The 144,179-nt window shown below is 44.8% G+C and overlaps 1 protein-coding gene and 1 long non-coding RNA gene across 3 annotated transcripts; both read right to left on the reverse strand.

Annotated features, from left to right (window-relative positions):
- Positions 1-56,070: 56,070 nt before the first annotated feature.
- On the reverse strand, positions 56,071-82,403 carry ALOX5AP (arachidonate 5-lipoxygenase activating protein). The gene is made up of 5 exons (XM_079138590.1): positions 82,206-82,403; positions 75,977-76,076; positions 68,102-68,172; positions 64,512-64,593; positions 56,071-56,530 (listed from the first exon to the last, which is right to left on the reverse strand). Exons 1-5 carry the CDS (start codon positions 82,273-82,275, stop codon positions 56,368-56,370), a joined length of 486 nt encoding a protein of 161 aa, XP_078994716.1. The 5' UTR covers positions 82,276-82,403; the 3' UTR covers positions 56,071-56,367.
- Positions 82,404-84,074: 1,671 nt separating this feature from the next.
- On the reverse strand, positions 84,075-110,329 carry LOC306660406. 2 transcript variants are annotated; one of them, XR_013763618.1, is made up of 4 exons: positions 109,277-110,329; positions 86,712-86,799; positions 86,103-86,168; positions 84,075-85,705 (listed from the first exon to the last, which is right to left on the reverse strand). It is a non-coding gene; the product is annotated as an uncharacterized lncRNA (long non-coding RNA). The 2 variants fall into 2 exon arrangements; XR_013763619.1 differs by lacking the exons at positions 84,075-85,705; positions 86,103-86,168; positions 86,712-86,799 and adding exons at positions 101,156-104,372; positions 105,878-105,970.
- Positions 110,330-144,179: the final 33,850 nt, after the last annotated feature.

Consider the following 144,179-nt stretch of genomic DNA (forward strand, 5'->3'; position numbering starts at 1 on the left):
GACTGAGTCACCAAGTGTTAGATGATTTCAGTTCAGGTGGCTAAAGGAGGGATCTTGGTCATGAAGGGAGAAGACATCAAAGGAGATCAAGTGCCAACAGGCAAGATGTGACCCCATCTGGTTCACCCTGCCGAAGAGCTAAGCTTTTTACATAAAACAAACCCAAAATTGGAATAAGCAATAACACCCAGTACGTAAGGCCTCCAAATGTCGGTGAGGAAGGAAGCCAGTCCTTGTTGTGTCTCTGTCTCACACATTGGGCTGTTTTGCCTGGCATATTGCAAAACCCAGTCACAGACACTGGACTGTCATCCTGTGTTTCTCTAAGGTATGATTATTATCAGAATGACCTCAGTCCTATCTTAACATCATCAACAAGAACTGAAGAGCAGCTCCGGTCTCAAAAGCATTTGAAGTACTCTCCTCTGGAAGTTCATACTTAGTGCATCAATAAAGGACATTCAGTGCTGTGTCACTAGCACCAGGGACAGTGCCCAGCACAGAGGAAGCTCTTGGTACATATTTATTAAATGTTGATGGAATAGAATGGAGCATGCTAAAGGGTCAGTTGTTTCCCAGTCATGGTTTTCTGACTAAATGTTCCAATGATCATTCTGTCAACGAATTCATTAATTCAATGAATCTTCATGGAGAGCTGATTTCATGCTAGTTTGGGCCTCTGGGGCCACATTGGTGAACCAGGCAAACAACCAGCCTTATGAAAAACACCGGGAGAGAGCCAGGGTCTCCACCCTTGAGTGCTTGTAATAGGGTGAGAGAACAGAACAGATGAGAAGCAATTAGAAAACAATTAAGTGTTAAATTATACTCCTCTGCCTAGCCCAGGGGATTCTCAAAGGGAGAAGCAGCTAATGTAGTCATTGGCATGTTCATGGTAGAGGTGATGGTTGGCTGGAGGGATGCTCTGGATCTGGGAAAGCAGAGCAGAGTGGTCAGAGTGGAACGGTCCTAGAGGGAGGTAGCTACCCACAGCCACTCAAGGCAAACCGAAGGCTTACGTGGCCAGTTATACACTGGCCAGAATTGCTCCCCAGTGAAGAAGCAGAAATACTCTAATGACTTAGAAGAGTTTGAACTGGACTTGGAGATGATATGTAATTGCTGCCACGTTGCCCCCTCTAACATGCTAAAATGTGAACATGCCACTACTTCCTTTAGGTCACTGTCTTAGGAGAGAAGCTGGAGGCTTCTTCTGATGGCTGGTCCAGGGGGAAGATATCAGAAACTGGGGACCTTTTCTTCTGGCACCAGAGTCGCTGATTCAGTAGGTATGGGAGAGGATCTGGGAATTTACATATTTGAAAAGCTCCCCGAGTGATCCTGCTTATTGACTTGATTTAGCAGCTATTCTCTTAGATTTATTTCAGAGACATCTCCTTTCTGAGATTAGAATAAAAGAAGTAGGCATGTAAGAAACCAGGAAATAAGCATGACATTTTATCTATAAACCCCCCTAACAGACAACCTGGAGAACTTGTAGGAGTAAGAAATCAATCTAACACACTCTGCTTCCTTGACCTCCTAAATGAGTCAAAATAGTTAAGATTTGGCCAAATTAATTAGAATTTGCTTTTATGGCATCAGCACAGCCAGATAAATGAAAATGATAGGAGAGGTTTTCTTCTTATTTAAAATATTAGAAATATGGAGATGGTAATGAATTGGAGCTCGACTAGATGAATGTACTTGGAGATAATAAATAATTGCTGCCACGAAGGCTAATTTTCCTTCCCTTATTTAGCTGGGTCACTTTGTGTCCCCAATTCCAGGAAAAAAGGTCCATTTGGATGTAAGATGTTCTATGCATAAAAATGAGGAGAAGCAGATTTCTTTGGTCACACGCACTGCTTGGAGAGCAACACTACATCCGTCAGCATGGAGAGCGTTGTGCAGGGTCCATTCCTCAGTTCCCTCCCCTTTTTAATAGGCGAGGTTTATTAATGTTTCAAGATGTTTTCCTCCTCTTAAACTCGCCTAGTGAATGCTTGGTTCCATTTTCTCTCACATAGCTGATCTGTCCTCTGAGCTGGGAATGGGTTTGCATTCTCTCTTCACCTGGGTGTTCCATTCCTATTATTGTCAGTGGAAGACATGTGCTCAGATTGAAGGCTTAAACCACACATGCAAATTTTCCCTTGGCTAACACACAAGTATTCACACATACATACACATACATGCACACTGCATACAAATACATATAATGCATACAAGAACACATACACTTACACACATGCACAAATATAAAATGCAATCACACATACATATATACACATGTATGCATGCAGAGTGTGCACTTGCCTATTAACCTGCATGCACAAATACATATCACCTGTGTGTACACATAAGGCTGCACATGTGCATTTCTGTGTATACATGCATACACACATACATATGCATGCACATTACATATCCATGCATGCATATACACACATGCATGTCCATGTACACACATTCCTCCTCTTCTCACAGTGACATTGACTCTTATTTAACCTAAGATGCCAGGATTCAATTTATTTGTGACATATCTAAAATCTGACTGAGGTTCCCCTGAGATAATCACAGTATGTGGAAATTAACAGTTTCTTCCCTTCTGAAGTAGTACCGGCTTCAGAGTTTGTAGTAGCTCAGAGTATGTTCTTATTCTCTGTAGGCTGAACTAATGACCTAGTTTATTATTTGTTCAGGATTAGTTCTGAATTGCTGGGAGCAAATCTCAATGTATTCATTGTTCTCTGCTTAGAGCAGGTTATCATTCAATGGCACCTAATTCTCTTGTAAAATTTGTGTCTAAATTGTTTTAACAAATAACCATTCCAATGATTATCATGGAGTTCAGTTAACACTGAACAGAGGAGGCATTACTAGCGTGCACACCAGAAAGCTCAGTCGTAAATATTCCACATCATTATCGCCATGATGTCATTGCCAATTTCAGCAAGCATTTCAACGACGGCTTTAGGATTCAAGATTTGCTTCCATGAAAACTGATCAGTGTTAAAGGTAAGGCATGAACACTGGGCTAATTATATCTACAGTCATGTCACATTAGTCAGAATCCTACAGGAAAAGAAACACCGAACTAATCATTAAACTGACGAGCTATTCATTCCAGACCCTGTCTCCCTATTATGTGAGCCTTAGAAGATCAGGACATTCTTTTCTGTTAGAGTGCTTTGTGGCGTCAAAAACTCTTTTCCCCCAGAGCTGCCTATTTTAGATGATTCTGATGAGCTGGCGGAGACATCAAAGGTCCTTTCTGTAGGCGAGTCAGTTGATTCACGGGCTCACCAAGTATACATTGTACATGCACGTCGTGCCAGGCACCAGGCATGAGGCTGAGGGCTCCCTGCTAGCAAAAGCAGACACAGTCCCGGCCACATGAAGGCCTGGACTGTTGGGAGGGACACAAGGGGATCAAGTAATGACACCAATGAATGTTTAATCACAAACTGTAGCTGAATATTAGCACAGAAGGAGCCCTCCCTAAGAGCAGATGACCAGACCCAGACACCTGGCCTCTGCTGAGGGCAGGGAAGAAATGACTGAGGTAGAGATGTGCCTGAGCTGAGCTGGGAGGGCATGGAAGTCACAGGGAGTGGCAGACACCAAGAACCAGTAAGCAGGGACCCAGAGCTGTAACACTTTTGTGCAGAAAAGACAGGTGGCCAGAGCATAAAGAGCCAGGAGAAGTGCAGACGGCAGAATCTTGAGAGCCCCCTTTAAGACCCCAGTATGTGCCAGGCCTGGTGGTGCATGTCTGTCATCCCAGGAGGCTGAGGCAGGAAGACAGAAAGCTCAAGACCAGCCTCAGCAATTTAGCAAAACCCTACCTCAAATTTAAATTTTTTTAAAAGGGCTGGGGATGTGGCTCAGTGGTTAAGCACCCCTGGATTCAATCCCTGGTACAAAAAAAAAAAAAAAAAAAAAAAAAAAAATCAGTCTGCATCCAAAAAGTGGCAGGACCCTTTCAAAATTTTAAAGGTGGGGTAACATGATGAGATTTACACATAGAAAAAAATGTTTTGGTGAATAACAGATTGTTGAGGTACAAATGCAGAGAAAGACTTATTAGAAAGTGAGCTGAGGCCGGAGGGGTGATGTCTGAGACCAGGAGAAAGGGCAGAGGGGCAACTGGGAAGGAGGGGATGGAAACTGGAATGATACAGGAAGCAAAAGAAATAGAAACTGGGAGTAGGGTCTTCCAGGAATGAGGAGAGGGTGTGACAATAAAGCAGCTGCATTTCTGACTTGCATGGGTCGGGAAGGTGGAGTACTGAGCCAGGTTTCAGGGGTGGATGTGGTGAGGCACCCAGCGGGGATGTTGAGCCCCTATAGGGATGTTCATGGGAGACCCTGACTGGAGAAACAGACTTGACAGTCTGTAGCTTCTCTTGTGCTGAGCTAGCTCCTAAGTGGGGTAAGCAGCGTGAAGACCCAGACTCCAGGAGTTGGGTGGAAGGAAACTTGTGGCGAGCAGCTTGCAAACTCATTTATTGCAGGGGCAGCTATACATTTTATAGGCTTCTTGCCCAATCACAATGTGCCATGGGGATCAGACCACCAGGTTCCTATATGGGTTCCCTTGGTAACACTGAGTCAACTTGGGGCAGTCATGTACTTTCCTAGGTGGCCGAAGCGGAACGCTCCTCCCCGCAGGTTTACACACTTGAGACGTTCGCTGCTGCCAGCCAAAAACTAGGATTTCCCCCAACAACAGTCCTTGATGTCAAGAGCCTAGGTGAGGGGATGGAAATCGGAATGAGAGAACAGAATGATCCTTGAGTTTCTGGAAAATGATTCTGGAATGTGGAGTTGATATGAGTCATGGAGTTTCAAATCAAGCTCCAAAATTTCATATCCAACCCAGTCGTGCTACGCAACCTGTCTATGATGGTGAGAGTTGAGTTAAAGGGTCGTGGGGCTCCAGATGGCAAATCTTAGGTGTGAAAGGCTTAATGAGGGCTTGCTACCAATAATAACACTGAATTCGTCTTTTATCACAAAGTCATTTATCACAAAGTTTCAGTTAAATATGCTTCCGTGTACCCAACTATGCACACTGATTTTTGAATCATTTAGAGGACCAGGTGGACGCTGGGAAGTGGCAGACTTGGCTACTGATGTGATAAAGATGGAATGAACTCCAGAGGTTTTATTTTCATGGATCTCCTATACAGAACCAAAGTCGTTTGCTCCAGTCTCTACTCATTTATCCTAATCACCAATGTTCTTGGCCCCTATCAGGCAGCTCCAGGACACATTTGATCTTGGGACAAAGATCTGTATTTTTATTTCTCCTTCCCCTGAGAAGGTATTGATGGAGGTACTGTGCACTTATCCGTCCATTCATGTGTCTGTCCATTTTTTGCTCAGGTTCTAAAAATGCAAATTTCAGATTCTTAAACACTCTTAAGGAACATTTCTTCCTCTCTCTTCCCAGAGACAGGTCCAAAGTTTAGTTTCTACTCATCGAATCATTGTTTCAATGTCTTAATATTCTGCATTTGTTTAGGTTGCCTTTAACGCATGGGTTTATCATACAGAGTACTTGTCCTTAGCAGCTAACGCCAGACTGGGAGAAGAAAAGATGTATAAAGAAGACCACTGAGAGACAGGCATGTCTGCCTAATGTCAGAAGTATTCGGGAGTGTTACTCCATGCCCAAAGCAGCCAGACCAAGATATTTGTCATCACATTACAGGTTTGAAGTTCTAGAAGTTGTTACCCCGGAGACTGAACCTCTGAAGAACACAGCTGTAATTCAGTTCACTGCCACGGACACACTACCATCTACCGTCTCAGAAGCTGTGTCAGTTTCCTCAGTGCCCCACGCTCTCTCTTTTGCCTCTGATCGTTGAACCTGTCTCTGTCCGGGATCCTCTTTTCCCCTGGGCTTGCACTTGATGCCTCTCAACCTCACTCTTCAGGTCTTAGCTTAGCAGTCACTTCTTCCTGGTAGCCCCTCACCACCTCTCTTCCTCTTCGAAGCCTGCCCCCGCCTGGTGTTTCCCAGCACCCTCCCCTCTCCTACCCTGGCACTTAGACTCCCCAGTAACTGTCTACTCACTGAACTGTCTTTCCCCGCCCCGTGCCGAAGCTCTGGATTGGCTTGCACAGGGCTGAGCCAAGATCCTCTTCACTGTCATATGCCTCTGGCCTAGCGCCATTTATTCAATAAAGGAATGAAGGAATCAAATAGCCAAGAGACTCTGCCAGGTCTATGCCCTCACTCTCTGACTGTGTGTGGGAGGGGAAATCCAGCAGGAAAAATAAAACACACACACACACCCAGAAAGCAGACATCCATGAAAACCCAAGGCCGGAAAGGAGACATCATGCTAGAGGCACCAGAGGCAGGAAGCAAAAGAAATAGGAACCAATTCAATAGTTTTGAAAAAATGTTACACTGTGTCTACCGCAAGGGCCCTTAATGGCTAAGCTCCCAGCCAGGCTAGAGCCAGATTGTTTCCTATTGTGTGCCGGATGCGGCCACTCTTCTGGGCCTCAGTCTCCCTCTCTTAGCTTGCTTAGTGTTGCTATGACAACTCCTGAGGCCAAGTGTTTTATAAGAGTTTATTGGGGTTTGTGGTTTTGGAGGTGGGGAAATTCAAGAGCTTGGTGCCAGCACCTGCTCAGCTTCTGGTGAGGGCCTGGCGCTGCCTCGCCTCGGGGTGCAGGGGAGGAAGGGGAAGCGGTGCAGAGGTGGAGCAAGCACGAGAGAGGAAGCAAGGAAGAGCCATCGAAGCAGAACTGACTTTTACAGCAACTCAGCCCGGGCGAGCTCATCCGAGAGAGAGCAAAAACTTACTACCCCAAGCAAAGCATAGGTCCACTCACGTGGCCGATCCCTCATGACCCAATGCCTCTTCAGGAACCCCTACCTCTCTGGAGGCCAACATGAGTTTTGGCGTGGACGAACCGTATTCAAACACAGAACTATCTATAAAGCCAAGGTAAGAATATTACCTAAGTATTAGGGTTGTTGCCAGGATAAAATGAGACACATTTTCAGAAAAAGTTAATGGGTCTTCAAATGTAAAGGGTAACCCTTCAAAGGGGGGCATCAGATACTGTTTGCAAATGCAAAGTGGTGTAACCCCTGCGGAGGGGATTTTGACAGCATCTAGCTAAATCATACAAATTTGCCCTTTGGAGAAGGGATTCCACTTTTTAGAAATTCATTTCAAAAACAAATTGCCAAAAAACAAGAAGATACATGAAAAGACAAATGCGTTACTATTTTTAAAAGCCTAAATTTTAGAAAAGCAATCTCTAAAATCAAAACCAAATAGAAACAAATAAATTTAGCTCCATATCTTCTAGGTGGTATAACCAAGCAGATAGAACCATACCAGGCAATTTTAAGTCACAATTACTTGATTGCTTATCTCTTAGGGATACACCCTAAGGACAAGGATGGGGAGAGGGACAGTAAACTTTTCAGGGAAGGCATTATTTTTTTGGTAATCCTGGTTTGCCTGCGTTTTGTTGGATAAAGCAATTTCAGCATGGAAGAATGGAAAAACTGTAACAAAGCCAGTACAGTTAAATAAAAATCCCATAGTTATAAATTGAAAGTATGAATGAGTAGAAACTCATCATATGTTTTATCCTAAATAAATAAAATGGATTTTACTTCCTACCTCTGACCATGGAAAACACAGAAATGTATACTTTGGTGGCTTCTAAATGCTTTTTGTACTAAAGGGGACTGAACTCCTGGCTAGTACCAAGTCTGGGGAAAGAATCTCTGTGACTAGCTGGGACTAGTTTGTCACATTAGGAAACAAAGAAACCAGAATATCAATTGAAAAGGCCTCCACTACCAAAGGGACAGTTTGTGCACCAAAAGGATACTAAATTTAGTCGACTTTGGAGGTGTTAAGGAACCAATTCAATAGTTTTGAAAAAATGGTGAATCAAGAGGAAGAATCAAACTTTTTTCATTTCTTCCCTACGTGATACATATCATGTAATGAGTTAATGGGAAGAATTTTTATAGATATGTATCAGTTAATACATGGAGAAGGAATGACAGAATATCTCTGTTCTGCAAGTCCTAAAAAATTAATAGATGTATACTAGCAATGAACAATTGAATTTTGAAATCAGAAATAAAATGCCACTTACAATACCATCAAAAAATGAAATATTTATATATAAATCTAATAAAAGGTATATGGAATCTATTTGAGGAAAACTATGAAACTAATGAAAGAATTCAGATATCAAAATAAATGGAGAGATAGATATTCCATGTTCATGGATAAGATGACTCAATATTATTAAAATTTCAATTCTTCCTAACTTCATCTACGGATTCAATTCAATACCAATTAAAACTCCAGCAAGTTATTTTGTGGATATAAGAAACACATTCTAATTTTTTTATGGAAAGGCAAAACCCAGAGTAGCCAACAAAGTACTGAGAAAGATCATAGACAGAAGACAGACACTACCCAAATTTAATACTCACTATAAAGCCACAGCAAAAACCACTGTGGAAATCACAGACAGGGTGGTATTAATGAAAGAACAGACAAACAGATCAGCTGCACAAAGAGCCCAGAAACAAAGCCACACAAATACAGTTGATTGATCTTTGATAACGGATCGAAGGAGAAAGGACAGTCCTTTCAACAAAAGACGCTAGAACAACTGGCCTTCCACTTGTGAAAGAATGAACCTAGATATAGGCTTTATATATGTCACATGAACTCAACATGGCTCGTAGAGCTAAATGCAAGACTATAAAACTCCTAGAAGATGGCATAGGGAAAATACAGGCAGCACTGCACGGGGGGTGACTTTTTAGATACAACACCAAGTGAACTAAATATGAAAGATTCATGAAAAAAAATGGATACATTTGACTTCATTAAAATAAAAAAAAAAACTTCTCTGTGAAAGACACCATCAAGAGAACCAAAAGACAAACCACAGACTAAGAGAAAATGTTTGCAGAACATATATCCCATAAAGGACTTACACTGAAAATACACCAAGAACTCTTGCAATTTAATTTAAAAAATTCAAAATGGGGGGAACGATCAAAACAGACATCTCACTGAAGACAGAGGACAGAGAAATCCATGAAAAGATGTTCCCACACTGTGTCATTAGGGAAATGTAAACTGAAACAACAGTGAGATACCACAACACACCATACATCTATCAGAATGACCAGAATCCAAAAATACCAGCAATAGCAAATGCCAGCCAGGATGTAGGCAGCAGGGATGCTTATTCACAGCTGGTGGGAATGTACACTGGCACAGCCACTTAGTAAGATAGTTTGGTATTTCCTAAAAAGCTAAACACATTCTTACCATACAGTCTAACAATTGAGCTTTTTCATGTTTACCCAACTGAGCTGAAAACATGCCCCCACGAAAGCATGTATATGAATATGTATAGTAGTTCTAGTCTTGGTTCCCCAAAACTGGAACTAAGATATTATTCATGAGGTGACTGGATAAACTCTGGTACATCCATACAACAGAAAGGAACAGGACTCTCAAACCCCAAAAGGACATGGAAGAACCTCAAATGCATGCGGCTAAGGGAAAGAAGTCGATCGCGAAGCTGCCCCTCCTTGATTCCTGCCATATGACATTCTGGAAAAGGAGAAGCTACAGAGAACGTCAAAAGTCCAGTGGTCTCCAGGGGTTTGGGGATTCAAGAATGGAAGAATGGGTGCAGCACAGGGGATTCTGAGGTCAGTGAAACTACTCCATGTGATACTGTAGGGGGGTGCCTGGCACCATGCACATGTCAAAACATGTGTGATCCCAGCAGTTTGGAGACTGAGGCAGGAGGATCGTGAGTTCAAAACCAGCCTCAGTAACTTAGTGAAGCCCACCCTGTCTCCAAAAAAAATCAGGGATGGGATGGGGGAGGCGGGTAATGTGAATCAGTGGTTAAATGCCATGGGTTCAATCCCCGGTACAAAAAACAAACAAACAAAAAGCCCACAAACCTGTTCAAAACAGAGACAATCCTAATGTAAACTATGGACTTCAGTTAAAAGAATATGTCAATATTGGTACCCATTAGTAACAACTCTACCATACCAATGTTCTGTTCTATGTTCATTATACAGGGATCCCTGTAGAGAGGGACTAAATACTATTTGTTTAACTTTTTGTAAATCTGAAACTGCTATAAAAAATTAAGTCTATTAATTTTATCAAAGCCAATGACTCTAGGCAATAATTTTCCATAGCTGCTAGCCTCAGAAAAGAGAAGCAGTCACCCACCATGTGCCTCCTGATGGAAGAACACAGGACCCAAGAGAAGCAATCTTCCCATAAAAGCAAAGCAAGAACCAAAACCCGAATCTCATCGAGCATTTAATTCTAACTTCCAATTAGCTGAAAACATTATTGTATTGTAGAAAACACAGAGCACAAAGCAACAAGTCCAACGAGAGTGCAGGATACAATCAGCCAAACACAGGTCCCAGCAAACCCTCAGGACAAGCCACAAGACTTCTTCAACAAATAAGGTGCACAAAAAAGAGAGATAGAAAGGGAACCTGTCAACTAAAGAAGAATTAAGAAACCTACTAAGCAATTGCAGTGTATGGACCTTATTTAGTTTCTGATTCAAACAAACTAAAGGTAAACATATATGTATATGTCTATATGTCTGTATATATATGCTATATATATAATAATAAACATTAATGAAACAGTTGGAAAAAGTGACTACTAAGTGGATGTTTGATGTTATTAAAGAATTACTGCCACATTTTTAGATGTGATAATGATATTGCAGTTTATATTTAACATCAGAGTTCTTTTTTTAGAGATAAATACTAAATACGAATATGGATAAAATAATTTGTTCATTAGGGTTTGCTTCAAAGAATCCAGGGAGAGGGGGAAAGGATAGAGGGATAGATGAAACAAGATTAGCCATGAGTCGATACTTTTGTTGAAACTCAGTGGCAGGGATATGGTTCCCTTATACCATTTCAGAAGGGGCAAACCATGGACCATCTACTTTTTGCATGTCTTGGCAACTGAACATTTTAAAAAAATTTTTAAATGGTAGAAAACTCAAAAGGAGCAATATTGCACACCATGTAAAAATTATATGGAACTCAAATTTCAGTGTTCACAAATAAAATGTTACTGTTCATTCATTAAATGCTATCAGTAAATGATTTTGTGCCACAACAGCAAAGTTGAACAGCTGAAGCCGAGACCGTCTGGCCTGAGAAACCTAAAACATTTACTAACTGGCTCTCCACAGATGAAGGGTTCCAAACGCTATCCTTGTCTCTCTAATTTAATGCGATGGCTCCTTGACTTGCAATGGGACCCAGCAAACCCACCAAAATTGAAACAATGGTGGAGTCAAAAATTCATTTAAAGGGCTGGGGTGGTGGCTCTGTAGTAGAGCACTTGCCTGGCATGTGTGAGGGCCTGGCTTTGATTCTCAGCGCCAGTTATAAATCAATTAATTAAATAAAGGTCCATTGACAAGTAAAAAAAATATTTTTTTAAGAAATTTTTCATTTAATCCCTCTAACCCACCCAACGTCCCAGCTGAACGAGACAGCATACTGTAGAGGCAGTTGTTACCCTCATGACCTGGGGCTGAGGAGGCGCTGCCATCCCTGCCACTGCCCAGGGAAGATCCAAAGTCAAATCTCCACTGACTGCGTATCAGTTTCGCAACATTGGAAAGCAAAAAAATCAGAGGTTGAACCATTGTCCGTATGCATCTGACATTTCCATGACAAAAAGGTGTGCTTTTTAAAGTCTCATGTGGCTAGTTCTCAAAAGTGCCCAAATATGTACTGGCATTGGAGGGGGACACACCGGCCACCAACAACAAAGGTATTTCTTCTGACTGCTTGCCATTGCACCCCACCTTACGACAACTGCCCTCTCCTCATGCCTCACCATCCTCCTGAATTTTCCCTGATCTCCAACTCAGAAGGTGTCTATTACCTTGCAAAATAATATTTCTCACTGAATTAATCTTGACCTTAAGTCCAAGGTTGAAATTGCAACATTAGCACATATATGGCTCGGCAGCCCTGGCTGGATTCTCATATTAAATTCTCCACCTCCAGCCATTCTTTGATTGTCTGCACCCAAGCTCATATTCAAGCAAATGAAGCTGTATATTAAAGCTGCGAACATGATACGTGACCCACGGCGGCTGCGCGCTGAAGATCGGCCGGACCTTGGTGCAAGCCTGCCAGTTCCGACCCGCGACTTGTGATTCCTCTGCTGCAGGTGCTCCGGCGGCTCTGGGTCACCCACTGCGGATTTCTGCTGAAGTCAGGCCGACTACGCAAATGATCCGCGCGCCCAGAAACGGTGACTTGGAGTACCCAGTGGTTGGCTGGCTGCAGCAGCAGCCCGCAAATCCTCATCTTGTCTGTTCTCCTGACAAATTCCGTCCCTGTCCCTCGGGATGGGTCTCTGGGAAGTTAATTGGGTAGGGAAGAAAAACCCTATGCCTTCAGAAAAAAGCCAGGATGGTGTCCTCTGCACCTGCCCAAAGACAAGGCTTGCCCAGCTGTGGTGACCTGTTGAAAGCAATGTGGCTTATGTGACAACCAAAGCTTGGGCTTCTGTGAGGCCGGGGTGTGGCTGCTGCCTGCTGTGTCTCAAGGCAGGCTCCGGTCATGCGGTGGTGTGCACTGTCACGGCCCCCACTCCGCAGGGCCTATTACCGGACCACACTGGATGCCGTTTTTATACCCACCAGCCCCCGTGTCCCTGGGAATTTTCAATTGTTCTCCTGGAGAAGTGCCTCTCCAGAGATGCTGCCTTCGTTCCGAGGGATTGGGAGGTTGCTGGTGCTGTGTGTGCTACTGTCCCTTTGGTTCCCAAAAGCACAGGGTGTGAACGTTCCTGGCAGCAACTTGCTGGCTTGGCTCCTCGGGCAAAGAGGGTGGAAAACCCCAGCAATCCCAGCAAGGTCCAGTCACATCTGCCTCCTGTCTCCAGTGTCCGGCAGCTGCGTTTGGGGCCAGCCTGCCTCCAGTGGGTGTCAGAGAAGTTGGAGAAAAACCTCCCCCTGGGCTTCTATCCACTCGGAAAAGGCTGGAAAGAGGATGTCTAAAGACTTCTAGAGGGGTTGGCGAAGGTGGAGATGGGTCCTTTGAACTGGAAAGTCCAGGAAGCAGTAAGAGACTGAAATCAGAACAAAGCTAAAATTCTTACTGTGCCCCTGCCCTGTGCCTGGACTGCCTTCCTTTGTGCCTCCCCTCGGGGCACTTTTCCTCTCTTCAGCTACTCAAACACCCACAGCCCTCCAGCCTCAGGACCTTTACACATGCTTTCCCACCTTCCACTCACTCTCCCAGGCCTGACTGCCATCTTGCCCCTGCTTCTGCTCTCCGCTTCTCTTCTCTGGGGCCCTGGGAAAACGCTTCCTACCTTTGCTCCCCATTAAAGCCAGAATCCCTCAGCAGTAGGGATAGCCCCTATTAAAAGCCCATATGCTAAAGATTTGGTTGCTACCCTGTGGAACTATTGGGAAGTGGTGGAACCTTTAAGAGGTGGAGCCTAGTGGGAGGAAGTTAGATCATTGGGGTTTTCCCTTGAGGGAGATATCTGCACCTCAGCCCCTTCCTCTTGCTCTCTTTACTTCTTGACTGCCATGAGGTTACAGCTTTGCTCACCCTGTGCTACCTCGCATGACGCTCTGCCTTGACACAGGCTCAAAGGAACAGGACCAAGCAACCAAGGACTGAAACCATGAGCAAAAATAAACTTTTCCCCCTTATAAGTTATTTATCTCAGGTATTTTGTCACAGTGATGGAAAGTTGATTAACCTATAAAAGCTGATCCAACCTATAGTTTTTTTCACTTACTGCTTTATTCATTTGTGTGTGTGTGTATGTGGGTGGGTGTGGGTGCGCGCGCGCGCGCACATGCGCATGCATGTGTTTGGTACTGGGGATTGAGCTCAGAGGTCCTCTACCACTAAACTACATCCCCAGGCCTTTTCATTTTATTTTGATACAGCTACTGAGGCTGGCCTCAAACTTGCAATTCTTTTGCCTCAGCCTCCTAAGTTGCTGGCATCATGGGTGGGTGCCATTGCACACAGTTTATTCATTCATTTTCATCTTCATCTCCCACAACTAAATTATAATGTCCTTCAACACAGACACTTTGTATAATTTATTTTCCATACTATCCCCAACATCGACTGAATTATCTAGCACATAGTAAGTGCTCACTAAATGTTTATTCAATTAATGTATACTTGATTTGGGGGTTACCACATTAAATTTTACTTCTTGTGTGAAATGTTACTTCTTATCCTCAGTTTCCTCTATATATTAGGTAAGTGATGTGCTCAGGGTTGGTTGTGGAATATACTCATCTTTCAACACCCTTCATTTCTTCCTCTTTCCTTCAGTTCTCAGTCTTTGGTCATTTTGATGCTTGTTAACCACTCTTTCCACAGAGTGGGCAGAAGGAGTCATTTGCTTCTCATTAGCTGATCCCACACAGGACTTGATCTGGCCAGGGTTCTAATCATTGGCTAAACTGTCGTTTCGAGGTCATTCATGATGTCAATTATCCATGAGGCTTCTGTCTGCGCAGAGCAGGCAGTTGTCACAGTCAGAACAGGCTGGCTGCTGGAACGGATAACCCCCAGGGCTCAGAGGCTTACACTGACTCCGTAAAAGTGTCTTTCTCTCTCACACCAGGATGAATATTCTGGGCCACACAGTTTCTTCCCAGGGTGACCCAAGGGTCCTCCCTTCATGTGACACTTCCATTTTCAGCATCTCTGATGACAAAACATCAGAAAATTAAAAACACGATTAATACATTCTCTCCAAGTGATCAAACCAGCAGCTGCCGTTCAATAGATGACAGTCCCATCTAGTGGCAAAAGGCGCGTTTCGGGACGGCGACTCTCCTCAGTCCTTTGCACAGGACCCTCCTCTCCGTCACCCCCACATCCCGGTCATCAGTTGGCTTCACCTCCCAATGTTCCCCGACCTGCTTCTTGACCTCTGCTATGCCAGCCCACGCCCCTGCCTGAACTACCGGGAAGCCCCTCTCACCATGTCCTGCTCCCATCTGTCCTTCTGTAAGCTGTTCTCCACAGAGAACCAGAGAAGGTATCTGCTACTATTTTGTTTACCGTGCATAGGGTTCTTTGTCCATTTTGTCTCTTTTGCTGTTTAAAGAATTCTTTCCTAAACTTTTTTTTTTTTTCTTCTGACACCAGGGATTAAACCCAGGGGCACTTAACCACTGAGCCACATGCCCAGCCTTTTTAATTTTTTATTTAGAGACAGATCCTGCTAGGTTGCTTACGACCTGGCTAAGTTGCTGAGGCTGGCTTTGAACTCGTGATCCTCCGGCCTCAGCCTCCCAAGCCACTGGGATTACAGGCCTGCGACACCACCCCAACTCTAAACTTCTATTATGGACATTTTCAAGTGCACACCGAACCAAAGAGAATGCCCAACTCCATTGTTTATTGACTCAAGACCAGGCTAGTTTGGACTAAACCCCTACCCACGTCTCCCCTCTCTCCACGTTACTCTGCAGCAAATCCTTGACAGATGTCGTCACTTCTGGCCTCACAAACTTCCAACAGCTCCAGGAGGCATCTACAATGAAAACCAAGCCCTCGCCCTGACATGCACAGCCCTGCCTGACTAGCCCCTGCCACCCTCTCTGGAGCATTCCTGAGCTCTGCTCCTGACCCGGCTGCCCTTCTGCTCCTTGGACTGAGCACATCCTCTCCACAGGGCCTTCGCCTGCTGCTGAGGCCACTTACAGCCCTTTGTTTATGTGACTGGATCTGCCTTGGTAGTCACGGCTTAACTCTGATGTCCTCCCGAAAGGCCTCCACAGCAAGTCTGTCTCTGGTTGTCACCCTGACCTCAGCCAGCCACTTTCCACCTTCACACTACAAAATTAGTTGGCTCCTTTTAAAAATATGCTCGACTGGCTAGGGATAGAGCTCCCTGGTCGAGTGCTTGTCCAGCACATGCGAGGCCCTGGGTTCCATCCCCAGCACCAAGAAGGGGGAGAAGGGGGGGGGGGAGGAGGGGGAGGAGGAGGGGGAGGAGGAGGAAGAGAACAAGAAGAAGAAGAAGCGCTTGATCCAAAATCAAAAGCAGAAAACTTGCTGATTTCATTTGACATTCTAAGCCTGTGGCTTGACAAGTGCCTGACGTATAAAAAACAATGTATATTGAGTAAAACAAGAATAAAATTTAGAATATTAGCTTGAGGAAGGATTTACAAAACAAACTTCTCTAGTGCATTCATAATAGCATTTAAGAAAAATTATGCAAATTCATTTTTGAGAAAAAGAAACTTGTACAGTAAGGCATGTGTTTCTGGGAAAGAACGTAAGTGATCTGAGTTCTGATTCTGCAAATAGAAAGAAAGTCAGGGCTATTTTTAGTCTTCAGACGTGGCTCATGCCTCCAGCTCAGGCATGAATGGAGGAAATCATGGCTTATAAAGTGCATTAAGATGAAGAGACCAGGACTGGGGGTGTGATTCAGCAGCAAAGTCTTGCCTAGCATGTACATGACCCTGGGCTCAATGTCCAGCATTGTATAATAATATGTATATAATATTAATAAATCTATACACATATACATATATACATATATATGCTTATGCATACATGTGCACATATGGATACTATATACTTATCCATATACACATGTGTGTGCTTGTGTGTATGTATGCATGCACACACACACATACACACATATATATATATATACACATGTAAATACACATACACAAACACACACACATACACACATGTGTATGTATATTCTACCCTGGTTTATTAAAGAAGAGCCTCCATCCAAGGCCATTTCATCTCGTCCCATGAGATGAAACGTGTCAGTTAGGTTTACACCACTGTGCGCTATCACCAAAACACCTGACGAGAGCACCTTAGAGGAGGAAAGGTTTATTTTGGCTCGGTTTCAGTAACTCCGTTCTTGATCTGCCGACTGCATTGCTCTGGCCCAAGGCGAGGCAGAACATCATGGCAGAAAAGCCCGGTGTAGGAGTGCTACTCCAGTCCTAACGGCCAGGAAGGAAGCAGAGAGAGAGAGGGGATGGGGCCTCAGGGAAGATGCGCCCTTCCAGGGCACAACGCCAGTGACCCACCTCCTCCAGCCACGGCCCACCATTCAAACTGGGGTGGACCGATTAGGTTATAGCTGGCATTATCCAATCACAGGATCTTTGGGGGGACCCTCAAACCTGAACCATCACAGAACTCAAAGTATAAGTGAAATTACATGGTGCTTCTAATCATCCCGTGTCGTGTCTTTAAGACGGGTCCACCTGTTTTCTGCCACCTCCACGGGCCCTGCCCTCACTCACTAGCCTTCTTCCCCTCTCTGCCTTGAGAACCGAGATTCTTCTTTCTGCCTGGAAGAATGTCTTTCTATAACTGATGTTCCGTAATCATGAATGCGAGTGCCGATTGCTTTACACCAAGAACGTGGGGCAGAGAAGTTTCCTGTTGGTTAACTCCGTATTATGAGACGCTCTAACCCCGGCAGGGATCCTTCTACCGGGTGAGCACAGCTCCTCGTCAGTCCACGGGGAGTGCCAGGGTGCAGCTGATGTCAAGCTGGCGACCCTACACCGAGCGTGTCCTCCCGGGCAGACCTGGCCTGCTGGTGCTCCCTCTGGCTTTCCAGACTGCTTGGCAGGGTGACAGCGGCCCTCAACCTTCTCCCACACAGCCCGCCTGCTGCCTCTGAGGAAAACAAGGGCATTATTGATTGGAGCGCTGGTAGGAATGTGCAAGGGTGCGGGCAGGCTGCCAGCATGTAAACCCCTTGAAAAGGGAACACGGGGCAACCAGGAGCGCTGGAAAGCCTTGGGCCCAGGTCCAGCAAGAACCCACAAGAAAATAGCTCCTGACAGGCTTCCCCAGGGCCCCAGGCTGGACACAGGTCTGCCTCAGGGCCTGGCGCGGTTGGGCTGGTGTGGACTGACCTGGGGAGTTGGATGCAGAGAGTTCTATAAAGAAGCCACTTGGAGCTGTAGGTGGCACACATCCAGAGATTTCACATAGCGTTCAATGTCGTAGTGAGCATTTTGTCGTATGCCAGGAAACTCTTGACATCATCAAAGCCCAGTACACCCCATAGCACAGGCTTATGAGCATTTTACACTCAGCATAGGAAACTGAGTCAGACAGAGGCGTGAAACCTACCTGCAATCATACAGCTAGTAAAAAGGAGGTCTAGCAATAAACCCAGAGCTCTCAGAACCCAGTGTCTGAGTTCCTGAGCACTAACAAGCACAGTCAGCCGTGTGGAAATGGAGACCACAGTCCTGTATGCCTCCTTAGCTGGACTCCAAGACCAGCTCTTCTCCTTTTTAACTGTGTGTCTTCAACAGTTTACTAAACCTCTCTGTGCATCACTTTCTTTGAATATAAAGTGAGAATAATAATGAGACCTTGAGGAGGGGTTGGATATAGATGAAATAAGTTAGTAAAACAGCACCTGGTATATAAGAAGTGCTCTGTGTCTACTTCTCATTCCTGCATAATCTTGTTTTGCTGGCTCCCGTCTCCACCTTCTAATAGAAAACATCAACTCCCTGGAAACCTGTGCCAATTATTTTGGGAAGCGGGGGAGGGTTTCACTGGAGAGAGGGCCGCTTTTTATTTCCTGTACTGGAAATGAAATCAGAGCCTGGTGTATGCTAGGCCAGTGCTCTACCACGGAGCCAACCCTGGCCCAAGAGGAGGCCACCTCCTGGCTGCTGTCTCTTTTCTCTCCAGCTGGACAGTGTTAGGCGGTGTCCACAGCCTGCAAAGATGCAGGAAGGCCTTGCTTCCAGTACCTGAAGGGTGCTATGACCGTGACTGGATGGACTGGTGCTCACCCAGCCTCTGCCATGTGCAACCGGGCACCACCCTGGGGCCGAGCCCACCAGCATTACCAAGGCACAGTGGCCGTGTCTTCTGAAGGACTCGGATGTGGAACACACGGGGCCAGAGCCTGCTCATCGGGCACTTCCAGGTTTTTTTTCACTGATTCCACGAGCTGGTGGTCAGACGGAAGTAGAAATTAGAATGACCCCTTCCCTCTAGATGCCTGAAGCTCTGCTACTGTCCCCTCTCCCCAGCTCCCCTACGCCTCACCCTGCCCCAACCTCTTCACCTGGTTCCACTCAGAGGCTCTAAACCTGGCGCAAATGCTCCTGGGACGGCCAGGAGGCCTGCAGCCCATGGGAGTGTGTGTGAAAATCCTGAAAGAACCTCTAGTTCCCGGCTTACTCCCCAACAAGGTTCACGACCCTGACTTCCAGAGGTTGAGTCAGCCTGTTGGGTGGGGCCCTCGAGGAAAAGCCCGGAGATGGAGTTAGGGGTGCAGAGGGTACAAAACTGAGTAACTCTATGGAAGGGACTGGAAAAAAGCCAGCAGCCCAGCAGGGAACTTAGGAGCACAGAGCAACAGTTGAGAAGGTCTGTGTTGGGCATTTATGGCAGGCCGGTGGCGCCTACCCTGCTCTGTGGCGGGCCTGGGCCATCTAAGCAGACAGCCCTGTTTGGAAGCTGAAGCTTAGTCTGAGGAGCCTACAGCAGAAGGCTGTTAGCTGGCCCAGCTCCTTATAGCTGGGCCTCAAGTCCTTTCTAGAAGAGGGTCTCTGGGCCTGCAACACGGCCTGGGCAGCTGCCACACACGTTTGCTGGGGCCTCCCCACCTATCACCCCTGCCCAGGCAGATATGAATACTACTAGTGGCCCAGGCTAAGTCAAGCCAGGAGTCTCCTATCGCCAACTTGGAAAATGTGCCCCTTTTCCCAGCTGCCAGGTTCTGAACTTGGCCCAGGGAAGAAGACTACAGGGTCACGCTGGACAGAGAAGTTGCAGGCAAGGGAAACCTTTACCTTAGGAACAGATTATATATACATTGATCATTGTTGAGAAAGTGGGATTTGCTTGATCATGAAAACCCTATTACAAACAGGAGTGTAAGTTGCCAACTTTCTTACAAAAACCTACTAAATTCAGAGTGACTTTAAAGTAATGGGGCAGATCATCCTGAGGTCTGGGGGAGGGGCACCCCCAGGGCTCCTCTAACTTGCCCAGGGCTTCTGTGCTTAGGAGCCGAGACTCATCTCACTGGCAGATTTCAGGGACAAGAGGTCTGCAGCAGAGAGCCCGCTGCAGCAAAGGGGCTCTGCCCAGAAGGCTATGTCACCTCCTAACTAGAAGGGTTTTCTGCCTACGCTCGAGGCTCCCATCAGCCCAGGTACTTTTGCAGCCACCCTCAAGGAAAGATTGACCCAGGGTGGAAGGAAGGATCGCAGAGGCTTGGTTAAGCTCTAGCGTGCCTGTGCTCGCCACCCCCAGGCCACGGAGTCCGCAGGAGCGACGCATGTGGACGTTCCGGGAGCAGCCACTAGATGGCGCGTCCGCCCTGCCTACTCAGGAGCACCGTGCGGGAGCACCACGTGAGGGGACCAGGTTCTTAATTGCCCTTGAATGAGAAGGCTGCTGCCAATATGCCCTCATGGCAGGGGAAACGCCAGGCTTCTATCAAAGGGAATGGCCTGCTTATTCTTTAACCTGAAGAAGCTTCCACATAGCATCAAACATCGAGCGTGTCCAGAATGAGAAAACATCAAGGGTAGAATACAGAGACACACACTGCCCTGGATAGACCTGGGATAGGTCTGAAGTTTGCAAAGATCCAGCAGCGGCGACTCTTGCCCAGGACAGGCTGAGGGTGGCAGACTTCCAAAGGCTGGTGTCCCAGGCTGGGGTGTAGCTCAGTGGTAGTACTCTTGCCTGGCATGCAGGAGGTCCTGGGCTCTATGCCCAGCACAGGAAGAGGGTGCAGTCCCCAGATACTGACTCATACTAATTAGTCTTACTGATCTAAGGTGAGTACTTACACTTACCAGGGTGCAAGTTACAATGTGCCGATTGAAACATCTGGTCCCTGGTGATGTTTTCTCTACAGTCTACTTGCGGTCTGCAGCAAAGGGGCTCTGTCCTAAAAGACCCGGACCAAAGCAGATCAGAAGTGAATAAGAATTGCACAGGAATTGGGGTGTTCGAGAACAGACTATGCACCAAGAAAAGAAAATTAAAGTCCTAAGTAGGACCCACAGTTCTAAACTCCGAACTGCTGGAGGCCACATCAGATACAGGATGCTATTAGGGCTGTGGCTTAGTACATTACGCAGATGGTGGGGAGAGGCCCACAGGAGAAATGCCTCTCTTTCCTGGGTTCCAAAAATAGTGGTCTCCGGAGCAATTGATCTGCTTTTATGCTAAACACGCATCCGTTTCCCTCACTCTGTTAACTAGCAGAGTCAAACTCTGACCCCATTGGAAGGAAGCACGGAAAGCTGCACGATGTAGCTTTCATTTTTCCTCGCCTCCCCTGGTCCCATGTTACTACGTGACCATGCTTTCCTTTCCATTTTCTCTTGCTGATTTTAGTATATATTTAACTTCTATTTTGCATTTCCTCCTTTGGAAACTACCTTCAGTCCTTTGTGGAATAGAGTGGAACACAAATTTTAAAAAAACAGACATTGGAGACATTCTGTGACCTTGCATCAGGTCAAAGTGCTTGTGAATATTTGTTACCTGCCGTCTTTGGCAGAAGGGACTTTTCAAATTCTCTGCCAGGCTTCCCAAGTGGTGACATTTTCTAGTCTGTCTCTTAATTTTGGTTTACCTTTGACTTAGACACCCCAACTAGTGTCTTCTAGACTTTTCACTGCTTCATGTTGTACACAAAGCCTTATTTTCCTGATTTTCTAATTTCAGGAAATACATCCTAATTTCTCAGAGGACTTAAGTGGATTTGGGGGGTGGGGAGGTTTACAAAGTTGAACTTTTTTGGTCTGGGGGCCTGAGGAGCACTGTTGTGGTCTGGATCTTTAATATCTCCCAAAGCCCTACGTGTGAGACTCAGTATCCAGCCTGTGGCACTATTGGGAGATGGTAGGACCTTTAGGAGGTAGGGCTTGTTCCTCCAGAGCAACAGAACCAACAGGAAGGATGATCATAAAAAGGGGATTTATTAGATTGGCTTACACGACCAGAAGTTGGATAGTCCACAATGGCCGTCTACAGATGGAGAACTGGAAGAACCAGCAGCTGCTCAGTCCAAGAGGCGGAAGCCCCAGAACAAGAAGGATCAACAGTGCTACCCTAGTCCAAGACCAAGGCTTCTGGAAACTCCCTGAAGAATCACTGGCAGAGTCTGCTTTGGAAGAGTGAAGAAGCGAGAGTCCGATATCCTCAGACGATCAAAGCAGTTGACAGGTTCAAGAAGAGCTGAGCTTGCATCTGCATCTGCTTCCTTGTTCTTCCAGCTTTTATTCCATCCTATTGGACAGTGCTGCCCACATTTAGGGAGGGTGCCCACTTCAATTCACCATCCCACATGCCAATCATTCCTAGACACGCCCTCATTGACACATTCAGAAGCCTCTTAATCATCGGCATCTCATAATCCAATCAAGTTGACAATTCAAATTAATCATTATAGGCCTAGTGAAAGGAAGCTGGGCTCTTGGAATCATGTCCTTGAATACTGGGACTCCAGCCCTTCCCCCTTCCTTTGCTCTGCTTCCTGGCTGCCATGAGGTGAAGCCTCTCTCACCATAGGCCCAAAAGTAACCAGGGCCACCATGGACTGAAACTTTGGAAACCATGAGTTAAAATAAACCTTTCCTCTTTTAAATTGATTTTATCAGGTGTTTTGTCACAGTAACAGAAATTTGACAATCACAAGACAGCAATACCATTTCACTAATCTGGCAAATGCTTTCAAACATATACCAATAAACAGTGAGAGAGTCATGGCATGATTATTCAAAAATTCATTTCTTCCCCCAACACAACATACTTGGGCTGCTGTTATTACTAGCATTGAGAAACTTTTCAAAGTCCTCAATTTCTGACTCTCAAAGACTTGCCCCAAAGCTTAGTAAGGTCTTGATACTATTTGTTGAACACGTACATGAGTTAAAGTGGCCAAACCAAGATGCTGGGGAGAGATTAATGGGTTCACTGGATCAATCAGTCCATGACAATTGCATAGCCCAAGTCCCCAGATGGGGCTGATCAACTTTCAAAGATGTGAGGATTCACTAAATTGATGTGGTTTTCTCAAGAAGAAAAGAACTGAGAAGAGATCAGCTGGTCTCCAAAGCCTCTGGAAATGCTATGATTTTATTAAAGAGCCCTCTCCAGCAGCCTCACTTCCCTATGCAGGAGTAACTTTCCTTATTCACACCGACACATCACCCAAGATCCTGACTCTGTGGTCCCCTTCCCAGGCCTCCTCCTGAATGCCTCTCCTTTTAGTTATTTATTTTCTTACTTGCAAGCATTTTATATCATTGGCCAGGCCTAAAAATCTTTAAAGAACATAGAAAATAATTAGTCTGGGAACTCAAGCTGTATAAACAACCCATTTCTCTAACTCAGGACCAAAGCTGGACTCACCAATAATATATACCTTTTTAATTTAAATACACCTTTATAACTGAAATTTTTACCAGGTGGTATTTTGTTTTAATTTTTATGTTTTTGTGGTGCTGGGGATTGAACCCAGGGCCTTGTACTTGTGAGGCAAGCACTCTACCAACTGAGCTACATCCCCAGTCCAAGGTAGCATATTTTCAACTCAGCAGATGCATCTCATCCTCCCTGGCTCTTATCTCTCTCCTGCCTTCTCTTTGACTTCTTTGGGACTTTTGGACACTGAGGGACCTGGCTTTACAAAAGGCAGCCACCAGCTATGGGGAAGTGAGGGGCATCTCCCACAGCCCAGGCAGAAACCCTGCCTTCCCCACCCAGCCTCCCGCTCTGCCAAGGAATCACCAAGCCTGGGCAAATGCTTTCCCTATGTTTACAAAGCTCTAAATTCATGAAGTCATTAATTCCCTTCATAAAGAAAGAGCCTAATGGGGTTTTCTATTAGTCAGTGAGATCACAGTTATGACCCTGAAAGACCAAGAAAGAAACAAGGAATCTAAATGGAAATGGGAGTGGGGAGGGGGACAGCAAAGTCATTGCTCCTTTTCAGCATCAGGTTTCTCCTGTTTAAGGGGAAATACTTTGTATCACTCCCTCATGCATTTGCATATTACTATTATTTTTTTCCTTTTTAGAACATTCGGAAATGTATAGACTCACTAAGGCTTCCCTCCCCCTCCCCCGTTCCCTCCCCCTCCCCTCCTCCTCTCCCTCTCCTTTTCCCTCCCTTGCCCTTCCCCCTCCTCCTGGGTATTTCTCAGGGGACTAGTGTTCTTTGTCCTAGCAATTGAGACTGCTCACTCCCAGGGCAGGTGTCACTGTAGGGAGAGACTGCGCCAGGGTTGCAGCCCCAGGGCCAGACACACAGTCCTGGGGTGCTCAGGAGATGCAGTCCTGACTGAAGAGACCCTGTTTCACAAGGACTCATATTACTCCTTGGATTCCACGTTTCCAGGGAGACTCTTAACCCTTTGGAGCTGCATCCTGTTCTGAGCACTTGGCCACCCATCTCTTTATGAGCCTGGCTCTGGGAGCAGGAGACAGGTCGAGGCCTGTTTTCTGGGCACTGTCCAGGAAGCCCCCTTCCCTGAGGCCTTAGCGCCCTCCTTGAAGTGGGCCCAGACCAGAGGCTTATTGATTTGGACAAACGGCTCTAAGATGTGCAGCTGTGGACAGAGGGAGATGCCAGGGAAGCCGTGTCGTCAGGGAAAGCAGCTTTCAAAATGCAGCGCTATACCTCCTGCTCCAAAATCCTCAGGCAGAGAAACCCTGTTAAAATGCTGCCTCTCTCCACACCACAAGCACCAGCACCACAAAATCAGAATTTTCAACTGTAGCGGGGTAGCTGGGTCTTCATGCCTGGAAAGACACCTAAAAGGGCTCCTTCGCCTGTCACTGCCCCCCTGAGATGAAGAGGTGGCTGCAGGTGTGAAGACCCTGGACTCCACAGAAGGGAGCACTAATCTGAGACCCCAGGGGAACTTCAGGTCCCCCTCCCCACGAAGCAGGCTGTTCCCATCAGCTTCGGTCCTGGTAATCTTGTGTGAGTGGCCACTCTTCTTACTTGCTCTTGGGAAGGAGCCAAGCAAGAGAGTAGGATCCCTCCCTGAGGGCCTCAGCCGTGCAGATTTCAGTCACCCTGTGAGGGCTTCCGTCTCCCCTGGCTGCCTGGTTGGTTTTGGTTTTTGTTTTACTGATCTGTCCTTTTTATATCCTTAGCCAGGCAACACCCTGAACCATCTTCAGTGGAAGAAACCATCTTCTAGGGAAGCACAGGAATTGGGGCTTCCTTTATTGGAAGGAATGCCCAACCTTTGACAATCAAATGAAGCCAGGGAGTCTTGGCCACTGTTTGGGGCCTATCTCCTTGGAAAGACTTTTGAAAGGATGCTGAAACATTTTTAAGTTAGTTTTCCCACTATGCCATCTGTTAGATGTAAGGAGACAAGAGTCAAATCTTGGCCCTGCTTCTTGTAGCTGTGTGGCCTTGGGCATGTTGCTTACCTTCTCTGAGCCAGTTTTCCTTATCTGTAAAATAATAAGAAGCAGCCGAGCGTGGTGGCACACACAGAGCAAGAGGATCGTGAGTTCAAAGCAGACTCAGCAGCTTAGTGAGGCCCTAAGCAACTCACTGAGACGCTGTCGCTAATAAAATATTTTTTAAAGGCGGGGGTTGGGCGGGGACTGGGGATGTAGCTCAGTGGTTAAGCACCCCGAGGTTCAATCCCCAGTACCAACAAAATAAATAAATAAGAAGAAGAACGATGGGGTGATGTTCCTGCAGCATTTGTTAGATTAAAGAAAGCTTGTGCAGATGCTTAACTAGGCCTAAAACATGTCTGCTCCCTCCCCTCCCTTCTTCTAGCATTTCACAGGTGTATCCAGCTGGAAACGTAGGTATATTCTTGAACAACTGGGGGAAATGGTACCAGAGAGTCATTCTCAAGGTCTGAGTTTGAGAAGGAATCTGACTTGCCTAATATTCATTCCTGAGTCGAGTGAAAACCATTATTGTTAATTTTTTAAAGCAACAGGTTGCCCAGTCTGCCGAGGATACCTCCCACCGAGGCATATGCTCCACCAAGCTAGGAGTGGCTGATGCCAAAACCATCTTGCTTCTCAGATTTTCTTCTGGGCCCTGCCGTGCTGAGGTGGCTCTGAGCATGGTAAATATTTAAGCACACGTCTTGTGTCACTGTCACGGATCTGGATGCACCAGGAGCCACAGAGCAACAAGCTGGCACCTGCCTAAGTGTCCCAGCTCCGAGAGACGGCGTCCGTGCCAACGGCGGGAGTCTGTTGGCTACCAGGGGCTGATAGGTAGCAGAATTCTCTGGTCTGTTAATTGTCTTGGAAGCAAATCCTTGAGTTGAGAGAAAGGAAGCAACTGTAATTAAAGCTTCCCTTGGGCAGAATTTCCAGTGAAGGCAGTTGGCACCGTTGCTTGTGTGCCCGTTAAGCTCCAGGAGCTGGGCTGAGAACTTTACATACATTGAGTCTTTTAATCCTTACAACAGCCAGAGAAGGGACTATTATTGTCACCAAGAAAGGGAGGCTCAGAGAGGTTAAATGATCCGCTCTGAATGCTATAGCTACTCAGTGTCAGAACTAGGGATGAAGCCAGGATTGGGGAGTGTATCTATGGAAAAGGGACTCCATGCCCAGAGCCCTGTCGGCAGCGTCACTCAGAGACGGGTGCCCACAGGACTGAGGAGAGGACGGACGTTCACAGGGAATGCCTCCAGGTTCCAGTACCAGGGCAGACGTGAAGCCGTGTCCTGGTGCCTCACGATGCCTGCTGGTTAAAGACATGCTGTCTTGTTTCACAGTCTATATCCATTAAGGCCCTAGGGAAGGGAAAGACTTGAGAGGGAGAAGAACACAGCGGTGCAGGAAGAAGCAATGCTGCCCAGTGAGTAGGGCCCAGGAAGCCATTTACAGCAGAGACGAGGCCACTTCGCCTTCATCTCCTGGCCCATCCTTCCTGCACTCTCCTCTGCTCCCTGCAAGCCTCGGGGCTGACAGGGCAGCACGCTGCTCCCTGGGCCACTCCTCAGCCATGTCACTGTCCATCAGTCTCCGGAGGTTTTCAGGACACCTCTCCTCCCTGCACACTGCCAGACAATCTGTACTGTTACGGGAGGAGCCCCCAAAGGCCCTGTGCTGACGGGGATACACAGAGCTACAGTTCTTGGGTCGTGGGAGCCGTAACCTAGTCCCTCCATCCTAGTTTGCATGGACTGACTGGTGGACTCTCTAGTTAGGTGGGGTGAAGCTGGAGGAGGTGGGTCACTGGGGGCCGACCCTAGAAGGGGTCATCTTCCCTGTGACCCTTCCCCAACTCCTCTCCTTCCTAACACCACCATGAACTGAGCAGCTATCTTCTGTTGGGTCCTTCTGCCATGATGTGCCATCTGACCTTGGGCCCAGAGCAAGGGAGTCAGTGAGCCATCTATACACTGAGACCTCTGAAACCATGAGCCCCAGATAAACTTTCCCTCATCCAGGTTGTTCTTGTCAGTTATTTTGGTCATGGGGACACAAACGCTCACTGAAACAAGAATGACCTGCTTGTTTCCACTGTGTTCATACTCTTTGTGTGTGTATCAATTGTCAGCTTATTTGTCTGTCCCCCTCTGTGAACTACCGGCCCATCAAAAGATGATTCACCTATGCTCCTCCAGGACACAGTCCATGGAAGACCCTCTATACATGCCATCTGGGTGATCAAATGGACGGAGACTGGCCAGGGAGTAGAAACTTCAAATTCCAATTCATGTTTTATGACAGGAAGCATCTGATCGTTGTTTTTATTGCAGACTTATGCAATACTTTTTCAGTCAAAGATAGTCAATATGACTGTGTTTCCTCAGATGCGAATATGGTTACACTGACTCATAGAGATCAACTGAGGAATAACTAATGACTCAGTAATAACCCAATATTCACAAGATCATAAACAAACTAGAATAAGGGGACTCCTAGAATTCACAGATAATAAACAACTGCATATTTAAATCTCCAAGCTGGTTATTTTAACTGGTAGCTGGGACAATTCGTCTTACTTTTCATAACTCTTCAATAACTCAAAAGTATTTATTGAGCAGCAACCAAGGGCTAGATACCGTGGGGAAAATTATTAGCATCTTCTACCTATAAAGTGATCTGCACTTCTCAGCATATTTTCACATGAACTGCTTCTCTATTTCTTGTTTTCTTTATTATAATACAAAAATGGCTCCCAAAGACGTTCATGTCCTAATCCCAGGAGCCAGGGAGTATGTCACCTTACATGGTAAAAGGGACTTTGTGGAAGTGATTAAGTCAGAGACCTGGAGATGGGATGGTATCATCCTGGATTATCTGGGTAGACCCAGTGTAAACACAAAGGGCCTAACAGAGGAAGGCTGGAGGGTCACATCTGGCCATAAAGGACACGATGAGGGAAGCCACAGTCTTAAGTCAAGGAGAGCAGGGGGCTTCTAAAGACTGTAAAAGGCCACAGAGAGGATTCTCCCTGATCCACCATGAACTTGCAGTTCCCAGAAAGAATGCAGTCCAGCTAACAGCCAGATTTGAGGCTTTTCAGAACTGTAAGATATTGTTTCCAGCCACTGATTTGCCCTAATTTATCACAGCCACAAATGTAAGCTAATTCATCTTGAAATGGAGATGACAGCAAGAGGTTGCAGAGTGGCATGGTTAGCACACTGGACTCTGAAGATGGAGATGATAAATGACCTTACCTCATGTGTTGTGCTGTTGATGTGTGAATTCACGAAGAGCTCAGAACAGGGCTGGGCCCCTGGTCAGGCTGTCCATCAATCCTATTATCACTGCAGAATTCTATTTCTACTGGACTTGCTGTGGAGGTCCTGTCCTGGGGTTTAGGCATGTCCACTTCATCTCTGTATTCATACGTGAAGGTATGTTAAGTCCTCACTATTTACCAGGATCGTGGGGGCCCAAGAGGAATTGAATGGCCTACCTGACCTTAGGAGGCCCTGGCAGGTGGGGGAGCAGACATCTCAGCAAGGACAGATGACAGCCCAGGTGACAAGAGCATGCCCAGAATTGGAGGGGAGTTCATAGGAAGACTGGTGGGGAAGTAGAGGTGAGCAGAGGTCCCTCTAGTGAGGCCAGCTTTGAGCTGAGAAATGCAGACAGCAGAGGCCACCACGCAGACAAGAGGAGACGGGAGCAGTGCCCAAAAGTGGCCTCCACAGCAGGGGGTAGAGCAGCTTTCTGAGAGCTCACAGCCAAGACACACACCTCGCCCTTTCTGCTGCTCTGGGGACTCTCCACACTTGACATGGTTGCCGGCAGACTCAAGAAGTATACAGTCTTCGTAGGGACAACCAGATATACAATGGGGCTACAGTTTAAAACAACCATGGAAGTTTCTATTCCAGAGAGTTTAAAAACAGATTCTATGAAAAGATGCATTGGAGCTGGACGTGGAGAAGATTTTTAAGGAGGAGGGACCTGAGCGGGGATTTAATAGGTGAGTTGGATATAGTTGGGCTGCAACCTACCGTAGGACAGTCTCAATGTAGAGGCTCAGTGGGCAGAGCACAGAGCTCCCTTTGGGGGCCAGAGAAAGTGAGGGTGAACGGGCTAGGTGCCAAAGGTCACAAAGGGCTTTGAAAGCTACTTCAGGTTAAGACTTTATTCTGAAAATGCTGTGATCTATGTGTGTCCTCCAAAGTTCATGTGTTGAAAACTTAATCCTCAATGTAACACTGTTGGGAGGTGGGATAAATGAAGGTGATTAGATCATGAGGGTTCTGCCCTCGTGAAGGATTAATGTCCCAAGAGCGGGCTCATTATACCAGCAGGTTCAGCCCTCTCTTGCTCTTCCGCCTTCCATCATGAGATGATGCAGCAGGAAGTCCCTCACCAAATGCTAGTCCTCCACCTTTTACTTCCCAGCCTCCGGGGTCATGAGAAATCAATGTCTTCTCTTTATAAATCACCCGGTCTCTGGTTTTCTGTTAAAGCAACACAAAAATGGACTAAGTCAGAGGACCTTGGTGGGAGTGGGCATCTGCTGAAGGGTTTTTGTAAACTAGAATGCAGTCCAGTTGTTAGGAATACTAACGTGTCTGAAGATTGGGACTCACCTTCAGATGGCCAACATGCTCAATTGTTGTCCTTGAACGGAATTGAGACTGGTGAGATGGATGGGAAAGAACAGGGAAATCTGATCCGTCTGAACCCCCATGATCACTTCTCACTGGAGATGGGGTTATTGGTGGCCAACCCCCATCAAGACAACAATCCCTAGCCATCCCAAAGGTGATAAAGTCATCTCAAGTTGATCTTTCTTCGATGCCTTTAGCCTTTCCTGGTAAATGTTTCCATAAGTGCAAACAGAACTAACACTTCTTTGCTCCTGTTTTCTAAAGGGGTCCACGCCCGGCAATGGTGTGAAGCGAAGGCTTGTCTGAGCCTCAGCATAGTCTCAGACGCTTGCTAAGTCTGTGACTCTTCATTGAGTCTTCGAAGTTTTCTTTCCAAGTCCACCCCGCGTGCTCAGAACCGCTAAACTGAACAAGTGCCAAAAGTTGTGCCCCAGAAATAACAGTAATGATATTCTAAGGTAGAATGCTAAGAAACTGTTAGTGTAATCTCAAGAACATGCTGTAAAAAGAGGACACATCAGTCCGTAATGACGGCAGGGGTGGCCGGGCCCCAGGAACTGTGGAGCGAGAGTTCAGAGTCCTACAGAACCTTCCAGCTGCTCTTACCATATGTTTTCCTCTGCATTTTGGCTTTATTTTCACCAAGGGTGATGGACCCTTTTCCCCAAGACACAAGGAGCATGACAATTGCTATGGTTGGATCTTAAATATCCCCCAAAGGCCCACGTGTAAGGGGCGGGCACTATTGGCAGGTGGTAGAAACCTTAAGAGGCAGGGCCTAATGTAAAGTCTTCAAGTCATTAAGGGGGTGTCCCTCTTTTTCTCCTGGCCATGAGGTGAGCAGTTTCACTCCTCTGCTTTGTCCCCACCGTGGTACGCCATTACAGGCCAAAAGCAACAGGGTCAAAAGATCGTGGACCGAAACCCCCAAGACGGTGAGCCAAAACAAACCCTCTCTCTTTATGAATGATCATCTTGGGCATTTGTTATAGTAACAGAAAACTGACTAACACAACCATCAACAGCTTCTGGGTTCCTCTCCTTCCCTGGGAAAAACACCCTGTTCCCGTCAGCTACAGTTCAGATAAATCTCAGGAAAGGACCCTGATCAGCATAGCTGGATCAGGTTTCCTCCATTAACTGGACTTTGGCCAGGGAAGTGGAGACTGGGAAAGGGATGACAGTCCCCATTTGAACCATATGACGAGTTGGGGGACCAAAGACAGTTCCACCCAAGAAGAGGGTCAGATAGAAGAACACTGAGGACTCGTTCTGAGCTAGGAAGCCAACGGAAGGGCATGCGTGCCAGCTTGTGGTGGAGCGAGTCCTTCCAGGGCTCTGTCACTCTCATGGTGCCCCTGCCTGGGTTTCCTGGTCCCTGCCCCCAGCAGCCTCTGATTCCTGATGCCTAAGAGACCCCTCTTATCCCTTCCACTTCCTTGAGTCGACTTCCACCCTCTCCTCTCCTCCTCTCCCTGCTGGGTTCTCTGACGTCACTGATGCCTGCAGTTCACAATTCAGCTTTTCCATCAAGTGAACATTGTGTCGGGCAGACACAACAATGAAAAATGATGAGAGAATATCTACAGACCTACCTCTCTTGTCAGTCAAAGAATTAAGAAAAACTGCAGCTTGAAAACGTGAGGTGTGGGTGAAATCAGATTAGATTAGATTCAATTGTTCGTCAGAAGTTCGAACATCCATCCCCAAAGACTATGGTTTTGATGCCGAAAGCCAAGGTCATTGGTCATTGCCATCTCAAGTGGTTAAGCCTTGGCTATGGGAAATCCTGCTGGTTGAGAAGAAGGCCAGGGGTGGAACACTGATTTAATTTAGGGACATTACAGTTGAATCTGTGCACCCTGCAACCAGATCTCATCCTGCTGCTTAGGATTGTTTTAAGTCCTCTGGCACCACTGATCCCTAATTGACCTCAGATTCCTGAATGCTGGGAGCCAGGCTTGTTTGTCACTGGTCCCCACAGCCAGTGCTGGTTCTCTGTGCATCTGTCCACGGAGTTCTGCGTTCCGCTGAGCTCAGCCACAAAGGCACCCTCTGACTGTGAGCCTCCCTGTAGCTAAAATGCATATTTTCTCTTATAAAGCTGTTCAACGAGGCCTTAATTTTCTGGTTATCTAGCCAATAGAAATCCTGCCACTTCGTGATTATCAGATAGCTAGTTGTTCCTGCGTAGGCTGGTCGCAACCTGGAGAAATGTGGAAGACTTTCACTTCACTCAGAGACAAGCTGCCCTTTCTCTTTGGGTATCCCTTGAGCCTTAGCCAGCCGGCTCTGAAGGTTTCACATGGGTGATTGGGGGCCGGGCTGGGCACAGCTGATCCCCCATCCCTCATGACAGTATCCTCCTTGTGGACAGAGGACAGTGGGTTAGTACCCTGAGAAATCACCCCTGTATACAAAGAGCACACCAGCCTTCTCTGACCCCAGCGGACTCTTTGGGCACAGGCTGGGGGTTGGAAGCCACATTTGGTGTGGGATTGCAAGCAGCAGAGTAGTTGAAGGAACAGTGACAGCCCGAAGGAGGCCGCCTTGAAAGCCCCGCACTAAAACAACGGGGAGCCTTCAGGCCAGCAGTTTATTGGGTGTTTCCAATAAAGATGCAGAGCCCACGGACTCCCTGGGGATCTCCATCGCGAATAACACAGCGCACATTCATCTGGCCACGGTTTGCACTTTTTAGCTCTTAGGTGGATCCAGATTGGGGGGCCACGTGCCCTCCAGGAATCCTGCCCGCCTGCCTCTGAAACGAACGCTACGTGCACAGTCAAATGCTGACAGAAGGAGGGGCGCTGCGGAGCCTCAGTGAATCGTTAAACGCTCAAAGCAAACGCCTCCTCCATTGCAGGCTCAAAAGTGCTTTTCTCTTAAACCACGAACCTGGAATGTGCCCTCTGATGATGATTACAGGCCAAATCAACAGTCAAGCGATGGAAACCAGGCGCACGCTCTGGGGTCCAGGCTGCAGAGCAGCTGTGGCCTAATGAGATCCAGAAGCCCCCCGCAAGCCCTGGGAGAGCAGAGGCAAGCACTGTTCTGAGGGGCTCCCTACCCAGCACCCCACTGCCTGACCCTAGGGCTCTGCAGGTGTGCACCAGGGTCGGTCTGATCCTGTCCATGAGGACTTGCTTGGAAAGGGAGGGCAGTGCATGGGTCAGAGCATCTAAACATCTAAGCTTGTCCCAGGACCGCTTTCCCAGCTCAAACCATGACCTACCTATGTCCAAATCTCCTTTTCTCATTGCCACACTAGCCACATTTGTAAACTGCACATAAAGTTTGCTTTACATTTAATGGAAGTAATCTTTTTTTCTGTCCATAATGAAGCTCTGTGATCATGAACAGCTGGAGATAAAGGGAGGGGTATTGATTCCTGCCCTCTATAGCAGACTTACTTGATCATTTTATCTACCCCCTTGAAATAAAAGCCCATTTTGAGGGGAGGAAGGGGGGACTGAAATTTTTTGGTTCCTATTTATGAATTTACCATATTTATTTAAGCACTTAAAAGTGTACTTTAAAATATACTAAGTATATAGAACCACGGTCCACATGGCCACATTTGGTGAAATGAAACCTGGTGAGATGCAGCTGCTAGGGAAGTTTCTGTCTTCAGGAACGCAGATAAATGCCACTGGGTCATCAGCACTTACCAGTGTCCCCAAAGTGGAGGGAACAATTAAAGAGGATACATAGAACCCAAGTGACAACATTCAGTCCCCCAGCTTGGTGAGCAGTAGAAAAATGATTCAATGGAGAAGTAGAGGCAGAACATCTGTTCTGGTCCCCACGGGAACAGTAGACCCAGAACTGCCCTTGTTAACAAGTCAACTCCTCAGGTGGTTCTAGAAAGTGGCTGGTATTTAATTCTCCACCATTTTAAACAGTAGGTGAGGCAGTGGCAGCAGACCCGGCTTTCCCCTGAAAGCACAAGTGTATTTTGCATTCTTCTCTTCCCAGGCACCTTCATGAGAGCCACTGGTCCTGATGGAGCATCCTGAGTGATTGGCACCTGCTCATCGCTACTCTAGCTCGGTATTATTGCCAGCGATGTGAATGCTCTCGGCACAGGGCTTGCTTCTTGGAGGCCTTGACACAACTCAGAAGTCAAGGATTGTGATTCATGAATAAGAAAAGAAAAGCCATCCCACAGCCTCAGCACAAAAGATGACCTTCAGGAGGATACATCCATGTGGAGGGGGAAGGAAGGAAAGTTCTGATTTTCCACATTTCACATTCTTCAAACTATTCAGGGAAGAAATCACAGTAGAGAGTAGGCCTGGCTCCTCCCTGGGAGAAGCTTGCTTCTGCTTAGAGTCCTGGCCTCTCTGGAGGTGTCAATCTGTCCAGACACAGTTACGAGATGACCATGGCCTCCTCCAAGGGACACCTAACAGGCAGATGCATCAACAGCCCCAATTTTCCTCAGCAGCAGAGTCCTGTGCACTTCTCCTTGCCCTCTGGTTTTACTCACAGGAAATGCACTCCAAAATAGACTAGAATATTCCAGAAGTTTCTATACCTTTCTATCGGGCAGCCCAGTTCTCTGCTTCAGTGTACTCACAGGCTTCAGAACCTCCCGTCTCCAAGTTCTTCCCACATGAACTAGACTGGAGTTCAGAGGTAGGGCGCGTGCACTGTCTCTGTGACAGTCACTGCTCAAATTCTCTTGCTCCTCAGTACAGTCTCACTCTACTGCCCCTTCACTTCCTCACACCCCCAGGGGATGTGAGAGGCAGGAGAGGCCCACCTGGGAGTCCTACAGCAACTGGGAGCGATTGTAAGACTTCCCTGGCCACCCTAGGTGATCGCGTGCTCCTCCTCTGGGCCCTCAGCATTTCATATAGAAGTGCAGCACAGCTTTTACCAATTACATCCCTCACTGTTGAAATGCCTGCCCCAGAAAGTAACTGTCATTGATTGAGCACTTTCCTTGTCAAAGTGCATAACTCGCATTCTTTCCAATCCCATAAGATAGGTATTCCTTTCTCCCTGCAACAGATGAGGGAAAGAAGTCTCCAGAGATGTTAACTTCAACATCCTGCAGCCGAGTGCAGAGACATCAAGGTTTGGTTGGCCAGGCCCGGCTCCAGAGCCAGCTCCTGCCTGTCAATCTGGCCAAGACTCTCCTCTCTGCCCTTGGGTGGGTGGTTTTCCTGGAATCTTCAGTGCTAAAATGGTCACCTCTCAAGGGAGCACGGACAGGTGAGTATTATGGTGGGCAGAGGCTTAGAGAGTGGATGTAGGCCGTGTGGAGCAAGGGAGAGATCACCCTGTGCATAGAGCGACGGGCCATAGCACAGGCCTCCTCCTCCAGTACAGTGGGTCAAAATTTCCTTTGTCAACATGTCGAGAGTAAATGTAAAGTCTTCTCTTCTCAGAGCATCCCCACTTTAGCCTCCAGGCCAGAACACAACCTGGACCACCTCTGGCAGGTGGGCAAGACTGGTCAAACATTAGAGAAACATCCTTGGGCTTTTCATCTCTTTGTACAAATCCAAGAAATCTAAACCTAGTTACATGTTTGAAAATATTCCCAGGCGGACTCATCTTTCACAGACGCTCCTGCCTGAGAAGACTTCAGGGACCAGGATATAATCTGGGGTCTTTATGGTGATCACCCTGCCAACCACCCACTATGCTGGTGATGGAATCAAAGCATTTGACCAGACCACCCCAAGAAACACTCCGAGGCCGGAGGAGAATGGCTCCTCTTTCGCTTTCCCATTCTGCCTGCTTTCTGGGTTCTCAATATTCTCAGCCTAGCTGGGTTGTGCTCTGGTAGTACATTTCCAGTCTGGCCATTTTGGAACTGGATTGCATTTCTCCACAGAAGCAGCTGTGAGTAAGGTGGCTCAGATGCCCCCCCAGCCCAGCCCTTTCCTTGTGGCCCCAGGCATTCACTAGGCCGGTTGGGCTGGAGGGAGGTGCTGGCACCTGGGCAGTTCCCATGGCAGCACTGAGAAGGCACTGGCAGCAAGGAGGAGGGGCGGAGTTCAGGGGCCCCAGAAAAGGGCGCTTTGTGAGTGGCCAGTTCCCATGGCAACCACGGGGCACCTCCACAGCAGCCAGGAACCCAGTAACCAAGGCTAAAAGCTGTCAGGAAGCTCAGTGTTTGGAAGCCTGGAACTGTCTGTGTCTGCAGCCTGGAGCAGAACATCTTTCACGATGGGATATTTCCAGCACTGACATGCCCTAAATTGTTCTGTTTCCATTTCCTGGAAACTAACAGTCCTTGAGCATTTGCAAGCCAAACTCAGTGGTGGATACTGGGACCCTGGGAAAAAGATACAGCCCCTTTCCTTTGCCTGGCAGGGCTCTCAGCCTAGAGAGTGAGCTGAACATTCAGCTAGATACAGGGGGATCCATCCCACCCTACCAGGAGGACATGAGCAGGAAGGAGGATGAGGAGGACTCAGGAGTTTCCCAATTGGCTTTGAGCGGCAATCAATAGAATGTTTCACAAGTGAGGAAACCGAGACCCAGAAAGCCACTCAAATCCACATTCTTATCTTCTTCCTGGGAATGCAAAGCCAGGTCTCCTTGGCAACTAGGCGTTGCACTGTGGCTAGCCCCATTGTTATGGTTTAGATATGAAGCACACCCCAAAAACACACATGTGAGACAATGCGAGAAAGTTCAGAGGTGAAGTGATGAGTTATGAGAGCCTTAACCTAATCAGTGCATTAATTGCCGATAGGGATTAACTGAGGGGTAACTGTAGGAAGGAAGGATGTGGCTGAAAGAGGTGTGTCATTGGGGGTGTGCCTTTGGGGTATATATTTCGTCCGTGGTGAGGGGGGCTGTCCGTCTCCCTCAGCTTCCCAGTGCCATGTCCTGAGCTGCTTTCTTCTGCCATGATGTGCTGCTTCCCCTCAGGCCCAGAGAGAGCGACAGGACTGACCATCGATGAACTGAGACCCCGGAAACCATGAGCCCCAAATAAGCTTTACCTCCTCTAAATTGTTCTTGTCACGTCTTTCGGTCACTGCCGTGAAAAAAGTGACGAAAACACCCATGGATGTTATCCTTTTTCTCAAGTAGAGAGAAAGCTATCCTTGAGCTTTAAAGTGAGAGGAAACAATTTGGGCCGCTTCCAGACTGTCTTAATCACCCACTCATTCCACCGTGCTCTCATGCTCTTCTGGCAGGCTGAGATGGCAATGATCCTGGGGACTTCGGAATGACCTTGTGAAATGGTAGTCTTTGCCAGTCTGAATTCCTGGGTGACCGTGCTGAAGGCTGCTCTGCCTACCTCTTCCCCAATTCAGAACTACAACCTAAACAGGAAGCAAACTTCTACTGGGACTGTCCATATTACTGAGGTCCATTTGTTACCATAACTAACCTTCCCTAACTGGTACCTGAGGACAGTCCTATCCAGCTTCTGATTTCCATCCGCCACATCACAGAGATTGACATTAGTTCCAAGGCAACTGTGACATGTGAGTTAGGTAAGGTAGAGGTGGACACGTCCAGCAGTGCTGTGAAGCTATGCTGCTCCCTGGGATCTGGAGATACTCCCAAAAAGTTGGCCCCAAGACAGGACATGAATCATGCACATAAAGTGTTTGTATTTGCTGCATGCTGCCTGAAACTTAAAGGTGTTCTATAAATACTGATTGGAACAGATGGGTGGGGAGTAGGTGGGTGGATAGAGGGATGGATGGATGGATGGATAGATGGATGGATGGATGGATGGATGCATAGGTTGGTCAGTGGGTGGACAGATGGATGAGTGGATAGATGAATAATTGCTCCTACTATAGGGTTAGAAAAGGACAAAATGTCCTAAATAGAGCCACAGGAGTATAATAGAGACACTTGTGAAATAGGTGAGTGCCGGGGACCAGCCCAAGCAGCAGAGTCCAGGGGTCCTTGATGGCCTGAAATACAAAAGCCCCGAGTGATTAGACGGCGCAGCGTCGGCGATGGACAGCAACCACAAAGACTCCGGTCAATGTTAGGATGCTGACAAGTTTATTGAATTCTTCTTACAGTTTATATACTTTTACACTTTTTACTAAAAATATTTATGATTTCATATGAAGAAGGAAGTTCTTAGAAGTTTATTAATAGATAACAGAAGTTAGGTTTGCACAGTTAGTCAATTAGTGCCGTCTGGCACATCTTACTCAACATTTCCCTACAATGAACTTTTTTTGACCTAAAGCTTACAAAAGCAAGTTGATGTACACTACTTGTTTTCTTTCTTTAAAGTTTAACTTCTATTTGATCTCTTACTGCTAAGATTAATTATAACTTCTAGTAATTTGTTATTAATTTTTTGTGACTATAATTACATGTCTATGCTATGTTAAATCATATTATATTATTGAGAACCAAGTTATTATCTTTAAAGTAAAAAATCTTCATCTAAAAGAACTAAAACTTCTCTTTTGAACTAAATATAATGTATTTCTGTGGGAGGCTCATTACTTTGCAGAAGAAATCAGATGTAATAAATATGTTGATCACTGAAGCTAAGGGAATCACTTATATGTAACTAGATGTCTGGGAATCTTGTAAAAGTTAACAAAAACATCACAAGACATATTGCTTCAGAATGTCCACCATTCCCTATAGGAATATTAGTGCTTTGTGTAAACAAATGAACTTTATTTTACTGGAATTGGGTTGACTCATATGAACTGTTTGTGTTCCCACCATCCTTCAACCGAAGAACTTTATTAAACATGATTAATCAGCGTAATATTGTGAGTTCTGGTGAAAAACAAAAAAGGAAGAGAGATTAACACTCTGAAGAAGGGGCTCCAGCTTTACTCAACTTACAACGAGTCCTTGCTATCGTCTTCCAGGGAAGGCCTTGGCAGCACCCAACTTATGACGAGTCCTTGCTATCATCCTCCAGAGGAAGATTACCAACCTCTGGCATGGGTCTTTATGCGCCAGGCACACTTCCCTGGCATGAGTTTTATGTGCTAGACGCCCCCGCAGGTGAGGACAAAAGGTAAGTGACAATACCCTCTTGCTCTATGTTCAGTTTTGTAGAAAAGAGTAGGAGATGACCAGAAATGGGCAGTCCCAGGAGACAGCAGATGTGTGACCTGAGTGGCCTTTGCTTCTGGGAGAGTCTCCCCTCCTCCCCACCCAGAGCTAGGAAATAAAAATAAAGAGCAAATAAATAAAGAGACCCAGTTAAATTTGAATTTTAGGTGTGCAATGAATACCTACCCATGTGATATTTGGGACCTTGTTATACTAAGAAATTATTCATCTTGCACCTATAATTTAAGTTCACTGAGCACACTGTGCTTAATCTGACAACTCTAACCAGGCTACCCAGGAATGACATAGTATAGACAAATGGGGGGAATCTCTTGGCACACAAAAGGCCAGTGTTTCGAGGAGTTGTGACCTATTGTCCTAAGGACCCGGAAGAAAGAAACCTCTAGCAACTGCTTTCACCTCTTTCCTGCATTATAGAAAGGATTCTGGGTGCCAAATGTGCCAGGTCTATAAATAGTGGTGTAAATTAAATGGCAAAAACACACATGAACAGCCTTTGGCCTTCAGTCCAGCGAATTCAAAAAGGAAACCATCCAACCCAGTGACTCTTTAGTAAATGTGAAACATAAAGTTTCATTTATAATTTACAGAATAGGATTATTATTTACAGAATAGGAGCACAGAGGGCCTTTCTACTTTGAACCTTTGGAGAAAATCTCCATGTGTTTTATCCAGGATTCCTAAACAAACACGGTCCACATGCAGTTCCTGTTGTCAATACAGGGGTCCTGGTCAGGCTTTGCACAGGTACCACTGCTCTCTCCCTTTAATACCACTTTAGCTTATTTTCTTCATATTTCCAGGAGCCATGGGAGAAAATTCTAGAAGTGAAGGAAATCTTACCTCCCTCTTTCCTCCTACACTAATCAAAAGTTGACATGAAAACCTCCACAGAGATAAGTTTTAAAAAGGACGAGAGGGCTGAAGGGATAAGCCACCCAGCTGCCCAGGGCAGGGGAAGGACAGACCTGCTACCTGCCACCATCCTGGCAGATGTGTGATACCCAGTCTCAGTAACAGAACCGAGAACTGCTTCCCACCATTACAGCAGCACCTGCCTGCCCGTCACCGCCACTTCTCCCACGTGTCACTAGTCAGCACCCCCTGCCACTGTCCTCATTTGTACGTTTGTGTCTCTGTAGGCCGCGCTCCACCAACAGCCAGAGAGGTCTTTGTGAGACGTCCCCGTTGACCTGCTCCAACCTTCTGGTGATTCCCCAGCGCCTGAAACAATGCCCAGCCCTTCCTGCAGCCTCCAGGGTCCCGTCCAGTCTTCTGCCTGCACCTTCCCTCACGTACCCACAATGCTCAGCCCACACACGGCCTTCTTCTGCTCCTCTGTGGGCACTTAGGGCTCTGCATCAGCTGGTTACTGGGCCTGGAAAATCCAGGCTCCGGAGTTTGCTGGGCTGCTGCCTTCTGTCACTCAGGAAACAGCCTCAAAGCTACTTTTTAGAACAACGTCTTCCGTTACTGTTGTTGTTGTTGTTGTTGTACATGACAGTAGAATGTCTTTCGACATCTCATACATACATGGAGTACGCTCCATTCTTGTGGTTGTACGTGATGTGGAGCTACACTGGACGTGTAGCCATACACGAACACAGGAAAGTCACGTCCCATTCACTCTGCCGTCTTTCCCATTCCCATCCTCCCTCCCTTCAGAACCACATTTGACCACGAAACCCAAAGTGACTCCCCTCCTTCACCCTCCCCAATTTATCACCCATTTATCAGGGTACCTACAACTACTTGATCATTTTTTCTTTCTTTGGATACTATCTTTATTCTCAAAAATACATATACAAAAATCCATTGATCAGATTCAACATATATCCTCAATCTCTAGAACAGCACGAAATAGGTTGGCAATAAATGAAGAATGGATTAATGAATCCAATGCAGAAATGTTCAAAGCTTCAGCATCTCACCAGGCATCAAATCCTCAGGAGAGCTGTGTCCACCTGGCTGCTGATAATAATAGCAAACACTGACCCAGGGCTCACTGCATGTCTGAGCACTTTACATGATGATTCACACATAATTAGCCCTGCAAATTGTGTCTTCGTGTTGTTCCATTTTACAGATAAGGGAATGAACCCGCATGAGAAACCCTTAATCACACAGGATAAGCAAAGAAGTCAGGGCTTGCGCCCAGGCAATCCAACTCGAAACTGTTCACTACTCTGGGCTGCTAACCCCAACCAAAGCCCAAATTCTGGCCTTCAAAGGGGCCTAGGTCCAAACTGGTTTCTGGAAGATGTTCCCCATGAGGGTTTTGGTTGTTTATGTTGCTTTGTTTTATACCACTTTTTGATTTCTGTTCGAATGTTTGGTGTTAGGATAGGGCCACCTGTGATTTGACCAGGATCAAGAGAAAACCAAGAACAGAGGATGCTGGAGGTGAGTGAAGGCATCTGCAGACCCACTGTCCTCCGTGGACACCCGCCATCCATCTCTCGGTCACTCCACAGACCTTTGTAAGCCAAGGCCCTGCTGGTCACTCATGCCTAGAGGTGGTGAGTACTGTGGAGAGAGAAGGGAGGTGGGGGACAGGGCAGGGGGGAGTGCTCTACAGGAGTAGAGACGTGAAGATTGGCTGGACGTTCCCGGTGGTGCAGGAGCAGCGTCTCCAGGCAGAAGGGAACACGTACAGGAGACCAAGGCAGGCAGTGAGGGGCGTTCCAAGGATGAGCAAGGAGTGGGCCTGTGACCGCAGGGTGTAGAGGGCTAAGGTCGGGGGAGGAGGGAGAAGGTCCGACAGGTACTGTTAGGTGCTTAGATTTTATTCTAGGTTGATGGGAAACCACAGCTTGTTTTATATGTGCAGAGTGTCACTCTGGTCCCTCAGAGACTATGGGGACACAAACATGAACAGTAAACTAGCTATGACGGGTTCTGCCATTTAGTGGACATTGGAAATTATTCTAGAGAAGATTTGGGCTGTTGCAAATGGGGGAAGTGATGGGTGCTTTTGGCATCTAGCGGGTTGAAGCAGGTGTCTTAGTTCATTTTCATTGCTGTAACTGAAAGCCCGATACTGTGTAATTCATGAAGAAAAGAAGTTAGTTTTGGCTCAAGGTTCTGGAAGCTGTGAAGTCCAAGATCAGGCAGCTGCATCTAGTGGTGGCCTCATGCTGCTGAGCTTCATAACGGAAAGGAAATAGTGTGCATGAAGGCAGAACACGGAGGTAGACTCCCTTGATAACAACCTCATTGCTGAGTAACAAACCCAGTTCTACAATAGCACGAGGTTACTAATCTGAGAAAGGCATTCACGAAGGCTCCACCCCACAATCGGAACATTGCCACCAGGTCCACCTCCTGATACTGCCCTACTGAGGAGTTAAGGTTCCAGCACACGAACTTTTGGGGGACACACTCAAACCATGGCTCCAGGGACGCTGCTAGCCATTCCACAGTGCAGAGAATTAGGGATCACTGCAGTCTTCTAGGCAAAAGGGTCACGTGTTATACAGCTTCTGGGCACTTCCTCAGAGCCAGGCGAGGTTCCCAGAACTGAAGACACAGCAACAAGTGAAACAGGGAAAGGTCTCTGCCCTCACGCTCTGCGTGGCAGTGATGGTGAGGATGCAGGGGTGGTGAGAACGATCAGATTTTTATAACATCTGTTGAAGCTCAGCCGCCAGGATTTGCTGCCAACAGTACCATAGCAGGAGCAGAGCTATTCAACCCCAGGGCTTCGCTTCAAGCCATTAGAACAGGGTTATCATATACTGAGATGGGACCTTCAGGAGAGAAAGTGATGGTGGGGATGGAGGATTGGGGGTTTTGTTTTGGATGGAATAAGTGGTAATGAGGGCAACTGGATATTTTAGTCTGGAGGTCAAGAAAAAGGTCTCTTTTGTAGAAGACAACATTTTAGAAATTGTCAAGGGTGAAGATCACTCAGGGGCTCTGCAGAGGTACAAGACATGCTTGCAGCAAGTCTGAGCTCACGTGGAGGCTGGAGACCAACTAGCAAGAGAGGACAACACAGGAAGAAAACAGGAGACCAAATGAAGGAAGTGTCTGCAGGAAAAGAGTGATCACACCATGCCAGGTAAACTCCCCCACACCAGGCAGAAAATCCAGATACCACCCCGTCCCTGTCTGCTCACATTACAAGTTACTCCAGGGTGGCATTGGCACAACCTGATCCACTCATCACTGTCTCTCCAGGGGTTGTCAGCCTCTCTTAAGGGTGTGCTATGGTTTGGATGTGAGGTGTCCTCCAAAAGCTCACATGTGAGACAATGCAAGAAAGTTCAGAGGAGAAACGATTAGGTTATGAGAGGCTTAACCCAATCAATGAATTAATCCCCGGGTGGGAACTGAGTGGGACCTGAAGCCAGTGAGGGAGGAGTGGGTCACTGGGGGGCGAGCCTTGGGGGTACATATTTTGCATCTGGTGAGTCTTTCTCTGCTTCCTGATCATCAACATGAACTGCTTCCCTCCACCACACTCTTCTGCATGATGTTCTGCCTCACCTAGAGCCCCAAGGAACGGAGTTGTCCTCCTGTGGACTGAGACCTCTGAAACCCTGAGCCCCCGAGCAAACTTTCCTTCTCTAATTGTTCTTGTCAGGTCTTTTAGTCACAGCACAGAAAAAGCTGACTAAAACAGGGTGATTCAGTCAGGGGTAATTATTGGGCATTTCTAAGCAATAAATTGAATCAGATGTTGTGCAAGATGCAAAAGTGATTAATACACAGCTCCTGTCCTCATGAAGTTTCCCCTCGACCAGAGAAAACCACCCCATCCACAGAAGCTTCCACAACCTCGGAAGAAGACATGAGTCCATCAAGACTCATTGTCTACTATATTCATAGCACTCTGCTTGTGGCTGAAAATATAAAAGAGAAATGTGACACAAGCTGTTTCCTCTCACGGATTCTCAATCTAGCTGGAGAGACGGGAGTCAACTCCAAAGAAATATGTAGAGTAAAAATAAAGGCATAGTTACTGTGCAGAGTGTAAATGCATCAGGCATTTGCAGAAAAAGGGAATCATTCATGTTGAAAGTTCCTCTTACTGATCTCTAGCCTGAAATGCTACCTTTTGCTGTGGTTCACACATTCACAGGAAAACAGAACTCCCAAGGAGGTTGGGGATCCGGCAAGAGGATGTGAATATATTAACATAAGATCCAGACAAACTCCAAGAAAGGGACCTCAGAGGATCCCAGCAACCTGCTGACAGTAAGAGAACGCTCTTCCTAGATGCTCAGCTCCAAGATTAAGGTTCCACCAGGACCAGGAAGTGGAAGTGGAATTAAGCCAACCTGGAGCTAATACATCTCGGGATCCCTTCCCATTCATTAGCTCCCAACAGTGACTTCCCCAGAAGTAACCAGATAAAAAGGGTTTTGCGTTTGAAATGTTGAGGCTTTGGAAAAATCAATTTCCACACCAATTTCCCCCTCAGTTCGCATACAGTAACCTGAAATACTTCTCAATTCTGCATACGCGAGCATTCTAGTGGCCAGTTCATGAATTTCTGCATAATGTAAGCAAATCCTCACATTACACTCAAAGCCTCGGTACTCAGAGGAAAAGCCAAAGGACCCTCAAAGGGTAATCAAGCATTTGTTCATTTTAGCCTCGTTTCTGAAGTATGGGCTGGATGGTACTTAGAGTATATGCACACCTTTTTCTCTAGAAATTTCTAGCAGCTTCTAAGGTAAATGCCAATGAGTAGGAAAAGGAAAAGAGAAGCCATACGTTTTCTTTTTCTAGTAATTCTTAAAATATTATTCTCTTAAAACACAAGATACCTCAGAAGGAAGATAGAGGGAAAAGTGTTTTAAGAAAATGTCCCCCTCCTCTATGTCACCTCTCCTCCCTATTCAAGTCAGTTTGCTTTAGCACCAATAAGATATTTTAATTCTCCTTTCTGTCAACAGGAGGCCAAAGTCAAGGGAAACACGATCATTTTGCTTTGGTGCAAAACATATGGGAGTAAGTTATTTGTTCAAAAAGCAAAGGACTCCAGAGTTAGAAATTACATACAAGTCCTAACGGCTTTAAGGAAAATTCCTTAAAGTGTTCTTGTTGTTGCTTAACAAATGAGCTGAAAGACCTGTTTTTATTTTTCACAGTGTGAAACCATCCTGCTTTCTTTGGGTCCATTTCCAAATTGGAAAATTCGGAAAAATAAATGACAAATGCACAGGATCAATTGATTTCTCACGGGTGTGATTTTTCTTACCTGACACATTCTCCATAAACTAGAGCAATGCTGCTTGTTTTTAAATGAATAGACCAGCTCAATATCTCTGTCTGCAGAAGAGGAAATGAAGCATCCTCCTTGGGGCCCTATTTGGAGGATAACTAAGGACAGGCAGCTGTCAGACAAGGTTCTGGATCCCAAGCTTGCTGGTTTAGACAGTGGTGCCAAAAGCCTTTGGAACCTGATAAAGCCACCAACCCTCCCCATCCCCTGACTGAAGCAACACGAACAACACAGATGCCCCCACACACAATTCTGAGGGTAATTTCAAGGTCTTCACATCTCCCTGTCACTGAGGTCCAGACCCTGAGGCCCTATCTATCAGGCCCTAGCTGTGTGATCTGGAACAAATGATTTGCTCTCTCTCTACAGCTCAACTTCCTCCTCTGTAAAGTGGGTGTGTGGTAATGGCACCGGCTGCACCCGTTTGAATGTGGTTTTCCCTTGAAAGTTTGATGTGCTGGAAGCTTGGTCTCTAAGGTAACAGTGTTGAGAGGTGGGGCAACCTTTAAGAGTTGGGGCCTAGGAAGAGGGTACTAAGTCATAAGCACCACTTTCATAAGGGACTAATGCCTGTCTCTGGAATCTTGTGGGACTGGATTAGTTAATGTGGCAGGAGGTTGTTATAAAGCAAAGCCACTCCATATCTTTGGTCTCTTCACATGTTTGTTTGCTGTTCTTGTCCAATATGCTCCTTTTATGTGATGCCATTCACCATTAGCATGATTCCGCATGAGACTCTTACCAGAAGTGATCAGCTGATCTCACCTCCAGATCTGTCAACCAAAAACCCCTCTTGTCTTTATAAAGTATCCAGCCTCAGATATTTTGCTATAGTAACACAAAAGAACTAAAACACTGGCTCATAAATTTGTTTTAAAGATTAAAGAAACAGATGTTTCTAAGTACTTGGTACAATTTCTTGCCCAGCATAAAAGCTGGTCATTCTTAGGGCATTAGTGATTTTCCCACTTAGATTATGAGTTTAAGATTCCCTGGTCAAAAAGAATAATTGGGTGTGTTATCGTTTATTGTATCAATTCAAAGGAACAATGTCTTATGGATTTCATGGAATAGCAATTAAGAATATACACCTATAATTTACTTTAGAATTATTGGACATTGAGAATGGAATCATGAGTTTGTCTTTGTTGAAGTCTCAACTCTATGAACATTTAGTTTCTCTAATAAAACTGCACTATCCAGAGCAGTCATCTGGTATTATATCAGAAAGGCATCAGCTCTTCAGAGCTCAATTATCCTCTAAGGCTTTGAAAGTCAGCATCATGGTACCAGAAATAGACTCTCAATGGTGAAATTCAAGGTACACGCCTTAAATCTTGTCAAGGTGTTCCTCAAAGATCCAAGATGGCGGACTAGAGGGAGGTTGCATTTCTTGTCCCTCCATAACTCGGGATTCAAGTAGAGGAAATACTGTTTCTCTGTGAGGCACTCTTTGCTGCCCACCGATCCCCTGCTGCTTACCCCATTCATCCACCGCAATCACCTGAGTGCAGATCACTCACTGACCACTGCCTATCATATGCTGCTTGGCCATTTGGCCTCTTGCCTGCCCATCGGCCCACCTTTCACCTACCCATAGCCCACTGCCAATGTCCATCTGCCAATTATTCACCGTTAGCCTGCAGATAGCCCACAGACCGCCCACAGACTGCCAGTAAATTGCCTCTTGCCCACTGTTGCCTGAAGTCCATTGTAACAGTACCCACAGGTTTGGTTACACGTGGTTGCTGCCATCTTGGGACAACAGCCAGGACCTGCAGGTTTGCCACTGAGGTTGCTACCATCTCGGGGCATGGCCCCCTCCATCTGGGGACTCAGACCAGGGCCTGTAGATATATTGGGGTACCTGCAGGTCTGGTTGCACCTGAGGTCTTTCTGCTCAGTGTGCTAGTGGCTGCCATCTGGCTGCCTTTTTGCAGGTGGCTCATTTGTGTGAGTGCATCCCTGGTGGTTTCTCTGCAAGTTGAAAGGGCATTGAGATCTTGGGACTGCGGCAAGACAGGGCCTGGGGAAGCTGAAGCCCAGGTCCATCCGATTGCAGCTGGGTTTGCATGGGCCAGTCTAGGTCTGGCAAGCCTGTGGAAAGTGGAAAATTAGGAGCAGTTCCCTGTGGAGAGCACAGGCTGGAGAAACTGGAGAAAACTGGGCTCTCTCCAGCTCAGTGAGTCCTGAAGTGCACAGGGATGGAAGGAGCCGGCTACAACGGGGGGGAAGACTGGAAGAGGGTGTGAGGGCATCTTGCTATGGCTCACCCACCCAACCAGCCCAACCACCCACTGGACTAGAGCTAACATCAAACTTCCCACAACCCTGCCTATCAATGGAGAAGGGAAGCTGAGAAAGTTTTCGAAAGCCAATGAAGACAACCATTCGCTTTTTCCATTGAGACTTTCCTCCTCTTTTTCTTTTTCCTTCTCTCTCACATCTCTACCATCTTTGAATCCAAATATTTTTCATGCATCAACATTTATTGAGGAATGGGATGTCTGAATGTCTGAATAGTATATGACAGTTTTGTTGTATATTCTTATATTTTACTTTTTTTTAAAAAATCTACATATTTTTTCTCTCACCTACCTGTCTCCCTGGATTCTCCTTCTCACTTCTCTCGTACTAACAGCCAACCTCTACTGATTCCTCCCTTACTCTTACTATAAATTTTTACCTCTATCTTCTCTCCCTCTCCCTCATAAACATCACATCTTACACTACTTCTGTTCTCTCATTCATCATTTGAAACAGTAAACCCTTTTAGCAAACTTACTGTTTATATTGTAGACAATAATTGAACACTTCATTTCTGTCTACTGTGACAAAACTGTAAATACTTTAGCAGGAGCCATTTGGTTTAAGGTGGTATATTGTTTGCATTGGGTGCTGTTAACATTGGTCTCCCCCTAAAAGGTGTTCCTCACCTGTGCACAGACTAAAGAAATTTCATGAGGCCTGTGACCATGCTCATGGAGATGGCACTATGGTTCTATGCATAAACAAGTCCATGACCAACCACTAGTTCAGAAGATCTCTGGTTGTCCCAGCCCTAGGGTATCAGAGTCCTGTCTCTGGAATACTGTTACATCTGCCTACAGTGGACTCTTTTCAAGGGGTGAAATTCATCAAGCTTACAGTTGTATGAACTGACCTCCGTTGCTTTCTGAAAGAAAGTTTGTATTAAAAAATAAAAATCTGTGTTTGGAGCAGAATTTGTTCTGAGAATTGTTTTCTTAATATTATGACAATGAGGTTTGAGGACACAGCTGACCCTTACCCACTTTAAACATCTCAGTGTTGTCACAGACTCCCCCAAAATGCAGGAGTTGTGCGTGGATTTATCTTCTAAAGTCAATTCACAATAGCCTTGAGATAAGACAGACTTTGGATTCCAGATGTGCTACTCCCTAGCTCTTTGACCTTAGACAAATCTCCTTACCCATAAAATGAGGAAATTAATATTATCCACTTCATTGGGTTATTAAAGAATTAAATGAGATAATGCATATGTGATAGTTAATTTATGTATTGATCTGACTGGGCTAAGGGATGCCCAGATAGCTAGGAAAACACTATTTCTGGGTATTTGTGAGTACATTTCCAGAAGAGATTAACATAAGAATTACTAGACTGAATAAAAAAGATCTGCCCTCACCAGGGTGAGCGGGCATCATCCAGTCCACTGAGCCAAAGAGAACAAGAAGGAGAAAGACAAATTCTTTCCTCTCCTCGAGCTGTGACATGCATCTTCCCCTGTCCTCAGACATCAGTGGTCTTGGTTCTGGGGCCATCAGACTCCATCTGGCATGAGCACCTTGCCATCATCCTCTCCTACCCTGACTTCTCAGGCCTTCAGACTCAGACTGAATTACACCACCAGCTTGCAGACAGATGATCTCGGGATTTCTTGACCTCCATAATTGTGTGAGCCAATTCTCATCATCCATCAATCAGTCAGCCAATCTTATTGGTTCTGTTTCCCCAGAGAACCCTGGAAAAGCACATCATACCGTACATAGCAATAATAAAAGAGTAAAAGAGTACAACCATGGTGAATATCGGGTGCTTAGGAATTCTTACTTCTTCTCATTACAATTGGCTTTCCAGGGTTCTTTGACTTATTTTCCATGTTCTGGAACTATAAATTGAAAGTGTACACTCCTGCACTTCTGTGACCTACCTTATCTTCTCCTCTCCTTAGTGTCCTCCACTGCAGTGAAAGTTCTGTGAGATCAAAGACCTTGTCTCTTTAGTCATGTTGAGGCCCAGTATCCAGCCCTATGCCTGGTAAATGGTATGAGCACAACCAGGTTTTATTTGTTCTGTGATTCTCCTCATCGCCCAGGATGAAAACTGGGCATTCTGCTTTATGCTCCCTCTCTTTTCTTTGTTCCCCTCCAACAAATTATGCTTCCTGTTTGTTGTTCCCTCCTAATGTTACATCTTCCATCCTAATTCTACCCTCAGTCACCACCTTAGTTTGGGTGCCATCTTGTATTTCTGCTATTGAAATTGTCACTTATCAACTATCTCCAGCTGGTTCCCTGTCTCTGGTCTAGCTGGTTTCTATCTTCAAAGTATCCTTTACAAAGCTGCCAAATTACTTCTATTAAACTCCTGTTTTGCACATGCACCCACACACACACACCGCAACACATTTTTAACAACTGTCCATTGAGAGCATCCAAATCCCATAGACCGGCAACTCAAGTCTCCACAACCTCGCTCAGGGGCCTTATTTTCAGGAAATCCTTCCCTCCAGTCAGAATGGTTTCCTCATGATTTCCAACCGTTCCTGCATTCCCAACCTAAGTCCACAGTCTGGCATCTCTCAAAGCTTTCCACCAAATTCTCCCTAAATGACAGAGAAGGATTGACGGTAGTACCTAGCAGGAGATGCTGCTTTAAAGCTTTCAAGTCTCCTGTTTCATATTAAGAACCCATAGGAATTTTGCAGTTCTATCTCATCATCTAGCCATATGTGTCTTAATATAGAAAACTTTTAAATTATAGCCACCCTGCAACATTGGATGGGTCCAATCTCCAGCATCAGGAAGATGCCTGCGGCTTTATGTATCCTCTATGATTCCCTCACCTGAGCTCTGCCCTTCCTGCATCACCCCTGCCAGACCTACCTGTGGTCTTTCCTCCTGGGTCTCAGTGAAGCTCCTCCTCCTAGCCCTGGCTGTTTTGGGCAGCAGACATGGCTTCTCTAGGTCCACGCTGCTCGTCCCACCCGCTGCAGCCTGAACTGCTGATCATATTTTCATACACAGTGCTGTTCCCCCAAATAGAAAGTAGCCTCCTTGAGACAAGGACCCTCTGTCACTCCTGCATTTATTCCCTCTGGTGTAGTACAGAGCTTTGGACACAAGCAACTCTCAACAAAGCATCCTCTATTCCTCATATGCTTTAAAGTGTCTCTTTAACATTTTCATTTTATATTGATTTTTTTCTTTTCTCCTCTTTATTTCCTACCCCTCTTTAAAAGCCCTCCCTTCTCCCTTCTCAAGTCTGAGTAAACCAAACACCGAGTTATCTCTCCATGATAGGAGCTTTGCTGATGTTATGCTTTAAAAGGCTTCAAATAGAACAGTAAAGCGAGTAATAAGAGTCATAAATAATGCTACTTTTTTGTAGCATTTCATCAAGGTCAGGACTTGTGCTCAGTGCTTTATTTGCCTTGTTTCATAACACACCAGCTGGGAATCCCTCACGGAGGTAAAGTGGAACATTCTAGAAAAGTACATAAGCAATTCTCAACTTCCCGATGACCTACTTCCTTTCTCTGCCTGGCCTCTCCCAGTTAATGTCTCCGTGTAGCCCTACCACACAGGAAGAGTGAAGGCAGGAAACTCATGAAAGGAGGGGCTTGAGACTAAGGGTTAAAATGAGGTGAGGGTCAGGCATTAGCTGTACTTTCCATGGTCCCCATTAACCCAGGTGATTGAAAGGGGAGATGGAAAGGATGTGTCAGCCAAAGCCAAAGTATTATTGTGGCTCTTTTTCTCTCAATAGACACCTACAGCACACACACACACCACACACACACACACCACACACACACACACTTTCCTCTGGACCCTCCCCCCAACCTTTCTCTGAGGCTGAAAATTGTAAGAAACATCCACTCTTACAGTGTCAATCACAGCAGCCAGCACCATTTTAATTTGTCACTGGCCAATACTCTAAGTTTAAATATTTGGGACTATTTGAGTCCATTTAGGCTGCTAGAATGAAATATCATAGACTGGGTGGCTTATAAACAACAGAAATTTAGGTTTCACAGCTCTGGAGGCTGGAAATCTAAAATCAAGGTACTGACAGATTTGGTGTGTGGTGAGATCCTGTGGATTGGTAGATAGATGAAGCCCTCTTATAGTGTACTCACAAGGTAGAAGGAGCAAAGGGGCCCCCTTAGGCCTATTTGAGGCGTCTGTCCCGTACATGAGGACCCCACTCCCATGACCTAATTATTCCTCAGGGGCTCCAACTCCTAATGCTATCACCTTGGGGTTGGGATTTCAACATAAGAATTTTGGAAGGATGCAAACATTCAGATCATAATAAAGGCAGAAGGAAATCATGGGAGTGGCACATGGTCCCATCTCCAGGTAAGAATAGGTATTTCCAGACAGTCACTGTGGCCACATTCTGGCTACCACAGCACTGTCACTAAGTACCCAGTGTATTTGCACCAAAGAAAATAATCATGCATCGAAGTTTCTTTCTTTTGCCCTCTGGCTGATTGACTGAGCAGCTATTTAGTAGTTTGGATTCTAAGAAGGCTTATATTTAATTGTGTGTATCAGTAGGTTCCAGTCTTCGAATAGCAAATCCATTTTTGCAGTCACTTCTCAACTATTTAAGCCAATTTTTATTAATCTTTGTTTCCAAAAATTATCAGAAGGAGTTATTTTCATTTAGGTAGTCCACCTGATTCTAGGAAACCTGTTCAGATTTCTTTTAGGCCAAGTAAGAATGTACATTTTCAGGACTGTAGTCAATTTTAATATGTAGGCTCCATGAAGACAATATGTGCTACATATCAGCACCACATCCAAGGGCTTCACAAGGCTAACAAGAAAAAAAGGAAGCTACATGTCTCCCGGGACTCTGGTCTATTGGCGTGCCAAGCCAAATTTTTAATTTGGAGAACAATTCTGCAGAAATGAACAGAAACTCCTCTCTAAACATTTTAATAAGAATAACCCCCCAAGCCAATATGCAATTGAATGCATTGCTTTCTAGTAATTTCATTTATACAACCGCTCCACAAGCTGTTTCTCTCTCCATATTCAGATAACCCTAGCCTCTAGGGTGACTGTAAAAATGATATTTTAATAATGTGCCACATCTGTGATCAGAAATACTTAATGAAACACTCTCATGATCATATGGTAACAAGCTTCAAAGAACTATTTTCCAGATTTAGGTAGGACCCGTATGTTGCTTGTGGTAACTTTCATAGACCAATTTTTCCATTTGTCTGCAAGAAATCATGCCTAAAAATGAGTGTTCAGAACAAGGCCCAGCCTTTGTTGCAGCCACGAGGCCTTGCCAGCTCCGGGGAACTTATAGATCAGCACCTCCAAGAGGACTATAAAGTGAGCCGTTTGTATTGTTTTAAGATTTTCTAATAACCACATTAAGAAAAATACAAAGAAACCCATGCAATTAATAATGAGATTATATTGTGTTTAACAGTGTAGCTCTAAAAGAATACCATTTCAATGTGTAATCAATACAAAAACATTCTAATGCAATATTTTGCATTCATTTTTTTTTTCCATACTGTCTTCAAAATCCAGAGTGCATTTTATGTCTCTGCTTAGAGGAACCAGATTTCAAGGACTAAGGAGCCAAGTGGACCAGTAGCTAAAGCAAACACAGGCAGAACTGTGGTGTGAGGAGAAGTCACAGAAGTGAGAAGGGATTCCACCCCACACCTGGCACTCTGGACAAGGTTCTGACCACCATGTGGTGCTGCCTCTGCTTAGAGAAGGGGTCTCCAATTTAGGAGCTCTGTGCCTGAGACCCTCCTCTTTCCTAATTATGAAGCAACTCTACCTCCATCTTAACCCCCTAGTGCCCTCAGCCACTACCTTGTCCCCAGCTACACCAAGTACAGCTTCTAATGGGCCATCCACCATTTCTTCTCCTGTCATGGTCAGTTTGAACAGCCTAGCATTTAAGAGCTAAGCTGTTACCAGGTTTCATTAGGCATATTCTGGTCTAGCCCACTTTTAGGAAAACTGATTTGTCTTGGTTTTTTCAGGACCATCCCAGTTTTAAAATTGAAACCCCCAAATCATGTCTGTAATCCCAGCGACTCAGAAGGCTGAGGCAGGAGAATCCCAACTTCAAAGCCAGCCTCAGCAACTTTGTGAGACCCCCTCTCAAAACAAAAACCAAAAAGGACTGGGGATGTGGCTCAGTGGTTAAGCATTCTGGGTTCAATCCATGGTGAAGAAGAAAGAGAAGGAGAGGAGGAGGAGGAGGAGGAGGAGGGGAAGGAAGGGGGAAGGAGAAAGGAGGAAAGGGGAAAGGGAAGGGGGGAAGGGAAAGGAGGAGAAGACCCCACACAGGAAATCCCTCAGTCCAGGGTGAATTGGGGTGAGTGATCACCTTGTCATCCTCCAAACCAAGTCCAGGCAGGCAAAGGCCTAGTGTCCACCCTGCCCTACAACCTGCCTTGCCTTCTTGCCAAGAAGAAGATGAAAGCCTGGCTTGGATATTAGGGTGTGACTCCTGGAGATCTAAGAGCAGAAGCTGCTGTCCTAAAGCAGCCAGTGCTAACACTCCTGCTGGATGGAGTCGGACAGTGCAGGCCCAGTGCCTAGACCATCAGACTGACTGACCTGGGAAGCCAGCTCCATTGGGGCCTGCTATGACTTGAATGTGTCCACCAGAGTTGGTGTGTTAAAAACTTAATCCTTAATGTAAGAGTTTTGAGAGGTGGGACTTTTAAGAGGTGATTAATGTTATCACAGGAGTGAGTTCATTGTCAAGGGAGTGGGTTTCTTGTAAATTCATCCCTCTCTTGTTCCCACTGGCATGTGCTCTCTTGGGGTGATGCAGCAAGAAGACCCTCACCAAATACCAGCCCCTCAACCTCAGACATCTCAGCCTTCAGAACTGTAAAAAATCTGTTCTTTATAAATTACCCAGTCTCTGGTATTCTGTTATAGTAACACAAAACAGACTAAGACAAAGCCTCTCCCTTGAAATGGGAGAGCTTGCTGCCCTCAGGGTCACACAGGAAGCCCAGTGATCCCGACCTCAGACTGCACCCATTTCCATGTTCGGTCAGCTCCACTCCCCTTGTGGGCAACTAGGGAGAGCTGAGGAAGGTTCAGGGCCTTCCTAAGATTGTGATCATCATGATACTCAGCTGGGACACAGAGGGGACCCATTCTATTGTTGATCACCTCAACTAAAGCTCAATCTTAATGAGTTTAACTCCCCTACAAGAGCCAACTTGTCTCTGTTGAGTGTCCTGGATGTTTGCACCCCATGTGTTTGTCAGCTTTTTGTTGCTGTGACCAAAATACCTGACAAGAATAACTTAGAGGAGGAAAAGTTTATTTTGGCTCACAGTTTCAGAGGTTTAGTCCATAGTGGAACAACTCCTGTGGTCTGGGCCCAAGGCGAGGCAGAAAATTATGGGAGAAGGGGGTGGCTTCTCCTTTCAAGGCAGCCAGGAAGCAGAGAGACGGGGGGAAGGGACTGCAGGGAAGAAGAACTGATCCAGAGCATGTCCCCAGTGACCACCTCCCCCAGCCACACCCCACCTGCATACAGTTACCTCCCAGTCAGTCATTTCAAGCTGGGTGGACCAATGAGGTTATAACTCTCATAATCAAATCATTTCACATTTGAACATTCTTGCATTAACACGGGAACTTTTGGGGACACCCCATTTCCAAACCATAACATCCCCCCATCTTCTAGCTGTGCTCATGATGTCAAGAGGCACCAAGTGTGACAGTGGTTGGATCACAGGCCAGGCATGGTGGCACATGCCTGTAATCATAGCAGCTTAGGGGCTGAGGAAGGAAGATGGCAAGTTCAAGGCTAACCTCAACCATTTAGTGAGACCCTAAGCAACATAGTGAGATCTATCTCTAATAAATATGAACAGGGCTGGGGATATGCTGGTTAAGCACCCCTGGGTTCAATCCCCAGTACCAAATATATATATATATATATATATATATATATATATATATATATATATATGTTCAATACACATCTTTTATTAAATACAACCAGTAATTCATGGGCTTACCCACCCATTATTTTGTCCAGCCACTATTTGGTGGCACCTGGCATTATCTTAGGCTCTCACAAGGAATCATAACACATTTTAAACTGCATGATATGGTAAGTATTGTGCACAATGCATGTATATACAGATGTCAACCTAACCCACAGCAGGTGTTTGTAGTGGCGGGATGCTTGATCAATAAAAGATCCTTAGGGAGGCCTGTCTTCTATAGGATGGGTAGTGTCTCTTTTATTATCATCATTTATGTTGAAGAAAATAAACTAGTAGTTCATAAAGATAAACCCCCAAAAATGAGCCATCAGTCTAAAACTTATCCATGCATTTTATTTCAGGAAAACACACATCACATCACAAGACATCTTCCGAGAATAGGAAAAGTCATGGATCTGAATAACAACCTGGGGGCCATGCCACATTCAAGGGGCAGAGCTGACTTGAAATTCTTTTCTTCCCGGAAAAGCAAGGTTAACTGAGGCTGTGAAGCCCAGATGGCCATGAGATTTACAGCTGTGGAGAGTGGAGCAGAATCCTTTAGAGGGTTGAGTTATGATGCCATCTAGGTATTGATTAGATGAGAGCCACGGCCCATATTCGCAGAGAGTCAGGGAATGAGAAGCAGAGGGGAGATGGTGGTGGTCATGGTCTTTATGTAGTTTTCAAAGTCACTTCCGAAAAGGAGGATGAGGTAATAGTTGAATATACCAGCAACGGACATGAGGAGCAGGAACAGGATGATGCGCTTCCCAAACATGTAGCCCGGGGTGCTGGAAAAGAGGAGGGGAGAAAACTATAGAGGTAGCGCCAATGACACCCTTTTCACAGAAACATGTCATTGCTTCAGATTCCTGGGGTTTGAGTTACAGCCCCTGTAACTCCACAATGCTCCCAGGTACCCATTTGCTTTATACAAAGGAGGGAAGTGTCTTGGGCCTTATTAGTCAATGAATGCAATTCAAAGCCAAGGTGAAGGAGCCCAGACCTCAAAACCCATCATCCTTAGGGCGCAGTGGCCCTGGCTTCTCCGTACTCTCCCAAGGTCCTTAATGCCAGCTCCTTGACAGCGGGAGGGTGGTGGGGCCTGCTGGTTGTCAGGCAGTCCCACCCAGGATTAGGAACACCATCACCTCATTAAAACCCTCTCTGCAAAGCCCCTCTGCAGGAGGGTCTGGAAGACCATGCTGGGCCTGGAGGCTGTGTGTATAAGGCAGGACAGTGTTCCACGTGATGTTTTAAGTGAGCCAGCAAAGCTGGTGGAATCGAAAAGGTGCTTGGGCATCTGAGAGTTCAAGCTATTCTCCTGAAGATGCCTGGGAGTATCGTGTGTTTGCATTAATGAGAGCTGAGCACCCCCCCATGGGAAGCAGGACCTGACGTTGCGGAGTGGAGGGAGAGGGACTTCTTAATACGTTTATATCTTTCTCTCGAAGGCTCAAAATCCTAAGCTGCTTAGGCAGATCATCAGCTGGGTCAGGAGGCATTTCCCTAGTGAGATGTGACCACCTAGGCAGGCAGAGGCCGCCCTCGGGCCTCTCTCCTGCCTGCCGTTTCTGGGCCCAGCTGAGTGGAGTTAGCCTCTCTGGAAAGTCCAGTCAAATGGTTGTTAACAAAAGACGTGGTGAGGGCATTCTCTGGTAATCAGGGATGCTCACCGGAACAGCCTACTTAGCTGAACAGGTGAGTTAATGCCCTGCAACCTGTTTCTTGCTGTGATTCGAGAAGGAAAGCAGAATTTGGCCACCCCAGAGATTCATAGTATAACTCAGAATTTTCCTACAGCGAGAGTTTGGAAGTCACTGAGCAGTTAAATATACACCTCCTCGTTACTCAAAGTGTGGTCCGTGAACCAGCAGCAGCAATTTCTGCCAACAGCCTGTCAGGAATGGAAAATGGCAAGTCCCTCTCAGACCTAGGGAATCCAAAACTGCATTTCCGCGAGCTCCCTACATGACTCATGCGCACACGAGGGTTTGAAAAGTGCCACCCCTGCTCCTGGCCAGCTTTGTTCTTGTCTCCTTAGGTGCCTGTTCACAGTCCTGCTCATGAAGTGGGGCATTCTTTCTCCTTAATGGGGTGCAAAATCCGTCCCAAATGAAAGCGTTATGGCTGAATTGTGTCACCATTAAATTCGTGTACCGAAGTCTTAACCCCCAGTACCTCAGAATCTGACTCTGTTGACTGCCAGGCTCTTTCTTTACTATTATTTTAATTGAAAAATAATAATTGTGTCTACTCGTGGGCTACCATGTGATGTTGCACTCTATGTATACATGGTAGAAAGAGCCACTCAAGCTAATTAACATATCTACCACCTCACCAGCTTACCTTTAGTGTGTGTGTGATGAGATCGTTAACCATCTATTTTTAACAGTTTTGAAATACACAATACATTCTTATTAACTGTGATACTGTGCAGTGCAATAGATCAGTAAAATCTTATTCCTCCAGTCTCACGGAAACTGCATACCCTTTGATCAACAACTCACCTTTCCCCAGCCCTCCCGAGATAGCATCTTTAAAGAGGTAACTAAGATAGAATGGGGTCATCTGGGTGAGCCCTAATCTGCACCTACTGGTGTCCCTACTAGAAGAGGAAAGTAGCACAGACAGGTACAAAAAGAAGAATGTGCACAAGGGGAGAAGATGCCATCTACAAGCCCAGGAGAGAGGCTTTAGAGAAAGCAGAGCTGCCCACACCTTGATCTTGGACTTGCAGCCTCTAGGACCAAGGGACTACATTTCTGTTATTTAAGCCACCTGGTCCCCAGTGCTTTGTTACGGCAGCTCCGGAAAACTAATGTAGAGAGTCACCTGCTAGTGCTGGTAAAGGAAGGAGAGGAAATAAAGGCGTCCACGCAAGGGCTATTTTTAACTAAAGAATAAAGGGTTCAGAGAAATTAAATTGTGAGAAGTCAAATACTGCGCTGGCTCAGATCTAGCACAGGAATGAGGGCACCATATGCTCATTCTAGAAACAAGAAAAAGTGATTTGCAAAATCATTTTGTGCTCAAGCTAAAACTGTAGTGAAAGAGGAGAGAGGGCCTCCTGATGAAATCGTGGTGTTCTTGAATTTTTCAACATTCTCAAGACACGAGCTTCTGTGGGAACCAGGATTAGGGGACAGTAATTAGTCCCACACTCAGGGTGTGCAAGGCAAGAGCTTGGCTCAGGATTCCACCACCTCAGAGTTCAGTGGAAGATGGACCCAGGCTGGGCACTTCATCAGATGCATCTCTAAGTCCTGAGGATAGAGACAGGAACCCAGCCCTGGGAGGTGGGCATGGTGTGCACAGAGAGGGGCTTAGGCAGGCTGCTGAGGGAGCCTGAAATGACGCAGAGGGCAGAAGCAATGTCGGGGGGACCTACACAGTGCACACACAGGACCATTAGAAGAACCCAGATCTCTCTTTTTTTGTTTCTAAAAGTTGATACATAATTCTCTCTAAAAGGATGGAGAAGGTGGGAATTAAATTATTAAGCACCTGTTGGGGCCAGGTGTTCTATATCCATGTCATTTAATTCTCACCACCACTCTGAGAGAACGTATTATTAACCTATTTTCCAATTGGGGAAACCAAGAACAGAGAGGTGCAGTGATTTGCCTCAGGTCACACGGCCAGGAAAAGGTGGAACAGGAACTGAAACCTGCCTGTATGAGGCTGAACTCCTACTTTGTGGCACCATACTGACTTCCTGGAGACTCCTTCAGACTTTGGAGACTGGGATTTGGTTATTAGTTTTGAAACAAATGGGCCCTCCTCGAGCAGCCAAAGCTTACGTGAAAATATAAAGGAGGTATTATGCTGAACAATTTCCCTCTGGATGAGGCTGGAAATTTCCAGGATGAGGTGAGGTAGTTCAGGAGACAGTGAGCCTAGAAGCCAGAGGCCTGAGGCTGTGGCCTCTGGGCAGTCACCACTCTCCCCCACCTCACCAGCACCACTTCCCACCCCAGTTTTTGACATGCACATAATGTGAGAGAGGAACAGAAAATGTTACAGTCCCTTTTGGTTTTCAAGTTCTGTTCTTGGGACTGGGGGTGTAGCTCAGTGGTATTCTGCTTACCTAGCATGCTGGAGGCCCTGGGTTTGATCCCCACACTACAAACAATAATAATAAATATAAAATTCTGTTCTTAAAAGAATTGTCCCTTTAAATCTGGTGACTTCTGAAGGAAATAAACATTGTACGCTCCATAGAGTTGGATGTTGTCTTCTCCATTCACCTGTGTATCTCCATCAATATTTATCAAATGAACGAACCATTCTCAGAATAGAGGCATGAACAGCCTCCAGTGATTCCGCCTCCAGCATATATAAGAATCCCCAAAAAAATCCAGGTTGAAATGCAGACTCCTGGGCCTCCCTGGCAGAGGTTCTATAAATCCAGGGTGGAGCCCAGGAATCTGTATTTTGTGCCTCAAAGGATTCTGCTGCGGGTGTTGGCAGATTTCACTTTCAGAAATGCCAGGACTGCCAAAAGAAGCAAGTTTGTCCTTGAACCCTGGTGAGTGACATTTGGAAGGGTGTAGAGACTAAGTTATTGATGGAGGGAGAGAAATGACTGCGAAGGTTCTGTTCTCTGCCTTTTGAAAACCAGGTCCATTGTTATTTCTATAAGCTGAGTATCTTTGGTCTCACATTGTACCCCTGACGCTGGGCCATAGCCTGGCTTTGTCATGTTCATTGTTATTCCTCAACAAGGACAGCCGGTGTCATAAATACGTACTGAATAACTGTCCAGTGAGGAGCGAATGAGGAGCGGGCAAATAACCGAGGAGAAGGCGCAGTTGGGTACACTGAGTTCATTGACCCCAAAAGTCACCAATGACCAGAGTCTGAAGGTGTCTTCCGAAATTCATATGCTGACAATCACCAGTGGGATAATATCAAGAGAGGGGGTCCCCTAGGGGGTGACTAAGTCATGGGGTGGTGTTGTCATGAATAGGATTAGTGACCTATAAAGAGGTCGAAAGGAGCCCCCAGCCCTTTGCCCTTCTGCCTTCTGCCTTGTGAAAACACAGCAATGAGGCACCATCTTGGAAGCAGAGAGCAGCTCTCACCAGACACCAGACCTGACAGCACCTTGATCTTGGGCTTGCCAGACTCCAGAACTGGGAGAAATGAGTTTCTGTTGTGTGTAAATTACCCAGCCTGCAGTATTTTGTTATAGCAGCCTGAACCGACTGAGACCTTAATCGTTGTCCAAACCCCACTGAGCTGTGAACTTCAAATTGCCAAGAGGAATTTAATGGGGACCCACCAGGGGATGGAACTTGAGGGACAGGAAGAGGGAGCAGCTTAGGGCCAGCTGCTGAAGGTAAATGACAAAAGTCAAATAGTCATATAATAGGATACTGATCACCAGTGAGTTTGGTCCAAAGAGTAGTTTAGAATGAAAGGAGAAGAAAGTAAGGTTCATTCTTAACTACTCTGTAGTAATTGTGCTGCAGATGAGCTGTAAAGGACAGGGAGGAAGGACTCAGGAAGTGGGAGGAGGGGCTGGAAATAAGAACCAGGAACTTGTAGGAGGAAGAGGGAAGGAGGGAAGTGCACACTCCTCAGGGTAGCCTGCAGCCATGAGCAAGAACTTCACAGGGAGATAGGCAGGGTGACTACCCACCCACCAGACCAAGAATGAGACCAGAACTCTAGAGTGGACAGGGTCAAAGCAACTTCTGGGAAGGAGAAAGAGAGAAATTCTTGAGGGAGGTTCCCATGAGCAGTATCCTCCTAGGTTGTTAAAGCCAAGGGCAAAAGAGGTCCCAAGAGCATTGAAATAAGGTGTCTGCAGAGTTCAAAACAGCCCACAGGATGATGGGGACCTGGGTGGAGGTGAGTCCTCAACCAAAGACAATATTAGCAACTTGTTTCTAGAAAACAGAATTGAAAATCCTCTTGGACTTAACCTCAAAGACCCTTGGGCATGCATTTACCTCAGGTTATATTTTGGTCTAGAATAGGACTAGACCTTTCTTCTGGTATCTATCACTTCTCTTGGTGACTGCTGCTCAGAGCTCTGGGTTAAGAAGGATTCTGGAACCAAGTTGGTCTCAGCAAGAAAGAGCCCAACTGGTGGGAATGTAAATTAGTACAGCCATTATGGAAAACAATATGGAAACTCTTCAGTTTCCATAGAAAAAGAACTTCTAGATAATCCAGAAATCCCACTATTGGGTATTATCTGAAAGAACTGACACTGGTATGACAAAGACACATCTGTACTCATGTGTTTATTGCAGCACTATTCACAACTGCCAAGATATGGACTCAACCTAAGGGTCCATTCATGTAAAGGTGGTAGGTATGTGGGCACATGGAATATTATTCAGTCACAAAAAAGAATGAATTTTTTTTCATTTACAGCAACATAACGTGGAACTGGAGAGCATTATGCTAAGTGAAATCTAGGCACAGAAAGAGGAATATCACGTGCTCACTTTCATGTGGAAATGAAAACAACCTCAAAGAAGTAGAGAATAGAAGAGTAGTCACCAGATCCTGAGAAGTATTTGGGAGAAGTGGGGTAGAGAAGATGGTTAATAGATACAGAGTGCCATTGAAAAGGAGGAATAAGTTCTAATGTTCTGCACAGTGGGATAATTATGGTTGACAAGAACAAATTAAACATCTCAAAATAGCTAGTAGAGAGGATTTTGAATGTTTTCAACACAAAGAAAAGATGAATGTTTGAGGTAGTAGATACGCCAATTACCCAATGATCATTACACTTTGTATACATGTATTAAAAATCACACCATACTCTATAAATATGTACAGTTAGTATGCATCCATTAAAAATAAAAATATTTTGTAAAAGAAGGAGAAGGAAAGAAGGAAGGAAGGAAGGAAGGAAGGAAGGAAGGAAGGAAGGAAGGAAGGAAGGAAGGAAAGAAGGAAGAGATGCAGTACCTCATGCCTATAATTCTTGAGACTTGGGAGGCTGAGGCAGGAGGATTGCAAGTTCAAAGCCAGCCTCAGCAACTTAGCAAGGCACTCAGCAACTTAGTGAGATCCTGTCTCAATATTTAAAAAAAAAAAAAAAATATATATATATATATATGTGTGTATATATTTACACACACACACACACACACACACACACACACACATATATATATATATATATATATATATATTTTTTTTTTTTTTTTTTTTTAAGGACTGGGTATGTATGTAGCTTAGTGGCAAAGTGCCCCTGGGTTCAGTCCCCAGTACCAAAAAAGAAAGGACGCCATCACTCATCAGTAATGCCTACCATGACTATGCGGGAGGTAAGGAGGGCTGAGAACACACACCCACTTCCAGGGCATTAAAATGGGATTATTTTACCACCATCTGATGAGACACCCCAGGGAGACTCGAGGGGTGGGGACATTTGTGTTTCAATGAAATCCAGAGAAACTAAGTATTTTTCAGGGTTGATTGTGATTCCATATCCATTCATTTATCTTTACCAATATCCATCTATCGAGTGATGTGAATACCACCTAAAATTTGAAGGGCCTGGGGGTAGCTGAACAGATGGCATGCTGTACAGATTGCCTCAGAATTAAAGCAACCGGAGTGTTTCAGCCGTGGTGTCAGAAGAGCAGTAACTGCAGGGTGGGAGGCCCAGGCTGCATGGGGAGCGGCCTCAGAGAGAGGAGCCCTTCACACCGTGCTGGATACCTGGCTCCCTCCTCTCGAACGGCAGGTGAGCACCTGGGGAGGGGCCTGATGGATGCCTTCCAGGGTGGAAGGGAATGAAAGGTATCATTTAGGACAGTGTTGAAAAGAAGAAGAGAGCTAATGCGGCTGTGGTGGAGAGCAGGAACAGGAAGCCACTCCAGAGGAATGAAGACGGGGTGGGGCGGGGGGCACTCCTATAGAACAGTGGATATTTTTTCCTAGCTACAGCCCAGCTCACCATAACCTCCTCCCTCAAGCCATCGAGCTTCTCAGGTGCCAGCCTCCCTCTATGTAGCGCTTTCAGCTGCCAAAGTCAAAGTCCCTGGGATGTCGCTCCCCTTATCACCACTGAAGGACGCTGTCTGAAGGGCCAGCCACGATCCAACCACTAGAGAAGGGTGCTATTGGAACAGGTGGAGCGGAAAGTAGACGAGGAAGGAGAACGCAGGGCAGACTGGGAGTGGCATAGGGGGTGGCAGCCTCCCGGATGTATGCCTGGCTCTGAGAGTCCTCTGGGCCCTCTCTGGGCCCTCAGGAATTCCTAGCTCTGGGGTCAAACTGTAACCCAAAATGTCTTGTCATAACCAGCAGAACTTATGGCCTCCAGATTTCCCCATCCAGTTGTCCCAGAAGTATTGAGTGGCTTTGGAGCCTTCTTTCTGGAAACTTCTGTAAACAATGCAATGGAGCCTCTACCCACAATCTCATGGCTGTGTTTCACTGCATCTTATGTTCTTGGTATTCTTTGTGCTGGTCTCCAAAAGATCTGGGGAACTTCCCACAAAGGGAAAACTTGAGATCTCATTTCTCTAGACCACACAAAGGAGACATCAAAATTCACCCAGCCCCAGACCCAGAGGGTGGGAAAGCAGGTGTGAGGTTGCCTGGTAGTGCAGCGCACGGCATTAAGCACCCCGTGTCAATGTGCGGAATGTTCAATGGGAAAACGAGACCAGTCTGGGCCTTCAGAGCCCTCAGAATTCAGGAAGACCCACAGGTGAGCTCTTAGCCACCACTTGGAAAACAGGTTTGAAAACTCAAATCACTCCATGGTTCTTAATGGTCCCAGTGACCTACCTCTGAGTCCTCTCCCCCAGGTAGCCGACAAAGTACTTCTGCCTCACAAACAGGTACATTAGTCCAGCGAAGGCGGCAGGAACTGAGTGGAGAAGGGAAGACGCCTGTGTCAGTTTCTTTGTCACCCAAACATGCACTGTTAGCACGACGGCAATACAGACATTAACCAGCAGTTCTGGTCACAAAATCCGGTGGAGGCTACAAGTTCCAGTGGTAGAGGCTGGTGTGTACTTCAGATAAACACAGAAGGGCTGGGGGGAACTTGAGAACTTGATCAAGAGTAGTATCACCTCACACTGGCCACCACGGGGTCCGTGTGGCTGCTTTACAAAGCGTTTGCCTATCCATCATCTAATGTGAATCCTTTGGACATAACTGGGACCAACATGCCTATTTCTAGATGAGGAAAATTGGACTCAGGTGGTCAAAGGGGTTTGTGTAAGACTGGCAGCTGGTAAAAAGAAAGGGGAAGGACTTGACCCCCAAGCCCAGATCTGAGGCTGCTTCCCTTGAAAGCACATCCTTTGCCTGGGCCCCCCACTCCCCCACCCCCAGGGGTTCCCAGCAGCATAATGCTTAACCTCTCCGGGACAATTGCTCCCCATGAGCTCTAGGAAAGGAGATTCCCTTTGCATTTTAGCCCTGGAGAAACAGCCACAAGCAGCACCCCAATAACCTCACAGAGTCCTGAAATTGGGGTGGGGTGCTGGAAACCCACTCCACTAGGGCTAACGTTATCTGGAGCAGGCGTTTAACTTGTTCTACATGTGGACAAAGAGCTGATTACAGCTTTCCCACCTCTGAGGAATTAATGTGAGAGTGAAATAGGGCCATTGATATAAAAGCAATTTGAAAACCCCAAGCACTATTCAAATACCAAATTAACTGCCGATGATGAGCACTTTTTACATGCCAAGTACCTCCAAGCACTCTGGAAACTTGGATTCCAACCCTCCCAGCCACCTGCTGGTAAGGAGCACTTCACTGTCACCATTGGACAGAAGAGGCAATTGAGGATCAGACCAAAAGATCTGTGAGGACAGCTGTCTTTTGCTAGATCACCTCTGTGCCTGGAATAGTGACTGGCATGTATAAGGGGCTTTCAAAATATATTTTTTAAATGAATGAAAAAAAGTCAAGCAAGTAATCACGGAGGTGGAATTTCAAACCAAGTCTTTCTCATTTCGAAAGTTTATCACCACCACCAGCACCACTGATCATACATCTACGATAGCTGGGTATAGTGATGCGCTCCTATAATCCCTGCCACTGGGGAACCTCAGCAAGAGGGTCACAAGTTTGAGGCCAGCCTCAGCAACTTAGCAAGATCCTGTCTCAAATTTTTAAAAATTTCTGGGAATGTAACTCAGTGATAAAGTGCCCCTGGTTTCTGTCCCCAGTACAAAAAATAAATTAATAATAATAATAAATAATAATAATGATAATAACGTTTACTGAACTTCTGTTGTTAAGGGGAACCATTCAAGAATGCCATCTGTGGGTCATAAAAAGTCAGGTATCAGAAGTTATAAGGCTCAATCTGGCCTAGCCAAGCTCTGTGTCACGTGTCGTCTCCTTTCCTCACCACGAAAACACAACAGGTGGACAATGGTCCTGTTTAACAATGAGGAATCTGAGGCATAGAAAGGTTGAGAAATAGCCTGGGTCACACACCGGCAATGAGCATCCTTGGATTTGCCTCCAATCTGTCACTCCTCAATTCTTTCCACAACCCTACCTGCCTTCCAAAATATAATTGTTACATTGTGGAAGGCAGATGATAAAATTGGAACACAAAGCCAACTGTGAAGTTTGTCTTATTCCCTGGAAGTCATGAGATTGCCACCATCCACAATTTACTTTGGACAGAGTTTCCCCATGTGGACAGCTCTGTTCTCACTTACTGACCCATTTTTCTTTTGATGGGAACTCAATTAGACCAGACTCGATAGAAATCAGGAGTGGGAAGGGTCTAGGCCCATTGCCCTGCTACAGGGAACGACAGGGGCCTCCTGTGGGAACCTGGGCCACCTGGATCACAAAGAGGGGACCAGTCAGGGGTCTAAAGTTCTGAGATTTAAGCAAACCACTTGTCCCTCTGGGGCTTGGATTCCTACTATGTAAGATGAGGGTTTGGGGGTTCTTTTCAGCTAAAAATTCCACACTGTACTATATTCATAAGAAATGACAATTTTTTATCCACCAGGGTTGATGGATGGTTTCTAGTCCTGGAAATGCCAATGTTTGTTTTGACAGGAGATGCATATTTCCAGGGCTCTGAAATGCCTTCAAATTCCCTTTGTATTTACCCAGCTAACACCAGGGTAGATTCATCTAGATCAAGTATCATCTAGGACATAAAAGGAATCATAACTCCTAGTATCAGCGTAGTTTAACTTGATTTTTCAAGTAATGCCAGGCATGTTTCTTACTTCACTCTGGATAGAAAATAAAAAGTGTGTGTTGAGCTTACTGACAGTCTCCAGGCACAGGGGCACACGGGGTCCCTTAAGTGGCTTCTGCTGCCCATCCCTCCCCTCCACCCTGCATGCCGTGTCTCACTCTGGTCAATAATGCATCCATTCACCTACTTTTCTGTGTCCATCTTGACAACCAGCTTCACCACCATCCCTGTTTTATTTATCCCTATATATTCAGGGGGGGATGGTGTAAATTCAGTATATACTTATTATATAAATGAATAAAGGAAGAAGATACTTGTGGAAAATCCAGAATTTAGAACTGAAAAGCCTGAGCTCTGATTCACTCTCTGGGGCTCTTTATTTGAGTAACCAGTGACTTATCTCCACAACCAAAGTGTTCCCAAAGGTAAGAGGAAACTAATATATTTTCTATATACTTTATAAATTGGGGACACATGATAAGGATTAAATAGTTCACCAGAGGATTGCTTGTGGCCCTTCTGCATGGGCCCTGCTGAGCCACAAAAGCCCACCCCTTCACTCTGAGCTACCACCAGACATACGCCAGTGGTAGCCAAGTCTTCCCCGGTGCTAAAACTTCAGAGAGGACCTCCCCCCCTAGAAAAGATGACTGGTTTCCAATTTAACTTTAAATCAACTCTGGGAGTTGATCTGTTCTTGCAACTTTCTGAAGTCAAGACTGTGGGCTGTTGATCACCCGGGGTAGGCTGGGGACCTGGAATCCAGCCCGGGGCTCTGTGGACACACACCCAAAGAAGTGGTACCACAAGGGGAGCTTATTAGCAGAAGAGCCAAGTGACGGCGGTCCCAGAATAGATTCCTCAGGCGCCCTCATTTATAATGCCCTTGTATCTGAACTAACACTGTTTAAGGATTCTGAGACACATTTAGCCTTAAACCACCCTTGTCAGCGCAGCGGCTCTCAAGCAGCCGCCAGGGAGCTAGCATTAGCAATGCATTATCACACATGCTGCACAGGCGCGAGGCATGCCTGGAACACAACCTCCCAAGGGCTCTCGCCTCTCCAGGGCTTTGTGGATGGGAGCTGGAGGTCAGGCAAAGTCTTTTCAACAAAATTCCCAACCTTTGAACCTCCGTGAGTTGCACATTATAGAAAGAGATCACATAAAGGGAAGCCTGAGTTACCTTGGCTGCAAAGTAGCCCTGCACTCCAGAGCACCACCAGGAAAGTGGGGTACGCATCTACACAGTTCTGGCTGTGGAATAAACAAGGAAGAAAGAAATCAGGAAACGTGTTACTGCAATGTGGTCTGAAAAGCACCTGAAACCTCAAGCTAATAATCACCATTGCACAAGGAGCACAAACCCCTCTCATTCCTCTTACTTCTACCCAGTGAGACATGGCAGCCAGCCACCACATAGCAATGGACCGTGGCATGAAGCAAACACATGCTCAGAATCCATTAACTCCCTTCCTACAGCGAAGCCGATCCGAGACGGTTTCTTGATGTGTTCACTTTGGCAGGTTTCCCATTCCATGTGCTTCTTGGAATTGAAAAGTGAGCGATGCAGACAGCAGGGTGTGGTCACAAGCAGGTGGGGATGCCAGGGAAGGAAGCCCAACTAAGGAAACCTTCATGTCAGACTCACAAATCAGCCTCAGTCTGCAGCCTGGGCTGAGCAGGCAATCTTCAGGGTCCATTCACAAAAGCCGATGCAAGAAAACTGGCTAGCTGCTGGCTTGGTCGCTGTGTACTGGGCACATCCTCACTGCCCTGGGAGCTGGAGGGACGTCACTGTACACCAGGCACAGCGCTAATGTTTTATGGCCTTCATCTTCTTTAAACTCACCATACTCCTGTGAGTACACAGGATGGCTGTATGAGTTCCCTCTGGCTTCTGTAACAAGTGGTCAAAAACTTGGTGACTTAAAACAACACAAAGTAATTTTTCTCAGTTCTGGAGGTTGCAAGTCTACCACTGAGCTATACCCCTAACCTGAGTCCTTCTGCCTCCTTCCCCATTTAAAGGCACCCTTGTGATTACATTGAGTCCTACTTAGATATTCAAAATAATCTCTTTATTCCAAGGTCAATTGGTTAGCATGAAACAACATATTTACAGGTTCCTGGGATTAGATCGTGGACGTTATTCTACCTGCCACCACTGTACTTGTGTTTCAGATGAGAAACTGAGGCTCACAGCTCAGGGTCTCCCAGGCTGGGTGTGGCGGGTAAAGACAAGATTCTCACCTCACCATTCGGTCTCCAAAGTCAGGCCTGTTAACAGTTGCACTATACTAAATTAAATAGTAGGTGTCCTTATGAGGAGTTTGCATCCTAGACCAGGACAATATATAAGCAATGGAAATGGAGAACCAACAAGCAAGACATGAGAGATGTAAAATGGAGAAGGGCATTGTGATGTAGTGGAAGGGCACTTGGCTAGGACATTGTTCTCATCCTAACTTAAACCTGCTGCTCACAATTGGCAAAGCAATCTCTCTAGACTTCGTTTCCTTATCTGTAAAACCAAAAGACTAAAAATGACTCTAAGGTCCCCAGACCTTCTAGGAGTCAAAGTCCCTAGACCAGCAGCATTGGCAGTCCTTCTGAATCATTAATCCCTTCGGTGGATCAATTCACTGATTGGATTACAATTCTCACTATCTAACCATTTCACCTCTTGCATTGACATACTCCGTATCCAGACCATAACAGTATGTTAAAGGCCTGGTCCCCAGAGTGGCAATATTAAAAAGTTCTATGGGCCTTTAGGAGATGGGACCTAGTGGGATGTCCTTAGGTCATTGAAGTGTGCCCTGGAAAGGGACTATGGGATGCCACTGTCCTCTCTCTTTGTGGCCTGAGATGTGAACACTCACTGACAAGTGTTTTTGTCAAGATATGCTGCTCTCATCAGCTACCTGATCTTGAACTTGAACCTCTAGAACCTGAGCCAAAATAAAGCTCTCTTTACTTCATAAGCATCCTGTGTTTGGTATTTCATTACAGTGATGCAAAGCTGAATAAGATGTCTGGAATGGGCATTCCTTGATACCAAACTGTAGAGACCCCAGAGAGATCAGTTTGTCTTTGCTTGGCCACAGGAAATTTCAGTCCCCTCTGGTGGTCAAAAGAGCCTTCTCTGGACAAGTCGGTAAACAGAATAGATGAGAAATCATGTATCCTGTCCTGGGAGACAAACACAACCAAAAACCAGGCATAGGGCAGCAAGAGTAGACTCTTATTGGCCTTGCTAGCTGCTCTGGACCCCCATAATTTTCATGGATCTAGTGGATACAGTTACTCCAGAGGGCAGGAGGCCCTTACAAATTGTCATTTGAGGATGACATCCTCAGCAAATAAACAGGCCCAACATTACAAATGCAGCAGCTACTGTGCACCAGCCTCACTTCTATTCTTACACATTTTTAGAGGCACAAAATTACACCCTCAGGACTGAGAAAATGTGATTCATTTTCAATCTCAAGAAAGTTAGAGAAAAAAATTCCTTTTTCTGTTGGTTGAAAAATGCTATGTCAGATGGGATAGAAGATCTGATGATCCTATAGTTTGAAAATGTCCTAATACCAATGATTTTCCCCTACTTCCTCTTCTTTCCCATGTCTCTGGGTGTTTTTTGTTGTTTGTTTGTTTTTGTTTTTGTTTTTGTTTTTAAGTAGTGATTTTATCTGCATGACGCCAAAAGGAATAAAAACTCTTTAATTGTCCACAAATCTGATTAGAAGAACTGGCCAGTGATTTGACATTGGATCAGTCCTTCAATTCTTCCTGCCTATTATTTTATATTACCTTGGTTTCTAATAAAACATAGTCTGTCTGGAGTTGAATGAAGCTCTATGAACTGTCAGAGAATAGTCTCTTACTTGGGATTTCCAGAATATTCTCAGAGCCTTGTCCCTTGTTATAGCTCAAGCCAGTCCCTCTCCCCATCGAGGAGATCCAGTCCATCTTCCACCCAAATCTCCAAGTACATAAGTCCCCCTGCGAGAAGGGCTGTTGCTGGGCTGAGCCCAGGACTGCTGGACAGAGACACACCTGCACCTTGCCGGGGAGTCTCCTGGCTGCGTGTGAGGTTTGCATGATCCAGATCCAATTTCAGAGCTGCCACTTACTGGCTGTGTGGATGTGGGTGCATTTCCTAGCCTCATGGAGCCCCAATGTATTCATATAGGAGGTAAAGGAAGACATTAGTAATCATCCCCCCAACTGTTGAGAATAAAGGGAGATACAGCTCTGCACGCTCACAGGAAGTGTTCAATAAGCGGTGGCGATTACTGCTCCAGTGTCTTCCTTCTTCACCCAGTGGGGATGTCTTTTCCTCTGGACACAGGATTATTATTCTGGATTTCTTTTGAGGAGTTCTGTGCCATTTTGTTCTGCAAAACAGAACTGACAAACCCATTTTGATTCTCATTTTCAGATGTCTAAATAGGAGCTTCTGGGCTGTTCTTGCAATAATTCACTGAGCTACATTCAATTTGGTGCCCTGCATTCTCGCTGCTTCTACAGAGAAAAGGACTTGTGCTATTTCCCCTTTATTTTTCTCCACCTCTAGGAATATAACAGAGAAAAACTTTAATGTTTCATTTATTGGTTTGGGTCGATTTAAAATAAGAAAAGATGCCGGGCCCAGTGGCACATGCCTGTAATATCGGCGGCTTGGGAGTCTGAGGCAGGAGGATGGTGAGTTCAAAGCCAGCCTCAGCAAAAGCGAGGCCCTAAGCAACTCAGTGAGACCCTGTCTCTAAATAAAATACAAAATAGGGCTGTGGATGTGGCTCAGTGGTTGAGTGCCCCTGAGTTCAATCTCTGGTACCAAATAAATGAATAATCATGAAAAAGTTAATAATTGTAATACCAATACTAATCAATGAGATTATTGTAAATGTATCACCTTCAAATAATTGTTCTATCTTGTCAAGTATTTGTGGAGAGAAAATTTCAATACTCTTTTCTAACTAAGAGCAAGAAGGATTAGAGAGATTGGTCAATGGGTACAATGTTATAGACCAGAAGAATACATTCTGCTTTCTATTGCACACTAGGAAAAATATAGTGAGCAATAATACATTACATATTTCAAAGTATTTGGAAAGTTTTATTGTTTTATTTGTGTTTTTAAATCTTGTATATATTGTGGATGCAAGACTTTATCAAAATGTCTACATGCATTCTACTGTCATGTGCAACACATTAGAACAAATAAAAACATTTAAAAAAAAACCTTTTACCAAATAAATCATTTAGAAATAAAAAAGAATAATAATTTTCTAGTTCCCACTACTTAAAATGAGTCTTCAGTGGATGTCAAGAGGTGGATGGAACAAGTGACATTAGGGTGGCACTTCCCAAAATGATCTGCAAAGAATCTGGGGGAGGAGGGAGCATTTGTGGAGAACCAAGATTGGAGCACCGCTTAGTACATTATGGGTTCTCCAAAGTCTGGTGTTATGGTTTAGAAGTGAGGTGTCCCCCAAAAGCTCATGTGTGAGACAGTGCAAGAAGGTTCAGAGGAGAAATGATTGGGTTGTGAGGGTCTTAACCCAATCAGGGAATTAATCCCCTGATAGGGATTAACAGTAGTAACAGACGTGGTGGGTATGGCTGGAGGAGGGGGGCATTGGGGGCACGGCTGTGGGGTAATTTATTTGTAGCTGGCAAGTGGAGTCTCTCTCTGCTTCCTGATCAACATGTGAGCTGCTTCCCTCCACCACACTCTTCCTTTGTGAAGTTTTGCCTCACCTCCAGTCCCGAGGAATGGAGTGGGCCTTCTATGGACTAAGACCCTTGAAACTGTGAGCCCTCAAATAAACTCTTCCTCCTCTACAACCGTTCTGGTTGGGTCTTTTAGTCACAGCGGCAAAAAAAACTGACTAAAACATCTGGCTCTAAAGAACTTTGCCCTGTAACACATGTTAAAGACTTGTGAACTTGGAATCCGTAGGACACATTTCAGGAAATTACACATCTCCAAAGACCTGTCCCCTGTACTCACCTGCAGTCACAGGGAGAAACCCTAGGTTTCCTTTAGCTAACTAGGATTTGTCTCCAAAAACCAAACCTTGACCGGGGATGAGCTGTGCTCATCCTCTGGGAACAGAGCACGGAACTACATTTCTACTACATGAACAGAGAGTCAGGATTCACCTCCTTTTAGTTCTCAAACCCTGATTCAGCATTGCCCTAATGGGAGATGGGGGTGGGACACATCATTAATCAAGGCCAAGTATGCGCTGATACCCTACGCAGGCTGGGATGTCTGTTAATGCACCAGCGCAGAATATCAAGCAATTCATATCTGTCGACAGTCATATTTTATGCTGAAAAACATGCATCAGGTTTTCAGTCCACCAGTATCATTTATCCTTTAGACTATTTCCCCTTTATAGCCAGGGCCTCGAAACATTTGATTCTGTACCCCATCAACCAAAGGTTCTGATCATGCAACCCTATGACAGGTACATGTATGTATAAGTTATATGCAGCACAGGTGCCACTGTCGATCAGTGTATTAAAAATGGGTAAAGCACCATTTCTTCTGGTTTAGATAGCAAGATTAAATAGTGCTCTTTTCTTCCTGCACCCCCATGGCTCATCCTGCACCCCATTTGGTACTTTCAGAGACCACCCTGGAGAAGCGGTTGCTAGGAATGACTTCTGATTAGAACCACACATGATCTCCTCCACAGAAGTCTCAGGCACAGGCCACCAGCAGGGGTATCTCGGGCTCATGCATGCAGGCACGAGCCTGCTGCATGGGTCTGGTCCCCTTTGACAATCCACACAGGCACACATGTGCTGCTCTTGGGCCGGGAGGAAGTGATCTTTGTAGAAGAACCACAGCTGTATCTGAGCAACCTTTATCTTACAGAAAGTTCTCTTCCCCATCCCCTGACTTCTTATCTCTCCATGTGATCTCTCCTCTCCACTCATTCTTCTTCCTCTCTCATGGAGGCAAAGTGGTAAAAGCACAGGGATTTTGAGAGCTGGATGGCAGCACCCACAGGGTGGAGGTCCCAGGCAGCAGCAATCCCCCACCACTGTCCTCTTGCACCTTCTTCCCCCTGGAACCTAAGTGATTGCAGAACTCCCAAACCACGCTCTCAAGCAACACAGTACAACCCAGCCAAACAGCACTTCTGCAATTTGGAGACTGGCAACCTACAAGTCCAGGTGTAAGTACACTGACTTTTTGAAAACATAACTATTTCACTCCTGGGCAAGGCAGGGGAGCAGCAGACACTAGATGGCCCGGCCCGCTCCATTTCTTGTGCATTGGCAGCAAAATGGAAGCACACCTTCCAAGCAGGTACGGTGCAATTCCACCAGAACTTCTCCCAAATGGAGGAGCTAAAGATCTCAATGAACCCAATGTACCTCATAGGAATGCAGTCTTCTGGATGAAAGGAAGCCGCTCTTTCCACACAGGCAGAAGAGCAGTGATATTTTCTTGGAATTCCGAGATGTCTCGAGCCCATCCCTGATCCGGCACCTTCTTGCACCTCTCGTGCGTGATGTTCTGAGGGCTCTTGCACTCCGCACACGCCCACAGCCGGTGGTGCCAAAAGCCTGATGGCAACCATGTGTTCTCCCAGCCCTCCTTCAAATGGGTCTACAAGGTCTTTTAAATTGCATCTTTAATCTCCTTAAATTGATTCTGAGAATTAATGCACTCAAGGTCCAGATGCTAAAATAGAAGTCTCCCTGTGGGCACTTGGGCACAGGGCTTCCTTGAGATCCACTGATGGAAAGACCCTGGGCAACAGTGCTTGTATGAGGGAGTGGGGCGAAGCAAAGGGTCCCTGGTACCCTGCAGAGGCAGAGTAAGTACTCAGCAGGGACCTGGAAAGGCCAAGGGCCCAGAGAGGGTGAAAGGCCAGGAAATCAGCCCATGACGGCTTTGCCAATACGTCCCGGAGTGGCCCAGACAAGAAATACATTTGAGAAGTTAAGGGAAAAGCGAAATCACTGATTTAAAATCGGCTAAGAGAAAGACTCCCCCCTAGTTCTCCCCTGTGACTACACCTCACAGGAAGAATAAACACAATCTAGATGACATGAAGGACTGAAGAGAAGCACCAAGGAGGGTGGTGTAGTGCCACCAAAGCCCCCCGGAGTCACTTTAACCCGTGGGAAGCCAGCCGTGGTCCTGAATGGGACTCCAGCCGCTCCCAGAGAGCCAGCAGGGAGCCCAAAGCCTCCTGCCCCTTCACTGTGACTCTGTGTCCCTGAGTTTGCTTGGACTGTTGTCATCATTCTAAACAGACTTTCTTTGGGTGGACATGACTCCCCTTTGGAAGGAGCTCTGGGGACATCAAAGTCACCTCTGGGTGGAACTGAAGGCCAGCTCTCTGGTCAGCCCCACAGCATGGAGCCTTCCTTCTGACAGGCCTCTAGTCAGAAGCCTGGAGAGGCAGGCCAGGGCACCCCTGGCTGACCCTCTGTTTAAACACACTCTGCATGAAGGAAAAGCTATCTTTGAATAACTAATGTCCCCTCGGATTTGCATCCCAAATAGATCACACCCCTCTCCCTTTACCCTTCCGGGTTTTCAGACAACTTTTTTATTCATAAGTCAGGACTGGGAGAGGGGTCACACAACTGCACAATGCCCCATTCTTTCGGTCCTTGTGCTGGTGGCTCAGGGGGACCTGGGTGTTATGAAACTTGCACCTCCAGGCTGCCACGGGCAACAGCCAGGGTGGGTGGGTGGAGGCTGCTGCCAGGCGCATGGCCTGTTGCTGTGAGAGCTGGCGGAGCTGGCTGAGTCAAGGCTGGTTTCCACCATGGCGCCTCCAGACCAACCCACAGGAAGTTGGTCAACTCCCCTGACGGAATGACTGCCACAGATGTTCTGGAGCTGCGGTGATCACACTTCCCCCAGCTCTTCTTGTCCCCACTTCCTTTCTTCTGACGCTAGCCCAGGTTGGCCCAGGCAGATATGTGATCTTGAGGGTGGTCTTCACCCCCATAAGGAAGCTCCCATACCCAGGTCCTCACTCCGTTAGTCAATGGCATTGGGGTTTAGACTCACTTGGCAGTGTAGACCCGCTCAAAGGCAAGTGTTCCTGTCCTCTGGAAGCTCCGCCCATTCTGGATCTTGCTTTCGTGCTCCACCTTGTAGGCAAAGAATCCTGCCAGAGGGAAAGGTTTGGATTTGGTTCACACTGGCGGTGTTCAGGAATATGTTATTTCTCTGTTTTACTAGAACATCAAAATGCTTCTTTGACTTGATCGCCAAACAGCCCTAAATGTCCTCCATCAAATGTCATTTGCAAAAATGTGTTCAGCAGCCGATCTCTCCTAATCACTACATTTGCTTTGGAGGATGTGATAGTGAGCAAGACATAGTCCCACTTTAGGGATCTAATATTCTGAAGAAATAGACAAAGCAGAAATAAAACTAAAGAGTGATTTGTGTCAAGATGAGATTGACTGGGTACACAGTGTTATGGAACCTCAAAGGAGGCAGCTTAATTCATCATTTGGGTCACAGAAGGATTCCTGGGAGCAATGATGCCTAAGATGAAATCAAAAGAACGAGTAGGAACTAACTAAGCAGATGGAGGGAGCAGGGGATGAGCAAGACGATCTCTCTACTCCAGCAGAATAGCACATGCAAAGGTCCTGAGGCAAGCACAGGTCCAGCTTAAGACAGGGGAGGGGAGAGGGCTGGGGAGCAGGACACAGTAAAATGAGTCCAAAGACAGCAAATTATTCTTCCACTGATATAAATCTATTATCATTTGCCATGAGCCAGACATTTAGCTTGCATCCAAGAACAAAGCAGACAAAGTCTTGGCCCCAAGAGCTTATGCTTTGGCAAGGACAGCAGAGGAGGAGATAGACTGTGCACACTAAACAAGATCACAAACTAAAAGGATACAGTGTATTGAGCTATGGACAAAAGAGGAAGGAGAGCCTGCTAAAGGGCCATCGAGGTGCCCAACAGAGAGCAAGGTGCAATGAGAAAGCAGTGACTGAGCCAGGGCTCCATGAGGCGATCGTCAAGAAGGCCTTTTGGGTTTAGCAGAGTGGCCTTGGCCTCCGTGGGAGCTGGGAACTTAGCTCCATTTGAGAGCAACAAGGTGTGATGGAGTGGAGTGGAGGATTGGGGTAATCGGAAAGCCACTGGTGTGGCAGGTTCTCAGAGGGGTCAGACCCAGGATGGGGGGACAAGATAGTCTGACCAGGGTGACGGCCATGGACACGTAAGAAATGCTGAGGGTACGGAATCTGGAAGGCGTGACTGGACTGGATGGTGGGGATGAAGCTCTCTCCCCCTCCCTGCTCTACATCTGTTCTGTTCCAAGAGCGAGCGAGCGAGAGATGCGACTGCGTTCCTCCACACCACCTTCCTATCAGCCTCCTCAGAAAAAGGCATCTTATCAGTCGGGTAGGTAAACAGAAGCCTGTCGGGGTTCCTTTCCTTCCTGTAGGAGTATGCCCAATTCGAGGTACCCGCCGGGCTGGCGTGCACCCCCAGGGCACTGTCCAGACATCTTGGGAGGCTCCTAACATGTACTCCCTTACTGAGCCTCACACCAGCTGGTCAAGTGGGTAGTACTGTCCCCGCTCTGTATGCCTGTGCTCAGGAGGTCAATGAGGTTGGGAATTGGAATCCAGCTGAGCATACGAGGGAGGACATCTCTCTCCTCTTGCTGTCCCATGAAAGAGCCCTGCTGGATTCCATCAGCTGCACAGAGTGTAACAAACCTGTCCGTTCTGAATGTCCCCACTTAGCAGACAGTACAATAGAACATTCTGACTTTCTTTCCAGAACTCAAGATGGCGTCCCTTAACCCAACTGTGTAAACAGGGCTGGGATTAAGAAATCCAGAGGTTATTTCGTCAGCCAGCAGCACAGCTTAGCTGGACTTCTCTGCCCTGCCTCTCTTCTTCCCGTCCTGCTCAGAAAAAAACAGTGCCCTCCTTTCTTCCAGGGTTTCTCCCTCCACCTGTGATCCTGACCGCAGTCCTGCCAGCCTCTTCAGGGCTTTGTTTTGTCGCTGCTCTCCCCACTCCTGGGTCTTCAGTCTTTTTTTCTCCCTCTCCTCCTTACCCTACAAACACCCACAGATCTTTCTTACCGGTAACACAAAACACAAGCAACTCCATCTCCCTCTGATATTCTACTAGGGTCTATCTCTCCTTCCTCTAAGATGCCCTGGCAAGCGTTGGCTGCCTCACTACCCCTTGTAATCCTCCAGAACGTTCCAGAAACCAGGCATACAAAGGCCAGTAGCATGCTGCCCTTGCCTAACAAAACCAACAGGTGAGAGAGAGAGAGAGAGAGAGAGAGAGACTGGCAATGCAGAGGTAGCTGAAGATAGCATGCCGGGCACTGCCTACTTTCTACCTATGTCATCTTGTCTCATGGGATACCTCCACAACCACGTGAGGAAGGTATTAATAACTCCACTTCTCAGATGAGAAAACTGAGGGTCAGAGAAGTTAAATAAGTTTCTCAAGAACACATAAAAAGGTCTTGAGATTTTAACTAACTAAAATGCTGGAATGTTCGCGAAGGAGCAGATGAGGGTGATGCAAAGACTCGGGCATTGAGGAAACTCATGAGTCTCTGCCTCTGTTTTTAGATTCCTAAAACCCCAGGGTGGATTTCCAAGCCTTCCAATGTGGCACCCACGAGGTCCCTTGTGAGTATGTGCCAGGGTGGGAATATCAGAGACCATGGCAGTTCAACCTTCCTCTACCACAATGCTCACGGACCTTCATACTGCAGGGCCACCTATCACCCTTCTTGGCTTCAGAGCAAGAGGAAATCCAAAGGAGGCTGCCTCTCCTGGAGGAGGGAGAAGGAGGCTGACCCTTCCCACCTTCTCCTGCAGCCAGAAGGGCTGTGGAAACAGTTTTGTCCCAGCCAGAGATCATTCTTCCGCCCTGTCCTCTGCCATCACCCTGTCTGGCTCAATGCCCACCTGGATCTCCTCCCCGCGGCTCACCTCCTCGCAATCTCATGAGTTTGGATTCTTGTGAAAATGACTTTCTCCAGATGCAGGTGCTCCTCTACTTCTGATGGGGTTACTTCCCAATAAACTCATCACCAGATAAAAGTAGTTCAAGTAAAAAATGCACTGAATCCACCAAACTGTTGAACGTCGTAGCTTTAGCCTAGCCCAACTTAAACATGCTCTGTAACTCAGTTGCCTCACACAAACCCTATTTTATAATACTATTGAGTATTTTATGTAATTTATTGAATACTATAAGTGAAAAAGCAAAATAGTTGTATGGATATACTTTTGCACCATGATAAAGTTAAAAATTTGTATTAGTGGAAGCACCCTTAGGTCAGGGACTTTCTCTGTTTTGCCTAGGTATACCCCGTGTCAAAGTCGGCCCCAGGGTAGGAGAAAGAGGAAACTCTCCGCCCACTAGTCATAGAAAATGTATCTATCTATCAAACCAGGTTTTGATAATTCTGGTCTAGATGTATTTTAAACCTGCTTTGTTCTGCCAAATCTGCATTCTGCAGATCAAAACTGGAAGACAGCCACAAGTTCAAAGATCTTGATGACTAAAGAACGTTTGAAGGCAGAGCAGGAAGTTGCGCCAGGCAGGCTGGGCTCTGTCCACCCTCAGATAATCAGGCTCACAGAGCGTACGGAGAATATGGAGCCTATGCTGTCATGGACGCATGCGCTACGGTACCTCCTTGTCCTGGGACACAAACAGTGTGCAGTGCCTGGTAACAACATGGAAATATTTTGCAAAACTAACAGAAAGAGTTCTGAATGGCATTTGGGGGTGAGGGGAACACAGTTTTTGCATATTTTTTGAACTCTTTGAGATAGGGTTATGGTCGCAACATTGAGGTTAATTAGAATTGCAAAGAGAGGCTTGGAGAAGCATCTGAACCTTCATGCTTACCTGGAAAATTCAGTTAAAAACAAGTAGAGGTGCTATCTTCCAGCTAATTTGAATTTTTCTTTTTCAAAACGTTTTTATTAGTACATTATAGTTACACATAATAGTGGGGTTCATTCCGGCATAATTTTACATGCGTGTAATATAATTTGCTCCATTTCAGTTCTCAGTACTGAATTTTTTCTTGTCACCCCTGCACAGACATAATCAGCAGTTACAAAGAGTCCACACAAATGACTCCTTCTGGGGAGTTCAGGTCCCTTCCTAAAAGAAGAGAGGTGCCCAAGGGCTCTTCCGAGGACAACAGAAACTCCCTTCTCTTGGGTGGGAGCTGGTTCCCAGGAGGCTGGGGAGGGATGGGGCAGTGAGGTGCCGGCCATGCCAGATTCCAAGTCTTGTGTTTGCCCAATGTGAACGTCTTCAGTCCCAAAACACAGGTCCCTGTCAGTCCTTATTTGTAGCTCCCTGACCAGGAAGCCTCCATCACTCCCAGGGAATTGTGTTTTGAGGCCACTGTGTTCTGTTCTTATCTATCTTACACAGTCTGGGAATAGCCACGGCCTTTAGATTGTGGTTGTGAAGACTTGATCCCAGCTGCCAAAAATAATTAGAAATCTTACCACCCACTTCCAGTCTACCCAGGGTTTGTGAGGTCACTATGGAAGAGCCCAGGACCTACTGCACAGAGCAGGGTCAGGTTCCTGAATTCCTTGGTTAGGAGGGGTGAAGACATTGTTCTCAGGACAGGGAGCCTAGCAGCTCCCCTGACTCAGCTCCCAACTGAGAGAAGAGTGAACTTGAACCTCCCAGCTGAGTTCAGCCCCAACTCTTAGGCAGGTGAAAGGGCTTGGCATCTCCTGTCTACTGATGCCTGTCAATCATACTGATGGGTGTAAGGGGAAGAACCAGAGGGGAGACCTACCCAGAGCTGACCAAGTGCTGCCCACCCACCTATGCAGAGGCTGGAGGGGCTGCTGTGGGCTTCCTGCTATCCTCTCCTCTCCTTTCCTTGAAGGCAGGAGCCATAGCCATCTTGCTCACTGCTATATCCCAGGTACGCAGTCTACTGCCTGGTGCACAACAGTGTCTCTGTAGGTGTGTGCAGGCAGAATATTTACTCAATCCATCATCAGGGCCAAGGGAACTCTCTGTAAAATAGAAATGACCTGAGGAAGTGGCAGCCTAAATAAGCCACTTGTTCCCTCTCTGAGCTGCAATTTGTGTGTGATTTAGTATGAAAATTGGGGTGGGTCCAAAAGCTACAAAATGAAACATACTTGAAGTATGTAAAATTGAGCCCCTCTGATGTGGGAAGCTGAGGGGAAAGCCTTGTTCTGTACCGAGAAGGCAAAATCACCAGCATTTGTCCACAGTCAAGGTGGGGACAAAGATGAGGCTATCTCAAAGTGATTCGATATTCCAAGTTCCTAAGTGTGACGGTGCATAAACACTCGGTAATTGCGGTTAAGCCATAGCAGATGCCCTTAATGATTCCTCTCCTGTTTTCTCTTGTCTTAATGAACTGTAAAACACAAAGTCACTGGAGAACCTCAGAGAAACTCTCAGGCAGTCCTAAGGGAAACTCTGAGAGGGCAGTTGTACATGGTCCCGTCTTTCTCAGCTCCGGTATACCTGCTTCGGTTTTTAACTGACAGCGAGGGTTAATGAAAATGCAAATTCCAAATAAGAAAAAATTTCCTCTTCTTTCTCCCTGTATATAAATATGAAAAATACTTCAAAAATTATACGTTGCTAGACAAAAAGAAAGTGCCACCAAAAAAAAAAAATAAAATAAAATAAAAAACCATGTTTCTTCAAAAGAAAGAAAAAAAAATTCAGAAGTAAAATAATATCATGATTTCCCCTTTACACCTCCCAAACTCCCTATTTTTCCCTCTTCCTTCTTTCTTTTTTTTCCCTTTTTTTCTTTTTTAGCCTACAGGTGATGTGAAACTTCAGCTGCACTGCAGGTAAGTTAATGAAGCTGTGTATCTCGTGTCCCTTTCTAGGCTACTTGCTTCTACCTGTTCCCGGGCACATTAATTAAAAGCTAAAAGGCTGATGTCAGATTCTTGAGTTGGGGGGTGTGCGCACGAGCCCCTAGGTTGCTGCCTTTGCTCTGAAACCATGATTAGTCATCACCACTAAAGTGAGAGAAAGACCAGGGGGAGGAAAATCCCAGATTCACGAAAAAATATACACCCCTATATACATTCAAACAAATTAGAGATAAGGCAAAAGAGTGTTGGTCTGCACACACATACATACACACACACACACACACACGCGCGCGCGCGCGCAGACTCTAAACCTGACTTGCAAACAACCAACAAAACATGCCCTCCGTTCCTCCCCGGGGTGAGGGCTTCCCTTACCATTCTGGATCACGCTGATCAGAGTGACGATGGCCAGCAGGACAACATTGCCCACGGTTTCTTGATCCATGCTTGCTTCAGGCCGTGCAGAGGGAACTGTTTTGGCTCCCGCGCTGCAGCCCGCTCTGAGCAGGAAGGGGAAGTGTGGCTGGTGCTCTGTCTTTCCTCATTAGAATTTCTGAAGGTCCCTAACACAGTGCCTTCTTCTTTCTTCTTCTTTTTTTAAAATTAACCACCAAAGTGTCCAGACTCTAAGTCAGTGTGACCTGCCTGCCAGGAGAAGCAGGGCTTGGAGGAGAGGCAGACGGGGCTGGCACACTTGCCTGCACTGCCTTGTCACGGGAGGTCTCCCGGATGGACTCCAGAATGAACCCAGGGAACAAGCCCCTGACCAGCGCGAGCCCCATGCAGGAGCCAGAGAATCTAGAACACACTGTCATCTCTGATATTGGCAAAGAGAAAGAGGAGAAGGTAAACGGAAAAAAAAATATTTTATGTATACAGCACCAGGAAGACAGGTGCCCTGAATACTATCTTTGTTCCCTTAAATTCCTGAGGGGCAGCAGGACCGAGTGACCCTTACTACATTAGGACTCAGAGGAACATCCACAGAGACTTGGATAATCAATAAATGCTTGGTGATGAGTGTGCGATAGCTGATGTCTCCATTCCTGCACAATGATGATGATGGTGACATGATGATGATCGTCATGGTGATGATGGTGGTGTTGGTGACAATGGTGACGATGATGATGGTGATAAAAGGAATTAAAGAATTAAGCCAAAGATTAAAACTGAACTAAAGTAAGGGTCAGAAATGGAGTTACCAGCTGGGCGTAGTGGTGCACGGCTGTAATCCCAGTGGCTCAGGAGGCTGAAGCAAGAGGGTCGCAAGTTCAAAGCCAGCCTCAGCAACTTAGCAAGTCTTTAGCAACTTAGCAAGACCCTGTCTCAAAATAAAAATAAAAAAAGGGCTGAGGATGTGGCTCAGTGGTTAAGCACCCCTGGGTTCAATCCCGTGTACTCCCTTCACCAAAAAAGAAAAAAAAGAAGAGAACCCCTAAAGAAAACTTTCAAACAAGGATTGTTGAACACTGCAACTGGCTTTTCTGAGGCAACTATATAAACACCTTCCCTGAATTCTTTACAACTTAATAGTGAGAGTAGACTCCATTGTCATAGAAAGGGCAAGAGTGTACTGCTAGGTGGTCCTGGGGGGTCTCCCAGTCTTGACAGAACATCTTTCTCAGCAGTCCCTCAGAGGTTATATAGGATTTGCAAGATTCCTGCAATCTTTGTCTTAGACTTGACTATTTGCCATTAATAAGGAGGCACCTTGCTCAAAACCTTACTTTGAAAGAGAACATTGGTCACTATTACTGGTGGTATCAGGCAGCTCTCAGTGTGGGAAGTCTACGTGGGGGAAGAGACCATGCCCCCATACCTACAGCAGCAGAGGCCACCTGGATTATCCTCAGTTCAGCTTCAAATGAAAGAGACTGGAGGAGGCAATGTATAGAATTTGAATGTGTAGAAGCCAGTAGCCATGTCAACTGGTCATGACTCTCTTGGGTGCCGAGTGCCTGGGTCATTTTGTAGAGTATAGTCAGGGTTCTCCAGAAAGACAGAATAAATAAATACAGATGATTGATTGATTGATTGATTGATTGATTGATTGATTGATTGATTCATGGGAAGAAGACAAATTGACTTATTATACAAATTGGTTCTCACAGTTATGGAGGCCAAGAAGTCCTGCAATCTGCCACCTGAAGAACCAGGAAAAGGGGCTGGGGAGATAGCTCAGTCGGTAAAGTGCTTGCCTTGCAAGCAGAAGGCAGTGGGTTCGATTCCCAGCACCACAAAAAAAAAAAAAAAAAGAACCAGGAAAGCCGATGGTAATAGTATAGATCAGTCGTAGTCCAAAGGCCTGCTAACTGGGGACGCCAATGGTACATGACCAGGTCTGAGTCCAAAAGAAGAGTCTGATGTCCATGGGCAGGAGAAGGCAGATATTGCAGCTCAAGGAGAGGAGGGAATTCCTACATCTCCCACATTTGATTCTATCTGGTCCCTTAACAGATTGCCCACATTAACCAGGGCAGATCTTCTTTACTCAGTCCAGTGATTCAAGTATTAATCTCTTCCAGAAATACCCTCAAAGACTCACCCAGAAATAATGTCTAACAGCTACCTGGGCAAGCCATAACCAAGCGAAGTTGACATAAAACTAACCATCACAGGGTTATTACAAGTTTAAGTTAGGAACACAACACTAGTAACATTTGTGTATGCACCTTAGTGAGATTTTATTGCATGTGCAATTTGGTAAGTGTCAGGGGTCAGGTTTCAGAAGCTAGAACTTTGAACTCCCATACAGAGTCAGTCCTTCTAATAATTTGCCAACCTGAGTGACAAAAGCCAGTACCCTTAAAAGGTAGTCCAGTTGCAAGTAATAAGAACAGTTCCAGATTGCTTGGGCAAGAAGGAAAAATTTTTAGCTCAAAGAATTTAAAGAACTGAGAAAACAAAATTTGAAAAGAGCAGAGATGAGTTGGACCTTGGAGCTAGGAAGTTCCCTCTCCCTCCCTCTGTCTGTCCCCAGCTCTCTCCCTCTACCTGCCTGCCACTTTCTCAACCATGCTTCCTCCCCACCCCACCCCCCACAACTTCTCTAAGCACTTCAGACTTAGATCTCTCTGCAGAACAATGTTCTCCACACAGTGGAAAATATGTCCACCTCCATCTCAGGAGTTTTACCTCTCTGATCTTCTGCCAACTGTCAAGAGCAGACTCCTCTCATCTAAGCTCTTAGAACAGTCCCATTGGCCCAGGCTGGCCAGGTATCCATTCCTGAGGAGACCAACCAGATGTCAGGAAAACAAGAGCCTATTAATTCCCACAGTCATGGTTGAGGGAAATGTTCCTAAATTAAAGAGATGGAGAGAGAGTGCTGGGTAAATCTACCGAGGTGCTTTCCTGGGTACTTACAAACTCAGATTAAACTTTCCAGTTTTTAAAGTTTCTCTACCTTACACTCTGGTGTCTCTAAAGCTCATCCACACCTCATCCTACTTGAGGGCTTATGTTGTGCAAATGTGTGCCCCACGTGCCAGCGCCCAGGAAACGCAGTTCCTAGGGAAGCAGACTGCATGCTACTGGGAATCTTCCATCCCCGCAGAAGGCGGGGGACCGGGAAGGGCTGCCTCTTGCTTTTTCCCCCCAGTCTTTCGAAACCCCACAAACTGGGGAAAATATGTCCCCTTCAGAAGGCGCCTGGTTGGAGGTTCAATGATGCCACCCTCTGAGCTCCCTGGAGTCACCTGCAGAGTGGAGAGCACGTGCTGGTGGCACGAGTCCTCTTCACCCGTAAGAGCATGTTCATAATCACCAGAGATGGCCATTAAATTACAGTGTGCACATTAAGATTCTGGCTGCGGCGACAGAGGAGCACTTATCAGAGGTGAAGCCTCTGGAATGCCATTCATCTCAATAGAGAGCTGCTGAGACAGAACGAAAAGACAGGGGCGCTTGGGGGGCACGGGGGAGGGGCGCCACCGCCTTACCCTGGCTCTGACTCCCCCTCAAGACAGGCCCAAGCCTGCCCCGCACCCTGCCCTGCACCCTGCCCTGAACCCACACTGCATCCACCTACCCCAGGCGCGCCAGGAACAGTCCAGAGCAAACCCAAGTCCTGCAGCACTGGGCAGCTGTGTCCGGAGACCTGACTTGTGCTGGGCACTGAGCCAAAAGCTTCACAGTGGATCATTCGTCCCCCACCCCACCCTACTCCTGCGCCTTTGCAGAAACATGGTCAAGGACACACATGTATGGAGGAGCAGAACTGGGGTCCAAACGCAGGTCTAGCTGCAATGTCTGCTGTTTCAGCCACCCTACCTGCTGCTGAGGAGTCATTTCCAGAACTTGGTACCCTCTGCCCATCTGGATCTGTGCTTAGCCATCCTGTCAGAGGATAGCAAATTAATGACCTCTCCACTCTTGAGGAGAGATTTTTCAAAAGGAAGGAATGGAAAACACACACCCATCATAGGAAATAACATATCCCCAAGACACTTGGCTGTTAGTTAAGATAATTTGACAAGAAATATCCCACAGCTCCAAGGCTGGGCGCCTGCCCCTCTCCTGCCCACCCCCTGCTCCAGACCCTCGGTACTTAGGCATATGCTGCACTTGTCTGTGTGTGACAGCTTAGTTAGATAAATGTGCTGGGAGTAGGGATGGATAATTAGCACATTCATTAATTAGAGTACTGTTAGTAGTTTGACTGTGAAGGACAACCATTTGTCAACAGAGCTCAGGACAGCTGGGGCCAAGCAGCAACTCAGAGGGGGCAGCAACACAGGGACAGCAGTGGCACTGACCAGCTGCTATTTAAAAACATGGAGGCTGCTCATCCACTTAGAGTGAAGGCACAGCCGTCGCCATGGCAACACGAGGCCACTCCGCCTGCCTGCCAGGCCACGACCACACTCACTTCACCCTCACCTCAGGGTGGATGCTGCCGTCTCATGCGCTCTCTTTCTTTCACTTCCCATTCAAGGTGTCCTCCGTGTTCATCAGGCCGAGGACATACCTGCACAGAGGTAGTGACAAAGAGGGCACATGAAGAGGCACCAACCCCAGGTGAGGCATAGAGATGCGGCCCAGGCCTCCAGGCACACACCTATTTCTTTTCATTTCGGTTGATTTGAAGAATATTCAAATTAATATTGATCTGAACGACAAGTGATACGAAGAAAGAACCCAGTTATTCCAGAAGTCACAGGTGAATGCTCCTTGAGAGGACTAAGTCAGCCTTGAGTGTCCTTTCTCCTTCCCTGCTCACAATCAGAGAGCTTCCACGAACAGCCTGTGGTTCTGAACTGAATTGAACCAAACTGAGATGAATCCTCACGTCATTCGACAGATGAGGAAACTGAGAGTGAATCTGCTACAACCCGAAGGGTTGTTGACTAAATGGCACACGTGCTCAGGGCACGGAGGCAGATGCTTTACAAATCAAAGTGGTATTTACAGATGTGACCGCCCTGCGCTAGTGTCTCAAGCTATAAGGGGATCACAGCACTGCAAAGCAAGCTAATACAAGTCCATGGACATTCACACAGACACAGGAAACAAAGGAGTATCTACAAAACCCTTTCCTTCTCCTATCACACACACGCACACAATGTATTATTTATGAGGTTGTAGGAAAATTGAGCAAGTGACCCATAAGAATGGAAAATAACATGTGCAGTGTCTATTGTATAAAAACGAAGGTTAGACATGCATTCACTCGTGCACCTCAGCTTCACCTGTCTTACAGGCTCTCTAGGAAGAGATCAGTAATGGGCATGACCTGCCTTGGGGACATTCAGTTCAGATAGGATTAAAAATTGTGTTTCTAATGGAATATTACTCAGCCCTAAAGAAGAATAAAATTATGACATTTGCAGGTAAATGGATGGAACTAGAGAACATCATGCTAAGTGAAATAAGTCAATTCCCCAAAACCAAAGGCCAAATATTTACTCTGACAAGCGGATACTGATCCATAGTAGAGGGGAGGGTATAGGGAGAGTGAAGGAACTTTGGACTGTACAGAGGGGAGTGAGGGTAGGGGTGGGGCCGTGGAGATGGGAAGGACCGTAGAATGAGACAGACATTATTACCCTAAATACATGAATGATTACACTACTGGTGTGACTCAGCTCCATGTACAGACAGAGGAAAGAGAAGTTATGCTCCATTTTTGTGCAATGTGTCAAAATGCATTCTACTATCATGTAAAACCAATCAGAACAAATTTTTAAATGAAAAAAAATTGTTGTTTAGCCAATAAGTAAATAAATAGAACGAAGACCAGTAGAAAATAGAGGAAGGGAATTAGAGGGAGGGCGTAAGGAAGGGAAAGAGGAAAAACTGGAACTGAAACGGAGCAAATTAAATTTCCACGCATGTGTGATTGTCAAAATGAACCCACTGTTACGTACGACTATAATGCATTAATAAAAGCATTTCAAAGACAAAGGGGTGATCCTACTAATTCACCATTAAAAAAAAACATTATGGTGCTTGGGCAGGAGATGTGGTTCTGTGATAGAGCACATGCTTGGTGTGAACAAGGCCCTGAGTTCATTTGTCAGCACTGGGAAAAAAAATAGCTGTGATGTTCATATCTGCTCAGTTCATTTTTGACAAAATAATTCAATGGGGGAAGGCAAGTCTTTTCAACAAAAAGTACTAGAACAACCACATATTCATATGGGAAAGAAAGAGAACTTTGACCCTTCCCAGTAAACACACAAAATGAAACTAGATACGAGTCTTAAATATAAACCTAAAAGCTAAAAATATAAAGCTTCTAGAAGACAACATAAGAGAAATTCTTTGTGACCACGAAGAAAGCAAATATTTCTTAGATAACAAAAAAAAAAAAAAAAAAAAAAAAAAGCATGAGCCAGGTAACAAGAAATTCAATGAATCAGACTTCATCAAAATTTAAGGTTCTTTTGCTCTTCAAAAGATACCTATGAGAAAATGAAAGGCAAGTCATGGGCAGGGAGAAAAATAGTTGCAATACTTAAATCTGACAATGAACTTACTTCTGGAATACATAAATAACTTACTTCCAGTAAATGATAACAAGGTAAACCACTCCATTTTTAAAATTGCTTAATTGGGGTGGGAATATAGCTCAGTGGTACAGTGCTTAGCACCATCAACTCTGGCTGGTTTCAATCTACACAACAAAAAATAAAATAAAATAAATTGATAAATGACTTGAAAAGACTTTTTACAAAAGAAGATGTACAGATGACAAATGGACCATCATTATTGGCCAAGGAAATGCAAATTAAACCCCCAATGAGATAACACAGCACCATGAGGATGGAGAGCAAGGGGCGGAGGAACTGGAACCCCATCCTTTACTGGTAAGAATGTAAAATGGTAAATGTAAAAGTGGAAACATGTAAATAAAACACTTTGGAAAAAATTTGTCGGTTTCTCAAAAAGTTACACTTACTAATATGACCTAGCAATTCCGCTCTGGAATTTCTTCAGAAGAAATGAAAATTCCTATCTTGTATCATCTGGGGTTTGACCAAAGAAGCAGAACCATTCGGAGATATTATATATTCTTAATATATATAGTTAGATATCTACATTTACATATACAGGCTCTTTGAAGGGATTTGTTATAGGAATTTAACCTATGTGATTAGGGGAGTTAGTTAAACAATTTTTGTATTTTTGTCTCTGGGGGTTACTGTAACAAAGTGTCACAAGTTGAATGGTTCAAACAACAGAAAGTCACTGTCTCACAGTTCTGGAGACCAGAAATCTAAACTCCAAGTGTGGGCAGGGCTGGTTCCTGCAGGAAGGTGCTCCCTTGCCCCTCCCTAGCTTCTGGGGATAATCCTTGCTGTTCCTTGAATCAGGTCTCTGCCTCCAGGGTCAGGTGGCACTCTCCTCTCCTGTCTCTATCTTCACGAGGACACAGTTACATTCTGTTAGGGGCCCACCCTACTCTTATATGGCCTCATCTTCATTAATTACCTTTACGATGACCTTATTTCCAAAGTAGATGGACTGGAGTTGTGGCTGAGTGGTAGAGCACTTGCCTGCATGTGTGAGGCCCTGGGTTCGATCCTCAACACCGCATATAAAATAAATAATAAATAAAATAAAAGATCTAAAGTAGGTCACATTCTCAAGGACTGGGAGTTAGGACTTCAATATATCTTGCTGGGAGACACAGATTTATCCCTAACAATGAGACTGCTGTTTTTGCGGGCTGGTGCTAAACCCTAAAATCTGAAGGGCAGGCTGTCAGGAAAGGAAGAAGGACATGAAGAATGGGAAGTAAGAACAGACGGAAGCCTGCAAAGCTGAGTTGCCATGGAAATCTGCAGAAAACTACGAGAATGGGCTGGAACATGCCTGTCACTCACTGACCTGAAGCCCCAGTGTTCAACCAGGTGAACTGGCAAGTTAGCAATAATGTGTGGCAGAACCATGTGCCCCACCACACCTGCTGAGCACAGAGAGGTGACTGCTCCTTCGCTTCCTCTTTCCTGAACTCATGTATGTCACGGGTGTCCCACACTAACCCAGAACTTTGCAGGGAAGTGAATTACAGGAAACACAGACCCAGCATTGGTAAACTGGCACATAGTCCACACTTGTCAACTGACCAGCCAAGTACACCACTGTAACCACACCAAAGTTAACTTCCAGAAAAGACAAGGGCAGAATCATCTTCCATCAGAAAAACACTTACCTCTCCCCCAAAAGAGGGTGCCAAACTCATTCATCTCTGGGTGATGTTCATTCTGCTTGTAACCAAGTCATTTTCCCTTTTTGATAGCTGGTACCTTGAATACTGAGATACAACACTAACTAGTAGTAATTATCACATCATGTTACACAGGAGGGAAATTAAATAAAGGAATTGAAAAAATGGCTAATATATACACAAACATAATTATATCAAGAAATGTCTTTGTTTCCAGAACTGGTTATGTAATTGTTGACTAAAACTTATAATTGTCTTCTTCTCCTATTTATTCTATAGTCCCTTTGCCCTCAGCTGACTCCTCAGTTGGTCCAAGATCCTTCCTTGGTGAGGTGACCCAAATCTTTGTTCCTGAAGGGTCTAAATCGTTGTCAGTCCTGCATGTATTGGGTTGTTGTTGTTGTCCATTGACAGTAATCCAGACATGGAGTACCCACCCTCACCTCCACTGTGTACCAGCAGTCCAACCTCCCCTTAGTGATTAGGACCAGTCACCCCAGGTGGGAAAGGAACTCCCCTTCCTCGCCTGTTGGTTCATTTAAGGGACTTGGCATTGTGTTCCCGGATGGAAGCTTCCCCCCATAGGAACTAAGATTTCTATACTAGCTGAGCTGAAAGTGACAGAGACCGGTAGGAAACCTTCACAGCTGTAACCAGAGGCCATAGTGAGAAAATCCAATCCCATTTTTTACCCCATGATTGCTGAACCAATGAATCCTGAGTGCGGGAAAACTTGCATCACAGTTAGTCACTGACGTAGAGCACACACTGCCTCTTGGAGAACAGAACCCCAGGTCTGCAAGGTGTTGCCACCCTGATGTATTATAACTGAACCTTTAAAAATCCATTCCACTATTCGAATCAGGCCACGTGTTTCACTCTAAGACCAGTAAAGCCCAGGACCATGAGGCCATTGCTGTTCTTCCTTGGATGTTAAGCTACTTCTCTGCTCAGAAACAATGATGGATGGAAAACAAAATTAAATCCTTGGGCAGAACCATTCTAGTGAGGGAAGGCGAATCCATACCCCGAGTAAATGTCTATGCCAGTGAAGAAAGATAGCACTGCATCTTCCATGATGGAAGTGCTCCAATACAATCAGCCTGCCACCAGGCAGCTTGCTAATCACCCCCCAACCCCAGGAACAGGGCCATGTTGGTGTAGATGTCTTCTCTTGGCAGGTTGAGCGCTCAGCAACAGTTTGAGCCAAATTAGCCTTGATGGGTAAAAATCCATGTGGCTGCGTCCACACGTGGCCCTGCCCTCGTGGCCGTTATTTGTTAGCGCATTGGACAAGAGCCAAGATGACTGAGGAAAGAGGCTGGCTGATGATGTCAGGATGGATAATCTCGGCTGCCTGAGTATTAGGATCTTTCCCTACTGCAGCTGTTTTATGGTGAGCATTCATACGCAATATATAGTCTCACATTTCGTTGTGCAGATGATTCTATCCATGTCTCTTCCCCAGACTCCTAATCACTGGTTTTCCAATCTCGTCCATTCTGAGTTCTAACCATCAGGCTAAATTATTAGCCACTGTCAGTTATTTAGTCTGTATTTATGACCAACTTTTCTTCTAGGCAAAATGAACACTTTTGGTACTGCTCAGAGTTCTGAGGGGATTTTCCTTCACTGCTGTCCTTCGGGGGCACCCCAGAGTGGACCTGTAGTGCTGCAACTGTCCATTTTGGCAGTGCCAGCCAATGTGCAGAGACCAGGGAAACACAGTCCAATTTTTTTTCTTCCTTAGTCAACTAGTTATTGGAAACTGCCCATGGGGCTGAGGCGGACGGAGAAGGAGCAGTCGACTTGGCAACAGCGCTGGAGAATGGCACGTGCCACTTGCTCTTGCAATGTATTTTTTCCTGCAGGACCTACTTGAGTCCCTTTGATGATGAAATGCTGCTGCGTGCACCCAACTTTCTGACTTGAGTCAGATGATGCTGGTTCATGATGGACAGCTCAGGTCACAAAACGTGGTGGCCCACTGTGATGCATTCAGTGTTTATGATTAATAGTGGGCCAGGTGTTTCTCAGAAAGAGAATATTTATCTTCAGAGGATGGTACCTCTCTGCTCCAAGATCCTTGGGGGTTAGAAAGGCCTGCCGACGGCTCTGAGCAGCATCCTATCTATCCCTGAAGCTTCAAGTCTGTTATATCAGTTGGGTCTTAAGGCCTAAGTCACAGAGCAGTTTGCACAGTAGCCTGAACTTGTACACAGAGACTTCATTGTTCTGGGGTCTCACTCAAAACTGGAAGTTTCATAGGTTACTCAGTAAGTGAATGGGAACAGAATGCTCAAATTAGCTACATGCTGGCTCCAAAATCCAAATAAGTCTACTATGCACTAGGCTTTTTTCTATGTGGCAGGAGAATCAGAAACAAAACCTTGTCTTTCATCTTGGGATGAATAATTTGCCATGACCCAGACCACCAGATCCCTGAGAAATTTCATAGCATAGCCAGGCCTCAGATTTGTGTATGTGTGTGTGCGTGTGTGTGTGTGTGTATGTGAGAGAGAGAGAGAGAGAGAGAGAAAGATACAAATCCATCCCATGTCCACACAAAGACCTGTACTGTAATGTTTGTAGCCATCTGTTCAAAATAGCCCAACAATAGAAATGACCCAAATGTCCATCAACAGGTGAATGAATAAACAAATCGTGATATATGCTTACAATGGAATTATTCAGTAATGAAAAGGAATAAACTACTGATGCTTACGACATAGATGAATCTCAAAGCCATTATGCTGAACAAAAAAGACAGATAAAGTGAGGCATGTGACATGATTCTATTTGCATGAACCTCTAGAAAAGATAAATACAATCTATAGTGACAGAAAACAGATCAAGAGTTGCCTGAATCTGGGGCTGGGTTTTGACTGGGTATGGGCAGGAGAGAACCTCCTTTGGAGTGATAGAAATGTTCTATATCCTTATTCTGCTAATGATTATATGGAAGTACGCATTTGTCAAAACTTATCAAACTATATACTTTAAATGGGCACATTTTATTGTATGTAAATTATACCTTAATAAAATTGACTTTTAAAGAGCTTTTCAAAAAAAATTTGATGTGTAGTCAGCTCAGAAGTATTATTCACCTACAGGTTCTAGTAAATTGCACAGAAATATGAATCACTTTATTTAATAAAGGTTCAACAAAGGAATTTATATTAACTACATTGTGTAATCTATGGGATATAAGATCTCCTGGCCTTGCATTAGTGAAGAAATATTAGGTGAGACCAGGTGTGGTGGTGCATCCCTGTAATCCCAGTGACTTGGAAGGTTGAGGCAGGAAAATTCCAAGTTCAAAATCAGCCTCAACAACTTAAGGCGGCCCTAAGCAACTTAGCAAGATCCTGCCTCAAAATAAATATAAAAAATAAAAAGATCTGGGAAAGTAGCTGAGTGGTTAAGTGTCCCTGGGTCCAATCCTTGGTAGAAAGAAAGAAAGAGAGAGAGAGAAAGGAGGGAGGGAGGGGGAGGGATGGAAGGAGGGAGGGAGGAAAGAAGGGAGGGAGGGAGGGAGAAAGATCAGATGAGGGAAAGCTCTGTTAACTTTTTTCCTACACAGAAGACCAGCAATGTTGCCTATGGGGTCAAACCACGTGTACTCATATCTTACTGTACAACCTTGTTCTTCTGCTTACTTTGGTTTCTGTTTTAAGTAGTTACCTGGTATGATCACCCATCATGATTCTAAGGTAATCAGATGTCCTGGTCCAAACAATAAATAAATTTCACCTGTAAGGAAGGGGAAAAAAACAATGAAATGGCTATAAGTTGCTCCTCATCTCAGATCATCTTCTATCTTTGTCTAGAAGCCACCCAATATGAAGTTGGGCTACTATCCCAAAAGAAGGAAGGTGACAAGAAAAAAATAAAGTCATCAAAAAGATGGCATTAAACACAAATGAGTTCAAATAATGAGCAATCAATTAAAAGACAGGAATTTGCCTGATTCTGTTAGGAACTTGGAGAAATGTCTTCATGAATTTGGGTCACCTTGTAACTTAACCTCAAGCAAAATGTATAGGGACCAACTATTCCAATTAAATGGAATGGTCATATTTTGAACCTGAATCCTAGAATACTGGGCAGTATATACTGGAAGAGGAACCCCACCCAAGAATGAATGGTAGTAGATAACATTTATTGAGTTTCTGCCTAAAACCATGCTAAGCACTCTAAATGCATTATCTTATTCAGTCCACTTTGCCAAGATAAAAAATAACTACACTAACTTGACAAAGCAAATAGTGGAATTAAGCCTTTTTTCTAGTCTAGCTTTCACCTTTTATGGGTTCTGCTCCCCTCTCAATTTGCTGATATGAAATATAGGCATTTTCAATTACCAACATATTCTCAGCAAACTAAAAATAGAGGAAAATTTCCTCAAGTTGATAAAGAGCATCAAAAAAAGTCTACAGTTATAACCTACTTCATGGTAAGAACCCAAAGCTTTCCCACTAAAATACCGAATGAGGCCAAGAAGTCTCCCAAACAACTTCTTTTTAACATTGTACTGAAAACTTCTAGATAAAGAATAAGATAAGAAAAGGAAATAAAAGATATACAAATTTGGAATGAAGGGACAAAATTGTCTTTTTTCACAAATGACATGATCATCTACATGGAAAATCTGAAAGAATCAATAATAACTCTTGAAATTAGCAAACGATCATAGCAAGGTTGCAGGATATAGGTTTATTATACAAAAAAAATTACTTTCCTATATACCAACAATGAGCAACTGAACTTTAAAATTAAAATCACAGTGCCATTTACATTTTCAATGAAAATGTGTAGTCCTAAATCTAACCAAATATGTACAAGATCTAGACAGGAAAACTAAAAAACTCTAATGAAAGAAATCAAAGAAAAGATATCCCATGTTCATCAATAGGAAGATTCCATATTGTCAGGATGTCAGTTCTTTACAACTTAAACTTTAGATTCAATGCCATACCAATCAAATCCAAGCAAGTCATTTTGTGAATATCAACAAACTGATTCTAAAGTTTATGTGGAGAAGCAAAAGACTTAGAAGAGCCAATAATATTGAAAGAGAAGGGCCAAGTAACAGGACTGACACTTCTTTAGGAATTACAAAAAAGAGAAATCAAAACAATCTGATATTAACAAAAGAACATAGATCAGTGGGAAAGAGAGCCTATAAATAAACTAATATGTTATTACAGTCAATAGATCAGTGACAAAGAAGCAAAAACAATACAATTGTGCCAAAATAATCTTTTCAACAAATGGTGCAAAAACAGACATCCACATACCAAAAAATAAAAAATAAAAAAATCTAGACATGGATTATATACCCTACCCTTTACAATCATTTATTACACATTACTCTGTCTACATATTGTACTTCTTTTATCTCTTAGCAATGAGTCATTGGATCTGAAACAAATCATAATCTTATAGAATCTTCAACATGGCAACTATTTTTAAACATGTATGATTAGAAGAGTCCCAAGTAAGGCTGGGGATATAGCTCAGTCGGTAGAGTGCTTGCCTTGCATGCACAAGGCCCTGGGTTCAATACCCAGCACCACACACACACACACAAAAAGTTCCAAGTAATTAGTTAGAAGTGATCCAACATCTCCCACTGATCTATTAAAAGAATCATGGATTAGATACAGTTCTATAAACCCAGTCCCTAAAGAGAATCAGATGACATTAAACAGGAAAACTAAAAATTTTATATCTTCTGTGTTCTTTTATTTATTCACTCATTCAACAAGGATATATACCATGTGCTATGCACTGGTTTTATCTTAAGCAATAAACCCAGTCAGTGTTAATACCAGTTAGGTTTCAATCATTTGCATATAAGCAAAAACCAAGAAATAGCAATGACTTAAACACTTAGACATTTAAGTCATTAAATGAGAGTTTATTTTCTCTCATGTAAAGGAACTCCAGTGATAAGCAAAACAGCGTTGGTGTGTCAACCCCAAGATCAACAAGGACCCAGTTGACTTCTTTCTTCTCCTGCCATAATAAGGTATGTCTTCCATTTTAATATAACCTGATTGTCTTAGATGGTTTCTGGAGTATCTGCAATCAGCTCTGCATTTAGGAAGCATGAAAGAGAAAGATTAAAGACCACTTTTGAACTTTCATTTCTCATTGGTCGGAATGTTGTTGCATGGCTATTCCTCACTGCAGAGGAAACCAGAAATAGAGTCTTTCCGTCAGACACATTACTGGCTCAAATAGAGTCTGAGATGAATGGGGAAAAGATATTGAATAGTCAGTTATGGCAGTCTTTCTCACACAGGATCACAGGAAAATCTACCCAAAGGATATGGTATCTTGGTAAAGACATGAGGAAAGAGGAAATAATATATTCAAAGATCTTGAACAAAAAGAAACTCATGATGCATTTGAGGAACTGAAAAATTTTCCATTTAGCTAGAAAAGAGATTGAAAATGTGGTGTGGAAGGAGCTTAGGGAACCACATCACAAAGGGCCTTGCCAGTCCCACTGAGGACTTTCCAAATGATCCGGGGCAAGGAGAAGCCACTTGAAGACTTTAGGAGGAACAGTCTCGCAACGGAATTTGCGTCTTAGGAGGTAGCTCTGGCTGCACATATTGGAGGGAAACAGGGAGAGCAGCTGGAGTCCCATGCCAGAGGTCCATGGAGAAAAGATGGTAGAGAAGGCTTGGGTGGTGACAATGGCATGAGGTAGAAGTTGGTGGATTTGAGGGCTGTCCCCAAATAGTGGACTCCCAAAAACAGAAGGACTGTCAGATTTCTGACTTACACAACTGAATGAATCTAGGTGCCACTCCCTGAGAAGTCCCTTCAGGACCCTTTCACTATCATCATTCTCCCAGTACTTGGTCAGGGTGTTTGGGTGTGTGGTTGAAGTTCTCAGTCTTGGTTGACTTTGGATATTCTTGAGTGAATAAGCCCTGCGGCCCCGCCCCCACACCATTCAGCAGTGCCATTGTGACATGGCAAAATTGGACTCGATGCAGTTGTATGACATGAAAAATGAATGCCCATCTCCTATGGCCTCCCAACAGGAGAGGAAGCACGAGGTGTGTCGGGCTAGCAGAAGGAAGATGCCTGGGATGGAATCAATGACGATTCACGAACCCTGTGCCATGACTGGCAAACCAAATTACAAACTAGGCTTCCCTTGCCCAGTGCGTGGGGTCGGGGCATTGCAGCTCTAGATGAAAGGTGCAGAATCCACACCCACCTTGGGACTGGATTCCAAGCCCTGCAACAAGAGCATCTATGCCCACAGAGAAGGGAAGAGAAAAATGAGAACAGCTGTTGTGCTCCCAGGATGATGTGCCAGGGCACGGAGGAGCCATTCTCTTAGGCATGAGAAGGGAGAAGAGGAGCTGCTTGACTGTTCTTCCTTTCATTGACAGAAATTATGCAACAAGCAAGGGGACAGAATACTCATATGAAATGACTGTGCATTCCAATATTCAAAAGTTACTTTTTCCCCCCAGCAAATTAGCCTGACCACATTAGCAGAGTATATATAGCATTAAAGTGTTTTGTTCCTGTTTTCCTTTCAAATAAACTAGCTGAAGACATTACTGTTTGCTGTGTTAAATGGATTTCATAACTAATACAGGATGTGGCTGAATTCATATTGCTGTGATCATTTTAATTGAATTTCCTGACTCCTACTTGTTTAATTGTCAACTTTTAGCACTGCATTAAACATAAGGTTCCAATGTTATTAATATGAAATGTTCACAGTCCTTTATGCCTGTGATTATATTTTACTTATCCTTCCCGAATATTATATTAAGTTGATTTAAAAGATATCCCAAGAGACCCTTATATGTTTGCTGCATTAAAAGAAAAGCAGATGTTCTCACATATCATGAAAGATAATACAATTTACCTTGTATATGAAGCTTGTTGAGAACCACCTAACAGATCTTTTTTTAGGCAGCCAGGGAGTTTAAGTAATCTATAGCATCCAAGAGTATATAATATTGCAAAATTAGAATATAAAAGTCAATCACATTTTCCAAACGCAACCACACACATCCGAAGTATCCTCACACAAAAGGAAAACAAAGCATTTGAACCTCAGTCCTATTGTTCTCAGGCTGTGTTTGAATCACACTCACAAATTAGATATGATGCAAGTTTATCACCAGAGCATCCCTGAGCATCCCCAATGTCACTGCGCTCCTCTGGAACTTGTCCTTAACCGCACTTATCTAGAATGAACAACCAACTGTGTCATCACAAAAGATGACCCCAAGCAATCAAAGCAGGTTTAGCTCAGACTATTCGTTAAACAGCATTTGACTCTTGGATATGCCCTGAAGAGACTGGTCATTTTATAAATAACTTTAACAAGCCTAGTGATCTGAAGTCTATACCGGCAGCGGATAATAAGCAAGAGAGTAGTTGAAATGAGACCAAGGATATGGGAACAGTTGTTAAATGAAACTAAATTCAAGCCATCTTATACACATTACTTTAATCTTCACAACAACCTTGGGAAGAGGGTATCATTGTCCCCATCTTATAGATTAAGATACTGAAGGAGGTCACACAACATATGGTAAAGCTCAAGTTCTAACCATAGCAATAATTGCCAACATTTATTAAGTGTTCTCTGTGTACCATATACTGTCCTGAGCACCTCACCTCCACCATAACCCTTAATTTTATGAAAAAAAAAATGTCAACCTCCATTGTCACCACAAAGAGGGATGAGTGATTTTGAGCTTGAAAAGTGTAGGTATATTTCCCACCATCGCACAAACTAGCTAACAACAGAGACAAGCCTCAGACCCTGGTCATGTGACCCTAAGCCTGTAAGGTTTTACCACAGCCGTCACCGCACCAACAGAGGAAGGGACAACCAGAAGTAGAAACAATGGCCGCAGTAAGAAATGGCAATGTGACAGTGAGAGAGCTCCTTTTAATTTAAGCAGCCTGAGCACAAAAATAAAGCTGCATAGGCCACGACGTCCAAAAGATGCTGCCGTCCCTCAGGATGAGGGCAGGAGTCTGGACCAAGGCAGGACTGTGAGGCACACGCTCACGTGTTCCATGGACCTGGGGCAGGGACAGTCCACACTGTGGATGGCGTGAACCTAGCAGGAGAAGGCTCTCATGGCCTCAGAGGTCAAGGGTTTTCCAGCAGGATGGAGGATGCATGATCAGGAAGCCACATTGGGAAGGCAGAGCTGCCTCATCCCACAACCTGAGGTGACCTGACCCCCAGTGTGGACCCCTCCTTTTGATCCTAGGTCATGGGCTACAGAGAATTAAAGGTCTCGTTTGAGAAGGGTGCAGAGATGCCAGGTTCCAGCAACAGCAAGAGGTGAGGGGTGTGTTCTGAGAAAGAGCTGAGGCACATAAGAGCTTGTGGTTCACAGGATGAATGTTCCAGAGGACACAGTGAAAGGTTTGGGAGGGAGGGAAAATGGAGGAAGGGGCAAGGCTGGTCAGAGACCTGGGGAGAAGAACAATAAAAAAGTCTGGCTTTTCCCCTGAGCTTCAGAGAAGCCATCTCTGAGCCTTTGGAATGGCCTGCCAGGTGGGATGCCTGTATTTGCTTGGCCGTTAGGTCAGGCTGGAGAATCTACCTTTGTGATTTAGAGTAGAGACTTTGGGACAGGTATGTCATACTGAAGATCAGCCACATAGTAGTGAGTCAGTTTCCCATGATGGAGCCCCAGTAAAGACTGAACATCAAAAGCTCAAGGGAGCTTCCCCTGTAAGCAATACAGATGATCTCCAAATTACGATGGTTCTACTTATAACTTTCGACTTTACAATATTGCAAAAGTGATATTCATTCAGTAGGAATCATACTTGGAATTTTGCATTATTTTCTCAGGCTAGCGCCATGTGTCCAGGATCACAATGTTAGCAGCGGCAACCACAGCTTCCAGACAGCCCCACCATCACCAGGGGAAAGAAGCAACCTTTTACAGTGGGCTGCAGGGCTAAGCTAGGACGTGTGGTAGGTTCCATAGATGAAATGTATTTTCAGTTTGTGATGGGCTTCTCAGGATGCAAATTCATCTGAGGCAGAGGAGATTCTGCTGTCCCGGGATGTGCATGGATCCAAGGAAGTAGCAGCCATGTCTCCCTGGGGAGCGGACCACAGAAACTCTGGGTTTGGTACTTTCCAGGCCTCTGGCCTCTGCTTTTTCCTTCGGCTGCGTCCATGTTTTTCTCCCTTTAAGAGACCATGGCAATGGTGTAACAGCTTCCAGTGAGTTCTGTGAGTCTTTCCAGTAAATTATCAGAGCTGAGGGTAGATTGGGGAGCCCTGGAACTCACAGTTGGTGTCAGAGTGAGGGCCTTCACCGCTGGTGTTCCTTTAACATCCAGCCTGCTAAACATTCACGGGCTGTCACTGATTGCACAAGGGAAGGTGTTTCACCTGAGACTTCAGGCAACAACTAAGGAACTTATGGATGCTAAAGAGGTAAATTAGATTGTTTCCCCACCCCACACCCCCACAACCACCACCAAACCAGTATCTTAGAACAATAGTTTTCAGGCCTTAACTTGCAAGCAGATAACTTAGGAATCTTTTTTAAAAAGGAATAAAAATTGTAAAATGCTTTTAAAAATAATATAGCAATCTTTTTTTTTTTTTTTTTAATATAGCAATCTTGATAAGAACCAGATCGTGATTCAGGAAGCCTAAGTGAGGGACAGATCTTCATTTCTGATAAGCTGATACTATTGTTCCATGGAGCCCACATGCTGGAATAAGGTTTTGAATTTATGGTTCTCTAACTTTGTTGCACATTGGAATCACCCAGGGAGCTATTAAAATTTCTCATGCCCAGGTTGCACATCATACACTGTAAATCGGCATGTCTAGGAGGGAGATTCAGGCAGCCTTGTTTTTTAAATTGCTCAGGTGATTAGTGTGCATCCAAGTTTGAGAACCACTGCCTGCAGACTCTTGAGACGCACAGAATCCAATTGTTACCGAGAAGAAAGAGTTGGCACGAGTAGTGTGGGGCCAAGTGTTCCTTGGTGGCTGCAGGGATTGGCAGGTGAGAGTAAATCAAGGCCTGGGTGCAGGGATGGTAGGGAGGAGAAGGGTGCAGCTGGACCAGGGTCAGGCTGTGCTCTTGATTAAAAACCCAAGTCAACCACAGGTTGATCGGTTCAATTCTATCTGTTCAAGAAGTTGAGAAGCAAAATAATAATAATAATAATAATTATAAAACCTTAGCCTCCAAGTCAGGCAAAAGAGCAGGCATTTCCATGTGAGATTCCCCTGACCCCTTGAGGGTCTCTTAGTATATGGTGTCCACAATCACCCTCTACCATGCCCAGTTACTCAAACCCCTTGAACAGTTCATTTCTGAAGGGGACTCCAGCCTCAGCAGCAGGGTAGACAGATGTTGCCCCAAATTCAGATTGCACGACGTCTTATCAGGCTATTTAGAACTGACATTCTTAAATTTGACTCTGACTAAGTCTCGTGTGTGTGTGTGTGTGTGTGTGTGTGTGTGTGTGTGTGGTGTTTCCAACCACTTTAGATGCTGGATTTTGTGACCAGAAAGGGATCTCTCTAGAGGTCAATAGGCCATTTGCTTGAACATAAATTTCTTTGAAAGCCCCAATAATCCAAGGGGATGCTAATATGTGATAGAAGGAATGTCAATGAGGGACTTTTCAAAATATCCTAGACATCTGAACACCTCCTAATGGGAAGGCCCTTCACAACACAAGGGTAGACTCACAGGGGCTCAACCTTGGAGGAGCCATGAGGGCAGGGGAGCGGTGGCAGCCTGGGTCACTCCCACACTGTCCCACACTGCCACCCTCCCCAAGCCATGGGCTTCAGAGGTTGCAATCACCTTCCCCTGCGTGGTACCAACAGAAAGATGTTCAGACCTGGGAGAAAGCAGGAATGGACCTGGACATATCCTGGGCCCCCAAGGAAAACCCCAAAAGATGCTCCCCACCTTCATCTTGACCAGTGCAATATGGCAGAACTATACCCACAGAGTCATAGACTAATAATAAAACTAATATATGCCAAGCACAGTAAGTGTACCAGGCAGTGTATCAAGTGCTTTGTATCCAAAGTCTCATCTACTGCACTAATAAACCAGTGACAAGGTGCTATTACAATCATCCTTTTTACAGATGAGGAGAGTGAAGCTCAAAGAGCCCCACGACGTGGCCGCAGTCACACAGAAAGCTAAAGTGGTACTCAAATTCAGATGTGTCAGACTCCGAAGCCAGTGAAACCTACTTGTTTTATGGATAGCCATGGGGCTGAGGCCAAGGGTCCAAGGTCACATGTCAACCTGGAACAGGAGCAAGGTGACAAACCCAAGGAAGAAGATAGTCTTTCTATAGGTTGCGATGCATCAGGACCAGGTAAGAAACAACTGTCCAACTAGTCCTTCATGACCTTGACTCAAGCTCCAGAGGAGAGTTCAGCACAATCCTCCAGTGAGTTATAAGATGGATGCCAGCAATGGAGTTGCCCACAAAGTACAAAGAATACTTCAGCAAGCCCTGAGTTTCCTACCAGGAACCAATGACCAGAGCTAAGCAGACACATCCCTCCAAGTGCCCAAGGCCCATTGGCAAGCTTGGGGGAAATGAGTCTTTCTCAGAACCCCAAAGGCCCAAAAGAACCACCTACCAATATTTCCAAAACCCAGGATCTCCTCCCCTTTGAAGCATCCACCAGCAGGCTGGAAATCGGCACAGGGAGAGCTGCATTAGCTCAGGGGCAGCCAGCAGCCTGGCAGAAACCCTCACACCAAGCTCTGTGGCCAGGTGGCTGCCTCTTGAGCAGGAGCCAGGGGCAGTCAGGGAGAGCCAGAAAGAATGGATGATACCTCCCAAAATGGATCATTTGCCCTGAGCAATGATGAAATCACTGGTTCCCATCCAAATGGATGTCACCCCACACTTACTCCTCCTCTCGTCCCTGCCCCCTTCACTCCTGGATCACCTTAGTGAGGAAGGAGAGGTCACTCTTCCCTATCCGGGTGTCTTTCTCAGGAGAGATCAGAAAGGATCGACTGGCTCCTCCCTACAAGGTACAAGGAGATGGCCTGAGCTCCATGTGACTCTGAACACCCAGCCCAGGCCTTATCCCTGAAGGTCAGCACATCTGTCACTTCCCCCGTGCTTACTTAGCCTGCCTGCTTTGAAGAGCCAGGGCTGGGAGTTAGCACCACTGAGCACCTTCCAGAGACCAGTTATTTAATGCAAGGCAAAAAAGAATACTGTAGCTGTTTTCTAGGAGTCTGACTTTATAATTTAAGGAACAAAATTTTAGAAGAAACTTGGTTCAGAAGAAGGTGAGTTGGAAATCAATCCTGGGATTACTCCAGCTGCTTCTGAGAACCGTGGCTCTTAGAACAACTGCACACGGCCTTGGGAACCAGGTCAGAATTGCATGAAGCATGGTAGAAGGTGCACACACATATGCACACACTTAACACACAGCACACCCCCATCAAACACTCAAACATTCATACCCTTGACACACACTGCTCCCAATACCCACACAACATATCTCCAATACACACGTCCAACACACACAGCACACACACATCCAACACCCACGACGTCCATCATACACATATACACCATGCTCACATATACACCAGCACCAAGAGCTCGTATGTTCCCAAGGCTTCCCAGTGTATTTAGTGACTTCCCCAGTTCAGAAATTTGTGGATTCTCCTGTGTATGCCAGGGAGCGTAGTAGTTGAATGTGAGCGCTTTGTTTCTGTTGGCCTTCTAGAGTTGTTGGAAGCCTGGTTCACAACGAAGCAAGCTCTGCGCAGTTCTTGCAGGATCAGCTGGGTCAGGGCTCCTCCTTCCACAGAGCTCTGTAATGGGACATGAGGGTGAAGAGTCAGGAAATGCAGAGCTACCCCATGGCTGGAGCCAGTGCCGCCTCAGCCTGGTCTTTACCAGAGCAGTGACCCCTTCCTCTCCTGTGCCCCGATCATGGGAAACAATGCCTGTGCCTTTCTAGGTAACTGGCGCCTCTTCAGCCTTCCCCAGACCAAACTCACCCACACCAGCACTGGGTGGCCGCAGCTTTCTACCTGCAGGGTGGTGGCTGTGCCACTAGGGAGGACCAGAAGTTGCAACATTGCCTCACTTGGTCATTTCCTGGTACCATGCAGGAGGAAGCCCTGACAGCTGTGGCATAGCACCCTGTGTGGACACTTCCTCTTTCCCAACCTCTGGGTCACTTCACTTGGCCTATCTTCTACCACAACCCTCTCTTTAAATACCTGGGGCCTAGGGACCTAGCACCTTCCCCTCTTTAGGAAACAAATCCCCGACTCCATCACCACTAGTACCCTCATCCCCCACCCCCAAAGATTCCTTCTTCGTCTCAGAAAATCCAGCATCTCAGGTTCTGCTCAAACATATGTGGAGCCTCCCTTCTGCCCAAACTTTACTACTTTAGGATTGGAAAAGACTTTAGGCCAAAAGTAAGATTTGTGAGCTCAGGTACCCATGGCTGGAGGAAAGTCATTCTTAGGCTTGTCCAGAACCAGGGACCAAATGCCTTCAGGACATTCTCTGCCTGCTGCTCTGTCTCTGTGGGTCAGCTTATTTCTCTCCACTGGAGCTAGGCTCTCAGGCAAGCTTCATGGAGGTGGAGCGCATATTCTGCTGGCTCGCATGCCCTAGCTGAGAGTCATCCTGGCAGTGGACATCTTCAGTTGTCATCTAAGGAAGCACCCAGTCCAGTGTGACATGCAGAAAAAAATGCTTCTCCTATAATAACACTTTATTCCTGAATCTTAAAGAATAATAACCCCGACATCTGAGTCCTGGCTCACCTTACAAACCCCAAGACATGTTTTAGGGGCTGCGATCATTTGAATTGTGTCCCTGAAAAAAAAGTTCAAGTTCTAACCCTGGAACCTTAGACGGTGACTTTATTTGCAAACAGTTTGTGAATGCAATTAGTTAAGATGAGGTCATCCTGGAGTCGGGTGGGCCTTAATCCAGTATGACTCACGTTCTTATAAGAAGAAACACAGAGGCAGACGCACTGGAAAAGTGCCATGTGATGACAGGCAGACACTGCCATGGTACTCTGCAAGTCACAGAATGCCAAGGATGGCTGGCAACTCCAGAAACCAGGAGAAAAGCCTAGGAGAGACTAGAGAGAGCATGGGGCCCTGGGGGCCTACCACCTTCCCCTCGGCAAACCTCCAGAACTGTGAGAATAAATTCCTGTTGTACATATCCTCCCAGTTCGTGGTACTCTGTGTGACAACTCTAGGAAACTAATACAATGGCCCACGTCAGTGGTACCAATCCAAACAGATTCTTTACCACCCCCAGGCCTCCCCCTGATAGGAGGCACCTGTGTTTCAGTTCATCCCACCAAAATGGGAAATTGTTTCAGGTGAAGCCTGCTGTGCTCTTTCCTTGTTACTGTCACCCAACTTGAAGTCTTCTAGGAACAAGGACAGGATACCATTAGAGACAAAACAAACCACTCAACAGCAGATCATGCAAATGGGATGATATACACTACAGGCAAGAAACAGTGCAGTATCCACACTGGAAACCAGCAAATGCATGCTGGGAGACCCGGAAAGACTTTTATATCAATCAATGTGCAGGGGTCCTCTGCTTTGTCCTGAAGTAAATAAAAGGGCAGGCTCTGAGCTGTAGGCTGTGCTCCCGGACATCTCTGGGACCCAAACATCTGCCATCCTGCTTGCTTTGGATTTGAGTTTCTAAGACATTGATTAACGTAAGGTTTTAAGGAGATAACTATTGTTCAGATTCAAGATTTGCAAATGTCATCAATGGTCTAAGTAGGAGATTGCTGTTTATATTGCAAATACAGTTGGCCAGCAAAATACGGGACACCTGATTAAATTTTAATTTCAGACAAACAATGAATAATGCTTTAGTATAAGGATTTCTTTCATACAGCATGTATTTTCATTTGCTGGGCCTGGCAGCCCTAACTGCAGGCTGCACTTGCAGTCCTAATGCTGCACATGAGAGAGGGCGTTGAATGTGAGGGCCATAATGAAATCCTTTAGCGGTGCTGTCAACAGGAAGAAGGGTCACGTTTCAAATGACCCAAGAGAAGGCCTAACCCTATGAGGTTGCATTACAACACAGAGAGAGTTGGGCACTTAGATTTACAAAGGTGGTGACCTGAAGGGTGGAGAGAGGAGGGACATTGTCCCCAACTTCACATGCACACAAAATGTGTAACTGTCAGAAATGTGAATCAAAAGTGTAGAAAATTGGCAAGAGGGTAGACAAATAGATCAGTAGAACAAAACAGAGAGCCCAGAAATGGCCATAAAAGTAAAACTCAATCTACTGAATTTTATCAACACTTAAAGTTTCCACTCATCAAAAGACATTAAGAACGTGGAAAGGTGAACCACAAACTGAAAGAAAATATTCATAAGCCATTCATCTGACAAAGAACTTATATCCACAAAATATATGCCATAAATGAAAAATAAAACAAGCAAAAATAGCCCAATGTTTTTAAAGAATGAATGAAAGACATTAATAAACATGTCACAGGGGAGCTACAGAGATGATCCGTAAGCACATGAAAAGATGTTCAGTATCATTAGTCACCAGAGAAACATCATTACTACAACCACAGTGAGATTTTGCAGCCACTGGAATGGCAAAAAATTTTAAACTGGCAATACCAAATGTTGGTGAACATACGGAACAACTAGAACTCTTGTACACTGCCACTTACAGTATAAATTAGTGAAGCCACTTTGAAAAACTGTTGTGCAGTTTCTTTCTTTCTTTTTTTTAGAGGAGGAAAAGTTTATTTGAGGGCTCACGGTTTCAGAGGTCTCAATCCACAGACAGCAGGCTGCATTCCTCTGGGCTCAAGGTGAGGCAGAACAACATGGCGGAAGAGTGTGGCAGAGGGAAGCAGCTCACATCATCAGGAAGCAGAGAGAGCTTGTGCAGTTTCTTATAATATTAAATATATACCTATTTATTACCCAGCAATTCTATTTATGATTATTTACCCTAGAAAATGACAACATAAAATGAAAGATTCATGCAAGCATTTTTAACAACTTTATACGTAACAGGCAAAAATTGGGAACTGTCCAAATATCCATCAATAGATAAATGAATAAACAAATAGTAGCATATTTATTCAATGTTATACTTCACAGAAATAAAAAGGAAAATAAAACTGATGTATTCAACAACATGAATTGTGTTAGTCAGCTTTGCATTAACACAACAAAACACTTGAGGTAATCAGCTCATAAACAGAAAAGGGTTATTTTGGCTCAGTTTTGAGGTTTCAGTCCATGATCAGTTGTCCTTGTCTCTTTTGCCCTTGTAACAATGCAAAATGTCCATAGTGCAGAGAAGAGGAAGTTCATTTACCTCATGACCAGGAAGGAAAGAGAGAGGGGAAGAGACCAGCATCCCATAATCCCCTGTGAGGGCATGCCCCCAGTGACCTAACTTATTCCCATCAGGCCCCACCTCATAAAGATCTCCACCACCTTTCAATAGCACAAAGCTTAGCACTGAGCCTTTAATACATGGGACTTTGGAGGAGATTCCAGATCTGAACTATAGCATGGTTGAATCTCACAAACCTTATGTTGAGCAAAAAGAATCAACAAAATATTACATTGTGTGATATTCCATTTATACACAGTCCTAGAAAAAGATAAAAATTAAGCTGTACTAAGGGAAATCAGAACAGAGGTTGGCTGGGGGAAGGGGTTGGTATTGATAAGAAAGAAACATAATTCTCTAGGGTGACAAATATATGGTTTAACGGAACGATTTTAAATAACTATATTACATTTGTCAAAATTCATTGAACTGTGTGCTTAAAATGTGTGTAATTTACACCATGTAAACAATACTTCCAAAAATATATATCCTATTAGTTAAGCCTCAGCAGTCAGGTCTCTGTTAAGGTCGCCCTGCGTAATCCCTAACCGATTCAGGGCAGAAATGCTGGAGCAGAAGATAAAGAAAGTTTAGTGAAATGAAGGTGGTGGGGCATGCAATGTGACTTCTCCCTCAATGAGCCCTTAAATCTTCAGAAGCATAGTAATACTGATCACATTAATGACATCATTTGTTTTAATTTTCTGGTGCAGGTGAGTGGAAAAACTACTGAAAAGACAAGAGTTTGGGGACAAGTCACGCTGGATAGAAATGAGTCTGCGTGTGCTTATTCCAAGGGGAGAGTCAGGGCCGGGAAGGGCCTGGGGGCAAAATATCAGGCATTTCTGGGCGGCATGGCAAAGGCCTTAGAAACACATAGAAATCAGGTGTGTGAACCAAACGTTCCTAAATCTTGGACACATGAGAGGCCCAGACAGACACCTAGTTAGACATACTAAGAGCAGAGAAGGAGCTTGACGCTCGGACTCTGTTCCTGTTCCATTGGTGCTTCTGTGCCCATTTTCCTTGCAGTGATTATGTACTTCAGTGAGTGGTCATAGATCAAAGCAGCATTGGCAGCAACATAGCTCCTCTTGTGAAAGATCTCTTCTACCCCTCCTGTTGCTGTCATCTGGCTTCTGGGGAGATGTTTTCCCAAATTTTCTTCCGTCCATCAGAATTACATACTAGCCAGGGGTCATCTCATCGTTAGCAACTTGACCTTGTGTGCTAATAACACAACATTCTCCAGCTTGCGTGTAGTTCCCAGGGGAAACACACACACACACACACACACACACACACACACACACACTACTGCACACACACTACTTACCATAGCTTGTTGGGGAGACACCAGGTTCGTGCTTTTGATGACAATTGGGTTGCTGCTGATGGTGCCAATGATAATGACTGTGTGCCCCGAAATGGTGCTTTTTTGTTCGTTTTATTTTGTTCTCTGTGTGTGTGAAATCACAGCTCTCCTGGAAAAGCTTTGCTTTAGAAAGTAGAAGAAATCAAGCTCATCCTACTCCAGATCAGCAGCAACAGCGACCATGTGAACATGCTATTTCTGGGAGTGGGAGGAATAAATGGCCCAGCTAGGAGGTCATTCTTATCTCAGTTCTCAGAGGTTTTGAGAGGGGAGACACTCACCCTCCAATAGAAGGGCACTGATGGAGACTCCAGCTTCTCCCCCTGATGTCTGCAGCACTCTGCACCTTCAGGAGGACTTGAATTACCCATTTGGGCAGCTCTGCCCCTTCCCAGCCCTCTCCTCAAACTGTCCAGTCCACAGTCTCTTCTGCCAGGTGGCCAGCTGCAAACGAAAAGCAGAGCTTCAAAACCCAAAAATTCCAGGTAACCACACTGCTCCAGAGTGATGGTACAGCGCTTTGCTGAACCCCAGTTCCTTGCAGACCACAGAAGTGGAGCTGGCTGTCCCTCAGCAGCTTTGACAGTGTTCTTCTGAGCTGCCTGCTACTCCCTTACCCACACAGGGCACTAAGATATCATTTGGCATTCGCTTGACACAAATGCTTTATTATATACTAAATCCATCTCTTCGCTCTTTACATGATCACTTCACCCCTCTTCATGGACATGGGTCCTGAGATAGTAAAACAGTGCTTCTGCTGGAGGGGGTCATCCAGAAAGCAAAGAATATGTTTATCAAAATCTGGTTAGATCATCAGACAAATGAAAATACACTGATTAAAAGTTCTTGCAGTGAATTCTCACAACTCTGCCACTATGACTAAGTCTCTCTTTCCAGGCTTGCCCAGATGAGAAGCTGTTCACCTTTCTCAAATTTTCCTTAGTGCTTTCCGGCTTTGCCCCAATCAGACTCAATTTGGTGCAACAAAGCATGTTATGAATCCCAGAGGGGTCGGGCTCAGGCCTCCTGCTGGATCTATAAAAGCAATGTTTATGTCCTGGTGCTTTTCTCTTCCGGTATTACCTGGACAGGTATTCCCTTCAGGCTTTATGTAACTGTCAGAGAAGGCAACTGCATGAGAGGATCCTCCTTCCACTGGGATTTATGTTCACTTCTGATTTGCACCTAAGTTGTTAGGCCTCCGCAGCCAGAAAGAAGGTAGCTTTCCATAAAACTTGGAGACTTCCTCTCCCCCAACAGATTGGCACTATAACAGGCTCCTGCCTGTCAGGTCCGGCTGAAGTTCCCTCTTGTGTAGATCACCAGCTGTCAGCTGGAGAATCAGTTCCAGGAGGGAGATTCTGTACTCCAGGCTCCAAAAGGCCACATGCTAAAAATGTTGAAGGCAGAGACTGGCACCCGAGGAGCACTTGGCAGGGAGGAAGATGTGCTGTGCAGTGGAGCGGCCCGTCCTTCAGGGAATGTTTCCTAACCATCCAGCCTGTGAATGAGCTTGGAGCTCTGCCCTATACTTGGCAGTGAAAATCGGGGCCTCTCAGCACCGGGAGGCGGGCGTCTCCACCACCCCACCTCCAAACGCGAGCTCACTTCTGAGTTTCCTCTCTGGGTACATGAGGTCTTTTCTCCTACTGTTATGGTTCAAGTTCACAAGCTGGGGCTCCTCAGTGGGGCAGTATCGGGAGGGGGACCTAGTAAGGGGTGTTGGGGTCCTGGGGATGGAGCCCTCACAATTGGATTAATGCCTTTCTTTTGGGACTGGGCCAGTTCTGGTGACCGCGAGTCTCACTGTCTCACTCCATGGGACTGAATTAATTACTGCAAGAGGGAATTATTAGAAAGCAAGGCCACCCTCCTGTGTGACCTCTTCTGCCTGTGCTCACTTCCCTTTCTGTCATGAATTGAGGCAGCATATGGCCCTACCCAATCCTAGATGCCCCAACCTCCAGAACTATGAGCCAAAATAAACTTGTTTCTTTGTAAATTACCCAGTCTCCAGGAATCTGTTATAGCAACAGAAAATGAACCAAGACATCCACATTCCTGAGCTGGAAAACAAGGAGTCACCCTCCGCTGCTTCTCCACACTCACTACCCACATTGACTGCCTTGCTGATCTCACCCCTGAGGTGCCTCCTTCCATTCCCACTAAAATCAGACTCTCTCATGACCTCTTGCCTACGCTATTGCAGGAGACTCTTTTGTGGGGGGATGGATATCAGGGAATTGAACTCAGGGATACTCGACCACTGAGCCATATCCCCAACCCTATTTTGTTTTTAATTTAGAGACAGGGTCTCATTGAGTTGCTTAGCACTTCACTTTTGATGAGGCCGGCTTTGAACTTCCAATCCTCCTATCGCAGCCTCCCGAGTTGCTGGGATTACAGGCAGGCACCACTGCACCTGACTGCAGGAGACTCTTAAATTATCTCCCTGCCTCTGGTCATTCCTCTATATATTCCTATATATTCTCTCATCGGTAATTTACTTAACTTTGTGTCTTTTAGAAGCACATTGCTCCTAGAAGAGTGATGCAGGAGACATCACAAGATCTGATTTCAAATTATATTACAGAACTAGATTAACAGAACAGCATGGTATTGACATCAAAATAGACATGAAGACCAACGGATTAAAATAGAGATAGAGGAGATCCAAGATGGCGGACTAGAGGGAGGCTGCGTTCCTTGTTACTCCATAACTCGGGTTTCAAGCAGAGGATATCTGTTTCTTGGCGAGGCAGTTTTTCCTGCTTATTGACTGCCTGCTGTTTACCCCATTTGTCTACTGCAACCACCTGCAGTCTGCCAGCATATCAACTACTTTTTGAGTGCAGATTGCTCACTGTCAGGTGCCTATCATCCGTCATTTGCCTACCTCTTACCTGCCCATCACCTGCTTTTCACCTACCCATCAACCACTGCCCGAGGTCCACCTGCTGCCAGTGGATCGCCAGCTGCCTGCTGCTGCCTGGAAGCCCACTGTCACAGAGTACCTGTAGGTTTGGTTACATATGGCTGCTGCCATTTTGAGATAACAGCCAGGACATGTAGGACCCTGACTGGATTGACCGAGTCCGGTCTCCAGGACCCCTCATCCTGACCGACCACACCCTGCCTCCAGGATCACCAGCCAATCACACCCACACCCCCAAGCTGAAGTTCCCCATTTGCAAACACATTTGGAAGCCAGAGTGGCCATCTTGGATTATCCTGAAAGTGGTAGCTCCCATCTTTAGGTGAAATAACTCCTATTCTGAGCTGCCTGCTGGAGACTGGAAGCCCATGTTCAGGTACCTCTCATGCATCAGGCTACTGAAGACTAGGAGGCTTGAATACAATATGACTGTTACAGTGTAGGGTTTTTTTTCTTTTTTCTTTTCTTTTTTTTTTTTTCTCCTTTTTGAAAGTTTTTAGTTTTTATTTCTTTACTTTTCTTGCTGTATTTTCCTTTCATTTATCTGTTTCCTCAGTCTCTTACTCCCTCTTCTCATGCTAACAACCAACTTCTTTTGATTACTCTTTCTACAATCTAGAACTTCTATATACTCTTTTCTTGTCCCGTTAACAGCTACATCCTACACCCCTCCCAGTCTTCTTTGTTCTCCATTAGAAACTGCAGACCTTATTGCAAATCTATTTGTTATACTGCAGATAATAACTGAATTCATTCTATTTATTATGACAATATTGTTAACATCTTCAGAGGGGCTATGTAGTTTAGGGCTGCATATTGTCTGTACTGGGCACTGCTAATATTGATCTCCCCTTTAAAGAAAAGGTTTTAGAAACCTGTAATGGTCACTATAAGCTTATGGGGGGAAACTGCAATCCCAGATCTGCACTGCTAGAGGGGAAGATATGTGAACAACATGAAAGGGAAGAAAATGATCCAAACAAACCTAGATTCTATATTAATAGAATCCAGTGACAGCATGGTAGAAAAAACGTCAGAAAAGAAGTTCAGAATATACATAATTAAAATGATTCATGAAATAAGAGAGCAAATGCAGGCAATGAATGATCACTCCAATAAGCAGTTGAAAGAGCAACTGTAGGAAGCAAAACATCATTTTAACAAAGAGATAGAGATTCTCAAAAAAAAAAAAAAAAAAAAAAAAAAGGAAATCCTTGAAATGAAGGAAACAATGAACCAAATAAAAACTCAATGGAAAGCATCACCAACAGACTAGACCACTTGGAAGACAGAACCTCAGACAATGAAGACAAAATATTTAATCTTGAAAATAAAGTTGACCAAACAGAGAATAGTGAGAAATCATGAACAGAACCTCCAAGAACTAGGGGACTTCATGAAAAGACCAAATTTAAGAATTATTGGGATTGAGGAAGGCACAGAGATATAAACCAAAGGAATGAACAACCTATTCAATGAAATAATATCAGAAAATTTCCCAAACCTGAAGAATGAAATGGAAAATCAAATACAAGAGGCTTACAGAATACCAAATGCACAAAATCACAACAGATCCACACCAAGGCACATTATAATGAAAATGCCTAACATACAAAATAAAGATAGGATTCTGAAGGCTGCGAGAGAAAAGCATCAGATAGGGAGAAACCAATATGGGTATCAGCAGATTTCTCAGCCTAGAGCCTAAAAGGTAGAAGGGCCTGGAACAACATATTTCAAGTTCTGAAAAAACATGTATGCAAACCAAGAATCCTATACCCAGTAAAACTAACCTTTAGATTTGAAGATGAAATAAAATCCTTCCATAATAAACAAAAGAATTTACAAATAGAAAGCCTGTGCTACAGAATATTCTCAGCAAAATATTCCATGAGGAGGAAATGAAAAACAACAATGTAGGTCAGCAAAGGGAGGAACTACCTTAAAGGAAAAACCAATCAAACAGAAAACAACATGTATCCCATTTGTTTACAATAAAAGTAAATTAAAAAAAAAAAAAGGAAAAACCAATCAAAGGAGAAAGCAACTCAAGTTAAAAGCAAAAAAAAAAAAAAAAAAAAAAAAAAACCCAAATGACTGGGAATACAAATCATATCTCAGTAATAACCCTGAACATTAATGGCCTAAATTCATCAATCAAAAGACATAGACTGGCAGCTTGGATTAAAAAGAAAGACCCAACAATACACTGCATTCAAGAGACTCATCTCATAGAAAAGGATATCCACAGACTAAAGGTGAAAGGATGGGAAAAAAACCTACCACGCACACAGACTCAGTAAAAAAGTGGGGATTTCCATCTTTATTTCAGATAACATGGACTTCAAGCCAAAGTTAGTCAGAAGGGATAAAGACAGACATTTCATACTGCTTAAGGGAACCATAATCAGGAAGACATAACAATCGTAAATATTTATACCCCAAACAACAGTGCATCCATGCACATCAAACAAATTCTTCTCAATTCCAGGAATCAAATAGACCACAACACAATAATTCTGGGTGACTTTAACACACTGCTGTCACCACTGGATAGATCTTGCAAACAAAAACTAAACAAAGAAACCATAGAACTCAATAACACAATCAATAACTTAGGCTTAACAGACATATATAGAAAATTTCATCCATCAATGAGTAAATACACTGTCTTCTCAGCAGCACATGGACCCTTCTCTAAAATAGATCATATGTTATGCCACAAAGCAGCCCTTAGTAAATGCAAAAAAATAGAGATACTACCTTATGATCTATCAGATCATAATGGAATGAAATTAGAAATCGGTGACAAAATAAAAAAACAGAAATTACTCCAACACCTGGATACTAAATAATGTGCTATTGAATGAAGCAAGGATAACAGAAAACATCAGGGAGGAGATAAAAAAAATTCTTACAGGTAAATGAGAATGATGATACAACATATCAAAATATCTGGGACACTATGAAAGCAGTACCAAGAGGAAAATTCATTGCATGGAGCGCATTCAAGAAAAGAATAAAAAGTCAACAACGAAATGACCTAACATTACATCTCAAAGCCCTAGAAAAAGAAGAACAGAACAACACCAAAAGTAGTAGAAGACAGGAAATAATTAAAATCAGAGCTGAAATAAATGAAATTGAAACAAAAGAAACAATTCAAAAAATTGACAAAACAAAAAATTGGTTCTTTGAAAAAGTAAACAAAATAGACAAACCCTTAGCCACACAAAGAGGAGAGAGAAAACTCAAATTACTAAAATTCATGATGAAAAAGGAAATAATCACGACAGACACCACTGAGATACATAACATAATGAGAAACTACTTTGAAAATCTATACTTCAACAAAATAGAAAATATAGAAGACATCAACAAATTTCTAGACATGTGATCCTCCCAAACTGAACCAGGAGGACATACACAATTTAAACAGATCAATATCAAGCAATGAAATAGAAGAAGCCATCAAAAGCCTACCAACAAAGAAAAGCCCAGGACCAGATGGATTCTCAGCCGAGTTCTACAAGACCTTCAAAGAAGAACCCATTCCAATACTTCTCAAAGTATTCCAGGAAATAGAAAAGGAGGGAACCCTTCCAAACTCATTCTATGAAGCTAGTATCACCCTCATACCCAAACCAGACAAAGACACATCAAGGAAAGAAAATTTTAGACTGATATCACTGATGAATATAGATGCAAAAATCCTTAACAAAATCCTGGGAAATCACATACAAAAACATATTAAGATGATAGTGCACCACGATCAAGTGGGGTTCATCCAGGGAATGCAAGGATGGGTCAACATTCAGAAATCAGTACATGTAATTCATCACATCAATAGGCTTAAGGTTAAGGATCATATGATTATTTTAATTGATGCAGAGAAAGCATTCAACAAAATACAACACCCCTTCATGCTCAAAACACTAGAAAAAATAGGGATAGTAGGAATATACCTCAACATTGCAAAAGCTATTTATGCTAAGCCCATGGCCAACATCATTCTTAATGGAGAAAAACTGAAAACATTCCCTTTAAAAACTGGGACAAGACAGGGATGCCCTCTTTCACCACTTCTATTCAACATCATCCTTGAAATACTTGCCAGAGCAATTAGACAGACTAAAGAAATTAAAGGGATATGATATGAATAGGAAAAGAGGAATTCGAGCTGTCACTATTTGCTGATGACATGATTCTATATTTAGAGGATCCAAAAAACTCCACCAGAAAACTTCTAGACATCATAAATGAAATCAGCAAATTAGGATATAAAATCAACAGGCATAAATCTAAAGCATTTTTATACATAAATGATGAAACATCTGAAAGGGAAATGAGGAAAATAATTCCATTCACAATAGCCTCAAAAAAATAAAATACTTGGGAATCAATCTAATCAAAGAGGTGAAAGATCTCTACAATGAAAACTACAGAACATTAAAGAAAGAAATTGAAGAAGACCTTAGAAGATGGAAAGATATCCCATGTTCTTGGATAGGGAGAATCAATATTATCAAAATGGCCATACTTCCAAAGGCGCTATACAGATTTAACACAATTCCAATTAAAATCCCAATGACATTTCTCATAGAAATAGAAAAAGTAATCATGAAATTCATCTGGAATAACAAAAGACCCAGAATAGCCAAAGCAATCCTGGGCAGGAAGAGTGATGCAGGAGGTAACACTATACCAGACTTTAAACTCTACTACAGAACAATAGTAACAAAAACAGCATGGTATTGGCACCAAAATAGACAGGTAGACCAGTGGTACAGGATAGAAGACACAGAGACATACCCACATAAGTACAGTTATCTCAAACTAGACAAAGGTGCCAAAAACATACGATGGAGAAAAGATAGCCTCTTCAACAAATGGTCCTGGCAAAAGCGGAAATCCATATGTAGTAAAATGAAATTAAAACCCTATCTCTCACCCTATACAAAACTCAACTCAAAATGAATCAAGGATCTAAGAATTAGGCTCAAGACCCTTCACCCCTTCACCAAATAGAAGAAAAAGTAGGCCCAATTCTCCATCATGTTGGCTCAGGACCAGACTTCCTTAACAAGACCCCCATAGTGCAAGAAATAAATGCAAGAATCAATAAATGGGATAGATTCAAACTAAAAAGCTTTTTCACAGCACAGGAAACAGTCAATAATGTGAAAAGAGAGCCTACAGAGTGGGAGAAAATCTTTTCCACACACAAAGTTTATAAAGAACTTAAAAAACTTTACACCCAAAATACAAAGAACCCAATCAATAAATGGGCTAAGGAACTGGGCAGAGACTTCACAGAGGAAGATATACAGGTGATCAACAAATACATGAAAAAGTGCTCATCATTCCTAGTAATTAAAAAAAATGTGAATTAAAACCACCCTAAGATTTCATCTAACTCCAATTAAAATGGCTATTATCAAGAACACAAGCAATAATAAGTGTGGGTGTGGATGTGGGGAAAAGGCACACTCATACATTGCTGGTGGAGTTGCACATTGGTGCAGCCACTCTGGAAAGCAGTATGGAGATTCCTCAGAAAACTTGGCATGGACCCACCATTTGACCCAGCTATCCCACTCCTTAGTTTATACTTAAAGGACTTAAAATCAGCATACTACAGTGAGGCAGCCACATCAATGTTCATAGAAGCTCATTTCACAATAGCTAGATTGTGGAACCAACCTAGATGCCCTTCAATTGACGAATGGATTAAGAAACAGTGGTATATATACACAATGGAATATCACTCGGCCATAAAGAAGAATAAAATTATGGCATTTGCTGGTGAATGAATGAAGCTGGAAAATATACTAAGTGAAATAGGCCAAGCCCAAAAAACCAAAGGCCGAATGTTTTCTCCTATAAGTGCATGATGATATATAACGATGTGGGGGGCGGTGACTGGGGGAACAGAAGAATGAAGGAACTTTAGATGGTGTAGAGGAAAATGGGGTGGCAGGGGTGGGGAACAGAAAGATAGTAGAATAAAACAGACAGTATTACCCTCTATATTTATGATTACATGAATGGTGTGAATCTACATTGTGTATAACCAGAGAAATGAAAAGTTGTACCCCATTTGTGTACAATGAATCAAAATGCGGTTTGTAAAAATAAAAAAGATTTTAATAAATAAATAAAAATAGAAGACAGAGGCAAACTCACATACTTACACCCATCTGATACTTCATGAACATGCCAAATATATGTTGGAAAAAAGATAGCATTTTAACAGTGCTGGGAAAACTGGATATTTATATGCTCTATATTTCATATCTCTATATCTCACACTGCACAAAGTTCACATCAAAATGGACCAAAGACTTAAGAATTATACCAGAAACTTTGCAACAGCTAGAAGGAAACACAGGGTCAGCACTCCATCATATTGGTGCAGGTATCAACTTCCTTAGCAAGACCCCTAAAGCTCAAGAAATAAAACCCAGAATCAGCAAATGAGGTGCCATCAAACTAAAAACTTCTGCACAGCAAAGTTTTAAGAGCATGAAGAGAGAGCCTGCAGAATAGGAGAAAATCTTTGCCAACTGCTCCTCTGATAGGGAATTGATATCCAGAATATATAAATAATTCAAAAAAATTTAAACAACAAACAAAACACAAATAACCCAATCAATAAATGGGCAAAATAACTAAACAGACATTTCCCAAAAGAAGAAACACAAATCGTCAACAAATATATGAAAAAATATTCAACATCTCTATCAATCAGGGAAACGCAAAAAACTACACTAAGATTTCATCTCAGGGGGCTGAGGTTGTGACTCAGTGGTAGAGCGCCTGCCTAGCACATATGAGGCACTGGGTTCAATCCTCAGCACCACATAAAAATAATAAAATAAAAGGTTTTGTGTCCATCTACAACTAAAAAAAATTGTTTTTTAAGATTTCATCTCATGCCAGTTAGAACAACAATCATCAAGAATACAATTAGTAATAAGGATATGGAGGAAAAAGTGCACTCATACATTGTTGGTGATACTGCAAATTAGTACAAGCAATCTGGAAAGCAGTATGGAAATTCCTCAAAAAACTAGGAATGGAACCACCATATGATCCAGCCAGCTACTCTATTCCTTGGTATTTATCCAAAAGAACTAAAATCAGCATACTACAGCAATACATCCATGTCAATGTTTATAGCAGCACAATTCACAATTGCTGAATTATGGAATCAACTCAGATTCCCATCAATAGACGAATGGATTAAGAAAATGTGGTATTTATTATATGTTATGGTTTAAATATGAGATATTCTCCCAAAAGCTCATGTGTTGAACACTGAAAGAAAGTTCAGTGGGGAGAGTGGTGACAGAGGACGGGAGAGCAGAGACTCAGATTGAAGGTCTCTGATGACCTCATGGCTGTGGCATGCCCAGTGCCTGGGAATGTTTCTGTGCAAGGGCACAGGACGCTTAGCTGCTGTGGCAATGCCCTGCATGAGGAGGCTCTGTGCAAGAGTCCTGTCAGCTCTGACCTTGATCTCAGGCACACAGCTCCTGGGAAGGAAGGAAATTCTCATGCTAGACAGCCACAGTGTTTCACCAGCTCCGATTTTCCAGTTCCTGGCCACCTTATAGTAACTTTTAGCAATGGACTTTCTTGAGAGCTGCACAAAGCTCCTAACATTGCACTCTGCAACTGTGAGTTGCAGCTACAGAAAAGCTACATAGGCTGTCCTAGTTTCTGTAACTTCCCTGAAGACAAAGAATAATGGTTGCATAGTCTTTAACCTGATAATGAGACATATATAAAGATTGCTGGCATAATTCTTTAGATCTACATCTCCATCAGAGAGCAGGCTCCACCTGAGCCCAGCTTAATATTCAAGATCTGTGTCTGTGAATCTTTTTTTTCCAATCCCCCTTTGCCCCTCACGAGACCAGAGAGTTTGGTCACACTGGTCTCAGCAGTTCAAAGGTGAAATGATTGAGTTATGAGAACCCTAACCTGATCAGTGCATTAGTCCACTGATAGGGATTAACTGGGTGGTAACTGTAGGTAGGAAGGGTGTGGCTTGAGGAGGAGGGTCCCTGGGGGTGTGCCTTTGGGGTATATATATATTGTCCTTGTTGAGGGAAGCTCTCTCTATTTCTCTCTCTCTCTCTCTCTCTCTCTCTCTCTCTCTCTCTCTCTCTCTCTCTCTCTCTCTCTCTCGTTTCCTATTACCATGTCCCCAGCTGCTTTCCTCTTTCACACACTTCTGCCATGATGATCTGATTCACTCAGGCCCCAAGGAATGGAGCCAGCTATTTATGAACTGAGACCTCTGAAAAAGTGAGACCCCAAAATAAACTTTTCCTCCTCTAGTTGTTCTTGTCAGATCTTTTGATTGTAGCAGGGGGAAAAAAAAAAAAAAAAAAAAAAGAACTAAAACAATATACAATGGAGTTTTACTCAGCCATAAAGAAGAATGAAATTATGGTATTTACTGGTAAATGGATCGAACTGGAGAATATAATGTTGAGTGAAATAAGCCAGACTTAGAAAATTAAGGATTGAATGTTTTCTCTCATGTGTGGAAGCTAGAGTAAAATAAGGGAAAGAAGAGGGTAGGGATCAAATATATAAAGATACAGGGAGGATCGGTGGAGTAGAACAAGAAGATCGAGAGGGAGGAAGGAGGGATGGGAAAGGGGAGGAAATATGGAATTGATTTAACAAAATCATGTTACATGCATATATAAATATACCATAAGGAATTTCACCTTTATTTATATGTAGAAAGTACTGATCAAAAATAAATGAGTGAAAGGAAAATCAATAGAGTAGAAGAAGAAGAATGGGAGGAGGGAGGAGGGGAGAGAAAAGGGGGAAATGAAAACTGAAATGGAGTCAATCAAATTTTATACATGCATAATTTTTGACAAAATACACCCAACTACTATCTATAACTATAATTCTCTGGTTTAAAAAAAACAAACAAAAACAAAAACTTGCTCCATGGTTCACAAAACAAGGTGCAACCCCTCAAAGATCAAGGCCTTTTCCAAACTGTTCCACCAGTTACATTTCTGCATTAGTTATCTATTGCTGCACAACAAGTCATCCCAAAAGGCAGTGGCTTAAAGCAATAACAAAACATTTATTATCTCTCTATTTCTTCAGGTAAGAAATCCAGGAAGATGTTCACCAAGCCCATTGCCATCCTCAGGCTTGGCTAGTGTCAGAAGATCCACCACCAAACTGGCCTACTCACATGGACAGTAAATTGGGTGTTGGCAGTTGGTGGGAGACCTTTTCTCCAGGTGTGTTCTTCCTTAGCTACAAGAGGACTAGTTTTCCCCAGGGTAGACAATCCAAAAGACAGTAAGGGAAGTGGCTACATCTTCTATGACCTAGTCTTAGAAGTTACAGCCCATCATTTCCAACATATTCAGTCACCCTGATACCAGGTTGGGAGAAGTATGCAAGAGCAGCAATATCAACCAGGAGCCAGGGCTGTGGGTGCCATCATGGTGGCATCTGCCTTGACTTCACCTTCCCATCCTGTACACCCTCACCATCGTCATTCAAAATTATTCTTCTCCCAATTTTAGCAACCCAAATCCTACCATTCTTGCTAGAATTTATTCTGCCATGAAGGCCTTCCAACCCTCCTACGTTTTAAGGAGTTCCTGCTCTTCTGGTGCATTTAGTATTTCTTCTTCTATTACCACATATATCACACTCTGCCCTATATTATAATTGGGTGCAAATGTACCTGCCTCCAAAGACAGAATACTCCTGCAGGAGAAAACACAAGACCTACTCACAGTTTCACTCAAACTAATTGGAGAAGAAGACATCCCATGAAAGTTTACTAAATTGAATTGAATGTGCATTCCTTCCCATCAGGGACACTTATTGGACCGACTAAATCTTAAAAGAGAAGAGACTATTTCACATAGCATTCGTACTATATACCAGCTGTTGAGTATGAGCATATTCGTTGCTTTCATGAAAACTGCAAACTAGTGAAACACGTACAAATCCTCACGATGCCTGGACAAATTACATCATTTAAAAAAAAAAAAATCTCTGTTTTGTCAACTCAGTATGGTAAAATATCCTGTTAGTATTTTTTTGAATATTTTACCTATAACATTCTGTGACCTAATCTTTCCTCTTTCTTCTCAACTTTTTCAAGATGGTTCCTATTAAGGTTGGGATCTGGAATGTCCCCCAAAGGCTCATAGTGGGACACTTCATCTGCAGTGCAGCAATGTCAGAGGTGGGGTTTCTCAGAAGTGTTTGGCTCATGAAAGCTCTGATGAATTAATCCACTGATGGGTTCGTGATTGAATGAAATAATGGGAGGAGGTAGAAACTACAGGAGGTGGAGTGGGTGGAGGAAGTAGGTCATTGAGGATGTGCCTGAAAGGATTTATTTTGTCCCTACCCTCCCTCCTGCCCCCATGTGTATATTCACTGGCCTCCATGAGATGAGCAGCTTTGCTCCACCACATACTTGCAGCCATGATGTTCTGCCTCACCACAGCCTCAGAATCAACAGATCCAAGTGACCATGGACTGAAACCTCTGAAACTGTGAGCCAAAATAGATCTTTCCTCCTCTAAATTGATTGTCACAGCAATGAAAAACTGACTACCAAAGTTCCCATTCTTTTATCTATTCATTTACCTCATCCATTCATACACTCAACATTTACCGAGCAAGTCACTGAGGGGATTCACAGATAAACAAGATATTTGCAGTCTAGTGGAGGAGATAAACAGGTACTCAAGTGACTAAAATTAAACAACCAGCACTTGGAAGGGAACTAGGGATAGCAGCAACAGATTCCAGCAGTAATTCAGAGGGGTTCCTCTTGGTCCAGCAGAATGAGAGGCAGCACATTTCCTTTGCCTGTAGCAGTCCTTGAAAGCAACTGTGAACACCACAAGCCACATCAGAAAGAAAACATTAAAATAATAAACAAAAAAAATGCTGTGTCCTTCCTTTCCAGCAAGATCTGGGCACCATTCCTGATTCCCCAGAATTAAACATCCTTGCCAACATCTCCCACGTTCCATGAAAGGAACTGAAAGTCGAGAAAGAATATAGAAGAAGCCTTGCATTGAAGTTTGCTAGGTGGGAAGTCTTGGCAGTGTAAGTCCATAAAAAAGGTGAGTCAGCCCTCATCTGAGATTGTCCCTGTGCTGTCCTTCCCCACTCTGGACCAGTGGCCATCCTGAAGCATAGACATCCTGGTGTTTCAAACCTAGTGATCACACTGTATTTAGAGCTTGCTGATTGATCTTCTAAGAAGGAGGGGGAGAAATGAGGACATGCTCAGATATCAATTCCCAGGGGATCAGTACTCTTCCTATAGTGACCATATTCTTTTGAACCATAAGTCAGAACACATAGGTTCAATAATAGGATGCAATATTTTACTTCTTGGTTGTCTGGGAACACTGGGACATCTGACTGCTAAAACAATCCTCATAAATGCTCATTTATTTTTAATGCATGTGTTTTCATGCATGTGAGTTATATCACAGACATAAAAAGGATTTATAAGATCTATGCCAAGTTTAAGTCTTAATAAAAGAACACCCATGTACCCAACACTTGCTCAAAGAAATACATGTCAGTTTATTATTAATAGGAACACTTAATATTTTCTAAGTGCTTATCATGTGCCCAGAACTATTCCAAGCATTTCACATAATTATCTGATAGATCTTCACAACAACCTTATGAGTTCTGAGCATTATTATCATTTTACAAATGGAAAATCAGGCCTCAATTGATTAAAGAGCTTGCCTAAAGACCTACAGGTAGGAAGTGGTTGAACTGGGATGGAAACTCGGACTCCCAATCCCACTTTTAATCACTATACTATAGAGAAGTCCTTCGTTGTACAGATTTTGGGATACATTGACCATACAATGCCTTTTGTAATTCAGACCCAGTTTCTCCACTGACATGGTTTCATGGAGGATGAGTTTGCAAGTGAGGCCAGGAGTGGAGCACCCCAAGTGGAGCGAGACACGATGGTTGAGGGAGAGGGGGCCAAGGAGGGACTTGGATGCAAAGGCAATATTTATAGCCAACAGAGGAGAGGGACTTGGAGAAGAGTGGACACATCAGTGACACATTCTCCCTTTCCTTTCATGGTAGTGCCACCACCACCCCATCCTGAACCTTAAACCTGAGGCAATTGTTAGTGACTATATCCTATCCCCCATTAAAAGATAAGATCAATGTTGAATAATTTGAAAGGCCTTAAAAGTTATCTCCGAAGCTTTCTATTCCCTTAAACTTCCATTTCCTCAGTTTCCCACACCCCCTTCCCTTTTCCACATGACAAGAGTATCCAGCTTTCCTTCACTGTGTTTGTCAGCTTTGCATCACTGTGACAAAACACCTGAGAAATATAACTTAAAGGAGGAAAGATACATTTGGCTCATGGTTTCAGAGGTTTCAGTCCTTGGCTGTCTGGGCTCCAAGGCAGAACAGTGTGGCGGAAGGGCATAGCAGAGGAAAGGTGCTCAGTTCATAGCAGGTGGGAAGTGGAGAGGTAGAGACAAGATGGGGCTGGGGACAGGACATACCCTCAGTGGACTTCCTCCAACTAAGCCCCACCTCCAGCAGTTTCCACCACCTCCCGCTAACGGTCATCAAATCATTAATCCACCAATGGGTTAATCTCCTGATCAGGTCAGAGTCCTCATGATGCCATCACTTCCCCAAAGCCCCACCTCTGAGTATTGCTGCACTGGGGACCAAGTCTTCAGCACATGAGCCTTTGGGGGACACTTCGTATCCAAACCATAACACTCACCAAGGTGAAACCAAGAATAATTCACCTGCTCTTAGTTTCAGAATAACCCTTCCAGACATCACCAGTTCAGTCACTTGCTTTTAATTGACTATAAGCAATACCTCTGGTGTGTGGGTCACGATGGTAACAGCTAGTGAAGTTTGATTCAATCACCTTTCCCCCATGCCTTAGCCCACAATCATCCCTAAACCCTGTCCTTGGACTGGCAGATTTGAAATTTGGTCTTCTGTCTCCACAAGTGGCCACCTCATGAATAAACTCATTCTCTTTCACAAAAACTCATCATTCCTATGACACGGGTTTATGGCACAGTAGGCCAAACGGGCCTGGTTCCATAACAAAGACACATGAACAAGAGAACTTCCATATTCACACTGGTGAATGAAAACAGAAGATTAATGTTGGCAATGTAACCCGTTCACTTCTGCATATTGGCTCATAGAGAAGGCATTACAAGGTAACACTACCTCCATGCCCACCGAAGCCCACCACAGCTGGATTTAAACTCAGCATTCAACCTGAAGTTTCTCCATATTTTCTCTTTAATATACTCCCTTTCAATAATTGATGATAAATACTTCTTTCAGAGGATTTAATCCTCTTGATTCCTTTCTGCAAAAATCACCTTGAGGGGAAAAGCCAAATACATCAAGTTCCTGGAACCACCAACAGCGTCCCAACTGTCAAGACCACTCTGCGGGGTGGCAATGGGTTGTGAAATCAAAGATACTGATTTTGGACTTCTTTCCTCCCCAGGGTCCCTTGGGTGACCAAGACAATGAGTAGTAAAAAGAACTTACTACTGGGTCCCCCCAATGGCCTGATCCCATTGAACCTTCATGCCTATTATGATTTGGATCTTAAATGTCCCCCAAAGGCTCATGTGTTGAAGGCTTGTTAAGTGGCTCCATTGAAGGTGAGTGGACCCTTAGGAGGCAGCGCCTGGCTAGAGGAAGTTGGATCACTGGGGGTGTGCCTTTGAAGGACATCCCAGCCCCGCCCCACTCTGATTCCTGGCCTCCATGAATCCAGCAGCTCTGCTCCCGCCATGATGTTCTGCTCTGCTGTAGGACCCAAAGCAATGGAGCCTCCAACCATGGAGTGAAACCTCTCAAACCAAGAGCCAAAATGAACTTCCCTCTTCTTAAGTTTTTCATCTTTTCTTGGGTGTTTTGTCACAGTGACACAAAGTTGATAACACAAAGCCAATGATTGGAGGGAAGATGTGAATGTCCTCATGACTTGTGGACTAGCTGGAAGCCATCGCTCAGATAAACAATGTCCTGGTTATTGCCAGGACGCAGGAGCCAGATTGGGGCTCAGAGGCAAGATGCATTCTTCTGTAACTTGGGGCTCACTGGATATACAGAAGCCACAACTGTCCACAGAGAGGTACAGCCCAGTGGAAGAGGGCAGCTTTCATCTGAAACAGGGTTTTGGAAAACAGGAATCACTGACGAGAACAGGCAGAGACGACGGTACTCCCCCTGTGCTGTGGTTCGGATGTGGTTTGCGCATACTCCCTAGAAGTTCACGGGCTGGAGGGTATTGAGAGGCGGTGGCTCTTTAAGAGCTGGGCCTAATGGGAAGAGATTAGGTCCTGGGACTAATGAAGTTCTCCTGAGACTGCATTAGGTCCCTCAGGAGTGCATCATTACAAAGCAAGCGTGGTTGTCTCTGCTCACTCCCGGTTCCTGTCTCATCATGGGATCTGCACCTCTTACACATGTTCCTGACATTGTGATGCCATCACAAAGAGGAATTGTCCCGCAGATGCCAGTGCCATGCTCTTAGACCTTTACAACTGTGAGCTGAACGATCCTTTTTTCCTTTATGAAGTGTCCAGCTTCTGATATTATATGAAAGCAACACATATATCCTGCTGATGTCCAGAGGCTTGCAGAGAAGTACGCATGCCCAGGCCTGGGGCCACCTAAGCCCTCTTCAGAAAAACTTGCCAATGGGGTGAGGAGAGCAGTGACCTAGTCTGCAGAGGGGGCCACATATTTCCTGTGGGCCCTGAGAAGAAAAGGCTATAGACTTCTTTCCCTTTCCATCAAACATCCCTGGAATACAGTTTGAGAAATGAGGAATCAATGGTGCTTTATAGAAAATCAATGAAAATGCTTGCCCAGGTTTTTAGATGAGGCTCGAACAGAGAGGAGAGTAGGAGATGGCAGTTCATGCCACAGGCACATCTAGCCCAGGGATCGCAGCAATATTTTCCTAATCAGCTGGCCCAGGACCCAATCACAGAGGCAGAGCCCACCAACAGTTCCTTCCTACCAAAGAAACTCCCAGGAATCTAGCGTCGCGTAGCGTGCTTGCCAAACATCAGAAAATTTAAAAGACATGAAGGCAGAAACATGGGGTAAGAAAAGATGCAATGACAAAAAAAAAAAAAAATCTCCTTAACACATATGCAGAAACACATGCATCAGGGCTATCGTGCATCACACTGCAAACTTCATCCTGAGTCAAAATTGACATCATCAGAGTCAGAACAATGGTGGAAATGTTTATATTATTTTAAAATGATTTTTAAAATAATAGTTTAATTTAATATCTTGATTTTAATCTTAGTAGGGCAGCCTGCCAGGGTCATGGCCTTTTTTGGCAAATGTCAGAAATGAGAGTTTGGTGAAAACAAAAGAACTTTTTCAATGACCCTGCTTTAGAACAGTGGACAAAAATCGAAGCAGAGATGCGTTTGAGGCTCAGTTTTGACAAGTCCACTGCAGTCAGTTACGGCGGGCACCCCAACTCTTCCTTCCCTTTTACAGTGCTGACCCTCACTCTCACTCTCTGCCTTTTCTTTCCGTTCCTCTCCTCCCACTCTTTGGAGAGTTCCACTCCTTGAGCAATCTTGGTCTTTCTTGCTACACCCATTATTAGAATAACCTTCCGTTTCCAGCACCAAATTCCTCTTCTTTCCACCCTTTGCAACCCTGGGAGAGCTGACAGCGAATGCTTAACATTCCTGCATCCACACTCCAAGGCGCTGGACAGCTCTGTGCATTAGGATTGCAGCATGCAACTATAAAGAAGATTCCTGGCCTCAGATGACTGCTAGTCTAGGAGAAAGAGGCTCAGATAACTGGAATGCAGACAGTGGCTAAGGCCTGCTATAAAGGTACAGAGTTTAAAATGTGGGTGAGCAGGCATGGCTAGGAGCCAATCTGCAAATAAGGAAAGCTTCCCGGAGGAAGTGGAAACTGAACTGATGAGTCTCTGAAGACTCACAAAAGAATGCTCAGTAGAAAGTTTGGAAAGCACCCTAGCCTAGCTTCAAAGAGGGTTGTCTCCATGGTGCTGAGGGCAAAGAGGAAGGGGTGGTGGAGAATTTCAGCACCTACCTGTGCAGCTGCTGGAGCCCTCAGCACTGCACACAACCATGCTGTCACTCTGTCCCTGGGTGTCCCAGGTGTCCCAGGTCACACCGCCAACTTGCATTCTCCACGATATTCACCTAAAGATACAACCACCACCCAGGTACCCCCACCCACAGCTCTGGGGGAGATGATCCAACAGCAGAGAAGATCTTAAAGACCCTCCTTTCCCTGCCTGGAATTAAACTATGAACCGCCCCCCTCTGTGTTCTACGCTTGCCTCAGGCTCTTCTGCATAGGATTTGAGCTTCAGTTTTCTCTTCTGTAAAATGGGACACTTGGTCCTGCCAGCTCCGACAGGCTAGCTGTTTTCTGTTTCTTTTCTTCTCTCCTTCAGTATTTCCTTCCTTTGCAATAAGATAGGATTATTTCCCAATTCCTGGAAACCACTTTCCCCAAGTGCTCACTAGTGACCTTGCGAACTTGGCCCTGCCCTCTCCTCTCCCGTCCCATCCCTGCCCCTCCTCCTTCCCTTTTCCATATTCCCCACCCTTTCACTCATTCTTTTACAAAACTTCCGCCTTTTTTCCCCTCTGCCCAGGCTTTGCAGGGTGAAGCAGCCAGGCTCATCCATGGGACTTGGGCGGATTTCTGAGGTTTCCCTCCTTCCTCTCAGTGGCTTTCAGTAAGCCCTCACCCCCGCAGAGACAGGAAGTGGGGCTCTCAGGCTGCCTGCTCAGCAAGCACCAAGCCGAGAACCCTCAGATTTCTCAGTGGCTGCAAGAAGGAACCATTAACCCCAGCCTGACTCGCAAAAGGAAATGTAAAATTGCCAAAAAGACCGGCAGAGCTTTGTTTCTGAAATAGCCTTAAAAAAAAAAAAAAAAAAAAAAAAAAATCACTGTTTAAGACTCCAAGAAGGAGTTAACCACACCTGTTGCAGAAGGAAAGCAAGCGTCCCTCCAGGCAGCACGGAGAACAGGGTCTGACACTTGGTGAGCAATCAGTAGTTGATGAACAAGAGAACGAATGGTTCCGTTGCAAGGGATATTCCCCCTTAGAACCATTGCCAGAGAAATGGGCTTTTGAAAGACACACTCCATATGGAAAGACAGGAAAACAAGGCTATGCATGTAAAATACGTTTCCCTTTGGGTCTTAGTGATGAAAACTTCCTCCCCTATCTCATCTGCCCAAAGTGTCTCCCAAAAAGACGCTGGCTGAGCACACGTGCAAGCCTCTTGCAAAGGAGCAGACTCTGCCTAAGGAACCCAAGGGCACAGGGCAGCCCGGACATGCTGTTTATCTACCTTCACTCTCTGCTCCTCATCTCTTGGCTTTGTCCTCTGCCAGTCAGAATTCCCACTCCCCAGCCCCAGAGACAAGTCTGCTCTGCAAAGGGTGCACTCATTTTTTCAGTGAAGGTGATAAACTGACCAGTTCTTATGCTCTGTGTTACTCTTGATCTCTCCCTGCATGATACCTCTTCAGCACTTGAGTCCTGTAGCACCTAATAATTCTGACTTTTGTTGCTTTAATCCTTTTAATGTACCTGTCTAATCAACATCCCAACCAATCAGCATGTTACTCAAGAATGTGGGACATAATATGCAACAGAATGAAACTAAACCCATATCTCTCACCATGCACGAAACTAAACTCAAAATGGATTAAGGACCTCAGAATCAGACCAGAGACCCTGCAGATTATAGAAGAAAAAGTAGGTCCAGATCTTCAACATGTCGGCTTTGGACCAGACTTCCTTAACATGACTCCCATAGCACAAGAAATAAAAGCAAGAATCAATAACTGGGATAGATTCAAACTAAAAAGCTTTCTCTCAGCAAAGGAAACTATCAGCAATGTGAAGAAAGAGCCTACAGAGTGGGAGAATATCTTTGCCAATCATACTTCAGATAGAGCACTAATCTCCAGAATCTATAAAGAACTCCAAAAACTCTACTCCAAGAATTCAAATAATCCAGTCGACAAATGGGCTAAGGAAATGAATAGACACTTCACAGAAGAAGATCTACAAGCAATCAACAAACATATGGAAAAATGTTCAACATCTCTAGTAATAAGAGAAATGCAAATCAAAACCACCCTAAGATTCCATCTCATCCCAATTAGAATGGCGATTATCAAGAATACGAGCAACAACAGGTGTTGGAAAGGATGTGGGGAGAAAGGTACACTCATACATTGCTGGTGGGGCTGCAAATTAGTGCAGCCACTCTGGAAAGCAGTGTGGAGATTCCTTAGAAAACTTGGAATGGACCCTCCATTTGACCCAGCTATCCCACTCCTTGGCCTATACCCAAAGGACTTAAAATCAGCATACTACAGAGATACAGCCACATCAATGTTCATAGCTGCTCAATTCACAATAGCCAGACTGTGGAACCAATCTAGATGCCCTTCAATTGATGAGTGGATAAAGAAACTGTGGTATATATATACAATGGAATATTACTCAGCCATAAAGAATGATAAAATTATGGCATTAGCAGGCAAATGGATGAAATTGGAGAATATCATGCTAAGTGAGATAAGCCAATCTCAAAAAGCCAAAGGACGAATGATATCGCTAATAAGTGGAGGATGACACATAATGGGGGGGGAGGGAAGGGTTAGTGTTAGGGTTAGAGTTAGGGTTAGGGAGGGGGGCAAGTATGGAGGAAGGAAGTACTGTATAGAGGGAAAAGAGGGGTGGGAGGGGTGGGGGAAGGGAAAAAATAACAGAATGAATCAAACAACATTGTTCTATGTAAATTTATGATTACACAAAGGGTATGCCTTTACGCCATGTACAAACAGAGAAACAACATGTATCCCATTTGTTTACAATTAAAAAAAAAAAAAAAAGAATGTGGGCCATATCTATAGACTTGGTGACTAGTCACCTATTTCCATGTGGAATTCAGAGTCAGTCATTCCTAGTTCTTTTTTTTTTTTCCCCCATTTCATCTTGGTTTCTTGTTTTGCTTTTATTTATTTATTTATTTATTTTTTGGTTGATTACACGAGTAAAATGTGCGCGGTAGGACTGCATGTTTATTGGCAGAGTAAATCAGCAGAGAGAAAAATGCATAACCTCCAAAGCAATTAAGAAATGCAGTGTTTTCAAATGTAAGATATACTTATGTGGGCATTAAATTAATACAAATCAATTAAAAAGATAAAATGCTACGTGGAAATGATAAGAGGGAAAATGCTTATACAGCGTGGTGGGGGAAGGGTGCTGTCACTGGGTTCAAGACTTTTGGAGTACCACCTGGTGATACAGGACAGGAAGAGCTGTGGGATGCGGAAGTTGGACTTGGCACCCAGGCGTCCTGGCCACTGCTTCTCCGTTCCTTGTCCCCACTGCTGTCGTCCCAGCCCTCTCCTCAGCTGGGCTCTCCTTCCCTGTGGATTTCCTTCTGCTGTCTGAGCTAGGACACTGCCCCTTCTCATTCTGCTCCAAAAGGGGATCTCTCCCTCAGCCAGACTCGCAGGATGTTTCCGAGCATCCTCTTTGGTATCAGGTAAGTTTTGCTCTTGTTCAGGCTCACGTTTCTCCCACCAGGGACTCACCCCAGGCCTGCCAGGGTGGGACTGTCAGGAGACACCACCACACGCCAGCACCCAATGCCCAAGCCACAGCACCACCCTTTTCTCACCAACAGCAGAGATTCCAAGATGGCCCTTGGAGGACCCCGCAGGCAGGCCAAGGCCAGGAGCCTGCGTCTGGACTCTACCTCCCTGTTCTATGAGGAGCCAAAGAAGGCAATCCCTGGTTCTCAGAGGGTGCAGGAGGCAGGAAGACTCAAGCTCAATACTCTGAATTACAACTAACTTTTATGTTTTTTTTCTTTTCTGGTAATGAAATGAGGCAGTTTTATTATAAGGAAATCAGAAGTAGATACGAATAATAAACAAACATCTGTAATTATTCATTGATTGCCTCTGTTACCACATTGATACGGAGTCGCATGTGAGGTGTGTGTGTGTGTGTGTGTGTGTGTGTGTGTGTGTGTGTGTGTGTGTGTGATGTAACACCAGATAATGAACATCACGGACGCACAAGGGTAGAGCTGACAATGAGTTTTTTCTCCCTGCACCACATTCAACTTCACTCTACCAGCTCTCTTGTCTCCATCCTTGGAGCAAAATATGGATTTCTCCCATAGTCTTTTGAACGCTTTTACGGTAACATCTCACTTCTAGAAATTAAAAACTCAATTCTAATCTAAATCAAAACTTCCACCTCTTGTTCAATTCACAACTTTTCCCACTCCCCTAGGTCCAGCTTGGCCAGGGAGGGGACCTTCCGCCCCCCCCCCCCAGATGCTCTCCCCACTCCCCAACTTGCTGAGGGTGGGGGCGGGGTAAGTGAGGAACAACAGGAGGGGGTGCTTTGTACTGGCTCCACACCTCACTTGCTGTTGCTGTGTGCCTGCCCTTTGTGACATGCCCGCTGTCAGGGTAGGACATGCCATCACAGGCTCCAGCATCCCTCTGCTGGGTTCTTCCCCAAAAGAGCATGGCCTCGGAGCAATGCTGCAGCAGATGCTGGTGGTTATTGGCTTACTGTGATCTTCAGTGCTGAATGGCAAGCCTTTGCTTGAAGGGCACCCCCATCCCAGTAGCCATCTCCATGACCATCGCAGTCACTTCTGTCCAGGGCTCCAAAAATGAAGTGTCCTTGAATTAGCTACTTCTCCCTCATGAAAGGGAGCGAGGTGCTTTCCTCCCCTGCTCAAGCCAAGTGAAAGAGACTCTGATGGATAGACCCTGCTGGAGAAGGGCTGGGCTGCTCTCATCTGTCTGTATTGCAGGAATGGGGCCCTGGGGGAAACTGAGGCAGCACGAGGGCACCCTTCAAACCCCCATTCTTGCAATCAAGTCAGAAAGATTTCAGACAGGTCACTCAGAGTAACAGGCATGCGTTTATTAGACGGGATAGGAAAAGGGAAAGAGGACGCTCTTAAAGGAGAGAGTGGGTCCTCTCAGAGAAGAGAGGGACCGAGAGCCCCTCCTGCACTTCAGTTTTATGGGGGTTCCAGGAAAGTTTCCAGAGAGTCCCACCCAGGTCCACTACTTGACTTTTGACTGACAGCAGGATGACATCAGACTTTCAAGTCCTTGCTGCCATGACCACTCTAGGTCACTTTGGCCCATGCTGACCAGTTTAATTGGAACCTGTTCGTAGAGATTTTATGGTTAGGGGAAATTATCTTCATCTTCCTGGGTTCTGGGATCTGGTCTGTGAAAGGATCACAGAAATCCCTCCTTCGTGTAACCTGGGTTTCTCTTATCAGAATTATCTTGGGTATGCATTTCTCTTACAGATAACAGGTTGTTTGCTAAGGAATGTGACATATCCTGTCCTCGTAAGCCAGGCAGGGCTGCAGGAAAATTGCTTTGTAAAAGAGGAAGCATTGGGGGTCAGCACAGAGGACCCAGGTTATAGAATTATTCCCTTAATCCCAAGTTCCCACCATTTACATCTGTCTGTCCCCTGTCACATGGGGCTGCTGGAGAGTAGCAGAGAGTTTGAGTTGGGTCTCCTGCAGTTTGAGGAGCACAGACAAACCTTAGTGCCAAGGGCAAGGAATGAAGGCAACTATGGGGGCAGATGGGATGTGTCAGGTGAAGACGCAGGGGGTTTCCAGGTCCCACGAGCAGCCCCATGGAAGATAGTAGTCGGAAGCCCCAGAAGATTCCTAACCAGAAGACTGCCGGCAGGGTGGGGCCAGCCCAAGCAGAAAGAGGCCAGAGCAGTGCTGCTGCTGACACAGAGACCCCACAGAGTTAGAAAAGGTTGTCTGCAGGAGGTGCGGCCCAAGGGAGGGATCACTGTGGAACCCAAGCAGCGTCCAGGCGTCCAGAGCACAGCCAGTCCTGCCCCTCGGGTTCTCCTCTGTGGGCAATCTCCGGCCCAGAACTGCCCACACGGTGGACCAGTACGGGGTCGGGTCTCCGTTGAGTTGGAGGTTGTCCCTGTCCCACCCCACTTCCTCATCCTGCACAGCAACACACCTCGATAAATCTCTTGCGTTCAGAACTTCCCAGGGGCTGCTCCTCAGAGCGTCCAAACTGAGTTTCCTTAAGTTGTGCAGGTTTAAATTCTATAGGTTTAGCAAATAGCTCTCTTTAGAACATTCGAGCACTTCCTGTCACCCACGTGTTTGCCCTTCTGCACATGATATAATCTGACTTCACCAGATAACTCGAAGAAACCTCTCCTAACATTTTTGTGGCATTGACAAAAAAGGTTTATTTCCAGCTCACCTACTTTGTTACTGGACTCCTTTAGATGGCTTCTCACAACAGGATCTGGGCTGGAGGAATTGCTCTACTTTGGACAAGCCTTTCTAACGCCAAAGAGGAGAGAGTAAAAAAATCTTGTAGAAATATGCAATGACTCTCAACGTTCTCCCACTCATATTTTATTAGCAAAAAAAAAAAAAAAAAAAAATAGTCAAACTTGACAGTGAGGCAGGGAAATATAGTCCTCTCACAGTCACAGAGCGAAAGCCAAGAATATCCTCCTATTAGGAAGCAAATATTTGTAAATAGACAAGAATGCCAAAACTAAATTATCTGAGAGAGTCCAGACTTTCCTTCACTGTGTCAAAATGGCTACCGCAGGTCCAGACACCATAGCCCTTTCAACAAAGGAAAGAGAAGGAAAAAGCAAAGAGAAACAGAGACTAACCAAATCTGTCTCTTAGGAATTTTCTATACCAGTTTCTCCCAATGACTTCCATTTACAAGTCACTGGTTACCCCTCTCTGCAAAAAATGCCAGGGTATAATAATTACCTTCCAGGTTCAACAAATCAGAGGTTCTGTTTCTAAGGAAGCAGGGTAAAATGAATACTACCCACTCAACTAGAAGTTACTGCCACTCCAACAAAAGAGAGGTAGGTATCTACAAATTTTTTGTATGAAGCAAATTGACTGTGAAAGCCAAAGAAAAAGTACCTTCTAGAATTTTCTATGGTTGTGGCAGAGAAGGTAGAAACCTATCTACCTAAGAGAACATGGAAAGCCTCTGGGCTCAGGGTCAGCAGCTGGATTAGAGGCAGGGATTAGAGGCACCACCTTCTGCACATCTGCACAGACAGCAGGCAGGCTCCCCTATAGGCGAAACAAAGCAAAACAAAAAGAAACATAAAATATTCAAGGAGAGCTAAGACTCTGGTTTACAGGTTGGCCTCTCAAAGTTCAGTCTTCCCTGTGCCTTCCTATGGGGACCCCTTAAGCCTATTAGTCCTATTCTTGCACTTTCTATCCAGAACCCAGAATCCAAAGCCCTACTTCACAGGGACAAACTCCCTGAGGCAGACAACAGTGAGGGTCACACCAGCTGCGAACTTCCTGTCTTAGACTATTGGGGTGGACAGGCAAGTGAGGGACTCACCTGCAGGGCCAGGCCCAGTGGAGAGAGTGATGTCACACTGAGAACCAGTTGTTAAGTGACAGTCCCCCAGGCTGAACCGTGAGACACTCCAGGCCTCCTGTGTCCAGGCAACAAGAAGAGGTGTTTTTAAAAAAAAAAGGAACATTCAGAGAATCACAGTGGAGTGCTTACAAATTTTGAAATTCAGCCTACCTCCAATTAAAACAGGACGTACCAGGAAGAAGCTGGTGGACTGGAGGTGTGGAAACTGAATCTTCCCACTGAGGAGTTGAAAGATAATGTCTGAGGTTGCTAAGTGAATAGAGGGAACAAAATAGAGTCTAGAGTTAGGAAGGACTGACAAGAAACGCTAGATAAAGAAACTTCAAAAAACAAAAAGCTTATCTCTAAGTTGTGTCAGAGAGGGAAGCTGGGAGACCACGACTTTTCATTGTAACTTGCTTGGTGCTGTTTGCTGCATTGCCACGTGTGTCCTACCTTCATAGAAAATAGAACGGGAAAATCACATAGGATGATGGAGTCTCCAGTAATGTCGAGAAATTCAGTTTCACTATAGGCATCAAGGCCTGCTCGTTAGGACTCCCCGGAATTGGTCTGTTACTAAGCAACAGAAGCCACCTGATCATAAACTGTACACAAGATGCTATAAGACAGAACCACTTGCAGTAATTGTAACAATAAGAGCAAATGCTAATTGATGCTTAACTAGATGGTGGCTACTCATGCTTCGGAGAATTTCATTTGCCCATCTCTTTTCATTTTCATAAAAATCCTAAGACTAGAGTGTTTGCATTACCATACCCATTTTACACTTGCAGAAACTGAGGCAGAGATGTAAAGAAACAAACCCAAGTGCACAGGGCTAGTAAGTGGGAGATAGGGTCTGAATATAGTCAGTCTGTTTAATAAAGTACCTTAACCTCTACGTGATGTTGCATCTAAGCTGGTGTCCCAAGTATTATCTTGGAAAATACTGGGCTGGGGTTGGGAATGTAGCATGTGTGCGCGCACACACACACACACGCGCACACACACACACACACACAGAGCTATCATACTAGTAGAAGGTAAGTTCTTCATTCTGAAATTATATTTAAATTCAAATAATTGCCATTAATTTGGTCTTACCTGTTTACTTTGCCCAAGAAATACTGGCTCCTGCCCATAGATGGTATATACCATCTATGACAGGACCATTCAGGGAACCCCAAGGATTTCTGCAACTTGGTTCTTCCTACGGAGCTTCATACTACACTGGGAGAAGCAATGTGTCCATGCGGAATGAGAGTTCCGGGTTGGGAGGCCGGACTCCTACCCCTCAGTGACACCACTATCTTAATATATTTTCGGTTGTTATAACAACACCTGAGACTGGGTGAAGAAAAGAGGTATCTTTTAGAGGCTGGAAAATCCAACATCAGGCAGTCACATCAAGTGAGGACCTCCATGGAGCCACGCTTCAACTGATGGCAGAAAGAAGAAGGGTAAGAGGGCATGTGTAGAAGAGAAAGGAGGACTGGCCTGGCTTGACAGCAAGCATCTGATCCAGTCCCAGGAGAGCAAGAACTCACTCCTGTAAGGTGGCATTGATCCATCAAGTCCCAAAGGCCTCTTAAAGGCCCCACCACCTCTCAACACCATTAGGTTGTCTGCATGATCTCGGCATGGAAGACATGGTGGCAGTGTGTACAGAGGCAAGGGAGGGATTACATCTGGAACAAAGAGCAGAAAAAGCCAAGGGAGGTGAATTGCTTGGACTCAGAACTTCCAAAACAGGGAACTATATTTGAACCTCTTTTTATAAGTAGACCTGTGTCAGATATCTCATTATCATTTCCTATTACCAGAAAGCAGGGCTCAGTATCAATCATGGCTCCTTGTGGACTCTTGCAGACAGTGGAAGCCTTGGAGGTCAACTCCTATCATACTGTGATCTCCTAGGAGCAGCGCAGACTCTGCCTCCAGCTGTTCCCAACCTGGAAAGGGTTGTCCCTCTGCAGCAAAAGCTTTGGTCCCAGAACCCTTGACAATCTTTAAAAGTTCTGAGGATCCCAAGATTTATTCATGAGGGCATACCTATCAATAGTTAAAACATTCAAAATTGAAACTGAGGACTTTAAAAAATTATGTATGTTTCATTTTTTTTAATTATAATAACAAGCTTATTACTGTAAGTCTAAATAACATATTTCTATGAAAAAAAACTATATTTTCCAAAACAAGAAATAGTGAGAATAGCATTGTTTTATACTTTTTGCAAATTTCTTTAATGTCTAGTTTAATGGAACAGAAACAAGTTTTCCCTATTTACTTCTGCAATCAATTTCATTATTACGCAATTTATGTTTTGAAAAGTCCCATAAGAACAAAAAAAGGCAAACAACATCTCAATACATTGTTAGGTTTTTCTTAGTTTGTGGGTTGTGTGTGTGTGTGTGTGTGTGTGTGGTGCTGGAGATTGAACCCAGTGCCTTGTGCATATTAAGCACACACTCTGCCACTGAGCTACATCCCCAGCCCAATTATGGTTTAGTTTTAATCTTGAACATTCCCTAAAGGTCCCATGGTCCCTGAACCATGTTATAAGAACAGTTATTCTAGGGGCTGGGGAGATAGCTCAGTCGGTAGAGTGCTTGCCTTGTAAGCACAAGGCCCTGGGTTCTATTCCCAGCACCCAAAACAAGAAAGAAAAAAAAAAAAAAACAGTTATTCTAAAGAGTGTTTAGAAACAGATGGGGGGGGGGTTGACTCACTGAGTTGAGGGTGGGAATGGTGAGGTTTGCTGATGTCCTGTACAGCCACAGATAGTTCTATATAAGGGAAAAAATCACAGGGCCCAAAATATCAGTGTGCTGGGGTAGGGAGACTGAGTTCTCATAGGGGATGATCTGGATTTCTTGCATGACTCGCCACAGCATATCTTTACAAACATTTTTGCATTTGTTTAATGGAATGGTTAACCAAGCTGTTGATCATGATGGTTTACCTAATAATGAATTTAGATCTGAGAGTGTTTAATTCTGAACCGTGCAGCCTTGTAGTTACCATGGTGTTGCCAATGTTACTGCATGTCCCAGACAATGTCTAAAAAATATAAATATTTTTTGTAATCAAAGTAGTTTGGCCATTGTTAATCACATGGTTTTCTTCATTTGCTGTGTTAAAGTTCTGCTGGACCAGTGAGTAACTTTTGCAAGAAAGCAAGCTCCGTGGAATCCCGCAGGAAATAGAGTGGGGCTTTAACTTCTATGGGGTTTCCTGGTTAGGATAACAAATAAAAGGTGGAACTCAGTATATTTCAGTAGGAAATGTCTCTGTTAAGTTAGCATCCTTTGGTTTATTTTTTAAACCCATAACTTAAATCATAATTCTGACTCATTGTGGAGAGGCAGGAATGAGCAGGGATGTCACGTTCTGGTTTGCTAATCTGCTTTCTGCAAATGGCATTGGAAGTGAGATTCAGAATATGGAGGGATAAATGCTCCCGTCCTGCTTCCTTCACCAGCTCCCTGGATACAATCAATAGCTCTACTCCTGGGCGCATTTTGATAGTAATTATATCAATAAATTCTATTAGTTGAATATTTTTATTTTGCATTTTTTCATCCTGATTAATCTCCCCCAAATCTTGCTGTTATCAAGTCGCTCTTCCATTCAAAATGGTCAGTGCAATGCCAGGCACTCAGGAGCATGCCTGTACTCCCAGCTACTCAGGAGGCTGAGTCAGGAGGATCACTCGAGTCCACACGCTCAAGACCATCCTGGGTTCGAGACCCCATATTAAAAAGAAAATGATTCAGTGCCTCCTCTCTGCACATTGGATAAATACACCGTAGTCGCTAATACATCGTCCCTTTGGTGAGTATCTAAGTCATGTAAAATTTTCCTCCATCATGAATTATACTTCTGTTCATAATGCAAATTTTTAGCTTAGTATTCCAGGACTTCACACACTGTCACCTACTCGCTTTCTTCATGGCTTGATACACCCTGCATAAATCCTCTGCCTCAACAGGGCTCCTCCACACCCATCACCCACCCCTGCCTCTCTTCTCCTTGTCACCATTAAAGCATCCTCTCAAGGATCAGCCCAGCACCCCTTTCTTCACCAGGTCTGTATTGACAGCTCAATGACTGTTTCTGCCTCAGACTCCTAAAATATTTACCTCAGTGCCATGCAGCTGGCACGGCTGCCTCCGAGACTTCTTATGTATCTTCTCCCACCCCCTTACACCCTCCAGTAGATGAAAGTAACCTGGTTAGCAGGAACAGTGTCAGAGAGTCTTAAATGGAAGGAGATCCCTGCAGCAACTAGCCCAGGTCCTCACCAATCCAGTCGTAATCTGCTGGTTCTCATTTGACACACAATGTACACATGGTATATTTAACCTTTTTGCAAAGGCTTTAAAAAAAAAAAAAGTCTTCATTTTAAATTCTCCCTTAGGTTGGTTTAGCCTGCCCAAGTGAAAACAAGTCATTGTAAAAACAGAAAGAAAAAGAAAGAGAAAGCATAAAGAAGTATTTTCAGAAATTGAAAGTAAAAGTCACCTCCAATCTCGTTGTTCAAGGGAAGTGTGCTCCTCATAGAATTCCCTTTGCATTTACTACAGCTCCCTTTCCAGGGGGTGGGGGGTGGAGGTGAAACCTCTGGAGAAGAGACCGGTGTGACTGTTACACTGTGCTTGGAGGAGCCCCTGAGACCCCTCTGAGATCTCCACCCCACCTGCTGACGCTCCTCTGCCCCAGATGGGGAAGATTGGTGCAGAGAATAACCACTTACCACCCTCTATCTGTAATTTAGGGAAACTGCTGCTGCCTTTCGACACTGGCCCCTAGAAGAACTGCTTGTTTCTGAAGCTTGAGAAAATCAACGAAAAGGAGAATAGAAAAATCACCACTCAGAGATGACCACTAACACTATTCTGTATAACTGCCCAATTCTACACACATGGGCATGGCATATGCACACACACACACACACACACACAGTTGGGGCTCACACTGTATTATATGCAACATGAACAACTGTGTGGTCAAGGTCACAAGTCAGGTCTCTAGAATCTGACCCTGGGATCTGAATCTGGCCCCACCACAAACTAGCTCTGGACCTTGAACAAATGGCTCTCTCTGCACACTTCACCCCAGCTATAAATCAGAATGATGGTACCTGCTGCATAGAGTTTTGATGAGCTTCAATGAGGTGATGTGTAAAGTGTTTCTAATAGTGACAGCACAAAGCAAGAACGATTCAACTATGAATGATCACAATTACACAGTTCTCCAACTTACTTGTGTGTGTGTGTGTGTGTGTGTGTGCACGCACATGCGTGCACACTCACACCAGTTATTCAACCCAGGGCCTCTAGCATGCAAAGCAATTGCTCTTTCACTGAGTTCCACCCCAGCCCCTGTCAGCTTATCTTTTAACTTAAAATTTTGTCTTGACCATGTTATTAGTCTTTGAAAATATTATTTTATGACTCTATAATCCTGTACCCTATCCCTTTTTATATATTTTTTAGTTGTAGATGGACACAATTCCTTTATCTATTTGTTTTTATGTAGTGCTGAGGATCGAACCCAGTGCCTCACACATGCTGGGCGAATGCTCTACCACTAAGCTACAGCCCCAGCACCCCCTATTCTTTTTTTTTTTTTTTTTCAAATATTTTGTTTTAGTTGTAGGTGGACACAATACCTTTATCTTATTTTTATGTGGTGCTGAGGTTCGAACCCAAGTCCTCACTCATGATAGGTGAGCACTCTATCACTGAGCCACAATCCCAGCCCCCCACTTCTTTTTATTTAACACTTTATCGTGATCTTATGTTTTTAGACATTCTGCGAAAACATTATTTCTGATCTTTACGTAATTAATATTCTACTTTCTAAATATGCCATAATTTATCATTATCTACCATTACTGAACGTTTAGGTCATTTCCTATGCATCACTATGATAAATAAGGCTGTGATGATAGACTTTAAACTGTATCACATCCCCAGTTATTTCCTGAGGATGAATCTCTAAGGGAATTTGCCAGGGCGAGAGGGCATAAGCATCATTGCATGATCATGTTACCCTATTGCTCTCCAGGACCGACATAACAGCTTCCCCTCATCAGTGTCCTGTGAGAGTCGCCCTCTCACTACACTTTAAGAGCATTTTAGTATTATCTCCTTTTCTTCTTTGCCATGTGGGGAAAGGAAGTTTCTTATCTCATTTATTTTTATTTTTATCACTTCCAAATTTAAACCTTTATGGTTATATTGGTCAAGGGTATTTTTTAATTGACAAAAAATTTATATAAATTTCTGGTGCATACTTACGTGCCTGTGTGTATGTGTGTGTGTGTGTGTGTGTGTGTGTGTGTGTGTGTGTGATGTATATTTCCTTTTTTTCCTTCCACCTGCCCTATGACTGTCCCTAAAATCTTACAACTATTTGTATATCCCACCGTCTGGGACTAGAAAAATAGAGGTGTACAGGTGGAGTTGATAAGAACAGAGAAGTTTGAGGTCCCATAAGCAGAGGGGGCTGTCCCCAGCGATGGCTTTAAGAAATATCTGATGCAATAAAACCAACCTCCCAAGAGATTCCTTTCCCTCCACTGAGGCACAGGAGGGCCACCAGAACCCTCAATGGAACCAAATTCTCCCCACACCAACCTGGGAGCACCTGTGGCTCAAGGACCCGCACTCCAAAGTCTCAGCCCCAGAAACCACTTCAGGGAAGGACGTGGAAGGGACCTAGAATTGACTGAGATTGTGTTTCCAGCAACTGAAGAAAAGGGAATAAAAACAAATTTAGTAGAGTTACAGAAAAATAAGGTTCTATTTCTTGTACATTTGAAACATCTGTGTTTTTAAAAACAGAAACACCAAAAAAAAAAAAAAAATCAGCATTTAATTACATAAGAAATCCCCATAGTTCTTTTTTCATTTAGGGGGGGAACAGTGGAAAGGCACTAAGAATTGAACCCAGGGCTCCTTTACTAATGAGCTGCAACCCCAGTCCTTTTAAAAGTAATTAATTAATTAATTAATTTAGAGACAGCATCTCACTCAGTTCTTGAGGAACTTGCTCAGCTGCCAGGGCAGCCTTGAACTTGGGATTTTCCTGCCTCAGCCTCCCAAGCTGCTGGAGCTTACAGACATTCGCCACCAAGCCTGGTGAAATTTCCATAGTCCTTAAGGAGAAACTAAAAGTGTATCCAAAATTTCATTAAATGAGCACAATTTTAAGTTACTTTTTAAAAGTACAGTTCGAAAAACATTATTTATTCCAGTTATTTCCAAGGTGGAGGTCATTGGTTCTGTTTTTGCTGGCTGGTCTATCACAAGCACTACAGCACAAATATCCCTCAAAAACACACACAAGCAAGGACCACCGGACAATGGATCTTTAGATGGTTCCATCTAGAAAAGTTTCCTCCTCTTCTCCCCTCCCAACCCCTAGCCATTTTCCTCCTCCTCTTATCAGAGGCTGGCCTCCCAGTCCAGCTTTTTCCTCACTGAAGCAGAGCTGACCCTTGCTGAGAGGAAGCAAGTAGAGCAAAGCTCATAGAACATGGTGTCAAAGGAAAGCATGAGAAATATGCTCAGCTTCACCAGAAACAGGAAAATGCAAAGACAAGCCACAGTGAGGGAAACTTTCACACCCATTAGGATGGTCGCTGTTAAAAAGGAAAAAAGTGAAGAAATTGGAGCCCTGTGTGCTATTATTGAGAATGTAAAATGGTGCAGCCACTGTGGAAAACCACGGTGATCAAGAAATTCCACTTCTAGGTATGTCCCCAAAAGAACTGAAAACAGACTCAAACAGAAAGTTCTACGCCCACTTTCATAGCTGTATTATTTACAAAAGCTAAAAGGATCCACAGATGATGAATGGATAAACAAAACGTGGTCTATACATGCAAAGGAATATTTTCCACCTTAGAAAGCGAGGGAATTCTGATTCATGTTATGAGAGGACCAGGAGCGCACCATGCTAAATGAAACTAGCCAGTCACAAACGGACAATAGTGTATGATTTCACTCTGTGAGGCACCCGGAGTAGTGAAATCCACAGAAAGCAGAAGGAAGGGTGCAGGAGAGAGGGGGAAATAGGGAGTTAGGGTTTAAGCATATGGCATTTCAGTTTGGGAAGATGAAAAGGTACTGGAAATGAATTGTGGTGATGGGCACAGCAATCTGAATGCACCTAATGGTACTGAATTGTCCATTTTAAAATGATTTCGCCACAGTCACTCAGTCAGCAATCCCAGCGACTCCGGAGGTTGAGGCAGGAGGATCTCAAGTTCTGGGCAAGCCTCTCAGCAATTTGGCTAGGCCCTAAGCAATTCAGCGAGACTTTGTCTCAAAATAAAATA

The sequence above is a fragment of the Sciurus vulgaris genome (assembly GCF_902686455.1).
Source record: "Sciurus vulgaris genome assembly, chromosome: 4".
NCBI classification, from domain to species: Eukaryota; Metazoa; Chordata; class Mammalia; order Rodentia; family Sciuridae; genus Sciurus; species Sciurus vulgaris.

Bases quoted from the DNA above. Each gene is read 5' to 3' on its own strand.
- ALOX5AP (XM_079138590.1), bottom strand. From the start codon at position 82,275: ATGGATCAAGAAACCGTGGGCAATGTTGTCCTGCTGGCCATCGTCACT. The intron at 76,077-82,205 runs GTAAGGGAAGCC...TCCCTCTGGCAG, and splicing joins GATCAGCGTGATCCAGAATG to GATTCTTTGCCTACAAGGTG. The intron at 56,531-64,511 runs GTAGGTCACTGG...CCTCTTTTCCAG, and splicing joins CTGGGGGAGAGGACTCAGAG to CACCCCGGGCTACATGTTTG.